Here is a 144,179-nt window from a genome sequence, read left to right as displayed (position 1 = left end):
CGCATCTTTTTAAATGAACAGCCTCTATGTAACCAATAGTCTAAATTGTCATATAATAAGGCTTGGGAAAATCTTTTTGATAATCTTGCCATTAACTGAGAAAATGAGTGACTCAAATGACTTACACACAGAAAACTATGCAAAAATGCATTTATTAAAACAACAGTCATTATTACTGCTCACTATTTTTTTTTTTATTATATGGGTTAGGTGGGCAGTTCTGCTGATCAGGTCTATGCTTGACTAATCGGGGCTCAGTTTATGTAGGTCTGTGAGATCAGCTAGCAGGTCAGCTGACAGAAGAGGATTTCATTCTCAAATCTGGTGTGCTAAATGTCAGATAGTATAATGGAAGAAGTGGGCAACTGGTTATTTTTCTCTCATTAGCCAATATTCTAGTCTGTGTTTGTTCGTATGGCAGCTTCACAGGTTTCCAAGAGGGTCTAGAAAAGCCTCAAATCTCTCAAAGTTTTGGAACTTACTTCAGCGTAATTTTTGCCACCTCTACTAGAAAAAATAACTGTAGGCTTCAATCAAGGATTGGTCAAATTGAGAGTTCTGTTGAAGAAGACTCTAATTATGACCATGTTCTAAAAAATATAAATAAATTATATATAACATTTGTGATGGCTGGGTGGCCAAAATAATACCATAAAACACAGAGCAGCCACTGGTTCTCTGAGATCCATTTCTACGCCTCTGGTGAAGTCTTTCTAACTTATCATTCTGTCACACTGGAGCTCTTTCTAAAACATATTCATGTTACAGACAATATTTATTTATGTTTGCATTCATGCCAATATAACCTAAGTATAAGAAAACACATACATACACACACACAAACACACACGTACAACATATTGTATTTACTCAATAAAAATTGGTTGGCATTTGTTCATTCTAGTCTCTCCTGAATATAATGCCTTCCTCACTGATATGCCTTCTCCTAATATCCTGCCCATTCTCCAGGCCAACTTTAAATAATACCTCTTTATGAAAATATATTTCTAATGTCCCTGAATGGATTTGAACTATTCCTTGCCTCAAACCTTTTAAGGTATTTATTATAGTCTGCCTTTTACAATAGACCCTTTCTTTATTGCCCCAGCAGTACCACCAAATTATGTATTCCTTGAAGACAAAGCCTATGTTTTATCTTTACTGCCATTTGTAGATAAGTAGTCAAAAAAATGTGTGTTTAATGAGAACCTACTATACTCCAAGTGTCTTATAAGAAAGAGGGATGAAATTAACCTTAATTCAGATTCTGCAAGGTGCCCTTTATGATAGCTATATTATCTCTTGGCCTTATTTATCAGGTTATGACCCAGTTCCTTTTATCACATTTGCATAGATTTAAAAGCTAAAGATGAGAGAGATAGCTGATCTTTTCCTGTAATGAAGAGACAAAGCCAAGCTTAGTCTCTTTAAGCCAAAAATCCACAACCTCACCATTATACAATACTAGCTGTTAATTTTAAAATATCCTTAAAAATTGTTTTTTGGACACATTTAATTTACAAATTAGGGACAAATTCTACTAAAACAATATGTTCAATGAGAAAAGACTTTAGTGTCCATCATCTTGCTGACTGTATTCTTGACATCCTTATTCCTCAAACTGTAGATGAAGGGATTCAACATGGGGATCACCACTGTGTAAAACACAGAGGCTACTTTGAAGGTGTATCTGGAGTTTTTGGATTGGGCACACAGTAGAGGAAGAGGATGGTGCCATGGAAGAGGGTGATGGCAGTCAGATGAGAGGCACAGGTAGAAAACACCTTACGATGACCACTGGCTGAACTCGTTTTCAAGATGGTGACAATGATAAACACATAAGAGGTGAGAATGATGAGTAATGTACTCACATCATTCAAAGTGACGAAGATAAAAAGCAGTAACTGGGTGAGAGAAGTATCAGAGCAAGAAAAAGTGAGAACCGAGGAGAGCTCACGGAAGAAGTGATTGTGTTGAAACCACGAAAAGATAATTTGAAAGTACAGCACGTGATCACCAAGGAACACACTACTCCCCATGCATATGATCACACCACCAGCATAGCACAGAGTCATGGGACATGGCAACTGTGTAGAGCAGAGGGTTGCAAATGGCCACAAAGCAGTCATAGGCCATTACTGATAATAAAAAAGATTCAGTCACAATGAAGGTACCAAAGAAAAAGAGCTACACTACCCATCCTAAAAGTGAAATGGCTCTGTCTTCTACAACTAGGTTCTCCAGGATCTTAGGAGCAACGATGGAGGAATAGCAAAAATCCACAAATAAGAGGTGGCTGAGGAAAAAGTACATGGGGGTGTGCAGTTTGGGGTTAATTTTGATGATTACAATCATCCCAATATTCCCTACAACAGCGACACCGTAGATGGACAGAAATACAAAGAAGAGGGGTAACTGTACTTCTGGGTAATCTGAGAAGCCCAAAAGGGTGAATGCGACACCACTTTTATTAAACTCTGACAACAACATGGCTTCTGTTTGTCAAAATCTGAAAGCCAGTTCTAGAAGTTAAAAAAAAAAAAAAATTAAAGAGAGTGGGGATATAGGAAGCTTGGATCAACTTCCCCTTGCTGAGACTGGAAAGAATATCTCTTTCAGAATCTATGCTTTTATTAACCAAAATGTGGTAAATTTTTAAAATTTTAAAACATGATTATGACTTAAAGAATTTAGAGATTTTATGGTAATTTTAAGGCAAGTACTCACGTAGCACCTTCAGTTCTCCTTGAATGTTATCATTTCATAGAAGACAAGCCTAGCCTGATGTTGGATTATGTCAGCCTCATAGTCAGTAACAAAAATCAGAAAAACCTAAATTATATTATTTAATCATTTCATAACATGTACACACTATAGACATAAAGAGTGGACAAACTTGGTGGCAGGCCAAGATGGCTGACTAGGTAGAAGCTACCTCGGATCCCTCTTACAACAAAGACTCAGAAAAACAAGAGAATGAATCACATACATGACAATATACGAACCCCGACCAATAAACACAAATCTAAAAAGTTGACCTGAGTGACAGAGGCTGAGAATGAGCAACCACGGTGAAGCAATGACTGTTTTCAGAGCCTGGAGCCAGCGTCCCAGTCAGAAAACCTTGGTGCCAGGCTTTGGACTGGGCACAGGGTTGCTGAGCATGGGATCCTGAGATGGCGCAAACACAGGACACAGCCCAAGCCCCCAGAAGTGACCTCGGGGGAAGCCCAGGCAGTGCACACAGGCAGAGCGATGCCACTGACAGGAGGAGAAGGCACGGGGAGGCAGCGACTAGTTTTGGAGCCTGGAGTGTGGCGTCCCAGCAGGGGAAATTGGTGCTGGGCTTTGGACTGGGAGCGGAGGAACTGACCACAGCTTCTGAGACAGCACAAGCAAAGGAGGTGGGCCTGACCCTTAGGGGCAATCTCAACCCAGCCAACGCACACAGGCTACACACCCCTCGGGAATCTCAGATAAAAAAGTCATCACCAAGCAAGATAAGTAACTTTGTCTATATTCCAGGGTGCTACTCTCTCCAATCTATCTGATCCCTCCCCTCTCCTTCCCAGGCGGTTTCAATAACATTGGAACTTCCTGAGTGAGAGAGTGAAGTGCTCTGTGGGTTTTTTTTTTTTTTTTTTTTTTTTTTGGTGTTTTCCTAACCCATTCTCCTGGCCTGAGAGAAGCAGCTACAAAAAACCCAGGGATCAAAAATCCTTCCCTGACTTCTCGAAATTGGACTAAAAATACAGAACCAGCTCCAGCCAAGCATATGAGATCCACAGTCTTGGGCTTTCACCCCTACAGGGAACAAGGTGGCTATTATAATGCAAAGGCATTTCTGATAGGGATCTGACTGTAATTGTTTTAGTGGAGTACTGGAAAGATAAGTTTCCCGGGTCTGCTTTCTCTGTGTATTAAACAGAGCCCTCACTGACCCACGACAGAGAACTGAGGGCTGAAGCTCCCCCCAGACCATCTAGCCTCCTACCTTAGGGGTCTGAGGATGGTGACACCTACCAATCTGTAGAGGTACCTGCATTGGGTGCCTAAGGTACAGCTACAGAGTCCACCCACCAAAGTGCTTTAGGAATAGGGACACACCTAGCTCACTGGCACTTGGGGGAAGCCTGTCAGCACCCTGTCCCGCCCCAGATGTGACCCCCTGCTTCTACTAGAATCTGGTGCACACAACTAGCACCACTACTGCTCTAGGTGTATAGGTGACAGTCTGCACCACACACCTGGTGACCCAAAATCAGATTCTACTCAAGAATGATGAAGGGAATCTTAGGCTTATATATCTGGTAATAGCCCAAACCAGCTGGTAACAGGACATAAGTGATTCAAGGGCTACTACAATCAAGACAGTGCAATCTAGAAGCCCATCTATGTATATTGAAAGAAAACAAAACAAGATAAGACTCAGTGAGCAAATATAAAATAAATCATTACAATATCTTATAGATGGCTCAGAGACAGCAGTCGATATCAAACCACGTAAAAAAGCAGACCATGATTGCTTCTACAACTCCCCGAACTAAAGAATCAAAATCTTTCCCAAATGAAGATACAATCCTGGAATTCCCAGATGCAGAAGATAAAAAACTAATTTACAGAATGCTTTTTTTTTTTTTTTCAAGACATCAGGGATGACCTCAGAAATGAAATAAGGCAATCTACAGAAAAAGCCAAGGAACACACTGATAAAGCAGTTGAAGAAATCAAAAAGATTATTCAAGAACATAGTGGAAAAATTAATAAGCTGCAAGAATCCATAGAGAGACAGCATTCAGAAATCTAAAAGATTAACAGTAAAATGACAGAATTAGACAACTTAATAGGAAGTCAAAGGAGCAGAATCGAGCAACTGGAATGCAGAGTGGGGGACCTGGAGGGTAAGGGAATTGACACCAATATAGATGAAAAAAAAAATCAGATAAAAGAATTTTAAAAAATGAAGAAACCTTAAGAATCATGCGGGACTCTATCAAGAAGAATAACTTGCATGTGATTGGAGTTCCAGAACAGGGAGGGATAACAGAAAATACAGAGAGAATAGTTAAAGATCTGTTGGAAGAAAACTTCCCTGACATCATGAAAGATGAAAGGATATCTATCAAAGAAGCTCATCGAACTATATATAAGATTGATCCAAAAAGGAAATCACCAAGACATATTATCATCAAACTTGCCAAAACAAAGATAAAGAGAAAATTTGAAAAGAAGCCAGGGATAAAAGAAAGGTCTCCTACAAAGGAGAAGCAATAAGAATAAGTTCACACTACTCAGCAGAAACCATGCAGTCAAGAAGGCAATGGGATGACATATATAGAGCACTGAAAAAAAAACTACCAGGCAAGGATCATATATCCAGCAAAACTCTCTCTCAAATATGAAGGTGAAATTAAAACATTTACAGATAAACACAAGCTTAGAGAATTTGTAAAAAACCAAACCAAAGCTACAAGAAATACTAAAGGAAATTGTTTGGTCAGAAAATCAATAATATCAGATACCAGCACAACACAAGGTCACAGAACAGAACACCCTGATGTCAACTCAAATAGGGAAATCAGAAAAACAAATTAAGATTAATTTTTAAAAAGATAAAAATGCTCAAAACAGGGAATCATTGAAGTCGATATGTAAAAGATCATAATAATCAAAAAGAGGGACTAAATACAGGAGGCATAGAACTGCCATATGGAGAGGAAAACAAGGCAATATACGACAATACTAGTTAGGTTTTTACTTAGAAAAATAGGGGTAAATAATAAGGTAACCACAAAGAGGTCTAACAATTCCATAACTCAAAATAAAAACCAAGAAAAACATAACGACTCAGCAAACATAAATTCAACTACTATGAAAATGAGGAACACAATTTACAAAGAAAAACGTCTCAGCACAAAAAAGTAAGGGGAAAAATGAAATTGTCAACAACACACACAAAAAGGTATCAAAATGACAGCACTAAACACATACTTATCTATAATTACGCTGAATGTAAATGGACTAAATGCACCAATAAAGAGACAGAGAGTCTCAGACTGGATAAAGAAACACAGTCTGTCTATATGCTGCCTACAAGAGACACACCTTAGACTTAGAGACACAAACAAACTAAAACTCAAAGGATGGAAAAAAATATATCAAGCAAACAATAGGCAAAAAAAGAGCAGGAGTAGCAATATTAATTTCTGACAAAATAGACTTTAAAGTTAAATCCACCACAAAGGATAAATAAGGACACTACGTAATGATTAAAGGGAAAATTGACCAGGAAGATATAACCATATTAAATATTGATGCACCCAATGACAGGGCTGCAAGATACATAAAACAAACTTTAACAGAACTGAAAAGTGAGATAGACACCTCCACGGTCATAGTAGGAGACTTCAACACACCACTTTTGGTGAAGGACAAGAATTCCAGTAAGAAGCTCAATAGAGACAAAGAAGACCTAATTGCTACAATCAACCAACTTGACCTCATAGACTTATACAGAACACTCCACCCAACAGCTGCAAAGTATACTTTTTTTTTTTTTCTAGCTCATATGGAACGTTCTCTAGAATAGACCACTTATTAGGTCATAAAAGAAACCTTTGCAGAATCCAAAACATCGAAATATTACAAAGCACCTTCTCAGATCACAAGGCCATGAAAGTGGAAACCAGTAACAGAAAAATTAGGGAAAAGAAATCAAATACTTGGAAACTGAACAATACCCTGCTCAAAAAAGACTGGGTTATAGAAGACATTAAGGTGGGAATAAAGAAATTCATAGAATGCAATGAGACCAAAAACACTTCCTATCGAAACCTCTGGGACACAGCAAAAGCAGTGCTCAGAGGTCAATTTATATTGATAAATGCACACATACATAAAGAAGAAAGAGCCAAAATCAGAGAACTGTCCCTACAACTTGAACAAACAGAAAGTGAGCAACAAAAGAATCCATCAGACACCAGAAGAAAACAAATAATAAAAATTAGAGCTGAACTAAATGAATTAGAGAACAGAAAAACAATTGAAAGAATTAACAAAGCCAAAAGCTGGTTCTTTGAAATAATTAACAAAATTGATAAACCACTGGCCAGACTGACCAAAGAAATACAGGAAAGGAAACAAATAACCCGAATAAGAAACGAGATGGGCCACATCACAACACACCCATCTGAAATTAAAAGAATCATATCAGATTATTATGAAAAATAGTACTCTAACAAATTTGCAAACCTAGAAGAAATGGATGAATTCCTAGAAAAAGACTACCTACCTAAACTAACACAATCAGAATTAGAACAACTAAATACACCCATAACAAAAAAAGAGATTGAAAAGGTAATCAAAAAATTCCCAACAAAAAAAAGGCCCTGGCCCGGACAGCTTCATTGCAGAGTTCTACCAAACATTCAGAGAAGAGTTAACACCACTACTACTAAAGGTATTTCAAAGCACAGAAAGTGATGGAATACTACCCAACTCATTCTATGAAGCCACCATCTCCCTGATACCAAAACCAGGGAAAGACACCATAAGAAAAGAAAATTACAGACCTATATCCCTCATGAACATAGTTGCAAAAATCCTCAACAGAATTCTAGCCAATAGAATTCAACAATATATCAAAAAAAAAAAAAAAAATCCACCACGACCAAGTGGGATTTATACCAGACATGCAAGTTTGCTTCAATATTAGAAAAATAAATAATGTAGTCCACCATATAAATAAAACAAAAGACAAAAACCATATGATCTTATCAATTGATGCAGAAAAGGCATTTGACAAAGTACAACACCCATTCAAGATAAAAACTCTCAGCAAAATAGCAACTGAAGGAAAATTCCTCAACATAATAAAGGGCATCTATACAAAGCCAACAGCCAACATCACCCTAAATGGAGAGAGCCTGAAAGCATTTCCCTTGAGAACGGGAACCAGACAAGGATGCCTTTATCACTGCTCTTATTCAATATTGTGCTAGAAGTCCTAGCCAGAGCAATTAGGCTAGACAAAGAAATAAAGGGCATCCGGATTGGCAAAGAAGAAGTAAAATTATCTCTGTTTGCAGATGACATGATCTTATACACAGAAAACCCTAAGGAATCCTCCATAAAACTACTGAAACTAATAGAAGAGTTTGGCAGAGTCTCAGGTTTTAAGATAAACATACAAAAATCACTTGAGTTCCTCTACATTAACAAAAAGAACATCGAAGAGGAAATCACCATTCACAGTAGCCTCCAAGAAGATAAAATTTTTAGGAATAAATCTTACCAAAGATGTAAAAACTGTATACAAAGAAAACTACAAAGTACTAGTGCAAGAAAGTAAAAAGGACGTATATAAGTGGAAAAACATACCTTGGTCATGGATGGGAAGACTTAACGTAGTAAAAATGTCTATTCTACTAAAAGCCATCTATACATACAATGCACTTCCAATCCAAATTCCAATGACATTTTTTAATGTGATGGAGAAACAAATCACCAACTTCATATGGAAGGGAAAGAAGCCCCGGGTAAGTAATTAAAGCATTACTGAAAAAGAAGAAGAAAGTGGGAGGCCTCACTCTACCTGATTTTAGAACATATTATATAGCCACAGTAGTCAAAAGAGCCTGGTACTGGTACAACAACAGGCACATAGACCAATGGAACAGAATTGAGAACCCAGATAGAAATCCATCCACATATGAGCAGCTGATATTTGACAAAGGCCCAGTGTCAGTTAATTGGGGAAAAGATCATCTTTTTAACAAATGGTGCTGGCATAACTGGATAACCATTTGCAAAAAATTGAAACAGGACCCATACCTCACACCATGCACAAAAACTAACTTCAAGTGGATCAAAGACCTAAACATAAAGTCTAAAATAATAAAGATCATGGAAGAAAAAATAGGGACAACCCTAGGAGCCCTAATACAAGGCATAAACAGAATACAAAACATTATCAAAAATGACGAAGAGAGACCAGATAACTCGGAGCTCCTAAAAATCAAACACCTATGCTCATCTAAAGACTTCACCAAAAGAGTAACAAGCTCACCCACAGATTGGGAAAAAATTTTCAGCTATGACATCTCCGACCAGCGCCTGATCTCTAAAATCTATATGATTCTGTTGAAACTCAACTGCAGAAAGACAAAGAACCCAATCAAAAAGTGGGCGAGGGATATGAACATGCACTTCACTAAAGAAGATATTCAGGCAGCTAACAGATACATGAGAAAATGCTCTCGATCATTAACCATTAGAGAAATGCAAATTAAAACTACGAAGAGATTTCATCTTACTCCAACAAGATGCATTAATCCAAAAAACACAAAATAATAAATGTTGGAGAGGCCGTGGAGAGATTGGAACTCTTATACACTGCTGGTGGGACCGTAAAATGGTACAACCACTTTAAAAATCTATCTGGCTTTTTCTTAATAAGTTAGACATAGAACCAGCATACAACCCAAAAATCCCACTCCTCAGAATATACCGTAGAGAAATGAGAGCCTTCACACGAACAGATATGCACACCCATGTTTATTGTAGCTCTGTTTGCAATAGCAAAAAGCTGGAAGCAACCAAGGTGTCCATCAACAGATGAGTGGTTAAATAAATTATGGTATACTCACACAATGGATACTACCCATTGATTGAGAACAGTGATGAATCTGTGAAACATTTCATAATATGGAGGAACCTGGAAGGCATTATGCTGAGTGAAATTAGTCAGATGCAAAAGGACAAATATTGCATAAGACCACTATTATAAGATCTTGAGAAATAGTATAAACTGAGAAGAACACATACTTTTGTGGTTACGAGGGGGGGAGGGAGGGAGGGTGGGAGAGGGTTATTTACTGATTAGTTTGTAGATAAGAACTACTTTAGGTGAAGGGAAGGACAATACTCAATACACGCAAGGTCAGCTCAACTGGACTGGACCAAAATCAAAGAAGTTTTCTGGATAAACTGAATGCTTCAAAGGCCAGCGGAGCAAGGGCGGGGTTTAGGGACTATGGCTTTAGGGGACTTCTAAGTCAATTGGCAAAATAATTCTATTATGAAAACATTCTGCACCCCACTTTGAAGTGTGGTATCTGGGGTCTTAAATGTTAACAAGCGGCCATCTAAGATGCATCAATTGGTCTCAACCCACCTGGATCAAAGGAGAATGAAGATCGCCAAGGTCACAGGATAACTATGAGCCCAAGAGACAGAAAGGGCCACATGAACCAGAGACTTACATCATCCTGAGACCAGAAGAACTAGATGGTGCCCGGCCACAACCGATGAGTGTCCTGACAGGGAGCACAACAGAGAACCCCTGAAGGAGCAGGAGAACAGTGGGATGCAGACCCCAAATTCTCATAAAAAGACCAGACTTAATGGTCTGACTGAGACTAGAAGAATCTCAGCGGTCATGGTCCCCAAACCTTCTGTTGGCCCAGGACAGGAACCGTTCCCGATGCCAACTCATCAGACATGGATTGGACTGGACAATGGTTTGCAGAGAGATGCTGATGAGGAGTGAGCTACTTGTATCAGGTGGACACTTGAGACTGTTGGCATCTCCTGTCTGGAGGGGATATGGGAGGGTAGAGAGGGTTAGAAACTGACAAAACCATCACAAAAGGAGAGACTAGAAGGAGGGAGCGGGCTGACTCTTTAGGGGAAGAGTAAGTGGGAGTATGGATTAAGGTGTATATAAGCTTATATGTGACAGACTGTCTTGATTTGTAAACTTTCACTTAAAAAGAAAGTGAAATAAAAATTGTTTAAAAAAAAAGAGTGTTGTTAGGTGCAATTTTGCTCCTAGTCATTAATACAATGAACAAATGTTGTGGTTACCTGGGAAAGAAAATTCAAGTGCTTTTAAACCTCTTGTGATATTTGGTTTCATGCTTGAAACCTATACAGTGTTATGCCCAATAGCATCTGTAGAAGACTTCAAGTTGTAAGGTACACAACATAGAAGTTAATACACTTTGGAAAAAATTGAGACCACTGCAAAATGGGTTTCAGGTCCTGAATAAAAAGCTTTTCTTTTGCTGATAAAAAAAGAATGGACAGCCTTAACACTTCTCATTTGTGTTTTTATTTTAATTCTGTGTAGTATTTTAATGTATGTTTTTCTTTCTGACACAGTATCACTCATATCAAAATAAAACTCAATTACTTTTTAGCAGCCTGTGTGACACCTTTGGTTAATGCCTTTGGCTAGATACCCAAAATTTGAAGGTTCCTGTCCACCCACAAGCACCTTTGAAAACTGGGTTGGTGATGTAATTCTGAAAAATCAGACACCAAAAAATTTATGGAGCACAGTTCTGCTCATACTCAGGAGGTCCCCATGATTCCAAGTCGACTTGTCGGTAACATTTTTTCATTCTTCAAATCTGGTTGTTCTGAGTTCCAATTCTCCCTCATTGTTTGAGGAATAAAAAGACTAGAGCAGATGATAAATATAATCCAGTCTACATCCTTATTCTAAAGATGGCATAACAGCAGTCAGAAGATGCCTCAAATTTCACAACAACATGCAGATAAAATCCAGTCTATGATCCCCAGCCATGTATTAATTTCTCAACCCCATACAGTGGTCCACCTTATAAGTCTACCTAGTAATGTATTTCTCTTGTTAATGATCACCTCCTTAAATTTTGAGACTCTAAAATTATGGGAAATAGTCCAATGACACTGTTATGTGCCACAGAGATATAGTAGAGAGCAGCATCCAGATGAAACACAGGAATAACTAAAGACTCTTGGACTTAGAATTTCCCAATTCCACAGTCTCTCCCATTCACTTCTCTTCCTTCAACACATCAGGATACTCATTCTGTCCCTGTATTATGTATCTATAAGAGTTAATACATGGAACTGTAGTGCACGATTAAGTCATTTCATGAGAAAATAGTAATACAAAAGAATCATTGTATTTCCAGAATTGGTGCCCAGCACCTCTTAGATCCCAACATAATGGGAAACTCCTTCTCTGTCTATGATTTGTGCTAAGTTTGTCTCTGATTCTGAAACTTAACACATCATTTTCAGATGGTCCTGAAATAAAGATGTCAGGGCATGTGCTGTACTGTGTCGCTCAACTGCCCTATCCTGTTCCTATATAAAGCCGAGTGTTGAAGACGACCTCAAAAGGCAATCCCATCACACGATTAGTCATTTTAAATATCACATTTTTTTCCTTAACAGTACATTTCATTTATCTAAGGCATTTAAATCTTAAATTTAATCAAATACATGTCTTTAATGTAATGGATCTTTTCTGTCTTGAATGTTGATATTAAATTGATGATAAACGTATTTTCCAATTCAGTCAAGGAAATAGTATAGCTAAAATTTCTTCCTCTAATTTCCTCCCATTTTATTGTTCTTTTGCTCTCAGGGGATACATGTACTGTCTGCTATATGCTGTGTAATTAGTTAAAGCTGGAAAGATAGATGATAGATAGATGATAGATAGATGATAGATAGATAGATAGACAGACAGACAGACAGACAGACAGACAGACAGACAGATAGATAGACAGACAGATAGACAGATAGATAGATAGATAGATAGATAGATAGATAGATAGATAGATAGATAGATAGATAGATTTTTTTTTTACTAAAGATCCTATCCAATCTCTGATTATTCCACTCTGCTTAAATGCTTTTCTACTCTTCCTTGACAACCGCTCCAAAAATTTACAAAATATGAAAATGTACATTCTCAAATCTCTCAAGCCTCCTATATTGCCCCACCCAAGGTACCTGTCATTCAGGGCACTATTATTGAGGAGCCAAGTCCTCTCTATGCAAAGCTCTGCATAAGGGCTGCACATCCTGTTCCTTGCATGTTCAGACAAGTACCTTTTGTGATGGCTTGGTATTCCTCAAGAACTCTCTACCTCTAACGTTTATATTTTCCCCCTTTCAAGTTGTTTCCTAGATACCCTACTTTGAAGTTAATACCATTATGTTTTTAAATCTTAAAACAAACCTGCTAATGGCAAGAGAAGGCCTCTCCTGCCTCTGCGGAACTTGAGAGTAAAGTATATGCATCTTATATCTGTGTCACAACCTTGGGACATGAACTCTAGAGACTATCTGTTACTTCAATCTCTAGAGGACAAAAACTCAACAATTAAAATTTTCTACCTTTTTCTGCTGTATTATTATCATTAAGAACACCTTATAAGAAATACTTTATATTTAAATTCATTTTTCCAAGTCTCCTGAACACTCCCATCCTCTCCAGTAGTTATCAAGCCTATGTATCCATAGAGCTCATAATCGTCAAATAATAATTGACTGATGATTATGTGCCATTCAGATAGGTGACAATGATATCTAAAGGCAGTTTTCATTTGTCCTTCTATTAGTATGAGCCCAATAGTTCAAACATTTTAGAGTTATTTGTATTCCTTTAATTTGGACACTTTAATGGTACCTTCTATCCATTTTTTCCTATAGGACTAATTGTTGTTTTCTCCTCTGTGTGATATAAGTGGAGATTGTTTCCTCAATTATTCTTTCATCGATTTAATTTATTTCCTTTTGTTTTTCCAGTGAAGTCTCTGTATGTTCATGTCATCTAAATTTTCAACTTTGATTTCAGAACCTGTTTTGATGTATGGAGTAAGAACGAGATACAATTTCATCTTTCTCATATGGCTAAAGATGTTCATATGACTCTTGAATGTCTGTTTGTCCCAATATAATAATATTTGAATAATAAATCAAAACAAACAAACAAAAACCTGTTGTCGAGTTGTTTCTGACTCATAGTGACCCTATAGGACAGAGTGGAATTGCCCCATAGGATTTCCAAGGAGAGACTGGTGGTTTCAAAATGGTGACCTTTTGGTTAACAGCCATATTCTTATCCACTGAGCTACCAGGGTTCCAGTTTAATAATAGAAACTCTGTAATTTACTTTAAACTTTTTAGGATGAGCCTTCCTACTCTAATTTGGTTTATTTTATTTTTTCAGTCTTTTTTTCTTTTCCTGAATTTCTGTGATTGTTTACTCATTCATGGGTGCACCAGAAAAGAAATTTTAAAGTATGATTCTTCGGTGATCCCGAAGGAATTTTATATTACATTCATCTTTGTCCAAATCAGTGTCCATTAGAATAAAAACATCTTAGAATGATTTCCAGACCTGATAATACTGCTAATGTAGCCTTTGAATAAATAATATTCAGGTATAAACTAGAGATACTGAAATGACCACAACTGTTCCTTCTGAAGGGCAATTTAATTTGAATGATCTCTTAGACTGAGTGAAATAATAGGATGAAAGTGCACTGGAATTGGGGTCAAAGAGCTGAATTTCTGTCATCAACCGATCATTTCTGGTTATATAAACTTTTGTGATTCTCGAATTCATTGAACCTCTGTGTCACCATATATGCAGTGGAATAATCATCCTTTTCCTCTCTCCTTCTCAGCCTAAGCTGATTGTTTCCAGTGTAAGGCTGCTCATCCACGCTGTTGTTGTAGGTGCCGTCCAGTCTGTTCTGACTCATAGTGACCTTACATACAACAGAACAAAACACACCCTGCTCCTGTGCCAGCCTCGTGATTGTTGTTATGCCTGAAGCCCATTGTTACAGGCACTGTGTCAATCCATCTTGTTGAGGGTCTTCCTCTTTTTTGCTGACCTTTAAAAAGATGGAGAGTTTTTACCAAGCGTGATGTCCTTCTGCAGGACTGGTCCGTCTGGATAACATGTCCAAACTGTGAGAGATGAAGTCTCGCCATCATCACTTATAAATAGCATTCTAACTGTACTTCTTATAATACAGATCTGTTCATTCTTTTAGCAGTCCATGGACATACAATATTCTTCACCAACATCATAACTCAAAAGTGCCCATTCTTCTCCTTATTCCTTGCTCAGCTCTCGCATGCTTATCAGGGATCAAAAACACTATATGGCTTGGGTCAAGAACACCTTAGTCCTTAAAGTGATATATTTGTTTTGAACACATTAAAGAGGTCTTTTGCACCAGATCTGACAAATGCAATGTGTCCTTTGATTTCTTGTCTGCTGCTTCCATGGGCATTAATTGTGGATCCAAGTAAAATAAAATCCTTGACAGCTTCAATAATTTCTTTGTTTACCAGGATGTTGCTTATTGGTCAGTTGTGAGGATTATTTTGTTTGTTTTTTATGTTGAGGCATAATCCAGACTGAAAGCTGTGGCCTTGGATCATTATTAGTCAGTGCCTCAAGCCCTCTTTCCTTTCAGCAAGCAAGGTTGTGTCGTCTGCATAACGTAGATTGTTAATGAGTCTTCCTTAAATCTTGAGGCTGCATTCTTCTTCATTTATTCCATTTTCTCAGATTATTAACTCAGCATGCAGATTGAATTAGTATGGTGAAAGGATGCAACCTGAACACACACTTTTCTTGACATTAAACCAACAACTGCCTCTTGAGCTAAGTACAGGTTCCTTATGAGCATGATTAATTGTTCTGGAATTCACTTTCTTCACAATGCTCTTCATAATTGGTTTTGATCCACAAAGTCAAATGCATTTGCATAGTCAGTAAAACAGGTAGACATCTTTCTGGTATTTTTTTGTTTTCAGCCAGGATCCATCTGACATCGGTAATGATATTCCTGGTTCCCTGTTATCTTCTGAATCCAACTTGAATTTCTGCCAGTTCCTTGTTGATATACTGTTGTAGCCGCTTTTGAATGATCTTTGGCAAAATTGTACTTGTGTGTGATATTAATGATATTGTTCGATAATTTCTGCATTCTGGTGCATCACCTTTCTTAGGAATAGGCATAAATATAGATCTCTTCCTGTCCGTTTGCCAGGCAGTCATCTTCCAAATTTCTTGACTTAGATAAGTGACTACTTCCAGCGTTGCATCCATTTGTTGAAACATCTTAGCTGGTATTCCAACAATTCCTGAAGCCTTGTTTTTTGGCAATGCCTTCAGTGTAGCTTGGGCTTCCTCCTCCAGTACCATTAGTTCATTTTTATCTCCTGAAATGGTTGAATATTGACCAATTGCTTTCGGTATAGTGACTCTGTGTATTCCTTCCACCATCTTTTGGTGCTTCCTGAGTTGGTTAATATTTTCCCCATGGAATCCTTAAATATTGCAACTTGAGGCTTGAATTTTTTCTTCAGTCCTTTCAGCTTGAGAAACGCAGAGTGTGTTCTTCCTTTTTTGGTTTTCCATCCCTAGGTCTTTGCACATGTTATTATAATACTTTGTTTTCTCAAGCCAACCTCTTAAATCTTCTGTTCAGCTCTTTTACCTCATCATTTCTTCCTTTTGCTTTAGCTACTCAACATTCTAAAGCAACTTTCAGAGTCTCCTCTCACATCCACTTTGGTCTTTTTTTTTTTTTTCTTTTTAATAACCTCATGCTTTCTTCATGTATAATACCCTTGATATCATTCCACAACTTGTCTGGTCTTCGGTTATTAGTGTTCAATGTGCTAAATCTATTTTTGAGATGGTCTGTAAATTCAGGTGAGATGCACTTAAGGTCGCGCTTTAGCTCTTGTCAACTATTCTAATTTTCATCAGTTTCAATTTGAACTTGGATGTAAGCAATTGATAGTCTGTCCCACAGTTGTCCCGTCGTCTTGTTCTGACTGATGTTTTCGAGCTTTTCCATCCTCTCTTCCCATAGATGTAGTCAGTTTCATTCCTGTATATTCCACCTGTTGGTGGAAAAAGGTATTTGCAATAAAGAAGTCTCTGGTCTCAAGAAATTCTATCATGCGATCTCTGGCATTGTTTCTGTCACCAAAGCCATGTTTTCCAACTACCGATCCTTCTTTGCTTCCAACTTTCACATTCCAATCTTCATTTATTGTTATCAATGTATCCAGATTGCATATTTGATCAATTTCAGACTGCAGAAAGCTGGTAAAAATCTTCAATTTCTTCTTCTTTGGCCTTAATGGTTGGTTCACAAATTTGAATAATGCTCATATTAACTAGTCTTCCTTTTAGGTGTATGGATATTATCCTATCATTGACAGTGCTGTACTTCAGGATAGATCTAAGTGTTCTTTTTGACAATAGATGCAACACCATTCCTTTTCAAGTTATCATTCCCACCATAATAGACTATATGATTGTCTGATTCAAAATGGCCAATACCACTCCATTTCAGCTCACCAATGCCTAGGATATCAATGTTTATGCATTCCATTTCATTTTTGATGATGTCCAGTTTTCCTAGATTCATACTTCTTACATTCCATGTTCCGTTTATTAGTGAATGTTTGCAGCTCTCTCTTCTCCCTTTAAGTCATGCCACATCACGAAATGAAGGTCCTGAAAGTTGGAGCCCATCCATGTCTTCATGGGCGACTCTACTTTGAGGAGGCAGTTCTTCCCCAGCCGTCTTTTGAGAGCCTTCTAAACTGAGGGGCTCATCTTCTGCAGGTATATTAAACCCTGTTCTGCTGTTATTTATAAGGTTTCACCAGCTGATTCTGCAGAGTTCTACAAACTTTCAGAGAAGAGTTAACACCACTACTACTGATTCTTTTCAGAAGCGGACTGCCAGGTCCTCCTTCCTAGTCTCTCTTAGTTTGCAAGGTCAGCTGAAACCTGCCCACCATGAGTAACTGATGCTGGTATTTGAGTACCAATGACATAGCTTCCAGCATCACAGCAACACATAAAACCCCATGTACTGTGGTATATGTCCTAGAGACCTAAAAATAATGACTCAAACATACTGTGCACACTTTTGTTCATTGCTGCTTTATTCACATAAACAAATAAATGGAAACAACCTAAGTTTGCAGTAACAGATGAGTGGATAAGCAAATTGTGCTACATACATACAATGGAACACTTGCTGTTGTTAAGTGCCATTGAGTCAGTTCAGACTCATAGCAACCTCATGGACAGCAGACCAAAGCACTGCCCAGTCCTGTGTCTTCCTCACAATAGTTTTTAAGCTTGAGCCCATCATTACAACCACTGTTTCAATCCATCTCGTGAAGGTTATCCTATTTTCTGCTGATTCTCTACATCACTAAGCATGATTTTCTTCTCCAAGGAACAATGATGATTCCACAAAGCATATTATAACATGGATGGGCCTGAGGGGCATAATACTAAGTGAAATAAGTCAAGCATACAAGGACAAATATTGAATGATTCTCTTTTTTAAAAAAAGTAATTTTTATTGTGCTTTACGTGAAAGTTTATAAATCAAGTCAGTTTCTCACACAAAAGCTTATATACACCTTGCTACATACACCCAGTTTCTCTCCTCCAAATAAGACAGCCCACTCCCTCCCTCCACTCTCTCTTTTCGAGTCCATTTCACCACCTTCTGACCCCCTCTACTCTCTCATCTCTGCTCCAGGCAGGAGATGCCAACATAGTCTCAAGTGTCCACCTGATCCAAGAAGCTCACTTCTCGCCAGCATCCCTCTCCAACCCATTGTCCAGTCCAATCCCTGCCTGAATAGTTGGCTTTGGGAATGGTTCCTGTCCTGGGTCAACAGAACGTCTGGGAGTCATGACCACTGGGGTCTTTCTAGTCTCAGTCAGACCATTAAGTCTGGTCTTTTTATGAGAATTTGGGGTCTGCATCCCACTGCTCTCCTGTTCCCTCAGAGGTTCTCTGTTCTGTTCCCTTTCAGGGCAGTCATCAGTTGTAGCCAGGCACCATCTAGCTCTTCTGGTCTCAGGCTGACATAGTCTCTGGTTTATGAGGCTCTTTCTTTCTCTCGGGCTTGTAATTCGGTTGTGTCCTTCGTGTTCTTCACTCTCCTTTGATCCAGGAGGACTGAGAAAATTTAATGCATCTTAGATGGCCACTTGCTAATGTGCATGACCCTAGATGTTGCTCTCCAAAATGGGATACAGAATGTTTTCTTAAAATAGATTTTATTATGCCAATCGACTTAGATGCCCCCTGAAACCATGGTCCCCAAACCCCCACCCCTGCTAAGCTGGGCTTCGAAGCATTTAGTATATTCAGGAAACTTCTTTGCTTTTGGTTTAGTCCAATTGTGCTGACCTTGCCTGTATTGTATGTTGTCTTTCCCATCACCTAAAGTAGTTCTTATGTACTATCTAGTTAGTGAATTCCCCTCTCCCACCCTCCTTTCCTCCCCCCTCTCTTGTAACCATCAAAGAATATTTTCTTCTCTGTTTAAACTGTATCTCGAGTTCTTATAATAGTGGTCTTATACAATATTTGTCCTTTTGCAACTGAATAATTTCACTCAGCATAATGCCTTCCAGATTCCTCCATGTTATGAAATGTTTCACAGATTCATGTTCTTTATTGATGCATAGTATTCCATTGTGTGAATATACCATAATTTATTTATCCATTCATCTCTTGAGGGCACCTTGGTTGCTTCCATCTTTTTGCTTTTGTAAACAGTGCTGTAGTGAACATGGATGTGCATATATCTATTCACGTAAAGGGTCTTATTTCTCTAGGATATATTCCTGAAATTGGGATTGCTAGATCGTATGGTAGTTCTATTTCTAGCTTTTTAAGGAAGCGCCAAATTGATTTCCTAAGTGATTGTAACATTTTACATTCCCATCAGCAGTGTATAAGTGTTCCAATCACTCCACAGCCTCTCCAACATTTGTTGTTTTGGGTTTTTTGGATTAATGCCAGCCTTTCTGGAGTGAGAAGAAATCTCACTGTAGCTTTGATTTTCATTTCTCTAATGGCTAATGATGGTGAACATTTCCTCACATATCTGTTAGCTACCTGAATGTCTTCTTTAGTGAAGTGTCTGTTCATATATTTTGCCCATTTTTTAATTGAGTTATTTGTCTTTTTGCAGTTGAGTTTTTGCAGTATTGTGTAGATTTTAGAGATCAGGCGCTGATCAGAAATGTCATAGCTAAAGAGTTCTTCCCAGTCTGTGGGTAACCTTTTTGCTCTTTTCTGAAGTCTTTGGATGAGCATAGGTGTTTCGTTTTTAGGAGCTCCCAGTTACCCAGTTTTTCTTCTGCATTGTTAATAATGTTTTGTATACTGTTTATTAGGACTCCTAATATTGTCCCTATTTTTTCTTCTATGATCTTTATTGTTTCAAATTTTATATTTTGGTCTTTGATCCATTTTGAGCTTGTGTTGTCCCTATTTTTTCTTCTATGATCTTTATCGTTTCAAATTTTATATTTTGGTCTTTGATCCATTTTGAGCTTGTTTTTGTGCATGTAGTGAGGTATGGGGTTTGTTTCATTTTTGGAGATGGATATCCAGTTATGCCAGAACCATTTGTTAAAAAGACTGTCTTTTCCCCATTTAACTCTTTTGGGGCCTTTGTCAAATATCAGCTGCTCATATGCGGATGTATTTGTGTCTGGATTCTCAATTCTGTTCCATTGGTCTATGTGCCTGTTGTACCAGTACCAGGCTGTTTTGACTACTGTGGCGGTATAATAGGTTCTAAAATCAGTAAGGCCTCCCACTTTGTTCTTCTTCTTCAGTAATGCATTACTTATCTGGGGCCTCTTTCCCTTCCATATGAAGTTGGTGATTTCTTTCTCCATCCCTTTAAAAAATGTCATTGGGATTTGGATCAGAATTGCATTAAATATATAGATTGCTTTTGGTAGAATAGACATTTTTATAATGTTAAGTCTTCCTATCCATGAGCAAGTTATGTTTTTCCAGTTACGTAGGTCTCTTTTGGTTTCTTACAGAAGTTTTTTGTAGTTTTCTTAGTATAAGTCTTTTATATCTCTGGTAAGATTTATTCCTATGTATTTTATCTTCTTGGGGGCTACTGTGAATGCAATTGATTTGGTGATTTCCTCTTCGCTGTTCTTTTTGTTGGCGTAGAGGAATCCAACTGATTTTTTAATATTTATCTTGTATCCCGATACTCTGCTGAACTCTTCTATTAGTTTCAGTAGTTTTCTGGAGGATTCCTTAGGGTTTTCTGTGCATAAGATCATGTCATCCGAAAATATAGATAATTTTGCTTCTTCCTTGCCAATCCGGATGCCCTTTATTTCTTTATCTAGCCTAATCGCTCTGTCAAGGGCCTCCAGCGCAATGTTGAATAAGAGTGTTGATAAAGGGCATCCTTGCCTGGTTCCCAATCTCAAGGGGAATGCTTTCAGGCTCTCTCCATTTAGCATGGTGTTCGCTATTGGCTTTGTATAAATGCCCTCTATTATGTTGAGGAATTTTCCTTCTATTTCTATTTTGCGGACCATTTTTATCATGAATGGTGTTGAACTTTGTTAAATACCTTTTCTGCCTCAGTTGATAAAATAATGTGATTCTTCTCTTTTTTTAATTTATATGATGGATTGCATTATTTGTTTTTCTAATGTGGAATAATCCCTACCTACCTGGTCCTGGCGAATTATTTTTTTTTTATATGTTGTTGAATTTTATTCAGGTTTTTTGCATCTAAGTTCAGGAGGGATATAGCTCTCTTTACCTGGTTTTGGTATCAGGGGTATGGTGGCTTCATAGAATGAATTTGAGAGTATTCAATCCTTTTCTATGCTATGAAATACCTTTAGTAGTAGTGGTGTTAACTCTTCTCTGATATTTTGATAGAACTGTGCAGTGAAGTTGCCCGGGCCAGGGCTTTTTTGTTGTTGTTGTTGGGAGTTTTTTGATTACTTTTTCAATCTCTTCTTTTATTATGGGTCTATTCAGTTGTCCCATAGTGTCGCTATGAGTTGGAATCGACTTGACAGCACTGGGGTGGGGATTCAGTTGTTCAATCTCAGTTTGTGTTAGTTTAGGTAGTTAGTGTGTTTCTAGGCATTTATCCATTTCTTCTAAGTTTTCAAATTTGTTAGAGTACAATTTTTCATAGTAATCTGATATGATTCTTTTAATTTCAGTTGGGTCTGTTGTAATGTCACCCATCTCATTTCTTATTTGGGTTATTTGCTTCCTCTCCTTTTTTCTTTTGTCAACTTGACCAATGGTTTGTTATTTTTTAAAAAAAAAATAGCTTTTGGTCCTGTTCATTCTTTCAATTGTTTTTCTGTTTTCTATTTCATTTAATTCTGCTCTTATTTTATTATTTGTTTTCTTCTGGTGCCTATGGGTTTCTTTTGTTGCTCTCTTTCTATTTGTTCAAGTTGTAAGGATAATTCTTTGATTTCGGCCTTTTTTTCTTTTTGGATGTGCGTATTTTTTGTTATAAATTGACCTGTGAGCACTGCTTTTTCTGTGTCCCAAAGGTTTTGATAGGAAGTGTTTTCATTCTCATTGGATTCTATGAATTTCTTTATTTCATCCTCAGTGTCTTCTATAATCCAGTCTTTTTTCAGCAGTTTCCAAGTGTTTGATTTCTTTCCCCTGCTTTTTCTGTTATTGATTTCCACTTTTCTGGCCTTATGGTCAGAGAAGATGCTTTGTAATATTTCGATGTTTTGCATTCTGCTAAGGCTTGTTTTATGACCTAATGTGTGGTCTATTCTAGAGAATGTTCTATGGGCACAGGAAAAGAAAGTATACTTTGTTGCTATTGGGTGGAGTGTTCTGTATGTCTATGATGTCAAGTTGGTTGATTGTGGCATTTAGATCTTCCGTGTCTTTATTGAGCTTCTTTCTGGATGTCCTGTCCTTCACTAAAAGTGGTGTGTTGAAGCCTTCTACTATTATTGTGGAGCTGTCTCTCTCACTTTTCAATGCTGATAGAGTTTGTTTTATTTATCTTGCATCCCTCTTACTTCGTGTATAAATATTTAATATAGTTATATCTTCTTGGTATATTGTTCCTTTAATAATTATATAGCGTTCTTCCTTATCTTTTGTGGTGGATTTAATTTTAAAGTCTATTTTGTCAGAAATTAATATTGCCACTCCTGCTCTTTTTTGTTTGTTGTTTGCTTGATATGTTTTTTCCATCCTTTGAGTTTTAGCTTGTTTGTTTCTAAGGTGTGTCTCTTGTAGGCAGCATGTAGATGGGTTGTGTTTTTTAATCCATTCTGCCACTCTCTGTCTCTTTATTGGTGCATTTAGTCCATTCACGTTCATTGCAATTATGGATATTTATGAATTCAGTGCTATCATTTTGAGGTCATTTTTTTGTGTGTTGTTGGCAGTTTCTTTTTCCCACTGAATTTTATTTGTTAAATAGGTTATCTTTACATATTGGCCATTGCTTATATCAATATTTTTTTATTTTGTTTCTACTGAGTCTCTATTTTTTTCTTGTATTTTAATTTGGTGTGTAGCATAGTTTGTCTCCTTTGTGGTTATCTTATTATTTACCCCTATTTTTCTAAATTTAAACTTTTCTTTTATTTCTTTGTATCGCCTTATCTTCCTCTCCATATGGAAGATCTATGACTACATTTCTTAGTCTCTCTTTATTGTTTTAATGTCATCTTCTTTTACATGATAACATCACTGTTATCCTGTTTTTGAGCATTTTTTTTAATCTTGATTTATTTTTTTGATTTCCTTGTCTGGGTTGACATCTAATTTTTCTGCCCAGTATTGTAGTCTTGGGTTGATGCCTGATATTAATGATTTTCTAACCAAAGAACTCCTTTTAGTATTTCTTAAAGTTTTGGTTTGATTTTTACAAATTTCCTAAAATTCTGTTTATCTGGAAATGTCCTAATTTCACCTTTGCAGTTGAGAGACAGTTTTGCTGGATATATGACTCTTGGCTGGCAATTTTTTCCCTACAATTTTTGTGTAAGTTATCCCATTGACTTCTTGCCTGTGTGGTTTCTGCTGAGGAGTCTGAGCTTATTCTTATTGGCTCTCCTTTGTAGGTGACTTTTCGTTTATCCCTAGCTGCTCTTAAAATTCTCTCTTTATCTTTGGTTTTGGCAAGTGTAATTATAATATGTCTTGGTGATTTTCTTTTAAAATCTACCTTATGTGGAGTTCGATAAGTATCTTGGATAGATATCTTCTCATCTTTCATGATAATAGGGAATTTCTCTGCCAACAAATCTTCAACAATTCTCTCTGTGTTTTCTGTTATCACTCCCTGTTCTGGTACTCTAATCACTTGTAGGTTATTTCTCTTGATAGGGTCAACATGATTCTTAAGGTTTCTTAATTTTTTTTAAATTCTTTTATCTGATTTTTCTTCAAATATATTAGTGCCAAGTGCTTTATCTTCAAGCTCAGAAATTCTGCCTTCCACTTGCTCAAATCTGCTTCTCTGACTTTCTATTGAGTTTTCTACTTCTGGAATTTTATTGTTAATCTTCTGAATTTCTGATTGCTGTCTCTCTATGGATTTTTCTAGCTTATTAAATTTTTCATTATGTTCCTGAATAATCTTTCTAATTTCTTCAGTTGCTTTATCTGTGTGTTCCTTGGCTTCTTCTGCATATTGCCTTATTTCCTCCTTGATGTCTTGAAGGGTTCTGTATATTAATCTTTTATGTTCTGCCTCTGGTAATTCCGGGAAAGTACTTTCATCTAGAAGATCCCTTGATTCTTTGTTCTGAGAGTTTGTTGAGGTAATCATGGTTTGTTTCTTTACGTGACTTGATATTGACATTTGTCTCCAAGTCATCTATAAGTTATTGTACTAGTTCTTTTTATGTTTGCTTACTATGTTGTAGCTTCTTGCTTTGTTTTGTTTTGATATGCCCAAATAGTTTGCTTGAGTGACCTAGCTTGATGATTTTCACCTTTGGAGCTCTGATGTCCTGTCCCCAGATGGTTAGAGCTATTATCAGGTATATCAGTCTAGGAGTCCATTCACTTTTCTTATATGAATTCAGCTCAAGTGTCCAGGTATCTGATCGGGAAGTGTGTGCTACAGGCTCTGCCCTACAGTCTTAGAGGGGCAGGGGTGGTTGGTGTAGTTATCAGTATCTGGTTGCAACAGGGAGTCACACTCTGAACAAGGCAGGGGCTGAGAATCAACCCCTCTGTGTCTCTGAGGAAAGTGTGTCCCTGTTCTCTAGGGTGTACAGGTAGGTGGGTTCTACAGAAGGACCATGGGCACCCAATGTTTTTGGTCATAAGGACTGGGAGGTATCATTTATCCTTGGACACCTGTCGTGGGTGGCTGTGTGACCTGAGTGGAGCTATCAGTCCTTAGGCCTCTGGTGTGGGTAGGTGAGGACCCTGTTTAATAGGCAAGGCAATGTCAAACAGGAAACACCCACTGCTTCACCACACAACTGAAATGGTTGGAGTCTAGTCTCCTCAAAAAAGCCCACACAGGTCCATGGGGAAAGGTACTCAAAGTCCATGGACCATTTATGCCTGGATAGGAGCAGTTTCTGTCCTGAACTCCCCCGATTAGTGGATCCGGCAATTTATTTTTTCCCACAGTTGCAAATTTATTCCTTCTCCAAGGCCAGGAGGATGGCTCTAGGCACTCAACCAGGCCTTTCTCAGGCCCAGGGAAGTCAGCCACTGAAGCCATCTTGGGAACGGGGTGGGGGCGGGGAGCTCAGTAAAATATACTCAAGTACTTAGATTTGCTGAGAGCACTGTTCTGTTTCTGTTCCAGAGGTGTGAGTAGGCTGTGTGGCTGGCTGCTTCTCCTGAGGAAACTGCAGCCATATGCTAGTACCAGCCCACCGCCACCACTAACTGGAATGGTGCCTGAGGGCTCCCCATGATTGATCCTTCTTTTTTAAGATGACAAAAATAGATAAATATAAAGAGACCAATGTCCAGTGTTGGTTTCCAAGGAGGGAAATGGTGGAAAATTAACAGTTTATAGAGACTAGGTATTTTGGGTACAGAGAAAAATGGCAGTGAATGTGGAGGTAGTGAGCACAGCACAACCAAAGCAAAAAAGACTGAGCACATAGGGATGGAAATATGCAAATCATTATATGTGTAAGCATAGGTTTGTACGTAGGTGAGAACAGATAGAAGTATCTATAGGTGTGTGTAAACACAAATATTTGGGTGTAGGCACATATATTCACTGAAGACACAAACAGGGGAACTCCTCATATATTACCAGACAACTGCCAACACTGATGTTCTGGATTTGAACTTTTAGGACCATAATCTCATGGGACAATTCAGTCAATTGACATAACATAGTTCACAATAATGATCTGAATCCTAGAGAAGTGAAGATGTCTGTGGTCTTAAAACCTGTGATTAGCCATCTAAGACACAAACTACAGCTCTCTACTGACTAGGAGCAAAATAGTCAGAAAGTAACCAAAAGAGCAGAGAAGAACCAAACCTACATGAACTACAACTTCATCCACCCTGAGACCAGAAGAGCTAGATGCTGCCAGACTACCACCATTGACCATTCTGAATGAGGTCACAATAGATGGTAACAGACAGGATGAGAGAAAACCATGGAGCCAAACTCAAATTTTTACTAAGACACACACACACAAACAAAACTGCAAAACCAGACAACCTGGAACAACAGAAAACAAATGATTCTCTGAGACTGTCATCCTGAGACACTCTTTAAACCTAGAACTGAATCTATCCCCTGAGATCAACTTTTAGCTAAATAACAGAGTGTCACACAAAATAAAGGATATTACCTGTATGATCAGTGATCTGCTAAAAAATCATCAGTATGAGACCAAAAGGTCAACAATTATTCAAAAGCAAAAATGAGAAGGTAAGGGGGAAGGGAAACTAGAGCACTAGAAGTGGAACAATCAGAACACAATTAAGGAGAATGTTAATACATTGTGATGAATGTACCTAATGTCACTGAATAAATTTTCTACTGACCAGGATAAAACAGTCAGAAAATTTAAAACAGAAACCTAAGTTGCTGTGCAAATTTTCAGCAAAAAAATGAATAAAATAATAATAATAATAGATACAATTCTGGAATATTGCCCAGATGTCTACGTAGAGCTCCTCCTTCCTTGAATAGGCTGGCAAATCTACAAATATGCCTCTCACAGTGAATCACATAGCCCTTGGATTACAGGATGACTGAGGCAAGGAATTTGGGGTCCCTTTTTTTTTTTACCATGGTGCATTATGGGAAATGTTAAAGATATTTTCATTCATTTGAACGTTCTCCAAATTAAAAAAAAAAGTGCATGATTGTATCAGACAAACATATATCATTCCCTAGATGAAAAAAGACATAAGTTCATTAAAAATTATTAGAAGTATTAACGGTGTTGAAAAGTTAAGTGTCTTTATGAGCATTTTGTTAGAAAATCACAAAACAAAACAAAAAAAAGTAAGGGCTAATACAATCCCACAGACTCAACCAAAACACTTAGCATTTAGAGATAGGGGGGAAACAGCAGATACATTTGAATTACTTTCTGTATGATACTGGAAATTTTATGATAAGCCTTAAAGCTCAGTAGAAAACAAAGAAGTACGAATAGTACCCTGGATCCTCCTCCCTTGTCCATTTCATCCATTTCCTTCCAAATTCAAACCCCTCCTTAAAGGTCCCTTTTGAAACCCTAAGTCCAGTGAAGAAAATGTTTCCTCTGAAAATAAGTTGAATTCCACCATTTTCTTGACAGCTTTTTTCACATACTTGTTTCTCAGGCTATAGTCAGGGGGTTCAACGGGGTTATCACTGCAGTATGGTACATCGTGGCCTTCTTGTCAGTGTCCAGACTGCTGCCGGGGGTGGGCCTGAAATGAATGGAAAGTATTGTTCCATGGAAGACAACGATGGCTGTGAGGTGGTGGGCACAGGTGGAAAAGGCTTTATGTCTTCCCTTTGCAGAGCACATCCTCGAGATGGTGATGAGAATAAACAAGTAGGAGGTAAGGATGGCAATGATAGTGATGATCTCATTGACAGCAGCCACAATGTACAATGGAAACCCTGGTAGCATAGTGGTTAAGAGCTACAGCTGCTAACCGAATGGTTGGCCGTTCAAATCCACCAGATCCTCCATGGAAACTCTATGGGGCAGTTCTACTCTGTCCTATAGGGTGGCTATGAGTCGGAATTGAAAATGTCCAACAGCACTTCATTCATAGAGACAGCAGATCAAGCAAGTGATAAGGAAAGGGTTTGACTGCAGAAGTAGTGTTTACTCATGATTGAGAGCTAGGACAGGATCTCAAGAGCTAAACACATGCAAATCAGAGAACATACGGCTCCTCAGAGATATCAGCCAGGCAACAGCTCTTTACAGAGTTTCTGGGACATGATGACCTTGTACAGCAGTATGTTGCAGGTGGTCTCAAATCAGTTGTAGGCCATCTCGGCCAGCAGGATGACCTCAGTGTTTGCATAATTACAAAACAAATAGAACTGCACAATGCATTCTAGGAAGAAAATGGCTTTGTCTTTGTTTATGCATATTTCTTTCCATGGAAATGATTGCTATTAGACACAGGTTTTAACCCATATGATGATACGTTGGATTCTGATATATAGTAAATGACAGTATTTGTTTACTAGATTATTTTTTAAAAGTTCAACCACAAACTATTGTTACTGAATGCATGTCTCCTGAGAAAGAGAGTCTAATGATAGCAAAATTCTAAAAGAATGAAGAAAAAAAAAAACATAACTGGCTGTGATTCCTTAAATCTTGTAGGCAAAACACGACAAAGTTATCTTGTTTATGTATTTATCTTAAAGAGATGGGACGTGTGCTTAAAGGTTGATTTAAATTTAAAATATTGAATGAGATTCATGTCATGATCACAATCCATGAATTGAATAATCTCAATGTGAATCTCCAAACCGTTGATGTAAATGAATTTAAAGCATACAGGATAATTCCATTTTATAAAATATTATATTAGCAATTGTCAATGACATTATACTATTTTAATATTTTCTGAATGTTTTAATTGCATTGTCTTAAGCAAGGGGTCTCTAAGTGGAAGAATAACCAATACCCTAAATTGTCATATGATAAACCATGGGAATATGTTTTTGGTAACCTTGGCAGAACCTGAGAAAGTGAGTGACTCTATTGACTATACAAAAAAAAATGCAAAAATGTATTTATTAAAACAACAATCATTATTACTGCTCACTATTATACAGGTCAGGTGGGCAGTTCTGCTGATCTGGTCTGTGTTTGGCTGATCTGGGCTCAGCTTACTTAGGTCTATGAGATCAACTGGCAGGTCAGCTGACATAAGAGTTTCTCACCCTTGAATCTGGTGGTGGGCTAAGTGTCAGAGAGTATAATGGAAGGAGTGGGCAACTGGGTTATTTTTCCCTCTTTACTCAATAGTCTAATCTGTGTTTGTTCATATGGCAGCTTCCCAGGTTTCTTTCTTTTTTTTTTTTTCAATAGTCTGTGTAAAATCCTGAAATCTCTCAAAGGTTTGGAATTTGCTTCAATGTCTTTTTTGCCACCTTTGTTAGCCAAAATAATTCACAAACGTAGGCTGCGTTGGCAAATTGGTCAAATTGAGAGTTCTGTTGAGCAGGATTCAGTAATTACGCCCATGTTCAAAAAATAGATAAATAAATTATACATAACATTCGCAATGGCTGGGTGGGCAAACTAACTGACAAACAAATAGGGCAGGCACTTGATGTCGCTACTTTTTGCATATAATGGTTTTCTGAGATCCATTTCTAAGCCTGTGGTGCAGCCTATCAAACTTATCATTCTGTCACGCCGGAGCTCTTTTGAAAACACGGTCAGGGTATAGACAATATTTATTCAACTTTGCAGTCATGCCAAAATAACCTGAATATAACATACTACACACGAACACACGGGTGCAAGCACACACATACATTACACAGTATTCATTCGATAATAATTGACTGACTCAATGTTACATTCTTATTTCCTCGAGATTGTTTATTCCATTCTCTCCTGAATAAGATGCCTTCCTCACTGAAATGTGTCTCCTAAAATCCTGCCCATTCTCCAGGCCAACTTCAAATAATACCTCTTTTATGAAGATTATTTCTAATGTCTCTAAGTGGATTTGAACTATTCCTTGCTCAAAACTTTTAAGATATTTCTTCTAGCCTGCCTTTTACAACAGCCCCGTTCTTTATTGCGCCAGCATTACCACCAAATTATGCATTCCTTGAGGACAAAGCCTATGTCTTACCTTTACTGCCATTTGTAGATATGTCATCAAAAAATGTGTGTTCACTGAGAAACTACTATATTTCAAGTACTTAATGAGAAAGTGGGATTAAATTAATGTTTATTCAGATTATGCAACCTGCCCCACATATCTATATTATCTTTTGTTCCTCACTATCAGATTATGAACCAGTTAATGTTCTTACAATTTGCATAGGTTTAAAACTAAAGATGAGAGAGATGCTGAACTTTTCCTGCAATGAAGAGACAAAGCCAAATTTAGTCTCTTTGAAACAATATCCACGTACTTGCCATTGTGCAAAATTAAGTATTAATCTTAAATGTATCTTCTAAAATGGCCTTTTTGGACACACTTTATTTAAAGGTTAGGGACAAATTCTACTAAAATAATATGCTCAATGAGAAAAGACTCTAGTGTCCATTAACTTGCTGACTGTATTCTTGACATCCTTATTCCTCAGACTGTAGATCAAGGGATTTAACATGGGGATCACCACTGTGTAAAACACAGAGGCAACTTTGATGGTGTGCCTGGAGTTTTTGGAGTTGGGCACACAGTAGAGGAAGAGGATGGTGCCATGGAAGATGGTGATGGCAGTCAGATGAGAGGCACAGGTAGAGAATGCCTTACAACGCCCACTGGCTGAACTCATTTTCAAAATGGTGACAACAATAAACACATAAGAAGTGAGAATGATGAGTAATGTACTCACCATATTAAAAGTAGCAAAGATGAAAAGCAACAACAGGCTGAGAGAAGTATCAGAGCAGGAAAGGGAGAGAAGCGAGGAGAACTCGCAGAAGAAGTGACTGATTGTGTTGGAACCATGAAAAGATAATTTCAAAGCAGAGCATGTGAGCATCAAGGAACACCCTACTCCCCAAGTATATGATCCTGACACCAGCATAACACAGAGTCTCTGGGACATGGCAACTGTGTACAGCAGAGAGTTGCAAATGGCCACTAAACGGTCATAGGCCATTACAGCTAATAAAAAGATTTCAGTCACCACAAAGGTACAAAACAAGAAGAATTGTACTACACATCCTAAAAATGAAATGCTTCTGTCTTCTGCAACTAGGTTCCCCAGCATTTTGGCAGCAATGATCGAGGAAGAGCAGAAATCCACAAATGAGAGGTGGCTGAGGAAAAAGTACATGGGGATGTGAAGTTTGGGGTTAATTTTGATGATTACAATCATCCCAAGATTCCCTACAACAGTGACACTGTAGATGGCCAGAAAAACCAGGAAAAGGGGAACCTGCAGTTCTGGGCAATCTGAGAAGCCTAAAAGGGTGCACGTGGCTGTGCTTCTATTTCTCTCTGGCACTAACATGGCTTCAGTTCATTGAAATCTAAAAGTCAGTCCTGGAAATAAATAAATAAATAAACAAACAAACAAATAAATAAATAAACAAACATAGGAACAATACAGGAAGCTTAGTCAACTATCCTTTGCTAAGACAGGAAAAGATGTCTCTTTCAGAATCTATGTGTTTATTAACTAATAAATGCTAAACCAAAATTTTAAAACATGCTATTTTTTTTAATTTTCTTAAGAAAAACTACTGAACCGAATTTTATTTATTTAAGGTCTTGAGTCTAGTTTTTTGTATTTATGAATATATAAGATGAGATTTAGGGATTGCATAAAAATTCATTGCCATCAAGACAATTTTGGCACGTAGTGACTCTATAGGACAGATTGAACTGCCCCATAGGGTTTCCAAGGAGCAGCTGGATTCATACTGCCAGCCTTATGGTTAGCAGTTAATCTCTTAACCACTATGCCACCAAGCCTCCTGGGATTATATGGTAATTTTAAATCAAATCCTCACTTAACACTTTCAGTTCTCCTTGAATATTATAAGCTCATAAAAGACAAGCCCCACCTGATGCAGTGACAAATTATGTCCGCTCCACAGTCAATAACAAAAATCAGAATTGTCTAAATTATTTTATCAACTAACACAGTACATGTACACACTATGGACATAAAGAATGGACAGCCTTAACACTTCCCATTTGTGTTTTTATTATTAATGCTGCACAGTATGTTAGCCTTAGTTTTTTCTTTCTGACACAGTAAACCTGATACCAAAATAAATCTTAATTAATTTGTTTCATCAGCCTAAGTGGTGCCAATGGTTAATGCCCTTGGCTGCCTATCCAAAAGTTTGGAGGTTCCAGTCCACCCAGTGGAGCCTTTGAATAAAGGGCTAGTGAACTACTTCAGAAAAGTAAGCCATTGAAAATGTTTTGGAGGATAGTTCTACTCTTACACATATGGGGCCATCATGATTCCAAGCTGGTTTTTTTTTTTTTTTTTAATGTTTTTTCCGATTAGGAAATCCTAAATTCCAGTCAGGACCCTGGGCAGCTCAGTGATTAAAAGTGCTCCACTGCTATCCAAAGTTTCAGGGGTTTGAACCAACCAGCTGCTCTGCAAGAAGAAAGCGGTGGCACTCTGTTCTGGAAAGATTTACAGCCTTGGAAACCCAAAGGGGCACTTCTATTCTGTCCAGTAGGGTATTTTTTTTTTAAGTTCCTATTCTTTCTCATTGCTTCAGGAATAGAAAGAAATTAGAACAGATGAAAAAATAAAAATATTCTGGTCCACATCCTTACTCTAGAGATGGCATAATACAAACCAGAAGAAGCCTTGACTTTCCCAGTGACCTGCAGATAAAGACCAGCCTATGACCCCCAACCATGTATGCATTTCCCCACCCAAACACTGGTCCATTTTAGAGATCTACCTACTAATATATTTCCTTTATCAATGATCACTCCCTTTAATTTGTGAGCAAACTAGGGACTCTAAATATGGGAAGTATTCCACTGACATTGTTAAGTGCAACAACGATATACTTGAGGGCAGCATCCAGATGATACACAGGAGAATGGGATTTAGAGATGTTTATACACCAGGAATAAAGACACTTTGACTGAGAAATTCCCATTCCCAAAGTATCTCCAGCTTAATTCTCTTCCTTCAACACACCTAGAATACTCATTCTGTCCCTATATTATGTCTGTAGAAGATAAAAACATGGAGTAGTAGTGCATGTTTAAGTCATTTCATGTAAAAACAGTGATGTAAAGGAATCATTGTATTTCTAGAATTGGTAGCCAGCACCTCTCACATCCCAACATACTTGGAAATTTTTTCTGTCTATGATTTCTTATAAGTTTATCTCTTATTCTGAAACCTAACAAATCATTATCGAATGGCCAAGAAATAAAGGTATCAGGTTTTGTGCTGGACTGAGATCCTCAATGATCCTATCATGTTCCTGTATAAATCTGAGCGCTCAAAAGCCAAAGCATCACACATACAGTAATTTTAATCATAACATTTTTAACACCATATTTTATTTATCTAAGACATTTGAACCTTAATTTTGATCAAACTCATGTCTTTAACGTCATTGCCCTTTTTTCTCCTAAATATGGATGCTAAATTAATAATAAATATATCTTCTCATTTAGTCCAGGAAATAAAGATAGGAGAGCTAAAATCTTCTTCCATATAATTTCCTCCCATTTCATTGTTCTTTTGGTCTCAGTAGACACCTGTTCTTCATGACATGCTTTATAATCTTAATTAAAGCTTGAAAGATAGATTGATAGGTAGATAGATAGATGACTGATAGATAAGTTGATTGATAAATTGCTAGATAAATATCATTTTTTATGAAAGATTCTGTCTAATCACTGATTATTCCGTTCTGCTTAAATGCCTGTCTATTGTACCTTGACGACTGCTCCAAAAATTTACAAAAGTAAGAAAACACACATTCCCAAAACTGTCAGGGCACATCTATTCCCCCACCTCAGGTATCTGTCATCCAGGGCACTATTATTGAGGGGTCAAGTCCTCTACGCACAGCTGTGCATAAAGGGTGCACATTCTGTTCCTTGTATGATCAGATATGCACCTTTTGCTATGGCTCTATATTCCTCATGAACTCTCTACATCTAAAGGTTACATATTACCCATTAGTTGTTTCCTGGATACATGACACTGAAGTTAATAACACTATGACTTTAGAATTTTAAAACAAACCTGCTAATGGCAAAGGGAAGGCTTCTCCTGCATCTGGGAAACTTGGATGGGAGTGAAGTGTATGCCGTATTACATCTGTACTCACAACCTTGAGTCATGAACCCTAGAGACTATCTCTTGCCTCATTCTCTAGAGGACAAAAAATAAACAATTAAAATTAACTACCTTTCTCAGCTGTACTAGAAAACCAGGAGGAATATTATAGTATCATTAGGGACATTTTATAAGCAACAATATATATTTCAAAGTCATCTTCCCCAGTCTCCTGAACATTCCCATACTCTCCCACAGTTATCAGTTATGTGTATCAATGTTGTTATTTTGTTGTTATGTGCCGCTGAGTCAGTTCTGACTCAGCGAATCTATGCACAGCAGAATGAAACACTGCCTGGTCCTGTGCCATCCTTACAATTGTTGTTATGCTTGAGCTCATTGTTGCAGCCACTGTGTCAATCCACCTTGTTGAGGCTCTTCCTCTTTTCCACTGACCCTGTACTCTGCCAAGCATGATGTCCTTCTCCAGGGACTGATTCCTCCTGACAAAATGTCCAAAGTATGTAAGACGCAGTCTCGTCATCCTTGCTTCTAAGGAGCATTCTGGTTGTACTTCTTCTAAGACAGATTTGTTCATTCTTTTTGGCAGTTCATGGTATACTCAATATTCTTCGTCAACACCACAATTCAAAGGTGTAAACTTTTCTGCGGTCTTCCTTATTCATTGTCCAGCTTTCACATGCATATGATGTGATTGAAAATACCATGGCTTGGGTCAGACACACCTTAGTTTTCAGGGTGACATCTTCGCTCTTCAATATTTCAAAGAGGTCCTTTGCAGCAGATTTGCCCAATGCAATGCATCTTTTGATTTCTAACTGCTGCTTCCATGGTTGTTGATTGTGGATCCAAGTAAAATGAAATCCTTGACAACTTCATTCTTTTCTCCATTTATCCTGATGTTGCTCATTGGTCCACTTGTGAGGATTTTTGTTTTCTTTATGTTGAGGTGTAATCCATACTGAAGTCTGTGGTCTTTGATCTTCATGAGTAAGTGCTTCAAGTCCTCTTCACTTTCAGCAAACAAGTTTGTGTCATCTGCCTAACGCAGGTTGTTAATGAGTCTTCCTCCAATCCTGATGCCCCGTTCATCTTCATATTGTCCAGCTTCTCATATTATTTGTTCAGCATACAGATTAAATAGGTATGGTGAAAGAATACAACCCTGATGCACACCTTTCCTGACTTTAAACCAATCAATATCCCCTTGTTCTATCCAGACAACTGCCTCTTGAACTATGTAAAGGTTCCTCATGAGCACAATTAAGTGTCCTGGAATTCCCATTCTTCCCAGTGTTATCCATAGTTTGTTAAGATCCACACAGTCAAATGCCTTTGCATAATCAATAAAACACAGGTAAACATTCTTCTGGTATTCTCTGCTTTCAGCCAGGATCCATCTGACATCAGCAATGATATCCCTGGTTCCATGTCCTCTTCTGAAACTGGCCTGAATTTCTGGCAGTTCCCTGTTGATGTACTGCTGCAGCCATTTTGGAATGATCTTCAGCAGAATTTTGCTTGCATGTGATATTAATGATATTGTTCTATAATTTCCACCTTCAGTTGGATCACCTTTCTTGGGAATAGTCATAAATATGGATCTCTTCCAATCAGTTGGCCAGGAAGCTGTCTTCCATATTTCTTGGCATAGACGAGTGAGCATCTCCAGTGCTGCATCTGTTTGTTGAAACATCTCAATTGATATTCCATCAATTCCTGGAGCCTTGTTTTTTGCCAGTGCCATCAGAGCAGCTTGGACTTCTTCCTTCAGTAGCATCGGTTCCTGATCGATCATATGCCACCTCTTGAAATGGTTGAATATTGACTAATTCTTTTTGGTATAATGACTCTGTGTATTCCTTCCATCTTCTTTTGATACTTCCTGCATCATTTAATATTTTCCCCATGGAAAATATTCACTATTGCAACTCGAGGATTGAATTTTTTCTTCAGTTCTTTCAGCTTGGGAAATGCTGATCATGTTCTTCCCTTTTGGTTTTCCATCTCCAGCTCTTTGCACATGTTATTATAATACTTTATTTTGTCGTCTCAAGAGGCCCTTTGAAATCTACTGTTCAGTTCATTTACTTCATCAATTCTTCCTTTTGCTTTAGCTGCTCGACAATCAAGATATGTGTATCAATAGGAGACATAATTATTAAATATAAATTGACTGAATGCTATGTGCTATTCTAATAGGTGAGAAATGATGTCTAAGTGTAGTTTTCATTTGTGCTTCTATTATTATGAGTCCAGTTGAACAACTCTTGATACCTTTTAGAACTATTTGTTTTTCTTTAATGTGGACTCTTTAATCATATCTTATGTCCATTTTTCTATAGGACTAATTTTCATTTTCTATTCAACTCTGTAATAGAGTTGGTGATTGCTCATTTTTCTTAATTTTAATTTATTCTCTCTTGTTTTTGTTATGAAGTTTCTGTATATTCACGTAATCTAAATTTTAAACCTTATTTTCGTAACCTGTTTTGATGTGTGGAGTAAGAAAGTGATCCAATTCATCTTTTCGTCATATGGCTAAGGAAAGATCACCATGTGGCTCTTGAACATCTCTTTGTCAAAAGACAACACTATTTTAATAATAGACACTTTATAAGATGTCCGAAATCCTGGTGGTGGAGTGGTTAAGTGCTATGGCTGCTAACCAAAGGGTCAGCAGTTCAAATCCACCAGGCGCTACTTGGAAACTCTATGGGCCAGTTCTACTCTGTCCTGCCGGGTCGCGATGAGTCAGAATTGACTCGACAGCAATGGATTTGGGTTTTTGATTTGGTTTATAAGATGTTTTTGCAGAAGATCGTCCAATGCAATTTGTCATTTGATTTCTTGACTGCTGTTTCCATGGGTGTTTATTGTTGATTCAAGTAAAATGAAATCCTTGACAACTTCAATCTTTTCTCCATTTATCATGATGTTGCTTCTTGTTTATACAGTGGTATAATGATCCTTTTCCTCACTCTTTCTCAACATTTTCATTTGTTTCAAGTGCAAAGGTGCTCAATCATAAGATCTGCAGAATCCATGACAAAACCTTCAGATAAGAATTATTTCCCTTTATCACACAACACATCCACCTGTGTCTCCCAACAGAGACTGAATGCTTCCTCCACATGTTTGGAAATCACTAGTGACATACAACAGAATAACTTTAAAGTCAAGTTAACAAATCAGAAAGACCTTTTCTAAGATGAGTTGACAGCATTGCTCACATTGAACTGAGAGAGAAAAAAACACACAGTCATAAAATTTATTGATTCTGATAGTGACAGTTTAAACAGATTCATTACAAGCATCCTCAGATGAAACAGAATTAAGTGGTTTTCTTAAGGCTGAAAAAAAAAAAGAGACAAGGCATTGTGTCTCATAAAATAAACTAGCCTTCATGATACAGGTTTATTACAAGCCCAATACCAACGTTTTGGGATTTAATTCATTCCAAAACGATTATTTTCAAAATAATTTCAAAATAACTTTGACTAGCAACAAAGTGCTGCCAACTTATTGCTTTGTCAAGTATACTATCCAGACACAGTAAAAATAAATTCATTAATTAAACACACCCACAGTCATAAGCAAACAAAACTACAATCTAACGATATAATTATTCCAAGCCAAAGCAATGTTTCTGGAGCTGGATCAAGAACTCGAGACAGCATCTGAGGTATAGAAGATTTGGGATAAGTCTATACATGGGGAAGAGGAGGTGCAGGGAGAGCACAGAAGCTGGGAGAAGCTACACGCTAACATCTGAAATGCTCACTCTTTGGAGTCATTTTGGGATAGAGCTGGGAAACAGCCCTAACAGGAATCACAGAAAAGGGACTCATATGAGGAAGCAATAGCCTAATTTTTTAAAAGGTGCATAAAATGCCTTTGGGAGTTCTCAGGAGAAGCAATTGGAAAGAGGCAAAGAGAGACCATGGTGAAGTGAGAAAGTGCTGTTGAATCTCAATGAGCCCCAACATGGGCAGGAACTACCTATGACCAGAGGAACAGCAAGGGCAGTAGGGCTAGAGGAATTCTTCAGACTGACAGGGCAAAAGAGAAAGAAAATTGTTCCACTGTGGGCAGGTCCACCCATGGGGGAAATATACAGAGAGCCCATCTTTGCCAAAGAAACTCAAACTCCACCACTTACATCAGCATCTGAGGGCAGCTAAACAACTCCCTCCCTTCCACACATGATTATTGAATTCCAGAGTTCAAGCATTCAGAATTACTGGGTCAGCAATGAAAAAAAGCCTAAGGATAAGAGTGCTGTCTAGCAGATTTCAGAAGACAATACCAAGCTCACTTCTGACTCATAGCAATATTTTGAGGCTGAGTGGAGCTCCACTATGTCGTTTCCAGTGCTGTAAGTCTTTGTAGAGGCAGGCTACTACACCTTTGTCCCAAGGAGCAGCTGGTGGTGAGGGTTCTCGTCTTCTGTTTGGGAGACATGCACTTGGCCCTGGGACACCAGCGAGTGCAACCAAAAAGTTTTCCCATGAAACAAAAATAAAAGATTTAACATAAAATAACAAAGATAACCAAATGGTGCAAGTTCGACAAAAAAATAGTAAAACATACAAAATCATAAAAGAAGAAAGACCAGTCAAAAGCAAAACAAGAAGAAAAGGGAAATTCTACTGTGGAGGCCAGACTAACACAAAGAATTAATAATTATCAGACTATGGTGAAAAATATGTTTAAAGAAAGCAAAAAGCACACACAAAAAAAACAAATTAGCAGAGACAGGGAAACAAATGGAACAACAAAGTGAAAGACTCAATGTGGAAACCGAAAACATCAAAAAAGAAAACTACTGGAACTGAAGAATAAAACGAATGAATCACGAAAAGCAAGAGAAACACTCAACAATAGAGTTGAACATATGGAAGATAGAATAAATGAATTAGAAGACAAATTAACTGAACTTATCAAGTCTCAAGAGAAAAGAGCAAAGAAAAGTGAACACTAAAGGAAATATGGGATTCAGTTAAGAAACCTAAAATTAGAATTATTCGAATCCCAGAGCACCATGACAACAATACATGGAAATGATTTTCTGAGATATAATTTGAGAGAATTTTCCAGATCTGAAGAGAGAACCAAGCCTCTACATACAGAAAGCTACACAAACCCCAACTAAATGAGACAAAAAAAAGAGCAACTCCACACCATATCTTAATAAAATTCTTGCAAACCAAGTACAAGGAGATAATTCTGAAAGCAGAAAGAGAAAAGCATAAAATAACATACCAAGGTGCTTTCATGACAATTATTGCAGATTTCTCCCCAGCAACTCTAGAAGCCTGAAGACAATGGAGAGACAGACATACAGAAAATACTGAAAGGAAACAATTGCCAACCAGGAATTTTTTTTTTTTAATTGTGTTTTAAAGAAAGTTTACAGATCACATCAGTTTCTCATACCAAAACTTATAAGCACATAGTTATGTGACCCTAGTTGCTCTCCCTGTAATGTGAGTGCACGTTCCTCCTCTTCACCCTGTATTTCCTGTGTCCATTCAACTAGCTCTCTTATCCCTCTGTCTCCTCATCTTGCCTTGTGACAGGAGCTGCCCACTTAGCCTCATGTATCTACCTGAGCTAAGAAGTACTCTCTTCACCAGTAGCATTTTATGTCTTATAGTCCAATCTAATCTATGCGTGAAGAGTTGACTTCAGGAATGGTTTTAGTTTTAGGCTAACAGAGAGTACAGGAGCCAAGTCCTCTGGGATCCCTCCAGGCTCAGTCAGACCATTAAGTCTGGTCTTTTTACTAGAATCTGAATTTGAGTTCTGCACTTCAATTTCTCCTGCTCCATCAGGGACTCTCTGATACGTTCCCTGTCAGGGAGGTAATTGGTGGTAGCCAGGCACCATCTTGTTCTTCCAGTCTCAGGCTGATGGAGTTTCTGGTTTATGTGGCCCTTTCTGTCTCTTGGACTCATATTTTCCTTGTGACTTTAGTGTTCTTCATTCTTCTTTGTTCCAGGTGGGTTGGGACTAATTAATGCATCTTAGATGGCCACTTGCTAGCTTTTAAGACCCCAGATGCCACTCCCAAAGTGGGATGTAGAACACTTTCTTAATAAACTTTGTTATGCCAATTGACCTAGATGTCCCCTCAAACTCTGGAATACTCCACTGAAACCTGTCAACCATGGGTAATCCTGCTGGTATTTGAAATACTGATGACATATTTAGCAGCATCACAGCAACATACAAGCTAATGCAGTAGGACAAATTGACAGATGTATGAAGGAGAAACAAAAGGGAACAACATGCTTGACATTTCTCAAGATGAAGGAACTGAAGAAAAAAATAAAGGCTCTAGTTGCAATAACGAAAAAGTCTGTGGGCAAAATACTGAACTACACAAGAAGCATCAAAAGAAAACTGAAGAAATACACAGAATCACCGTGCCAAAATAATTGGCCAACATTCAACCATTTTGGGAGGTAGCATATGCTCAAGAACCAATGAAGGAAAATGTCTAAGCTACACTAAATACATTGGCAAAAAACAAAGCTGAAGGAATTGACAGGATACCAATTTAGAGGTTTCAACAAAAAGTTGCAACTATAGAAGCACTAATTCATCTGTGCCAAGAAATTTGGAAGATAGATAATTGGTCAACCAAGTGGAAGATATTCATATTTGCACACATTCCAAAGAAAGGTGACCCAATTAAATGTGGAAATTATAGAACAATATCATTAATATCACACGTAAGTAAAGTTTTGCTGAACATAATTCAAAAATAGTTGCATGGGTTCATGGACAGGGAACTGCCAGAAATTGAGCCGGATTTGGATGAGGACTTGGAACAAAGGGTATCACTGCTATTGTCAGATAGAGTTTGACTGAAAGCAGAATACCAGAAAGATATTTACCTTTGTTTTACTGACTATGCAAAGGCATTTTATTGTGTGGATAATAACAAATTACGGGTAAAATTGAGGAGAATGGGAATTCCAGAACACTTTGTACTCATGGAGAACCTGTACATAGACCAAGAGGCAATTATTTGAACAGGACAAAGTGATACTCGGAGGTTTAAAATCAGGAAAGGAAGGTGTCAGGGTTGTATTCTTCCACCATATTTACTCAATCTGTGTGGCAAGGAAATAATCTGAGAAACTGGGCTATATGTAGAAGAACAGAGCATCTGATTGGAGGAAGCTCATGATATGCTGATGACACAACCTTGCTTGCTAAAAGTGAAGAGAGCCTGAAACACTCAGTGACTGAGATCAAAGACTACAGCCTTCAATATGGATTATACCATAACATAAAGAAAAAGATTCATGATACATCTTTCAACAGGGATAAGTCTAGAAGGCATTATGCTGAGAGAAATAAGTCAACACAAAAGGAAAAATACTGTATGAGACCACTATTGTAAAAAACCAAGAAAAGTTCGCACATAGAAAGAAACAAACTTTGATGGTTACAAAGGAGGGCTGGGTGGGGAGGGAAAAATACTAAATAGACAATAGATAAGTGATAACCTTGGTAAAGGGTAAGACTGTACACAATATTGGGGAAGTCAGCACCACTTGACTAAGGCAAGGTCACAGAAGTTTCACAGACACATCTGAACTCCCTGAGGGACTGAATTACTGGGTTGAGGGCTGGGAACCACAGTCTTGGGGGACATCTAACTCACATGGCATAAGACAGTTTATAAAGAAAATATTCTACATCCTACTTTGCTAAGTAACATCTGAAGCCCTAAAAGCTTGTGAGGGGCCATCTAAGATACTCCACTGGTCCCACTCTGTCTGGAGCAAGGGAGAATGAAGAAAACCAAAGACACAGGGGAAAGATTACTCCAAAGGACTAATGGACCACAATTACCAGATCCTTCACCAGACTGAGTGCAGCACAACTAGATGATGCCTGGCTACCACCACTGACTGCTCTGACAGGGATCAGAATAGACTGCTCTGACAGGGATCAGAATAGAAGGTCCTAAATAGAGCTGGAGAAAAACGTAGAACAAAATTCTAACTTACAAAAAAAGACCAGACTTATTGGTCTGAAAGAGACTGGAAAAGCCCCAAGAATATGGCCCCCAGACAGCCTTTTAACTCAGTACTGAAGACACTCCTGAGGTTCAGCCTTCAGCCAAAGATTAGACAGGCCCATAAAACAAAATGAGACTAAACGGGCACACCAGCCCAGGGAGAAGAACAAGAACATAGGAGACAGGATAGCTGGCAGTGGGGAACCTGTGTTCAGGAAGCAGAGAGTGTTGACATGTTGTCAGCGATCAGTGTTGCAAAACAATATGTGTATTAATTGTTTAATGAGAAACTGCTCTGTAAATCATCTAAGACACAATAATAATAATGATAAAAAGATCCTCACAACTGGACCAATAAGCAATATCATGATAAACGAAGAAAAGATTGAAATCGTCAAGAATTTCATTTCAATTTCAGTTTCATTTTTCAATTCCACAATCAATATCCATGGAAGAAGCAATCAAGAAATCAAAAGACACATTGCTTTGGGTAAATCTGCTGCAAAAGACCTACTTAAACTGTTAAAAAGCAAACATGTCACTTGGAAGACTAAGGAGTGCCCTAATCAAGCATGGTATTTTCAATCGCCTCATAGGTATGCAAATTCTGCACAATGAACAGAGAAGACTGAAGAAGAGTTGATGCATTTGAATTATGGTGTTGGTGAAGGATATTGAATATACCATGGACTGACAAAAGAATGAACAAATCTGTCTTGGAAAACCTACAGCCAGGATGCTCATTAGAAGCAAAGATGGGGAGGCTTCATCCCATTTACTTTGGACATGTTGTCAGGAAGGACCAGTCCCTGGAGAAGAACATCATGCTTGATAAAGCAGAGGGTGAGTAAAAAGAGGAAGATCCTCGACAAGATGTATTGACACAGTGGCTTCAATAATGAGGTCAAACATAGCAACAATGGTAAGAATGGTTCAGGGCTGAGCAGTATTTCATTCTGTTATACATGGAGTTGCTATGAGTCAAAACCAACTGGACAGCACCTAACAAAAACAACAAGAGCAGCTCTGTATGTATTATTCAAGAGAATACTCCAAATAGAAAGTCAAGAGCATTAAATAAATACTTGTTTCTATATCTAGGGGGAAAATTAAAAAAATAAGAAAGAGAGTTCTCCAAAAAAATGCAACAAAAAATGCAATCATTAGGACCAAGTATATGATATTTTTAGGGAATAAATTCAATGATTAAATCCTTCAAACAGCACATCAAGTTTGTAAGAAGTAAGTACAAAGTAAACTAATAAAAAAAAATTTGTGTATTGATGTTAATGGAGACACACCAACGTAAATGCGGGAGGGAAGTGCATACCAGGAATAGATTTACTAGTTTAAGGTTATATTTTAAATGTTATTCATATGTTAAATATTATTGTAATTGTAAGTTGTAGAATGTAATACGTGTGGCAACCAAAAGGAAACATTGAGAATAAATAAGGAAGAAAACAAAAAGTCTCATCACAGTAAAATAGGCAAACCGCTGGCTAGATTGACCAAAAAAAAAAAAAACAGAAGAGGCAAATAACCTAATGAAGAAATGAAATTAGTGACATAACAGATCCAACAGATATAAAGAAGGTCATTACTATGAAGGTGATTACTGTGAAAAATTTTACCACAACAAATTTGAAAACATAGATGAAATGGACAAATTCCTATGAAAATGCTACCTACCCAAACTAACAAAAAGAGAGGTAGAAAATTTAAACACACTCATGACAAAAAAAGAGACAGACGATATCATCAAAAATCTGCCAACAGAAAAAGGCCCATGACTAGATGGCTACACTGGAGAATTCTACCAGAAATTCAGATAAGAGTTGACGCCAATCCTACTTAATCTCATTAAAAACATACAGAGGGGCGGGGCCAAGATGGCTGAGTAGGTAGAACTACCTCATATCCCTCTTGCAACAAAGACTTGGAAAAACAAGCGAATCCAGCACATACATGACAATCTATGAACCCTGACCATCAAACACAGAACTAAGGAGCTGACCTGTGTGACAGGGGAGCAAAAAGCCGCACCTTGAAGAAGCCACCGCTTCTGGAACCGGCATCTCGCGCCACAGCCTTGAGCCCTCGCAGCTCCCTTGTGCCAGAGTGTGGAGCTGATTGCGGCTTCCTGAGACGGGCCAAGCATGGGACACAGCCCTAACCCCTAACCCCCTGGAGTAACCTCGGTAGAGACTCAGCCAGAGCAAGCAGGCTGCATGCTGATGTGGCTGACAAGAGAATGAGCAACCACGGGGAAGCAGTGACTGTTTTTGGAGCCTGTAGCCAGCATCCCAGTCAGAAAATCTTGGCACCAGGCTTTGGACTAAACACAGAGGAGCTGATCATGGCTTCCTGAGATGGTGCAAGCTTGGGACGCAGCCTTAGCCCCATGAAGTAACCTCGGCGGAAACCCAGCCAGTGCATGCAGGCTGCACAAAGACGCAGCTGACAGGGGAAGGAGAAATCATGGGGAAACAGCAACTGGTTTTGGAGCCTGGAGTGCAGCGTCCCAGCCAGAAAACCTTGGTGCTGGGCTTTGGACTAGGAGCAGAGGAGCTGATCATGGCTTCCTGAGAAGGCAGAAGCACAGGATGCAGGCTTGACCCTCAGGGGCAATCTCGACCCAGCCAACGCACACAGGCTACATGCCCCTCTGAAATCTCAGATAAAACAGTCATCGCCAAGCAAGACAAGTAACTTTGTCTATATTGTGCTACTCTCTCCTATCTATCTGATCCCTCCCCTCCCTGCCCCAGGTGGCTTCATTAAAATTGGAATTTCCTGGGCCAGCAAGTGAAGTGCTCTGCAGGTTTTTTTTTTTTTTTTCCCCAACCCATTCTCCTGGCCTGAGAGAAGAAGCAATTAACAACCCAGAGGGAAAAATCCTTCCCCGACTTCCCTAAACTGGAATAAAAATACAGAATGAGATCCAGCCAAGCATAAAAGATCCACAGTCTTTGGCTTTCATCCCTACAGAGAACAAGGTGGCTATTATACTGCAAAGGCAATTCTGATAGAGATCTGACTGTAATTGTTTTAGCTGAGCAGTGGAAAGACAAGTTCTGGAGGTCTGATACCTCTCTACCTATTAAACAGAGCCCTCACTGATCCACAGCAGGGAACTGAGGGCTGAAGCTCCACCCAAACCACCTAGTGAATATAAATGGACTAAATGCACCAATAAAGAGACAGAGAGTTGCAGACTGGATAAAAAAAACACGATCCGTCTATATGCTGCCAAAAAGAGATACACCTTAGACTTAGAGACACAAACTAAAACTCAAAGAATGGAAAAAAATATATCGAGCAAACAACAATCAAAAAAAATTAGGAGTGGCAGTACTAATTTCAGACGAAATAGACTTTAAAGTTAAATCCACCACAAAGGATAAAGAAGGACACTACATAATGATTAAAGGGACAATTGACCAGGAAGATATAACCTTATTAAATATTTATGCACTCAATGACAGGGCCACAAGATACATAATAGAAACTTTAACAGAATTGAAAAGTGAGATAGACACCTCCACAATTATAGTAGGAGACTTCAACACACCACTTTCGGAGAAGGATAGGACTTCCAGTAAGAAGCTCAATAGAGACACAGAAGATCTAATTGCTACAATCAACCAACCTGACCTCATAGACTTATACAGAACACTCCACCCAACAGCTGCAGAGTATACTTTTTTTCTAGTGCACATGGAACATTCTCTAGAATAGATCACATATTAGCTCATAAAACAAACCTTTGCAGAATCCATAACATCAAAATATTACAAAGCATCTTCTCAAGCCATAAGGCCATAAAAGTAGAAATCAATCACAGAAAAATCAGGGAAAAGAAATCAAATACTTGGAAACTGAACAATACTCTGCTCAAAAAAGACTGGGTTATAGAAGACATTAAGGAGGGAATAAAGAAATTCATAGAATGCAACGAGAATGAAAACACTTCCTATCAAAACCTCTGGGACACAGTGAAAGGAGAGATCAGAGGTCAATTTATATCAATAAATGCACACATATGTAAAGAAGAAAGAGCTAGAATGAGAGAAATGTCCCTATAACTGGAACAAATAGAAAGGGAGCAACAAAAGAATCCATCAGGCACCAGAAGAAAAAAAAATAATAAAAACTAGAGCAGAATTAAATGAAATAAAGAACAGAAAAACAATTGAAAGAATTAACAAAGCCAAAAGCTGGTTCTTTGAAAAAAATTTTAAAAACTGATAAACTATTGGCCAGACCGACAAAAGAAATACAGGAAAGGAAACCAATAACCCGAATAAGAAATGAGATGGGCCATATGACAACAGACCCAAATGAAATTAAAACAATCATATCAGATTACTATGAAAAATTGTACTCTAACAAATTTGAGAACCTAGAAGAAATGGGTGAATTCCTAGAAACACACCACCTACCTAAACTAACACGATCAGAAGTAGAACAATTAAGTAGACCCATAACAAAAAAAAAAAGAGATGGAAAAGGTAAGCAAAAGAACACCCAACAACAAAAAAAAAAAAAACCCTGGCCCGGATGGCTTCGCTGCAGAGTTCTACCAAACTTTCAGAGAAGAGTTAACACCACTACTACTAAAGGTATTTCAAAGCATAGGAAAGGATGGAATACTCCCTAACTTATTCTATGAAGCCAGCATATCCCTGATACCAAAACCAGGTAAAGACACCACACACAAAAAAAGAAAATTACAGACCTATATCCTTTATGACCATAGATGCAAAAATCCTCAACAAAATTCTAGCCAATAGAATTCAACAACATATCACAAAAATAACCCGTTGTGACCAAGTGGGATTTATACCAAGTATTGAAGGTTGGTTCAACATTAGAAAAATAATTAATGTAATCCACCATATAAATAAAACAAAAGACAAAAATCACATGATCTTATCAATACATGCAAAAAAGGCATTTGACAAAGTCCAACACCCATTCATGAGAAAAACTCTCAGCAAAATAGGAATTGAAGGAAAATTCCTCAACATAATAAAGGGCATTTACACAAAACCAACAGCCAACATCACCCTAAATGGACAGAGCCTGAAAGCATTTCCCCTGAGAATGGGAACCAGACAAGGATGCCCTTTATCACCACTCTTATTCAACATTGTGTTGGAGGTCCTAGCGAGAGCAATTAGGCTAGACATAGAAATAAAGGGCATCCAGACTGGCAAGGAAGAAGTAAAATTATCTCTATTAGAAGATGACGTGATTTTATACACAGAAAACCCTAAGGAATCCTCAAGAAAAATACTGAAGCTAAGAGAAGAGTTTAGCAGAGTTTCAGGTTACAAGATAAACATACAAAAATCAGCTGAGTTCCTCTACACCAACAAAAAGAACATCGAAGAGGAAATCACCAAATCAATACCATTCACAGTAGCCCACAAGAAAACAAAATACTTAGGAATAAAGCTTACCGAAGACGTAAAAGACCTACACAAAGAAAACTACAAGGTACTACTTCAAGAAACTAAAAAGGACCTGCATAAGTGGGAAAACATACCTTGCTCAGGGATAGGAAGATTAACAGTAAAAATGTCTATTCTACCAAAAGCTATCTATATATACAATGCACTTCTGTTCCAAATTCCAACGACACTTTTTTTAATATGATGGAGAAACAAATCACCAACTTCATATGGAAGGGAAAGAAGCCCCAGATAAGAAAAGCATTGATGAAAAAGAATGAAGCGGGAGGCCTCATTCTACCTAATTTGAGAACATATTATACAGCCACAGTAGTTAAAACAGCCTGGTACTGGTACAACAACAGACACATAGACCAATGGAACAGAATTGAGAACCCAAATATAAATCCGTCCACATATGAGCAGCTGATATCTGACAAAGGCCCAGTGTCAGTTAACTGGGGAAAAGATAGTCTTTTTAATAAATGGTGCTGGCATAACTGGATATCCATCTGCAAAAAAATTGAAACAGGACCCATACCTCACACCATGCTCAAAAACTAACTCCAGGAAGGGGGCCAAGATGGCTGACTAGGTAGACGCTACATCAGATCCCTCTTGCAACAAAGACTCAGAAAAACAAGTGAATCGATCACATACATGACAATCTACAAACCTGAACAACAAACACAGATTTAAAGAGTTGACCTGAGTGACAGAAACCGAGAACGAACAACTACAGGGAAGCAGCGACTGTTTTCGGAGCCTGGAGCCAGTGTCCCAGTCAGGTAACCTTGGCGCCGGGCTTAGGATTGGGCACAGGAGAGCTGAACACAACATCCTGTGATGGTGCAAACATGGGCTGCAGCACTACCCCCCAGAACTGACCTCGGGAGGGGGCCCAGCCGGTCAACGTAGGTGGCACAGCGATGCGGCTGGCAGAGGGAGAAGTCGCCGGGAGGCAGCGGCTGGTATTGGAGCTGGGAGTGCAGCGTCCCAGCTGGGGAACCTTGACACTGGGCTTTGGACTGGGCGCAGGGGAGCTGACCAGGATATCCTGTGAAGGTGCAAACATTGGGTGCAGCCGTACACCCCTGAACTGACACCGGGAGGGGGCCCAGCCAGTCCGCGCAGGCGGCGCTACAACGCGGCTGGTGGGAGGAGAAGTTCCTGGGAGGCAGCGACTGGTTTTGAAGCCGGGAGTGCAGCATCCCAGCTGGGGAACCTTGACACTGGGCTTTGGATTGGCAGTGGAGGAACTGACCACGGCTTCTGTGGGCCAGACCCTCAGGGGCAATCTCTACCCAGCCAGCATACATAGGTGACACACCCCTCAGGAATCACAGATAAAATAGTCATCCCAAGCAAGATAAGCAACTTTGTCTATATTCCGGGGTGATACCCTCTCCTGTTTTTCTGAAACCTCCCTTCCCCTTCCCAGGCGGCTTCATTAACATTGGAATTTCCTGAGCCAGAGGGAGAACTGCTCCACGGCTTTTCTTTTCCCTTTTTTTTTTTTTTTTTTTTTGGTCTTTTCCTAACCCATTCTTCCGGCCTGAGAGAAGCAACCACAAAAAACCCAGGGACCAAAAATCCTTCCCTAATTGGACTAAAAACACAGAACCAGCTCCAGCCAAGCACATGTGATCCATATCTCCGGCTTTCATCCTACAGGGAACAAGGTGGCTATTACAATGCAAAGGCATTTCTGATAGGGATCTGACTGCATTTTTTTTAGTGGATTTACTGGAAAAACAAGTTTCCCAGGCCTGATATCTCTGCATATTCAACAGAGCCCTCACTGACCCAAAACAGGGAACTGAGGGCTGAAGCTGCCACCTGACCGCCTAGCCTCCTGCCTTAGGGGTCTAAGGAGGGTGACACCTACCAATCTGTAGAGGTACTTGCATTGGGGGCCTAAGGTAAAGCTGCAGAGCCCTCCAACCAAGATGCTTTAGGAATAGAGACACACCTACCACACTGACACTTGGGGGAAGCCTGTCAGCATCCTGCCCCCCTGGAGTGTGAACCCCAGCTGCTAATAGAACCTGGTGCACACAATTATCACCACTACTTCTCAAGGTGGATAGGTGTTAGGGTGCAGCACACACTTGATGACCCAAAATCAGATTCTACTCAAGAATAGTGAATAGACTCAGGCATATATATCTGGCAACAGCCCAAACTAGCTGGTAATAGGTCATAAGTAAGTCAAGGGCTGCAACAATCAAGACAGCGCAATCTAGTAGCCCATCCAAGTATATGGAAAGAAAACAAAACAAGATAAGACTCAGTGAGCAAATATAGAATAAATCACTACAATATCTTAATGATGGCATGGAGACAGCAGTTGATATCAAACCACATAAAGAAGCAGACCATGACTGCTTCTACAACCCCCCAAACAAAAGAATCAAAATCTTTCCCAAATGAAGATACAATCCTGGAATTATCAGATATAGAATATAAAAAACTAATTTACAGAATGCTTCAAGACATCAGGGAGGACCTCAGAAATGAAATAAGACAAACGGAAGAAAAAGCCAAGGAACAGACTGATAAAACAGTTGAAGAACTCAAAAAGATTATTCAAGAACATAGTGGAAAAATTAATAAGTTGCAAGAATCCATAGAGAGACAGCATGCAGAAACCCAAAAGATTAACAACAAAATTACAGAATTAGACAACACAAAAGGAAGTCAGAGGAGCAGACTTGAGCAATTAGAATGCAGAATGGGAAATCTGGAGGACCAGGGAATTAACACCAACATAGCAGAAAAAAAATCAGATAAAAGAATTAAGAAAAAATGAAGAAACCCTAAGAATCATGTGGGACTCTATCAAGAAGGATAACTTGCATGTGATTGGAGTCCCAGAACAGGCAGAGAGGACAGAAAACACAGAGAAAAAAGTTGAAGATCTGCTGACAGAAAACTTCCCTGACATCATAAAAGACGAAAGGATAACTATCCAAGATGCTCATTGAACCCCATTTAAGATTGATCCAAAAAGAAAAACACCAAGACTTATTATCATCAAACTTGCCAAAACCAAAGATAAAGAGAAAATTTTAAAAGCAGTCAGGGATAAAAGAAAGGTCTCCTACAAGGGAGAATCAATAAGTTCAGACTACTCAGCAAAAACCATGCAGGCAAGAAGGCAATGGGATGACATATACAGAGCACTGAAGGAGAAAAACTGCCAGCCAAGGATCATATATCCAACAAAACTCTCTCTGAAATATGAAGGCGAAATTAAGATATTTACAGATAAACAGAAGCTTAGAGAATTTGCAAAAACCAAACCAAAGCTACAAGAAATACTAAAGGAAATTGGTCAGAAAACCAATAATATCAGATACCAGCACAACACAAGGTCACAGAAGAGAACATCCTGATATCAACTCAGATAGGGAAATCACAAAAACAAATTCAGATTAAATAAAAAAAAATGCTCAAAACACGGAATCATTGAGGTCAATATGTAAAAGATCACAATAATCAAAAAAAGGGACTAAATACAGGTGGCATAGAACCGCCATATGGAGAGGGATACAAGGCGATAGAGGACAATACAAGTTAGGTTTTTACTTAGAAAAATAGGGGTAAATATTAAGGTAACCACAAAGAGGTATAACAACTCCATAACTCAAAATAAAAACCAAGAAAAACGTAACGACTCAGCAAACATAAATTCAACTACTATGAAAATGAGAAACACACAATTTACAAACCAAAACGTCTAAGCACAAAAAAATAAGTGGAAAAATGAAATTGTCAACAACACACATAAAAAGGCATCAAAATGTCAACACTAAACACTTACTTATCTATAATTACGCTGAATGTAAATGGACTAAATGCACCAATAAAGAGACAGAGAGTCTCAGACTGGATAAAGAAACAGGATCCGTCTATATGCTGCCTACAAGAGACACACCTTAGACTTAAAGACACAAACAAACTAAAACTCAAGGGATGGAAAAAATATATCAAGCAAACAATAAGCAAAAAAGGAGTAACAGTATTAATTTCTGAAAAAACAGACTTTAAACTTAAATCCACCACAAAGGATAAAGAAGGACACTACATAATGATAAAATGGACAATTGACCGGGAAGATATAACCGTATTAAATATTTATGCACCCAATGACAGGGCTGCAAGATACATAAATCAAATTTTAACAGAACTGAAAAGTGAGATAGACACCTCCACAATTACAGTAGGAGACTTCAACACACCACTTTTGGAGAAGGATAGGACATCCAGTAAGAAGCTCAATAGAGACACGGAAGACCTAATTACAACAATCAACCAAATTGACCTCATTGACTTATACAGAACTCTCCACCCAACTGCTGCAAAGTATACTTTTTTTCCTACCACACATGGAACATTCTCTAGAATAGACCACATATTAGGTCATAAAACAAACCTTTGCAGAATCCAAAACATCGAAATATTACAAAGCATCTTCTCAGACCACAAGGCCATAAAAGAGGAAATCAATAACAGAAAAATTAGGGAAAAGAAATCAAATACTTGGAAACTGAACAATACCCTCCTGAAAAAAGACTGGGTCATAGAAGACATTAAGGAGGGAATAGGGAAATTCATAGAATGCAACGAGAATGAAAATACTTCCTATCAAAACCTCTGGGATACAGCAAAAGCAGTGCTCAGAGGCCAATTTATATCGATAAATGCACACATACAAAAAGAAGAAAGAGCCAAAATCAGAGAACTGTCCCTACAACTTGAACAAATAGAAAGTGAGCAACAAAAGAATCCATCAGGCACCAGAAGAAAACAAATAATAAAAATTAGAGCTGAACTAAATGAATTAGAGAAAAGAAACACAATTTAAAGAATTACCAAAGCCAAAAGCTGGTTCTTCGAAAAAATTAACAAAATTGATAAACCATTGGCTAGACTGACTAAAGAAATACAGGAAAGGAAACAAATAACCCGAATAAGAAACGAGAAGGGCCACATCACAAAAGATCCAACTGAAATTAAAAGAATCATATCAGATTATTACAAAAAATTGTACTCTAACAAATTTGCAAACCTAGAAGAAATGGGTGAATTCCTGGAAAAACACTACTTACGTAAACTATCACAATCAGAAGTAGAACAACTAAATAGACCCATAACAAAAAAAAGAGATTGAAACAGTAATGAAAAAACTCCCAACAAAAAAAAGCCCTGGCCCGGATGGCTATACTGCAGAGTTCTACCAATCTTTCAGAGAAGAGTTAACACCGCTACTATTAAAGGTATTTCAAAGCATAAAAATGACGGAATACTACCTAACTCATTCTGTGAAGCCACCATCTCCCTGATACCAAAAGCAGGTAAAGACAGCACAAAAAAAGAAAATTACAGACCTATATCCCTCATGAACATAGATGCAAAGATCCTCAACAAAATTCTAGCGAGTAGAATTCAACAAGATATCAAAAAAATAATTCACCACGACCAAGTGGGATTTATCCCAGGTATGCAAGTCTTTTTTTTTATGCAAGTCTGGTTTAATATTAGAAAAACCATTAATGTAATCCACCACATAAATAAAACAAAAGACAAAAACCACATGATCTTATCAATTGATGCAGAAAAGGCATTTGACAAAGTCCAACACCCATTTATGATAAAAACTCTCACCAAAATAGGAATTGAAGGAAAATTCCTCAACATAATAAAGGGCATCTATACAAAGCCAACAGCCAACATCACCCTAAATGGAGATAGCCTGAAAGCATTTCCCTTGAGAATGGGAACCAGACAAGGATGCCCTTTATCACCACTCTTATTCAACATTGTGCTAGAGGTCCTAGCCAGGGTAATTAGGCTAGACAAAGAAATAAAGGGCATCCGGATTGGCAAGGAGGAAGTAAAATTATCTCTATTTGCAGATGACAGGATCTTATACACAGAAAACCCTAAGGAATCCTCCAGAAAACTACTGAAACTAATAGAAGAGTTTGGCAGAGTCTCAGGTTATAAGATAAACATACAAAAATCACTTGGATTCCTCTACATCAACAAAAAGAACATCGAAGAGGAAATCACCAAATCAATACCATTCACGGTAGCCCCCAAGAAGATAAAAACACTTAGGAATAAATCTTACCAAGGATGTAAAAGACCTATACAAGAAAACTACAAAGCTCTACTACAAGAAATTCAAAAGGACATACTTAAGTGGAAAAACATACCTTGCTCATGGATAGGAAGACTTAACATAGTAAAAATGTCTGTTCTACCAAAAGCCATCTATACATACAATGCACTTCCGATCCAAATTCCAATGTCATTTTTTAATGTAATAGAGAAACAAATCACCAACTTCATATGGAAGGGAAAGAAGCCTCGGATAAGCAAAGCATTACTGAAAAAGAAGAAGAAAGTGGGAGGCCTCACTCTACCTGATTTCAGAACCTATTATACAGCTACAGCAGTCAAAAGAGCCTGATGCTGGTACAACAACAGACACACAGACCAGTGGAACAGAATTGAGAACCCAGATACAAATCCATCCACATATGAGCAGCTGATATATGACAAAGGCCCAGTGTCAGTTAATTGGGGAAAAGATAGTCTTTTTAACAAATGGTGCTGGCATAACTGGATATCCATTTGCAAAAAAATGAAACAGGACCCATACCTCACACCATGCACAAAAACTAACTCCATGTGGATCAGAGACCTAAACATAAAGACTAGAACGATAAAGATCATGGAAGAAAAAATAGGGAGAACGTTAGGAGCCCTAACACAAGGCATAAACAGAATACAAAACATTACTAAAAATGATGAAGAGAAACCAGATAACTGGGAGCTCCTAAAAATCAAACACCTATGCTCATCTGAAAACTTCACCAAAAGAGTAAAAAGACCACCTACAGACTGGGAAAGAATTTTCATCTATGACATCTCCGACCACCGCCTGATTTCTAAAATCTATATGATTCTGTCAAAACTCAACCACAAAAAGACAAACAACCCAATCAAGAAGTGGGGCAAAGGATATGAACATGTACTTCACTAAAGAGGATATTCAGGCAGCTAACAGATACATGAGAAAATGCTCTCGATCATTAACCATTAGAGAAATGCAAATTAAAACTACGATGAGATTCCATCTCACTCCAACAAGGCTGGCATTAATCCAAAAAACACAAACTAATAAATGTTGGAGAGGCTGTGGAGAGATTGGAACCCTTTTACACTGCTGGTGGGAATGTCAAATGGTACAACCACTTTGGAAATCTATCTGGTGTTTTCTTAATAAGTTAGAAATAGAAGTACCATACAACCCAGAAATCCCACTCCTCGGAATATACCCTAGAGAAATAAGAGCCTTCACACAAACAGATATATGCACACCCATGTTTATTGCAACTCTGTTTACAATAGCAAAAAGCTGGAAGCAACCAAGGTGTCCATCAACGGATGAATGGGTAAATAAATTGTGGTATATCCACACAATGGAATACTACGCATCAATAAAGAACAGTGACGAATCTGTGAAACATTTCATAACATGGAGGAACCTGGAGGGCATTATGCTGAGCGAAATTAGTCAGAGGCAAAAGGACAAATATTGTATAAGACCACTATTATAGGATCTTGAGAAATAATATAAACTGAGAAGAACACATACTTTTGTGGTTACGGGGCGGGGGAAGGTTGGGAGAGGGCTTTTTACTGATTAATTAGTAGATAAGAACTGCTTTAGGTGAAGGGAAGGACAATACTCAATACATGGAAGGTCAGCTCAACTGGACTGGACCAAAAGCAAAGAAGTTTCCGGGATGAACTGAATGCTTCAAAGGTCAGGGGAGCAAGGGCGAGGGTTTGGGGACTATGGCTTCTAAGTCAATTGGCAAAATAATTCTGTTATGAAAACATTCTGCATCCCACTTTGAAATGTGGCATCTGGGGTCTTAAATGCTAACAAGCGGCCATCTAAGATGCATCAATTGGTCTCAACCCACCTGTTTCAAACGAGGGTGAAGAACACCAAGGTCACACGACAACTAAGAGCCCAAGAGACAGAAAGGGCCACATGAATCAGAGACCTACGTCATCCTGATACCAGAAGAACTAGTTGGTGCCCGGCCACAACCGATGACTGCCCTGACAGGGAGCACAACAGAGAACCCCTGAGGGAGCAGGAATTCAGTGGGATGCAGACCCCAAATTCTCACAAGGAGACCATACTTAATGGTCTGACTGAGACTAGAGGAATCCCAGCGGTCATGGTCCCCAAACCTTCTGTTGGCCCAGGACAGGAACCATTCCTGAAGACAACTAATCAGACATGAAAGGAACTGGACAGTGGGTAGGAGAGAGATGCTGATGAAGAGTGAGCTAATTATACCAGGTTGACATTTGAGACTGTGTTGACATCTCCTCTCTGGAGGGGGGATGGGAGGATGGAGAGAGTTGGAAGCTGGCAAAATTGTCACGAAAGGAGAGACTGGAAGGGCTGACTCATTGGGGGAGAGCAAGTGGGAGTACGGAGTAAGGTGTATATAAACTTATATGTGACAGTCTGACTTGATTTGTAAATGTTCACTTGAAGCTCAATAAAAGTTAATTAAAAAAAAAAAAAGAAACTAACTCCAAATGGACCAAAGACCTAGACATAAAGTCTAAAACGATAAAGATCATGGAAGAAAAAATAGGGACAATGTTAGGATCCCTAACACAAGGCATAAACAGAATACAAAACATTACTAAAAATGTAGACATGGAGGAACCTGGAAGGCATTATTCTAAGTGAAATTAGTCCAATGCAAATGGACAAATATCGTATAAGACTAATATTATAAGATTTTGAGAAATAGTTTAAACTCAGAACACATTTTTTTGTGGCTATGAGAGGGCTGAGGAAGGGAGTGTGGGAGAGGGTTATTTACTACTTAGATAGTAGATAACTACTTTAGGTGAAGGGAAGGACAACACTCAATACAGGGGAGGTCAGCACAACTGGACTGGACCCAAAGCAGTTTCCTGAATAAACTGAATGCTTCAAAGGTTTGTGGAGCAAGGGCAGGTGTTTGGGGACTATGGCTTCAGGGGACATCTAAGTCAATTAGCAAAATAAATTCTATTAAGAAAACATTCTGCATCCTACTTTGAAGTGTGATGTCTCAGGTCTTAAACGGTTGCAAGCAGCCATCTAAGATACACCGATGAGTCTCAGCTCACCAGGATCAAAGGAGAATGTCACAAGGTAATTAAGAGCCCAAGAGACAGAAAGGGGTACATGAACTAGAGACTACATCATCCTGAGACCAGAGGAGCTAGATGGTGCCTGGCCACAACTGATGACTGCCCTGACAGGGAGCACAACAGAGAACCCCTGAGGGAGCAGGAGAACAGTGGGATGCAGACCCCAAATTCTCATAAAAAGACCAGACTTAATGGTCTGACTAAGACTAGAACTGGGCTGGGTGGGTAAGACTAGAAGAATCCCTGCAGTCATGGTCCCCAAACCTTCTGTTGGCCCAGGACAGGAACCATTCCCTAAGCCAACTAATCAGACATGGATTGGACTGGATAGTGAGTTGGAGAGAGATGCTGATGAGGAGTGAGCTACTTGCATCAGGTGGACACTTGAGACTACGTTGACATCTTCTGTCCAGAGGGGAGATGGGAGGGTAGAGGGGGTTAGAAACTGTTAAAACGGTCACAAAAGGAGGGACTGGAAGGAGGGAGCGGGCTGACTCATTAGGGGGAGAGTAAGTGGGAGTACGTAGTAAGGTGTATGTAAGTTTATATGTGAGAGACTGACTTGATTTGTAAATGTTCACTTAAAGCACAATAAAAATTATTAAAAAAAAAATAAAGAGGAACACTACCAAACTACCAAACTCTATGAAGCCAGCATTACCCGATACACAAACTACGTAAAGAAATCATGAAAATTGAAAATTACGGATGAATATCCTTATGAAAATAGATACAAAACTTTTCAACAAAATTCTAGTCAGCAAACTTAAGCAACATATAAAAAAAATCAGAGACCATGATAAATTGAGATTTGTACTAGTATTACAAGGGTGGTTCACCATTAGAAAATCAGTTTAACCCACAACATAAAAAAAAGGAAAATAAATACATGATCATATCAATTTATGGAAAAAGGCATTTGATAAAATTCAGCATCCTTTTTCTGATTAAAAAAAGCTTCAGAAAAATAGGAAAAGAGAAATTTCTCAACATAATTAAGGGCATATATGCAGCAACAACAGCCAACATTATACTGAAAGGAAAAAGGCTGAGTCTTCCCGTTCAGAAAGAGAATGAGACAACGATGCCCATTATCATCACTCTTATTCAACATTCTACTGGAAGTCCTAGCCAGTGCAATAAAACAAGATTTGAACTGCTGACCTTTTGATTAGCAGCCAAGCTCTTAACCACCGTATGTATCCTGTTGTTGTTAGGTGCAGTCGAGTCGATTCCAACTCGTAGCCACTCTATATACCACAGAATGAAATACTGCCTGTGCCTGTGCCATGCTCACAATCATTGTTATGCTTTAGCCCATTGTTGCAGCCACCATGTCAATTCATCTCCTTGAGGGTCTTCCTCTTTTCCACTGACTGTCTAATTTACCAAGCATGATGTCCTTCTCCAGGGACTGATCCCTTCTGACAACATGTCCAAAGCATGTAAGTTGCAGTCTCACCATCCTTGCTTCTAAGGAGCATTCTGGTTCTACCACTTCCAAGGCAGATTTGTTCATTCTTTTGCGACTTCACAGTATATTCAATATTCTTCGCCAATGCCACAATTCAAAAGCATCAATTCTTCTTTGGTCTTCCTAATTCATTGTTCGGCTTTCACATGCATATGATGCGATTGAAAATACCATGGCTTGGGTCAGGTGCACCTTGATCTTTAAGGTGACGTCTTTGCTTTTCAACACTTTAAAGAGGTCCTTTGCAGCAGATTTACCCAAAACAATGTGTCTTTTGATTTCTTAACTGCTGTTTCTACGGATATTGATTATGGATCCAAGTAAAATAAAATTCTTTACAACTTCAGTCTTTTCTCAGTTTATCACGATGTTGCTTATTGGTCCAGTTGTGAGGATTTTTGTTTTCTTTATGTTGAGGTGTAATCCATACTGAAGGCTGTGGTCTTTGATCCCTAAGTGCTTCAAGTCCTCTTCGCTTTCAGTAAGCCAGGTTGTGTCATCTGCATAACGTAGGTTGTTAATGAGTCTTCCTCCAATCCTGATGCCCCGTTCTTCTTCATATAGTCCAGCTTCTCAGAATATTTGCTAAGTGCACAGATTATATAGGTATGGTGAAAGGATGCAACCCTGATGCACATCTTTCCTGACTTTAAACCACTCAGTATCCCCTTGTTATGTCCAAAAAACTGCCTCTCGATCTATGTACAGGCTCCTCAAGAGCACAATTAAGTGTTCTGGAATTCCCATTCTTCACAATGTTATCCATAATTTGCTATGATCTACACAGTCCAATGCCTTTGCAGAGTCAAGAAAACACAGGTAAACATCCTTCTGGTATTCTCTGCTTTCAGCCAGGATCCATCTGACATCAGCAATGATATCCCTGGTTCCATGTGCTCTACTGAATCCAGCCGGAATTTCTAGCATTTCCCTGTCGATATACTGGTTTTGAATAATCTTCAGCAAAATTTTGCTTTTGTGTGATATTAATGATATTGTTTGATAATTTCCACATTCTGTTGGATCACCTTTCTTGGGAATAGGCATAAATATTTATCTCTTCCAGTCAGTTGGTCAGGTAGCTGTCTTCCAAATTTCTTGGAAGTTAGAGGAGTGAGTGCTTCCAGTGCTGCATCCGTTTGCTCAAACATCTCAATTGATATTCCCTCAATCATTGGATCCTTGTTTTTCGCCAAAGCCTTCAGTGCAACTTGGACTTCTTCCTTCAGTATCATCAGTTCCTGATCATATGCTACCTCTTGAATCAGTTGAACATCAACCAATTCTTTTTGGTATAATGGCTTCGTGTATCCCTTCGATCTTCTTTGGAGTCTTTCTGCATCGTTTTACATTTTCCCCATAGAATCCTTCAGTATTGCAACTTGACGCATGAATTTTTTCATCAGTTCTTTCAGCTTGAGAAATGCCAAACAATTTCTTCCCTTTTGGTTTTCTATCTCCAGCTCTTTGCACATATCAGTATAATACTTTTTATTCTTGAGTTGCCCTTTGAAATATTCTGTTCAGTTCTTTTACTTCATCATTTCTTCCTTTTGCTTTAGCTGCTAGACGTTCAAGAGCAAGTTTCAGAGTCTCTTCTGATATCCATTTTGGTCTTTTCTTTCTTACCTGTCTTCTTAATGACCTCTTGCTTTCTTCAGGTACGTGTCCTTGGTGTCATTCCACAACTGGTCTGGTATTCGTTCGTTAGTATTCAACGTGTCACATCTATTCATGAGATAGTCTGTAAATTCAGGTGGGATATACCCAAGGTTGTACTTTGGCTCTCATGGATTTGCTCTAATTTTCTTCAGTTTCAACTAGGACTTGCAAGTGAGCAGTTGATGGTCTGTTCCATAGTTGACCTCTGGCCTTGTTTTGACTGATGATATTGAGCTTTTCCATCATCTCTTTCCACAGATGTAGTCAATTTGATTCTGGTGTATTCCATCTGTGAGGTTCACATGTATAGTAGCCATTTATGTTGGTGAAAAAAGGCATTTACAATGGAAAGGTCGTTGATCTTCCAAAATTCTATCCCAGGATCTCCATCATAATTTCTATCACCAAGGCCATATTTTCCAACTATTTGTCCTTTTTTTTTCCAACTTTTGCAATCCAATCACCAGTAATTATCAGTGCATCCTGATTGAATATTCAATCAATTTCAGACTGTAGAAGCTGGTAAAAATCCTCAATTTCTTCATCTTTGGCCTCTGGTTCTTGCATAAATTTGAATAATAGTAATATTAACTGGTCTTCCTTGTAGATGTATGGATATGATCCTATCACTGACAGCACTGTACTTCAGGATAGATCAGGAAATGTTCTTTTTGACCATGAATGCAATGTCATTCCTCTTCAAGTTGTCATTCCCAGCATAGTAGACCATATGATTGTCTGATTCGACATGACCAATACCAATCCATTTCAGTTACTGATGCCTAGGATATTGCTGTTTATGCATCCCATTTCATTTTTGACAATTTCCAATTTTCCTAGATTCACACTTCACTTACTCCATATTCCAGACAGTAATGGCTGTTTGCAGTTGTTTCCTCTCATTTTGAGTCATGCCACATCAGTAAATGAGGTCCCAAAAGCTTGACTCCAGGGCATTAAGGTCGACTCACTTTGAGGAGGCAGCTCTTCTCCAGTTGTCTTTTGAGTGTCTTTCAACCTTGCGGTCTCATCTTCCGGCACTATACCAGATGTGTTTTGCTGGGATGCATAAGGTTTTTACTGGCTAATTCTGTTCTGAAGTAGACTGCCGGGTCCTGCTTCCTAGTTTGTCTTAATCTGGAAGCTCTGCTGAAACCCGTCTGACATGGATGACCCTGCTGGTATCTGAATACTGGTGGCATAGCTTCCAGCATCACAGCAATATGCAAGCTCTGACAGTCCAACAAACTGACAGACATGTAGGGGGTGTGTACCATAAAACCTTAAAAATAATGGCACAAGTGGATATATGCCCAGCTCCGTTCATTGCTGCTTTATTCAAAATAGCAAATAAATGGAAACAACTGAATTGCCCAACAAAGGATCCATTGACAAACAAATTGTGGCACATACATACAATGGAATACTGGGCAACCATAAAAAAAAAAATGCGTCCATGAATCGTATTATAGCATGGATGGATCAGGAAGTTATAATGCTAAGCGAAATAAATCAAGCATACAAGGACAAATATTGTATGGTCCTTCCTTTATAAGATGACAAGCACAGATATAGTGAGACCAATATTCATTGATGGTTACCAGGGAAGGGGTTAGGGAAAATAAGGTTTATGTAGCAGAGACTAGTTATTTTCAGTGATGAGAAAAGTGGCCTTGAATGTGAATATAGTCAGCACATTACAACCAAAGTAAAAAAGAATGTTTGAGCACATATGCTAGATATAGGAAAATTGATGTATGAGTAGGTATATGTGTGTATATACATGAAAACAGATAGAAGTATCTATAACCCACTGCTGTTGAGTTGAGAGGTATCTATCGATATGTGTAAATACAAAAATGTGGGTGCAGGCACATATATTCATTGAAGACAAAAATATGAATACTCCACACACATAACCAAACACCTTTCAACGTTGATTTGCTGGGTTTTCAGGCTTAAGACTATAGTTTCCTGGGACAACTCAATGTACTGGCATTAACAGTTCACGAAAATAGTGATCTGAATTCTAGTAAAATGAGTAGTGTCTGGGCTTTTAAAAGCTTGAGGTATAATAGTGAGTGGTGCCATTCTCATATGCACCCCTTGATTCCCAAGAATCCTGGCTATGGGAGAAACACCATCATATATTGAACACTGGCTTAGAGCATATACAGCCTCCTGGAGAATATTGCCTTAGCCTCTGGCATCTAAAAGGGTGAAGTTACAGTCTCTTAGGTTTTAAAGGGTAAGATCTTCACCAACTTGGTTCCAGAGTGTGGGGCACTGTTCACTTGTCCCAGCAGGATGGAGGTGGGTGTGCTGCCCAAATCTGAGGGGGCAGGGATGCCATGCCCAAGGGGCAGAAGAATGAGCACAGCCAGGGCTGAGGGGGTAGTGTCACAATTCAGAAGGACTAGACAAATGAGGCCACCCAAAGTCGAGGAAGCAGAGTTCCAATGGGCCTGAAAAGCGGAGCTGAAGCCCAAGGCCAAGGAACCTCCTCCCAGAATCCAGAGAGTGTTGCTAACACCCAGAGTCTGGGGTGCAGAACAAGTGTCTAAATGGGCTCAGAGAACAGAGGATTATTTTTAAGCCTTGAGAACTAATGTAAAGTATTCTGCTGGCTTGCTTGGTGCCTGTTACCCTTTTTTCCCTCCAATTTGAAACGGAAATGTCTACCATGTTCCTGTTCCACCATTGCATTTTGGAAAGAGAAATGGTCAGGCATTTGACTGTGTTCTGATTCATGGGCTGAGGCCACTGGTTTGCCTGGATGGTCAGGGAATTGGAAGGAACATGATTGGAAAATTGGAGACAAGGAGTTATGGGGAAGAGACATGCAGATAGGCCTATCTGAATGGGCCAAAGTAGTGAAGATATTTGTGTCTCATGTGAAGGTTCATCAAAGGGTGACCTCAGCAGAGAAGGATTTTAATGTGAAGTGGATAGGATGACATGTTCTGTGAAAAACAGTCATCATTTTTCCCCAGCCACTCCCATCATTGCCCAATGGGCTCAAGACAAAAGTGGCCTTGATGGCAGGGATGGAAGTTATATATGGACTCAGCAACATAGAATTCTACTCACCAAGTCTGACTTGGCTACAGCCACTGCTGAGTGCCCAATCTGCCAGCAGGACAAAACAACACTGAGTCCCTGATATGGCATCATCCCTCGAGGTGATAAGCCAGCCACGTGGTGGTAGGTTGTTGGTTACTTTGGACCACTTCCATCATGGCAAAGGCAGTGTTTTGTTCTTACTGGAATAGACGCTCTGGATATGGATTTCTTTCCCTGCACGCAGTGTTTCTGCCAAAAATACCACCCATGGACTTACAGAATATCTTATCTACTGTCTTGGTATTTCACATGGTATCACCTCAGATCAAGGGACTCATTCCACAGCACATGAAGTGCAACAATGGGCCTGTTCTCATGGAATTCACTGGTCTTACCATGTTCCCCATCAAACTGAGGCAACTGGCTTGATAGAATAATGGAATGACCTTCTAAAGACACAATTATGACACCAGCTAGGTGGCAATACCTTGCAGGGTTGAGGCCATATTCCCCAGGAGGTTGTATATGCTCTAACCAGCATCCAATACGTGGTGTTGTTTCTTCTGTAGTCAGGATTCATGGTTCCAGGAATCAGGGGTGGAAGTAGGAGTGGCACCACTCACTATTACCTCTAGTGACCCACTCAAAAAATTTTTGCTTCCTGTCCCCAGGACAGGAATGCTCCCACCTGAAGACACATCACTGATCCCATTGAACTGGAAGTTAAGAATGCCAGCTGGCCATATTAGTTATCCTTATGCCTGTGGATCAATAGGCAAAAAAGGGAGCCACTGTATTGTCTGGTGTGACTGATCCTGACTAAGGAGAGGAAATCGCATTGTTATTACATAAAGGAGGTAAAGAAGAGTATGTCTAGAACGCAGATCTGTAAGGGCATCTCTTAGTACTACCATGCCCCGTGATTAAAGCCAATGGAAAACTATGGCAACCCAATTCTGACATGACTATGAATGGTCCAGACCCTTTTGGAATGAAGATTTGTATCACCCCACTAGGCAAAGAACCACTACCAGCTGAGGTGCTTGCTGAGGGTAAAGGGAATATTGAAAGTGGAGTGGAAGAAGGTAGTTCTAAATACCAGTTACATTCACTTGACCAGTTGCAGGTGAAAGGATACAACGCTGACATGCACCTTTCTTGACTTTAAACCATGAGGTATTCCCTTGTTCTGTTTGAATGACTACCTCTTGATCTATGCACAGGTTACTCATGAGCATAATTAAGTGTTCTGGAATTCCCATTCTTCACAGTTTTATCCATAATTCGTTATGATCTACACAGTTGCATGCCTTTGCATAGTCAATAAAACATAAGAAAACATCTTTCTAGCATTCTCTGCTTTCAATCAGGACCCTTCTGACATCAGCAATGATGTAATTCATTCTGTATACTCTTCTGAATGTGGCTTGATTTCCGGCAGTTCCCTGTCGATGCACTGCTACAACCACTTTTGAATGAACATCAGCAAAATTTTACTTGTATGTGATATTAATGATATTGTTCCATAATTTCTGCATTCACTTGGATCCCCTTTTTTTGGAATAGGCATAAATATGAATCTTTCCCAGTTGGTTGGTCAGGTAAGTGTCTCCCAAATTTCTTGACTTAGACGAGTGAGTCCTTCTGGTACTGTATCTGTTTGTTGAAATATTTCAATGGGTATTTTGTCAATTTCCTGGAGCCTTGTTGTTCACCAATGCCTTCACTGCAGCTTGAACCTCTTCCTTCAGTACGTTGAATTCTTCATCATATTCTGTCTCCTGAAGTAGTTGAATGTTGGCCAATTCTTTTTGGTACAGTGACTGTGTATATTCCTTCCATCTCTTTTGATGCTTCCTATGTCATTTAATATTTTCCCTGCAGAATCCTTCAATATTACAACACGAGGCTTGAATTTTTTCCTCAATTCTTTCAGCTCGAGAAATGCTGAGCTTGTTCTTCCCTTTTGGTTTTCCGTCTCTAGGTATTTGCACGTTTTATTGTACTACTTTAATTTGCCTTCTTGAACCATCCTTTGAAATCTTCTGTTTAGCCCTTTTATTTCATCACTTCCTCAGCTTACTTAACTACTTGATGTTCAAGAGTAAGTTTCAGAGTCTCTTTGAACATCCATTTTGGTCTTTTCTTTCTTTCCTGTCTTTTTAATGACCTTTTGTTTTCTTCCTATATAATGTTTTTGACATCAGTCCACAACTTGTCTGGTCTTCGGTCATTAATGAAAACTAAGAATAGCTTATTATTGGGATAAGTACATTCTCACGAGAACACAGTAACCAGGAAATATAGTAAGGAGGCTTATTTCACAGAAATAAAGGAAAGATGGTAACAAGTTTAGAAAATTCATACATTCAGGATGCATCACCTAATACAATGCTCAGTCTACATAGTAATGAGGCTCTAACTCTGGTTTCCTGAGTTTCACATATTTCAAAAGGCACTCATCTTGAGGCTAAATGCACTAAAGCTGGTAGACCACTTTACCAAAGAACTCCATAGGCTTAAAAAGTAGGTGCTCAACCATGTATTCCACAGATCATGAAAGGGATTTATGAAATCATAAAATACAACACATAGAAGTAAAAATGTTTGTATGTACTCTCCAGAACATCTTTAGGTTATGTTGCATTAAGTAAATGGTCTTTCAGAATAAATTCTTCTTTGAGATTTCACTGTCTCTTACTGTTGATGTTGTTGTGTCAAGTCAATTTTGATTATTAGGGACCCTATAGGATAGATTATAACTGCTCCATAAGTCTTCCTAGCATTGTAGAAAAGAACTTGAATGCTGCTTCAAGTTAAAACAGAGAGGTTTAAGGGTTTAAAACAATTGCAGTTAGGGAATTCCATAGCTTATTGAAAATGGAACCAGGTAGTCCTGGAGCAGGTTCTTTATACATGTATTCTTACGGGGTAAAAGAGGAACTAAACCATAAAAAAAAAAAAACTAAACTAGTGCCATCAAACCATAGGGAGGGCAATTACAGGAAAGTCAATAAATATTGTAATAACCACACTCTGGTTGGTTATTGATTATTAATAATATAGTTAGTGACTACAAATGGTTTCACAGGATGCTTAGATCATGGTCACAGGATGCTTACATGTATTTTCTTTGTCTGTCTTGCAAAAGTATCTTGGTAACAGCACCCAGACAGCACTCTTCCTGAATACATATGTTCTGAGGGATGCAGAGAGTCACTTGGTTAAAACCCCTAGGGGCATATGGTTTTACATCCTTGTTTTGACCATCAAGGAAAAACATGTTTTTCCTCAAAAACACAGCTGTTAGTCTAGAAATCCAGATTAAAACTAGATAGCATAGCCAGCATATTATGCCTCTGTCTCACTGACTGCCCTGAAAGTTGTCTTTTCCTGAAACACTAGGCTCTAATCTTCACAGGAGTAGATTACCATATCTCTTCTCCCACAGAGCCACTGGTGGGTTTGAACCACTGACCTTTGGGTTAGGGCTGAGTGCTTAACCGTTGGGGTATATAGTATCGAGCAATTTAACCTCTGAGAGTTTTTGTTTCCTCATATATGAAACAGGATATTGATAGTATGCTATGTTATGTAATTATTTGGGTCTTAAATGTGATAAAGTTTGTCAAAACTTAACTCAGTGTCTGTCACATAAAAAGCATCAAAGAAATATGTTATTATTAGTAATAGTATCATATTATTATTATAGTTATTTGTCTTTATTGTGATTTGTAGTATTTGGTTAGTTTTCAGAAAATTTGAAGAAGCAGATAGATACTCCATGGATCAAAATCCTGTGGAATTCACTCCAGAATTAAACTTCTTTGGCATATTCAAGGGATTTGAACTTCTCAATTCACAATATATTAACATGATAAACATTCATAAACATCTTGTACAAATACATCCTACAGATTTTAGAAGCATTGTAGGGTCTGGTCCAGTTGCTCATTGGGACTCCAACCGTGTTTTGAGATTGGGTCAGTGAACTAGGACTTTCGCACCTATTAACTTCCAGAAGGCATCTTTCACATCTTTGTTCCTCAGGCTATAGATGAGGGGGTTCAGCATGGGGTTAACCACTGTGTAGAATACAGAGGCCACTTTGACTGTCTGCCAAGAGCTTTTGGAGTTAGGCACACAGTAGAGGGAAAGGATGGTCCCGTGGAAGATGGTGATGGCAGTCAGGTGGGAGGCACAAGTGGAGAAAGAAGGCTTTGCGACGTCCACTGGCAGATTGGATTTTTAGTACACTCACAAAAATAAAAACGTATGAAGTGAGAGTGATTAGTAGTGTATTCACCTCATTGAAGGTGGCAAACCCAAAAAGCAGAAGGTGAGGAATGTGTATATCAGAGCTAGAGACAGCTATGAGAGCAGTATACTCACAGAAAAAGTGGTTGATTACATTGTGTCCAGAGAAGTCTAGAAGGAGAGCATAGCAAAGGAGTACCAAGGAGCCAAACATCCCCCACAGATATGAGCCAGCTACCAGCAGGGCACAGAGTCTTTGTGACATGGCCACTGTATAGAGCAGAGGATTGTAGATGGCCACTAAGTGGTCATAGGCCATCACTGCCAGCAGGAAGGACTCAGTCACCACTGCAGTGCAGGACAGGGAGAACTGGAGCATGCAGCTAAAGTAGAAGATGTTTTATCTGCCATGACCAAGTTTTCAAGTAGCTTTGGAGTAACGATAGAGGAGTAACAAAAATCAACAAAAGAAAGGTGACTAAGGAAAAAGTACATGGGGGTGTGAGATTTGGGGTTAATCTTGATGATCACTATCATCCCAAGATTCCCTACCACGGTGACAATGTACGTGATCAGAAACACAAGGAAGAGAGGGATCTGAAGCTCTGGGTAATCTGTGAATCCCAAGAGGGCAAAGGTTGTCTCCACACTCAGGTTTCTTTCAGCCATCACTGTTCTTCCTTTGAAGGGAAAGGGGTGGGAGGAGAGTGTTGTTCCTGTCAAAGGGGAAGGTTTATGGGGGTGAATGACAAATATGTTTTGTTATGGTAGAGAAAAGAAAGTGAGAATAAAAAGTTATTGGAACTAGTTCTCTCCATAAGGAACATACCTTATGCAAATAGCTGCTATGTGTATGCCAAACCAAGCTGGTGTCTAAAACATTTATGAATTTCCATTGCCCTTTGAAATATTAGAATACGGGTTTCCATAGAAACACTTGTGATACTGAGTGTGTAGGAGTTATATTCACATGTACATTAGCTTTTTCCTTGCAGGCACAAGTACCATCAAAGGCACATAACTGACACTAAGCCAATACATACATACATATAGGACATACATACAGTACATAAGCTAGCTCGATTCTGTGAAAAAAATGTAAAATGTTTGTCTCAAAGAATAAAATATACTGCTGCTATATTTTGCCTGTATTCTCAAATCAATTAAAATATTTAAAGGAATATGTTTGTATTTTAAGGAGAAAATGAAATACTAAAGAACCTAGGAAAAAAGCAGTGCAATTTCATTAGCACTTTTTATTCCATGAAGGCTACTACTCCTTTTGAATATCTTGATTGCCCAGTGATTGAGGCTAAGGGGGATAATGACTTCCTTTTGACATGAGGGCCCACTTTATTAAGGTTTATGGCTTAGGTTGATGTAAGGCTTATCTTCTGTTACAACCTAGGCATTATATGTATATATATATACACACACACACACACACACACACACACACACACACAGATATATGAGGAGCCCTGGTAGAGTAGAGGTGGCACGGTGGTTTAGAGTTTGGCTGCTAACCAAAAAGATGGGCTGTTTGAATCCACCAGTTGCTTCTTGGAAATTCTATGGGACAGTTCTACTTTGTCCTATAGGGTCGCTATGAGTCCAAATCAACTGGATGGGAATGGGTTCAGTTTTGGTTTGAGTAGAGTCGTGGTTAAAGTGCTCGGTTGCTAACTTAATGGTCAGCGATTCAAAACTCCAGCTTCTCCATGGGATGAAGATATACTTGTCAGCTTCCATAAAGATTTACAGCCTCAGAAATCATATAGGGCAGTTCTACTCTGTCCTATAGGGTTGCTATGAGTTGTAATTGACTCAACAGCAGCTGATAAATATATATGTATATGTGTATGTATATGTATATGCACACATACATGCGTACATGCACACATGCACACATGTATCATGTATACATGCATGTATGTATATATTTTAGCGGTTCCAAGATTTATCAAATTAGAGTTATAACAGGACTAAGTAGAAAGTTATGTTTGCATATAAATTATAACTTGTTGACTCAATTCTTAGAAAAGTTTATATACCAATTTAAGGTGCATGTAAAGAGGATAAGGATAAATATCCATTTTTAAGCAGAAAGTTTATTCTATTCCTTGTGAAATTGCTGTCAATGGATAATAAAGATAAATATTTCCATATTAACTTCTCTCTTTAATATGATGGGGCTCAGACTTAGCAGTTACAGTGACTTAATATTGAAAGAAAAATCAGAGAAGACCACAGTTAACACATCAGGAAAATAATATTTTCACCGGTTCATTAAAAACCCTGAGGCAACTCACCTGCTGCAGAGAAACAGGCCACCACTGTCCTGTTTCTCTGTAACCCGAGTGTTTCGGGAGCACTGCAGCTATTACGTCTACCTCTACAGCCCTTGGGACTCCAACTCTGGGGAATCACTAGCATCTGTGTCTCAAGCCAATTAATTAAGGCAAGTGCCAGGTTCTTTGTACCATTGTTAATGACTGAAATTTCCTTGTAATCACATCGAAAATTTGCAGCATGAAGTTGCCTACCAGGCTTTATTTGCACATTACTAAATGTCCTATGGAATTAACAAAACTAAGCTAATTTTTTTAAGGCAGGATTTCTCACATCAGAGATCCTTGCCACATCTATAATACAACTGCCTAGAATTCTAGGTTATGAACTTTCCTAGGCCCAAATCAGAATTCCTAGGAATGGGACACAATCATATCCACATTTAAGAAGGAGCTTGGGTGACACGTATAAACATTGAGGCGTAAAAACCACTGCTAAGTGCTAAAATCACATTGGTAAGATGGTAAGATCTGGTGCTTTTCTTTTTTTGTAACAATCTTGGTGGCATAATGGTTAATAGTTTGGCTGCTAACCAAAAGGTCAGCAGTTCGATTCCACCAGGTGCTCCTTGGAAACCCTATGGAGCAGTTATACCCTGTCCTATAGGGTCGCTATGAGTCGGAATTGACTTGACTGGCAATGGGGTCTTTTTTGGTATATTTAATAGGTTTAACTCATTCATCCATTAAGTCAACATATGTTTTAATATCTTATCATGCTGATTATTTTACATTTGCCTCTACATGTCCATTTTCTGCTTTTCTGTCTCTTTCAGTGTGTTCTTTTGCTCTGATATGTATGATATCAGAAGGTTGATATCAACGTTTAAGGTTCTATGTCTTTAGCAGCCGGTATTCTTTCTAAAATGATGTTACTAAGAAGCTATTGGTGTTAGGAAGGAGAGAGTTTGACACATTAGACTGTGAGGTTCATAATTATGATTTTTAATTTTTGTTACCTTGGTTACCCATCAGGACCGTCACATAAAAATCAACATTTTGTCTTCACACTCAGTGATATCATATTTACCATCACTTCCTGTACAATAACAAACATATATATACGGCCTTGGGGAAAAAGGAATAAAGAACTTGGTTGAAGTTTAGGGATAGTGCCTCCAGGCTCTTATTGCTAATTCTCCTATATGCATAACCCTAGTCAGTTATAATTTTTCAGAATTTCTCTGTAACTATGACACCCATATTGCTTAAGTCGGATTGAAGAATGTTTTTTTGTTTGTTTGTGTTTTAATCATTCACAATGTCAATATGTGAATCAAGGAATTTGAGTTTTACAGTTTGATGTTTACTTATTGTATTAGTTTCTTAGGACTGCCAAAAGAAATCACCACAAGCTTCGTAGCTTAAAACAACAGAAATTTATTTGTTTGCAGTTCTGGAAGCCAAATGTTTGAATTCATGGTACTGGCAGGGACATGTTCTCTTTGAAGGCATCAGGAGAAAATTCTTCCTTGACTCTTCCAGCTTCCGATGGTTCCTTGTGTTCCAAGGCTTGTAGCAGCATAACTCCAAGTTCTGCCCCCATCTCCACATGGCCTTCTTCCGTATGTGACTCTGTGTCCTTGGCTACTTCTCATAATGAGATTCTCACTGGATTTATGGCCCAGCCTAAGAGAGTATGAAGGATTCCTGGTGGCGCTGCAGTTAAGAACACGGCCCAAAGTTTGGCAGTTTGAATGCACCAGCTGCTCTACAGGACAAAGATGTAGCAGTCTGCTTCCATAAGGATTGCAGCCTTGGAATTCCTATGGTGCAGTTCTACTCTGTCCTATAGTGTTGGTATGAATGGGAATTGATTCCATGGCAATCAGTTTTCATTTTAAGGAGGTATGATTGTATTTTTAATCTTTAGCTTAACTATGTCTTCAAAGACCCTATTTCCAAAAAGGTCATATTCTGAAGTTCTAAGTGGGTATGAGTATTTTGGGGGGAGACACTATTCAATCCACTACACTTGATTTACTTCACATACGATTCAAAACTGTTTTGCTAAAGATTCAAGTAACTGGAGATCAAATTATCAGATAACTGGTGTATTGTAATAGATGTAAAATTCAGATGGGTATATTGACTAGATAATTTGAATTAGCATCTCTTCTAGAGACACTGAACAATATTCAACATCATAAAGCAAATTCTTTCCAGAAATAAATCAATCTTCAAGATTGTATTGTGTGGCTCGTTAACTTTCTGGCAGTCTCCTTCACATCTTTGTTCCTGAGATTGTAGATCAGGAGGTTCAGCATGGGGATGACCACTATGTAAAGCACAGATCCTACTTTGACGATGAGCCAGAAGGTTTTGGAATGGGGTACACAATAGAGGAACAGGACAGTCCCATGGAAAATGGTGATGGTGGTCAAGTGGGAGGCACAGGTGGAGAAGGCTTTTTGGCACCCCCCGTCAGAAGGCATTTTTATGACAGTAATGAAAATGAATATATAAGTAGTGAGGATGATCACCAGGCTGCTCACCTCATTGAACATGGCAATGACAAAACAAAGCACCTGGCTGATATAGGGATCAGAGCACGAGACAGAAACAATGACAGAGTGCTCACAGACAAAGTTATTTATGATAGTAGAACCACAGAAGGATAATGCCAGAAGAAAATAAGTAAGTGTCAGGGAAGTAACTATACCCCATGCACAGGGCCCGGCCACTAACGATGCACAGGTCTTTGAGGACATGACAACGGTGTAAAGCAGGGGGTTACAAACTGCCACAAAACGGTCATAGGCCATCACTGCCAATATGAATGTTTCTGCAGTTGCAAATATAGAAGCCAAGAAGAACTGCATGATGCACCCTGTGAAGGAGATGGTTCTGTCTCCCACAACCAAGTTTTCTAATAGTTTGGGTGTAACTATAGTGGAGTAGCAGAAATCAACAAAAGACAAGTGACTGAGGAAAAAGTACATGGGGGTGTGGAGTTTGGGGTTGATCCTGATGATCACAATCATGCCCAGGTTCCCCACCACAGTGACCATGTAGATGGCCAGGAACATCGTGAAGAGGGGCACCTGGAGGTCTGGGTATTCTGAGAAGCCCAAGAGGGTGAATGTGGCTCCAGTACTCTGATTTCCTACAGTTAACGCCATGATTATTGCTAGAGAAATTCTGAAGTAAAGATAATAGAAATTAGTAACAATATTAATGATAATAACATACTTATATAACATTTACCATTTCAAATATTGAGCTAAAACATTAAAATGTATTAATTAATTTACATCTCCAAGTAACACTATAAACTATAAAACAGGTAGCCCCATAATTTCCTTAAGAAAACTGATGTATATGTAACTGAAGGACCTTGTTTGAGATTACACAGTATAGTCAGTGATGAGCTGGATTTTGAACCCAGGAAATTGTTCTTGAGTGACAGAACTTCAGTAGTTTTCTTCAGGATAGCAGTTTCAGAAAACATGTGCATTTCACCATTCTGTCATTCTAAAAGTTCATGTTTATTAATAGCGCTAAGAAAACAAAGAATGTAAATTTAGTGCTAAAGGAAAAATTATAAAGGTAAGATCAGGAGAAGTAGGAGATATAAGACCACCATCATTAGAATACTGAGACTGAGAATCATAAGAGATAGCCTGGCTCAGGAAAACGGCATTTGTAAATGCCCACAATATTGTTTGAATTTTGCAAAAAATACGTGGATGTTTAAGGGGATATGCAGATTGCATATTGCTGTCGAGTCCTATTCATAGTGACCCTAAAGGACATAGTAGAATGGCTGGCACAGGTTTTCCAAGGCTGTAATCTTTAAGGAAACAAACTGTCCTATCTCTTCCTGCTGTTAGGATTGTGAGTTCGAAACACTCACTTCTCAGTTAGCACCCAAGCATTTAGCCACTGCTTTTCACCAGAGCTTCTTAAAGGAGACATAACCTTGTATATCTACAAGTTATTCTTTGATTCTTTCCTGAATGTACAATTACTTTAGGGTTCTAAAATTAATGTAACACCCTGGTAAAAACAATGAGCTTACATTTTTTTTTTTTGACATATTGCTCTTTTAGTCCTGTGTTTTCATTCTCATTTTAGTCCTTTCTTATTTAGTCATCTGATGCCCTTCAAATACTCATGTAGTCCACTTCATCATTATTTTTAACTCTCCATTATTATTATTATTTTTATTTTTAACTGACAACAATACCGGGAATATGATCTCATTCAATGCTCATACCCAAACCCAAACCAAACCCAGTGCTGTTGAGTCGATTCTGACTCATAGAGACCTATAGGACAAAGTAGAACTGCCACATAGAATTTCCAAGGAGTGCCTGTTGGATTCCAACTGCCTACCCTTTGGTTAGCAGCCATAGCACTTAACCACTACGCCACCAGGTTTACCTCAACGCTTATAGATTCCCTGAATCAGAGGGGAAGTTACAATGTATTTCCCCATATTTTCCAGAGCACGTTTACCAATAGTTATATGCTCATTGCCAACCAGTCCATTCCGACTCACAGGAATACTACTTTTTTACTTATTTTTCAGGGGTTTTGACTAAAGCTATATTTGTGATAATCTTTTTTTAGGCAATCTTTGTATGTGTTATTTTGAAAGAAAATGAAGTATCTTGTAACCACAGTTTATAATCAAAATATAGAATAGGCCAAAAAAAAAAAAAAAAAAAAAACTAACCAAGAAGAAACACACCTCTGAAATTTCCAGATTAATAAAAGATTCTTAATGTGAATTCCATAAATGAAGACAGCATGACAGCGTTTTTGCATTGCTCAAGGTTGAAAGGGATTATTATATCCTTTAGAGTTAAAAGATTATTTCTGACTCAAAAAAGAAAAAAAAATGTATTCCTATATGAGGAAGAGGAATAGGCTGGAGATTGACAAAGAGCCCCTGAGTCAGCATAATGAAAAAAGGATGGGCTTTGGAAAAAATTTAATTTCAGGTTCAGTATTGCCATCAGCTATGTGATCTTTTATGAATTACTCACATTTTCTGAGCCTCGGTTTCTTTACCAGTAATATTAAAAAAAAAAAAAAAGATAAAATAATCCATAGCTCATAAGAGTGAGAGGATTAAATCGGAAAATGGTGGTAAATACTTAACTCAGTGTAATAGTTGTGGAATTCAATAAATCTAGGCTCCCCACTTTCTCATTTTTTAATTTTTAGTGTTGTTATGAATTGATATGACTTTTAAACTTTTGTATTATTATAAAACTGATTAGAAATAGAGGAAAGGCCAAAGTTTCTAGCAATAGACGTGAGGGTACAATGTGGACTTTTGGCCTCTTTAGTCTTAAGTCACCAATTCCTACCCTTCAATACATTTTTCCTACTCTCCCCTTTCATGTCATATCACTATCTGGCTCTCTCTGGTCCTCCTTTTCTCATCTCAGGTTGGTTCCTACAGCAGGGATATCAAACGCCAACCACCCATCTGATGCATTGTGGTAGCTGATGCACAGTCCAACTCTCTGTAGTGATCTTACCCAACAATGTGAAATCATCAGTTTCTCTGGCCCTGGATTACTATGGTTATTATGACAGTCTGTGGTTCGGAAGACCTCACTTGTTCCTTATTACCTATCACAACAAATCTGACTTTCTCTGCTCTATTTACCTAAAGCCTTACTCTAGCTATTCCCCTCTATTCGTCCATCTGCAGTCATGCCGATAGTCTCAGGCCCTCATCAACAACACATACTCATTCATTCATTTGCTTATTTTATTATTCTTTTTACTTTGAATAGTCTCTTTTCTGGTCTACTACTGCAGCATTTGTAACAGATAAAACATTATATCAAAATGAATAGCACAAGGAAACGTTCTCTCTTTAACCCAGAAATATTTTCCACGTTCTCTACATACCTCCAGACATTACCTTTAGGAATACAAAATTTTATGATATATTATGTTCATGATTCTTTTATGCACAGTATTCTTTTCTTTACAATATAGTGAGGTTTTGAGAACATATCCACATTTTGATTTTTTTGGTTTTAACTATATTTTCAGTGTGCTTGTATTATGTCAGGCATATGGTGGATAGTTTCAAAGCAGAATTCAGAATGACACCCCAGGGAAAGAGGAAGGAAGTAGAGCTTAGCAACCTGAACCTGCAGGTACATGGACCTGGTAGATAATATGGCATTTAGAATAACACAGAGAGTTCCTTGTTTCAAAGGTTGCAGAACCTCAAAGCCCCCCATGCACTTCTGAAAGATAACACAGGATACATCACACAACCTGAAGACAGCTCATCTGAAGATCCAGGTCCTATTACTAATACTCTGCATGACAGCTCCCACTCAGAATTCAAGCATTCTTAAAAATATTAAGTAGGTAAATACAGCAGGAGTCCACAATAGATTTCAATGAATTTTCCAGGAATATGATTTTCCTTTCTTAATACCCAGAAAAACTCAAGAGAGCACAGAAAAAGAGAGAGACAGAGAGGATTAGAATTTAACCTCTATTAACAAAATGTAAGGCTTAAGTATGCTTCCAGAGCTTTGGGAATTTAGACACTAGAGAATATTTACTGAAATGTTTATTCTCAGAACATAAACCCATCAATTAGTTGAAATACTCTCCCATGAGCCATTCTGGAAGAATATAATTTCCTCCAAATCACTGGAAACAATGCCGCATCAAAAGTGCTTCATGAATTTCTTTAAAAAAATCAATTAAATAAAATATGCCAGTTGACTTAGAATACATGGTAACTACAGTAAAACACAAAAGAAAATAAAAATCAGCTGAAATGCAACAATTCAGATAACTGCTGTTGATGTTTGTTGAGTGACTTTTCTGTGTGTGTGTGTGTGTGTGTTTGTATGTATGTTGGGATGTATAGACAAAGCAAACTACATTCTAGCTTTTCAATTTAACATCAAATAATCATCATTATCCTTGTAAACCCTTGATCCACTCAATTGAAATTAATTTGTGTCTCTTCAAAACACGGGCTTACATTTTCCAAGATTATAGTGGTATAATGGAATCATAAAATCTCTTGATGTCCATACCTTCTTACATTTCCAAAAAAAAAAACGTAGCTTAATTAATTCTGTTGTTGTTAGTTGCCCTCAATTTGGTTCTGGCTCATAGTGAACAGAAAAAAATGTTGCTTTGTCCTCTGCCGTGCTCACAATAATAGGTATGTTTGAGCCCATTGTTGCAGACACTGTGTCAATCCATCTCATTGAGGGTCTCTCTCTTTTTTGCTGACCCTCTATTTTACCAAGCATGATGTCATTCTCCGGGGATCTGTCCCTCTTGTAAGTGAGACAAAGTCTCACCATCCTCAATCTTAAGGAGCATTCTGTCTGTACTTAGTTCCACTGCTCCCAAATGTCACCCCAGTTAGAACAAATTATGCTTTCTGTGGGCTCCTGACACTCAAACTAACACTTGCCAGAGTCTCTACCACAACCCATTAAGATGACAGGAATTATTTTTCAAAGGGCATGAAATTCTTTATTGTAGATAGCATGGGCTTGCTCCAGAATCCTAGGAACCTGCACTGTTATTCTCCCACTAGGATTAACATCAGCTCCACACGGTGACTCATCTCACCACTGACACTCCTACAACCTAGACCAGCCATGGAGCACTTTCCTATACTGGGTCCCACTCAAAGATGGCAGCCTTCTGTGTCAATGGATGTATTAGTTTTCTATGCTGCATAACAAATTTACACAAACTTAATGGTGTCAATCAACACATATTTATGACTATAGTTTCTGTAGGGCAGATGTTCGTGCACAACTTAGCTGGGTTTTCTTCCTTAACAACCTACAATGCAGGTGTTAAGAACTCTCCTCCCCTCAAAAAACTGTCCATTTGACTTTAACTCATGGCAACTCCATGTCTTACAAAGTAAAACTACTCTATAGGGTTTTGTTGACTGTGATGTTTACGGAAGCAGTTTGCCTGGTCTTTCTTCCATGAGCTGCTACGTAGGTTTAAAGTGCCATCCCTTAGTTTAGCAGTCAATGGCAAATCCAGACATTTCCTTATATGCATCTTCATTTTGATTCTTTTCACTGTAATGAAACTGCAATTGCGTCCTGTGTGTCATTTTAGCAAATTCTCAAACCTCAGGGAGTGGTGGGAGTTAACATGTTAGATGTGAGGGGCCTGCAGACCCCCTAACTTGCAGCTGATATCTGAGGTCTTGAGGAGACATGGAGTCTGGAGGACTGTGCTCTTTATTTTTGAGACCTGACCTAACTCTGAGTGGTTAGGGTCAGAAGAAAAAGTGGGTCACAAGAAACTGGTATCACAACAAAAATGAACTGGTATGATTTTTTTTCACTTTTCTTTTCAGGCATTTTTTTTTACTCCAGTGGACCTTGTAATACTTTTATGAAAAGCAATTGCTGTTCTAAATTCTCTCTGTTTAAAAGCAAGAATTGTTTTTCTTGTCCTGATCCAAACATTGAGTTATAGAGGTGTTCTGTCCTATATCAGAAGTAATTGCAGTTGAAAAGCCATCCCTTTTTAGACAAACAACAGCTCCACCTTTGATCTCGACAAGACACTTATATCAGAGGGGAATTATACCTCATCAGTACAGTTCCCAAAACTTCTTAACTTAGATGAATTTGAATTATGAGAAGATCAAGGTCAGCAAAGGCACGAAAGAGGTGCAGATTTACCTATTATAGACATATATTTTATATATGTGTGTGGAAACCCTGATGGGATAATGGTTAAGTACTACGGCTGCTAACCAAGAGGTCAGTAGTTTGAAACCACCAGGTTTCAACTGAGCTTCCAGACTAAGACAGACTAGCAAGAAGGACCCGGCAGTCTACTTCTGAAAAGCATTAGCCAGTGAAAATGTTATGAATAGCAATGGAACATTGTCTGATATACTGCTGGAAGATGAGCCCCCCAGGTTGGAAGGCATTCAAAAGATGACTAGGGAAGAGCTGCCTCCTCAAAGTAGAGTCAATCTTAATGACATGGATGGAGTAAAGCTTTCAAGACCTTCATTTGCTGATATGGCACGACTCAAAATGAGAAGAAACAGCTGCAAACATCCATTAATAATCAGAACCTGGAATGTACAAAGTGTGAATCTAGGAAAATTGGAAATCATCAAAAATGAAATGGAACGCATAAACATCGATATCCTAGGCATTAAAAAAATATTAGTGAGCTGAAATGGACTGGTATTGTCCATTTTGAATCAGACAATCATATAGTCTACTATGCTGGGAATGACAACTTGAAGAGGAATGGTGTTTCATTCATCGTCAAAAAGAACGTTTCAAGATCTATCCTGAAGTACAATGCTGTAAGTGATAGGATAATATCCATACGCCTACAAGGAAGACCAACTAATGTGACTATTATTCAAATTTACACACCAACCACTATGGCCAAAGTTGAAGAAATAGAAGATTTTTATCAGCTGCTGCAGTCTGAAATTGATCGAACATGCAATCAAGATGCATTGATAATTACTGGCGATTGGAATCAGAAAGCTGGAAACAAAGAAGAAGGATCACTCATTGGAAAATATGGCCTTGGTGATAGAAACAGTGCCAGAGATCGAATGATAGAATTTTGCAAGACCAACGACTTCTTCATTGCAAATACCTTCTTTCACCAACATAAATGGCGACTATACACATGGACCTCACCTGATGGAACACACAGAAATCAAATTGACTACTTTTGTGGAAAGAGACGATGGAAAAGCTCTATATCATCAGTCAGAACAAGGCCAGGGGCCAATGGTGGAACAGACCATCAATTGCTCATATGCAAGTTCAAGCTGAAACTGAAGAAAATCAGAGCAAGTCCACGAGAGCCAAAATATGACCTTGAGTATATCCCACCTGAATTTAGAGACCATCTGAAGAATAGATTTGACACATTGAACACTAGTGACCAAAGACCAGAGGAGTTGTGGAATGATATCAAGGACATCATCCATGAAGAAAGCAAGTGGTCACAGAAAAGACAGGAAAGAAAGAAAAGACCAAAGCGGATGTCAGAGGAGAACCTGAAACTTGCTCTTGAGCGTCGAGCAGCTAAAGCAAAAGGAAGAATTCATGGAGTAAAAGAACTGAACAGAAGATTTCAAAGGGCCTCTTGAGAAGACAAAATAAAGTATTATAATGACACGTGCAAAGAGCTGGAGATGGAAAACCAAAAGGGAAGAACACGCTCGGCATTTCTCAAGCTGAAAGAACTGAAGAAAAAGTTCAAGTCTCGAGTTGTAATAGTGAAGGATTCCATGGGGAAAATATTAAATGATGCAGGAAACATGAAAAGAAGATGGAAGGAATACACAGTCATTATACCAAAAAGAATTAGTCGATATTCAAACACTTCAAGAGGTGGCATATGATCAGGAATTGATGGTACTGAAGGAAGAAGTCCAAGCTGCTCTGAAGGCATTGGCAAAAAACAAGGCTCCAGGAATTGATGGAATATCAATTGAGATGTTTCAACAAACAGATGAATTGCTGGAGGTGCTCAGTCATCTGTGCCAAGAAATATGGAAGACAGCTTCCTGGCCAACTGATTGGAAGAGATCCATATTTATGCCTATTACCAAGAAAGGTGATCCAACCAAATGTGGAAATTATAGAACAAAATCATTAATATCACATGCAAGCAAAATTCTGCTGAAGATCATTAAAAAATGGCTGCAGCAGTACGTCGACAGGGAACTGCCAGAAATTCAGGCTGGTTTCAGAAGAGGACGTGGAAGCAGGGATATTATTCTGATGTCAGATGGATCCTGGCTGAAAGCAGAGAATACCAGGGGGATGTTTACCTGTGTTTTATTGATTATGCAAAGGTGTTTGACTGTGTGGATCATAACAAACTATGGATAACACTGAGAAGAATGGGAATTCCAGAACACTTAATTGTGGTCATGAGGAATCTTCACATAGATCAAGAGGAAGTTGTTCGGACAGAACAAGGGGATACCAATTGTTTTAAAGTCAGGAAAGGTGTGCGTCAGGGTTGTATTCTTTCACCATACCTATTTAATCTGTATACTGAACAAATAATCCAAGAAGGTGGGCTATATGAAGAAGAATGGGACATCAAGATTGGAGAAAGACTCATTAACAACCTCTATTATGCAGATAACACAACCTTGCCTGCTGAAAGTGAAGAGAACTTGAAGCACTTACTCATGAAGATCAAAGACCACAGCCTTCAGCATGGATTACACCTCAGCATAAAGAAAACAAAAATCCTCACAACTGGACCACTGAACAACATCATGATAAACGGAGAAAAGATTGAAGGTGTCAAGGATTTCATTTTACTTGGTTCCACAATCAACACTCATGGAAGCAGCAGCCAAGAAATCAAAAGACGTATTGCATTGGGCAAATCTGCTGCAAAGGACCTCTTCTAAGTGTTGAAAGGCAAAGATGTCACCCTGCAGACTAAGGTGTGCCTGACCCAAGCCATGGTATTTTCAATTGCATCATATGGATGTGCAAGCTGGACAATGAATAAGGAATACCGAAGGAGAGTTGACGCCTTTGAATTGTGGTTTTGTTGAAGAATATTGAATATGCCATGGACTGTCAAAAGAACGAACAAATCTGTCTTAGAAGAAGCATAACCAGAATGCTCCTTAGAAGCAAGGGTGGCAAGACTGCGTCTTACATACTTTGGACATGTTGTCAAGAGGGATCAGTCCCTGGAGAAGGACAATATGGTTGGCAGAGTACAGGGTCAGCAGAAAAGAGGAAGACCCTCAAAGGGGTGGATTGACACAGTGGCTGCAACAATGAGCTCAAGCATAACAACGATTGTAAGGATGGCACAGGACCGGGCAGTGTTTCATTCTGTTGTGCATGGGCTCGCTATGAGTCGGAACTGACTCAACGGCACCTAACAACAACAACAAGAACTGCCCCTTAGGGTTTCCAAGGACTGGCTGGTGGTTTCAAACTACCGACCTTCTGGTTAGCAGCCAATCTCTTAACCATTACACCACCAGGGCTCAAAAAAAAAAAAAAAAAGAAAAATCTATATAGGTATAGATATTTTACTATTTAAATGGCTGTACTTGTTAATATTATTCATATAAAACTAAAGCATACATATAGGGCATGAAAGAAAATTATAGAAACCAGAATCAAACACGGCATATCAAAAGCACAAAGAACCTTTCTAAATTTTACAATTACTTGTTTTTAAATTTTTCACCTTTTCTAGGCATAGTATGCAATTAAATACTTCCAGAATTCTTGAGTTGAAATATACCTTAAAATCTAGCCAAAATTTCTACTTAATATTTGAGACTTCTACACTTAATCTTAATCTTATCCATGAGATGGTCATGTAGCTTCCATCACCAAAATGTCCGACATTGGTACACTGTCTCCTGGAATATTTTATGGGGTTTCTATTGATTGTTGTGCTTAACTTTTATTATTATTTAAACTCAATTAATTAAACCTTGATGAGTAGTAAAAATTAATTGAAGTCATATGTGTATATACACATATGTGTATATATACATATATAGTTTCAAGAAAGCATATATATTTTATGTTGACCAACAATAATTCCTTAAAAAATACTCTACACTGCAAATTATGTATTTTCTTAACCAAAAGAAGTAAGCTCTCTTTTATGATGAGGCAAACTTGAAAATGAGAACAGTAACATCACAAAATGACTGTTCCCAAGACACAGACATGAGGCTGTAGTAGAAATGCATCCATGATCTGTTCCATCTTTATAGCTTTCTTTACCTGGCATGAGTGCAAGGTCCTAGACTCAGCCCCAGGAATGCCTACTTCTCATGTACTACAGGTAGCCCCAACTTAAAGCCTTTGTCCTGAGCATATCCTTCCCAATAACAAATGGGACTGGAAGGATCCATTTTGAACATCCATTATTGTTCATGCTATTTTTATAATTAAATTCTCCTTCAATATTTGAATACATACCTTATCTTAACTAGGCAAAACCTTGGCAGGTAAGAGAAATTGCTACTATTGCTGTCATTAATTAAAACACTTATTATGTCAACAACAAAACGATACACAGAGAAAGCTTTGATATTGCCCCCTAGCAATTTCAAATAAATGTGTTGAAAATCCATGGGTTAGAAGTAGGGTTTTATTCAAATTGAAACTAGGACAAGGGGAGTTCAAAATCAACAAACATCTCCAAAGTCTTCTGCCATTTTCTCTATCCGTCCTCAGTAGTATCACCACTGCCAGTTCCTGCAACATACAATTTAATTCTCAGGAACATTTCATGCCTATTAGGGAAAATTCAAACATGTCCAATCATAAAAAGGGCTCTGTTAGATTCTTTAACTAATCCGTATGAGCTGGAGCTCCATGTTTTCCACCTTAATTGAAAAATACCAGAAAAGAACTGAACTGACCTGAAACCAAGAGCTTTAGATTAATTAATTAAATGAGGATTTTCTTTTATTATTAATGAACTTCAGAGCTTTTCTTCTCAGAAATTGAACGTCCTTTAAAAAACTAACAGACCTGAGGTTTCTAGCACAAGTAACAGTGCATTTAACCGAGTGTGCCAGGAAAATGGCATTTTATTTCCTAGATATAAGAAATATCAGAGATTAAAAAAAAAAAAAAACTGAACCCAAACCCACAGTCCATATCCTCCCAATCTCTGGAGTTTATATCTGCTACAATGATCGTGGAGATATAGACCCTAGAGGATCATAGCTAAAATATTGCTCAGTGATCCACAAACCAAGAAATTAGTTGAAACACTGTTTCTTGTGTCATGGTATGGATGTATTTTCTTTAAAATTGTTAGGGATAATTACTAGGTGTATTCCATCAGCCTTCTTTTAGAAATTGAATTATTAAAAAAAAAATTCACACTTATGGAAGAAAGCATGAACTACAGATTTTTTTGGAAAAAGAACATATAAAAATAGAAAAGAAATAGGTACTATTAACTCAATTGCATTACAAATTCCACATTCATGTTTATAGTGGAGAAATTTGGCAAAGGCTACCTTAACCAAAAGATGAAGGTTACCGTCATTAGTGATACCATGTGAATATCATGCACTCCCTGATATGATGCAATGATAAAGGCACCTCACTTCTGCGATAGACCTCTCCAAAACTCATAATCCCAGTTTAATTGCAGAAAATCATCAGACATACCTAGATTTGGGGGACATTCTATAGGGTACCTAGCCAGTGCTCTTTAAGATTGTCAAAGTCATGAAAAACAAGAAAAAAGTTAGAAACTGTCACAGAGCAAATGGCACTAGAGAAACTCTATCACTAAATGCAATATGATACCCTGGATTGGATCCTGAAACAGAAGACATTTCTAGAAAAACTTGCAAGATTCAAACACGGTCTGGAGTTTAGGAATACTAACGTACCAACAATCAATACCCATGGAAGCAGCACTCAAGAAATGAAATAATGTATTGCATTGGGAAAATCTGTGACAAAAGATCTATTTAAAATTTAAAAAGCAAATATTTCACTTTGATTACTAAGGTCCACTTGACCCAAGCAAGGTGTTGTATTCTCAATGGCCTCATACACATGTGAAAGTTGGACAATGAAAAACGAATACCAAAGAAGAATTGATGCATTTGAATTGTGATGTTGGTGAAGAATATTGAATACAGCACGGACTGGCAGAAGAAAGGACAAATCAGTCTTGGAGGCAGTACAGCCAGAAAGTTCCTTAGAAGTGAGGATGGTTAGACTTTGTGTTACTTACTTTGGACACATCATCAGGAAGGACTGATGGCTGGAGAAGGACATCTTGCTTGGTAAAGCAGAGGGTGATTGAAGAAGAACTAGCTGCTTCATGAGATGGACTGACACAGTGCGTGTACCAATGACTCAAACATAACAAGAATTGTGAGGAATGGGCAGTATGGGGCAATATTTTGTACTGCTGTACATGCTGTTGTTGCTGTTAGGTGCTGACGAGTCAGTTCCAACTCATAGTGACCCTATGCAAAGCAGAACGAAATACTGTCTGGCCCTGTGCCATCCTTACAATCATTGTAATGCTTGAGCTCATTGTTGCAGCCACTGTGTCAATCCACCTGGTTGAGAGTCTTCCATTTTTCCTCTTGCCCTGTACTTTGTCAAGCATGATGTCCTTCTCCAGGGACTAATCCCTCCTGACAACACGTCCAAAGTATATAAAACACAGCCTCACCACCCTTGCTTTTAAGGAGCTTTGTGGTTGTACTTCTTCTAAGACAGATTTGTTCATTCTCTTGGCAGTCCATGGTATATTCAATATTCTTCTCCAACACCAATATTCAAAGGCATCAAGTCTTCTTTGGTCTTCCTTATTCACTGTCCAGCTTTCACATCCATATGAAAATACCATGGCTTGGGTCAGGTTCATCTTAGTCTTCAAGGTGACATTTTTGCTTTTCAACACTTTAAAGAGGTCCATTGCAGCAGATTTACCCAACTCAATGAGTCTTTAGATTTCTTGACTGCTGCTTCCATGTCCGTTGATTGTGGATCCAAGTAAAATGAAATCCTTGACAACTGCATTCTTTTCTCCATCTATCATGATGTAGCTCATTGGTCCAGTTGTGAGAATTTTTGTTTTCTTTATGTTGAGGTGCAATCCATACAGAAGGCTGTGGTCCTTTATCTTCATAAGTAAGTGCTTTAAGTCCTTTTCACTTTCAGCAAGCAAGGTTGTGTCATCTGCATAATGCAGGTTGTTAATGAGTCTTCCTCCAATCCTGATGTCCCGTTCTTCTTCATATGGTCCAGCTTCTCAGATTATTTTCTCAGCATACGGACTGAAGAGGTATGGTGAAAGAATACAACCCTGACGCACACCTTTCCTGACTTTAAGCCAATCAGTATTCCCTTGTTCTCTCCAAATAACTGCCTCTTGATCTACAAAAAGGTTCCCCGTGAGCACAATTAAGTGTCCTGGAATTCCCATTCTTCACGATGTTATCCACAGGCTCCCTATGAGTCAGAGCCAACTTAACATCACCTAAAAACAACAACAAATATATATATATATATATATATATATATATATATTTGTCATATATATATATGACAATGGTACCAAGTACCTGTAGGAAAGTTTTATAATGAGACAGGGAAGGAAAGACAGACAATAGAAAATGCAGTAATGAACAGATTATTTTTTGTGAAAAATTGGTGCTCAGTTCCACTAGGGATCTCTGGAAGACTCTATAGGACCAGTTTTAGAATCATCCCACACAAGGCGTGAGAAAGCTGGTGTTTTCATCCACCAACTACCATCTCCTGTTGTTTGAGAGACATTCCTGGAGGTATTCACACTCTGGCACTTTCAAGCTCCCTGTGCATGAACAGATGACACTCCTTCACTCAGGAAAAAAAAAAAAAAAAAAGGAACAATAAAAGCCTTCAAGCAGAGATTCATGGGTATTTATAATTAAAAAAAAAAACTACACAAAGGGAAAATTAAAAGAAGAAAAGAAATTAGCAGATAGCAAACATAAAATAGGCTGATTCAACAAATAAAAAAATTGTTTCTTTGAGAAAACTAATAAAATGTATTAGGCACTCAAAAGACTAATCAGGAGGAAAAAAAAAAAAGAAGTCAAAACTCACTAATACCACCCATGGGAAATGATCATCCCTGTGGATTCTGCCACATTTACAAAGAGATTTTTATTTAAAAAAAAAAAAAAAAAACTTGTACCATTAAATTTGAAAACTTAGTTATCATGGATGAATTACAGGAAAGACAAAATTTAATAAAAATGAAGAAGAAATTGAGTTAATAATATTCTGACCGTTATCAAAGAAAGCAAATCCATAATTAAAAAAAATTATGCAATTGAATACTTTCCTATTCCCCAGTGAATTCTAATCTTTACTTTTTTTTCCACTGAAGATGGAATTTGCAATTTGTTTTGAGAAGCTAATATAATTTCGATGCCCCAAACTAACAATGACACTACAATATAATAAATTACAGAACAATTTCACTCATAAACATTGATTTTAAAATTCTAAACAAAATATTGATGCATTAAAATAATCAATAAATAAAAAGGGTAATATGTCACATATAAATCACCTTAGAAGCAAAGCTGAGCTTTTCGTCATCTCTTTCTACAGATGTAGTTGATTTGATTCCTCTGTTTTCCATCTGGTGAGGTCCAAGTGTATAGCTCCATTCATGTTGGTGAAAAAAGGTATTTGCTATGCAGAAGTCATTGGTCTTGCCAAATTCTCTCATGTGATCTCTGGCATTGTTTCTATCACCAAAGTCATATTTTCCAACTACTGACCCGTCTTTGTTTCCAACTTTTCCCTTCCAATCACCAGTAATTATCAATATATCATAACTGCATATTCGATCAATTTCAGACTGCAAAAGTTGGTAAAAATCTTCAATTTCTTCACCTTTGGCCTTAGTGGTTGCTGCATAAATGTGAATATTAGTCATATTAACTGATCTTCCTAGTAAGTATATGGATATTACCCTATCACTGACAGCATTGCACTTCAGGATAGATCTTGAAATGTTCTTTTTGATGGTGAATGCAATACCATTCCTCTTCAAGCTATCATTCTGGGCATAGTAGACCTTATGATTGTCTGATTCCAAATGGCCAATACCAGTCCACTGAAGCTCACTAATGCCTAGGATATTGATGTTTATGTATTTCATTTCATTTTTAATGACTTTCAGTTTTCCAGTTTGAAACCACAAGGTGCTTCTTGGAGACTCTATGGGGCAGTCTACTCTGTCCTATAGGGTCGCTATGAGTTGGAATTGACTCCATGGCAATGGATTTGGTATGGTTAAGTCCAACTTTCCTAGATTCATACTTCACACATTCCACATTCCAATTTTTAATGGATGTTTGCAACTGTTTCTTCTCATTGTGGTTCGTGCCACATCAGCAAATGAAGCTCTTGAAAGCTTGACTCCATCCACATCAATAAGGTCAACTCCACTTCGAGGAGGCAGCTTTTCAATATCATCATTCTGAACAAGGCCATGGGCTGACTGCAGAACAGACCATCAATTGCTCCTATGCAAATTTAAGTTGAAACTGAAGAAAATCGGAACAAGTTACAAGTGCCAAAGCACTTTCTTGAGTATATCCCATCTGAATTTAGAATAGATGTGATGTGTTGAACACTAATGACCAAAAATCAGATGAGTTGTGGAATGACATCAAGGACATCATACATGAAGAAAGCAAAAGGTCATTAGAAAGACAAGCAGGAAAGGAAAGACCAAAACAGGTGTCAGAAGAGACCCTGAAACTTGCTCTTGACCATAGAGTAGCTAAAGTGAAAGGAACAGTGATTAATTAAAAGAGCTGGACAGAAGGATTCAAAGGGTGGCTCAAGAAGACAAAGTAAAATATTATAATGACTTGTGCAACAACCTGGAGATGGAAACCCAAAAGGGAAGAAGACAATCGGCATTTTTCCAGCTGAAAGAACTGAAGTAAAAAGTCAAGTCTTGAGTTGCACTATTGAAGTATTCTATGGGGAAAAAATATTAAAAATTTCAGGAATATTATAAGAAGATAGAAGGAATACTCAGAGTCACTATGCCAAAAATAATGGGTTAACATTCAACCATTTCTGGAGATAGCATATGAGCAGGATACAATGGTACTGAAAGAAGAAGTCCAAGCTGAACTAAAGGTATTAGCAAAAAGCAGGACCCCAGGAATTGACTGAATACCAAATGAGATGTTTCGACAAAGGATGCAGCACTGGAAGTGCTCACTCGTCTATGCCAAGAAATTTGGAAGGTAATTACCTGGTCAACCAACTGGAAGAGATCCATATTTATGCCCATTCTCAAGAAAGGTGATCCAGTTGAATGGGGAAATTATTGAAAAAATATCATTAGTCACATGCAAGTAAAATTTTGCTGAAGATCATTCAAAAGTAGCTACAGCAGTATATCCATAGCGCGTTACCAGAATTCAAGCCAGATTCAGAAGAAGCCATGGAACAAGGGATATCATTTCTGATGTCAGATGGACCCTGGCTGAAAGCAGAGAATACCAGAAAGATGTTTACCTGTGTTTTATTGACTATGCAAAAGCATTCAACTGTGTAGATCATAACAAATTATGGATAAAACTGAAGAATGGAAATGCCAAAACTCTTAATGGTACTTGTGAAGGACCTGTACATAGATCAAGAGGCAGTTGTTCCGACAGAACAAGGGGATCCTGTGTGGTTTAAAGTCAGGAAAGGTGTGCCTTAAGGTTACATCCTTTCAACGTATAGATTCAGTCTGTGTGTTGAGCAAATAATCCAAGAAGCTGGACTATGTGAAGATGAATGGGAATCAGGATTGGAGGACACTCACTAATAACCTGTATTACACAGATGACACAACCTTGCTTACTGAAAGTGAAGTGGACTTGAAGCACTTACTGATGAAGATCAAAGACCACAGCCTGAAGTATGGATTACACCTCAACATAAAGAAAACAAAAATCCTAACAAATGGGCCAATAAGCAATATCATGACAGATGGGGAAAAAGTTGAAGTTGTCAAGGATTTCATTTTACTTGGATCCACAATCAACACCCCTGGGAGCAGCAGTCAAGAAATCAAAAGATGCATTGCATTGGGCAAATCTACTGCAAAAGATCGTCTTAAAGTATTAAAAGTAAAGATATCACTTCGGAGATTAAGGTGGGCCTGACCCAAGCCATGGTGTTTTCAATTACCTCATATGCATGTGAAAACTGGAGAATGAATAAGGAAAACAAAAGAACTGATGCCTTTGAATTGTGGTGTTGGAGAAGAATATTTAGTATACCACAGACTGCCAAAAGAACAAACAAATCTGTCTTGGAAGAAGTACAACCAGAATGCTCCTTAGAAGCAAGGATGGCGAAACTACATCTCATATACCTTGGGGAGGTTGTTAGGAGGCATTAGTCCCTGGAGAAGGACATCATGCTTGGTAAATTAAACGGGCAGTGAAAAAGAAGAAGACCCTCAAGGAGATGGATAGACACAGTGGCTGCAACAATGGCCTTAAGCATAATAACAATTGTGAGAATGGGTCAGGATTGGGCAGTGTTTCCTTTTGTTGTACATAGGGTCACTATGAGTTGGAACCAATGGACGGCACTTAACAATAACAACAGCAAGAAGGAAAATTTGGTTCAATACTAAAAAATCAAGGAATTTAAGTTGCCTTTTTAAAATATTAAAAGAGCTAAATCGCATAAGTTGTCTTATGAAGAAAAGTAGTTGACAAAATTAAATAATCTACTCACAAACAAAAAAAAGCAAAAAACACATACACGTACAACAGCACAGGGCTTAATAATCTGGAAAAGAATCTCAAATAACCTACACCAAAACACATTCTTAAATATGAAATATTAAATAATTTCTCTGTGAGATCAGGAAGTCAGGGAAGCACACTTTTATCATTTTTATTCAACATTGTTTTTGTTGTTGTTAGGTACCATTGAGTCAGCTCTGACTCATAGCAACCCTATGTACAACAGAATGAAACACTGCCTAGTCCTGCAACACCCTCACAATTGTTGTTATGCTTGAACTCATTGCTGCAGCCACTGTGTCAATCCATTTCTTAGGTGCTTCCTTTTTCTCTGACCTTCCACTTTACTGAGTATGAGGTCCTTCTCCAGGGATTGGTTCCTCCTGATAACGAGACTTGCCTTTCTCACTTCTAAAGAGCATTCTGGTTGTACTTCTTCCAAGACAGGTCTGCTCATTCTTTTGCCAGTCCAGAAGAATATTCTTTGCCAGCACCAACAGCATCACTTCTTTATTCATTATCCAGCCTTCATATGCATATTAGGCAATTGAAAACACTATGGCTTGGTTCAGGCACACCTTCGTCCTCAAAATGACATCTTTCTTTTTTAACACTTTAAAGAGGCCTTTTGCAGCTGATTTGCCTAATGCAATGCATTGATTTCTTGAGTGCTGCTTCCATAAGCATTGATTCAAGATCCAAGTAAAATGAAATCCTTGACAATTTCAGTCTTTTCTTCATTATTCGTGATGTTGCTGAATTATACCGAAGTCAAATAATGCAAGAAAAACAATTAAAAGATAAGATTGGAAGCAAGAAAATCACAATATATTTAACCCAAAATATTTAATTATATATAAAAAAAGTGGAAAATCTAAAATAATCTACAAGTAAAGTGTAAAGCTTTAAGGAAATCTTAGAGTGACAAGAAGGAAAATTAATGTAAAATTAAATTGTATTCTAGTCTAAAAGCAAGACACATTTTGCAAATGACATGAAAAAATATAACCCAAAAAATATCGAGTATCGAAGGATGTGCAAGATGTCCAAGACTTGTGCAGAATATATATATATATATATATATAACTTTTACTACAAAAATTAAAGTAAATTAAATAAACAGAAATATGTAGCATGATCATAATTTGGAAGATTAGGTGACAGAAACTTGTTAAAATGCAGTTTATCAGTTTTTATTCAAGGTCTGAATCACAGTCATGGTTTTAAGGGTTTAAGTGGTAACACTTCTATGTTTAATGGTAATCCATATTCGCTGCTATTTTCATAAATATCAGCCTTGTGATTATTTTGTGATACAGTGTATTTCCATTTGATTACAAGATTCTTTACATTATTACATAGTGGAGAGTTCTTAAATACTCTGATGCTCAGCAAAAGGAAAAATATCGTATGAGACTACATTCTCAAACCCAAAAAAAGGTTTACACACAGAAAAAAAAAATCTGCCTTTGGTGGTTACTAGGGAGGGTTGGAGTGGGGAGGGTAAATCACTAACTAAATAGTAAAAAAAAGATAGACAAGGTAATTTTGGTGAAGGGAAAGAGAATATGCAATATAGGGAAATTCAACACAACTTGACCAAGGCAAAGTCATAGAAGTTTCCTTGACACATCCAAACACCTGGAGGGACCAAGTTACTTGGACTGGAGACTGAAGACCATGGTCTCATGGGACATCTAAGTCAACTGACATAACATAGTTCATGAATAAAATGTTCTACATCCTACTTTGGTGAGTAGCATCTGGGATCTTAAAAGCTTGCAAGTAGCCATCTAAGGTACGTCCATTAGTCTTATCACTTTTGGAGCAAAAAAGAAGGAGGAAAACCAAAAACACAAATAAAATATTAGTCCAAAGGACTAATGGACCACATGAACCACAGCCTCCATCAGCATGAGCCTTGAAGAACTAGATGGTACCCTATTACCAACATTGACTGCTCTGACAGGAATCACAACACAGGGTCCCTTACAGCAGGAAAAAAAAAGTAGAACACAATTCAAATTCACAAAAAAAGACCATACTTACTGGCCTGACAGAGAGTGGAGGAACCCCTGAGACTGTGGCCCACAGACACCCTGCTAACTCAGAACTGAAGCCACTCCCGAAGTCTACCCTTCAGCCAAAGATTATCGTTGTTGTTGATGTTGTTGATAGCTGCTGTTAAGTTAGTTCCAACTCATAGCGACTCTGTATACAACAGAACAAGACATTGCAGAGTCCTGTGCCATCCTCACAATCGTTGTTATGCTTGAGCCCATTGTTGCAGCCAAAGATTAAAACCACTGCCATCAGTTTGATTCTGACTCATAGTGGCCCTATAGGACAGAGTAGAGCTGCCCCCATAGGGTTTCTGAGGAGAGGCTGGTGGATTAGAACCACCAATCTTTTAGCAGCCAGGCTCTTAACCTCTGCATACACAATATCTCTCGTGAGGAATGTGCTTCTTAGTTCAATCAAGTATACAAGATAAAATGGGCAACACCTGCCCAAAGCAAAGATGGGAAGGCAGGATGGGCATGAAAACTGGATGAATGGACACCAAGAGCCTAAGGTGGACAGGGAAAGGGGGAGAGTGCTGACACATTGAGCAATTGCAACCAATGTCACAAAACAAATTGTGTATAAATTTTTGAATGAAAAACTAATTTGCCCTAAAAACTTTCACCTAAAACACAATTAAATCTTTAAAAAAAGTCAGCCCAGTGAACGTAATTGATAGAATTAAAGAGGCATTTGACAAAGATATGTGATTTTAATATCAAAAAAATCATGTAGATATAGACAAATATATATCTTAGAAATCACAAAAAACATAGTATTGCAGGCAGTCCTTATTTTTGTCAGTCACTGAACTGTAACTTTTACCTAGCATAGTGGAGTAGCAAGTAACTATGCAACATGAACAAATATATAAATAAACAAGCAAATAATTATAGTAAATAGAAACAGAAATGTGCCATGTTTCATACTATATGCCTTGAAAAGAAAAAATATATATATTACAAAAGAATATGTATACTAAATTGATAAAAAATTGATAGTTTTGCAAAATTACTTGATACATAAATATACAAAAATCACTCATATGTCTTCATACAAGTAGCAAAAAAATGACAGTTTTAATAAGTAAGCCATTTTGATAAATAGAATTTGCCCTCCTGAATCAAATTTCCAGCTTTTCTGAGAACAAATGTTTAAGATACATCTCAAACAGGACACCATAACATTCCTTGATGCCAACACAACAGGCATGAGAAATTGATTTTCATATCCAGGGCAATTTCAGGTAGTCCCTGTTTTTCACAGTGTTTATTCAATACTTTTCTCTTTAAGTGAGGTTCAAATGTCTACTCATATAAAGTTGGGCCATACCTAAATAGACGTGGAGTATGAGAAACTCCTGCAGGTTGCAATAGAACAGAATTCAAGTGAGTGCCTGACTACTCAGAGGAGGCTTCTACTCCTAAAGCCCAGGATAGGAAGAGACAGGGTGTCTCCAGAATATTTCTGAATCTAATAACAACCCTCAAACCCATCTTCTTCTCAATATTCACAGACTCTTCTCAATAATGTTAGGCTCATAAAGATTAATCTCATTATACCCTTTATATCTATGAAGTTAGTTGTTCACTGAAGCCCAGAAATGCTTGAGACCTCCCTCATCACCCATTTGCCAATCCCCATATGGTTTCTGACACATCTCCTACTTCTTTCCAACCACTTATATCATTCCACCATGATCTCTGGGATTCAAAATATCAGTTACTGAGTAAGGACCATTTTACTGTAATATAAATGCTTTCCTTTCCTATTTATATGTTTAATAGTTTAAAAAATGGGTATATAAAAAATTTATCACCTACATAATGTATATAGAAAATAATTGGAAAAAAAAAAACATGATGTCTGTCTTTGTTATCTAGTGCTGCTTATAACAGAAATACCACAAGTGGATGGCTTTAACACAAAAATTTATTCTCTCACAGTGTAGTAGGCTGCAAGTCCAAATTCAGGACATCAGCTCCAGGGGAAGGCTTTCTCTCTCTGTTGGCTCTGGAAGGAGGCCCTGGTCCGCAATCTTTCCCTGCATTAGGAGCTTCAATCTGGACTCTGCTTTCTTGGTGGTATAAAATCCCACTCCCTGCTTCTTCCCTTTCCTTTTATCTTATGTAAAACAAAAGGTGGTGCAGGTCATGCCCCAGGGAAACTCCTTTGACCTTGGATCAGGAAGGTGATCTTAGTAATGGTGTTACAATCCTACCCTTATCCTCTTCAACATAATCTAATCTTGCCTCATTAACCACAGGCAGAGATTAGGATTTACGACACACAGGAAAATTACTAACACAAAATGGAGGACAACCACACAATACTGCGAATCATGGCCTAACTAAGTTGACACATATTTTGGGGGACAAAACTCAACCCACGACAATGTTGATAATGATAGTTATTTTGTTGCTTATCATAATAATTTTTGTAATGACATTGAAAGTAGTGAATTAGACATGGGAAATTTACTGGTAATTCAATTGTTTCACTTAATCACTAGCTTCTAAATTACTCCGACAAAACAGGAAATAACTGTCTTAAAAATCTATAATTTAGAGAAAGAATTATTTTTAAAAAATCATATTTACTGTTTTTGAGAAAGAGTATAGCCAATAACCTAAAGAAGCAAGCATGGCAGGATAAAATACTGATGGTACAATTATTTTTAAAAAGTCACATCATTGTTATTTATTAGGTCTCTGGGTGGCACAAGCAGTTTGCACTCGACTACTAAACATAAGGTTGGTGGTTCGAACCCACACGGAGGGGCTGATGAAGAAAAGTTTAGCGGTCTGCTTCTATAAAGATTACAGCCAATAAATCCCTCTGGAGATGTTCTACTCTGTAACACAGCTTTCCCATGAGCCTGAAATGACTGGAAAGTAAGAGGTTTTGGGTTTTGTTGTTATTTATTAACCCAGATAATCTTGGAAAACCTTAAATATTTCTGAGCCTTGACTTCCTCATCAGTAAAATGAGATGGTTAATAATATAAAATTTAAATTAGTAGAATGGAAGTAATTTTTTTTTATAGTGAGTGCAAAAAATATAGGACACAGTCTGACATATAATAGATATTCATCTTCATGATATTTTAGAATTATGGGCAAAGTATGTGATATCCTAAACCATAATTCTAAAAAATCATGAAGATGAATATCTATTATATATCAGACTGTGTCCTATAGCTTTTACACTCATTATAAAAAAAACATGTGTTAAGTATGTAATATCCTAAACCACTCCCACGCACATGTCAGTTTGCCATACTGTGGGGGCTTGTGCATTGCTGTGATGCTGGAAGCTGTGCTACCAGTATTCAGATACCAGCAGGGTTACCCATGACCGACAGGTTTCAGCTGAGCTTCCGGACTAAGACAGACTAGGAAAAAGGAACTGGCAGTCTACTTCTGAAAAGAATTAGCCAGTGAAAGCCTTATGAATAGCAGTGGAACATTGTCTGATATAGTGCTGGAAGATGAGCCCTCCAGGTTTGCAAGTCACTGGAAAGGTGACTGGAGAAGAGCTACCTCCTCAAAGTAAAATCGACCTTAATGACATGGATGGAATAAAGCTTTCAGGACCTTCATTTTCTGAAGTGACATGACTCCAAATGAGAAAAAACAGCTGCAAACATCCATTAATAATCAGAACCTGAAATGTAGGAAGTATGAATCTAGGAAAATTGGAAATGGTCAAAAAAGAAAAGGAATGCATAAACATCAATATCCTAGGCATTAATGAGCTAAAATGGACTGGTATTGGCCATTTTGAATTGGACAATCATATAGGCTACCATGCCAGGAATGACAACATGAAGAATGGTGTTGCATTCATTGTCAAAAAGAAATTTTCAAGATCTATCTTGAAGTATAACGCTGTCAGTGATAGGATAATATCCATATGCCTACAAGGAAAACCAGTTAATATGATTATTATTCAAATTTTACACACCAACCACTAAGGCCAAAGATGAAGAAACTGAAGGTTTTTATCAGTTTCTGCAGTCTGAAATTGAACATGCAATCAGGATGCATTGATATTTACTGGTGATTGGAATATGAAACAAAGATGAAGGATCGGTAGTTGGGAAAATGGCCTTGGTGATAGAAACAATGCCGGAGGTCAAATGATAGAATTTTACAACACCAACGACTTCTTCATTGCAAATACCTTTTATCACCAACATAAACAGTGACTATACACGCGGACCTCTCAAGATGGAACACACAGGAATCAAATCGACTATATCTGTGGAAAGAGACTATGGAAAGGGCTCAATATCATCAGTCAGAACAAGGCCAGGGGCCGATCATGGAACAGAACATCAATGACTTATGTGCAAGTTCAAGCTGAAATAGTAGAGAATCAGAGCAAGTCCACAAGAGCCAAAATATGACCTTGAGTATATTCCACCTGAGTTCAGAGATCATCTAAAAAATAGAGTAGACGTGTTGAACACTAATGACCAAAAATCAGACGAGTTGTGGAAGGACATCATACATGAAAGAAGCAAGAGGTCATTGAAAAGACACAAAAGAAAGAAAAGACCAAGATGGATGTCAGAGGAGACTCTGAAACTTGCTCTCGAATGTCAAGCAGCTAAAGCAAAAGGAAAACGATGAATTAAAAGAATCGCATGGAAGATTTCAAAGGAAGGCTCAAGAAGACAAAGTATTATAACAACACGTGAAAAGAACTGGAGGTAGAAAACCAAAATGAGAGAACATGCTTGGCATTTCTCAAGCTGAAAGAACTGAAGAAAAAATGAAGCCTGGAGTTGCAATAGTGAAGGATTCTATGGGGAGAATATTAGACAACACAGGAAGCATCAAAAGAAGATGGAAGGAATATAGAGTCACTATAACAAAGAGAATTAGTCAATGATGTTCAACCATTACAAGAGGTAGCATAAAATCAGGAACTGATGGTGCTGAAGGAAGAAGTCCAAGCTGCTCTGAAGGCATTGGTGACAAACAAGGCTCCAAAAATTGATGGAATATCAATTGAGATGCTTCAACAAACAGATTCAGCACTGGAAGTGCTCACTCGTCTATGCCAAGAAATATGGAAGACAATTTCCTGGCCAACTGACTGGAGGAGATCCATATTTATGCCTATTCCCAAGAAAGGTGACCCAACTGAATGCAGAAATTATAGAACAATACCATGAATATCACATGCAAGCAAAATTTTCCTGACAATCATTCAAAACTGGCTGCAGCAGTATATTGACAGGGAACCTCCAGAAATTCAGACCGGATTCAGAAGAGGACATGGAACGAGGGATATCATTGCTGATGTCAGAAGAATTCTGGCTGAAAGCAGAGAATACCAGAAGGATGTTTACCTGTGTTTTATTGATTATGCAAAGGCATTCAACTGTGTGGATCATAACAAATTATGGACAACATTGCAAACCATGGGAATTCCAGAACACTTAATTGGGTCCATGAGGAACCTGAACATAGATCAAGAGGCAGTTGTTCCGAAAGAACAAGGGGATACTGTGTGGTTTAAAGTCAGAAAAGGTGTGTGTCAGGGTTGTATCCTATCACCATACCTACTTAATCTGTATGCTGAGCAAATAATCTGAAAAATTGGACTATAGGAAGAAGAACAAGGCATCAGGATTGCAGGAAGACTCATTAACAACCTGCCTTACGCAAATGACACAACCTTGTTTGCTGAAAGTGAACAGGACTGGAAGCACTTACTGAGGAAGATCAAAGACCACAGCCTTCAGTATGGATTGCACCTCAACATAAAGAAAACCAAAATCCTCACAACTAAACCAAAAAACAACATCATGATAGAGAAAATATTGAAGTTGTCAAGGATTTCATTTTACTTGGATCCACAATCAACACCCATGGAAGCAGCAGTCAAGAAATCAAAAGTTATATTGCACTGGGCAAATCTGCGGCAAAGGACTTCTTAAAAATGTTGAAAAGCAAAGACCTCCCCTCAAAGATTAAGGTGTGTCTGACCCAAGCCATGGTATTTTCATCATATGCATGTGAAAGCTGGATAATGAATAAGGAAGATGGGAGAAAAATTAAAGCCTTGGAATTGTGTTGTTGGGGAAGAATATTGAATATACCACGGACTGCCAAAAGAATGAACAAATCTATCTTGGAAGTAGTAAAACCAGAATGCTCCTTAGAAGCAAGGATGGAGAGACTGGGTCTTACACACTTTGGACATGTTGCCAGGAGGGATCAATCTCTGGAGAAGGACATCATGCTTGGTAAAGTACAGGGTCAGTGGAAAAGAGGAACACCGTCAACGAGGTGGATTGACACAGTGGGTGCAACAGTGGGCTCAAGCATAACAAAGACTGTAAGGATGGTGCAGGACTGGGCAGTGTTTTGTTCTGTTGTGCACAGCTTTGCTATGAGTTCAACCCACTCGAGGGCACCTAACAACAACAACATCTTAAGCCACCTATGGATTTTGAAAATCAGACTCAATATTGACAGCCATGGACATTGGGCACATCTTGAGAATTCAATGTAAGAAACACTGATATTGAAAGCGGCAGAACACTTTTAATTTATGTCAGACATGCATGGCAAGATGATTTGATGGACGACTTTTTGTGTTGTTTAAATTTAACTTCGCACTCAAGTTGCTTAGATATTTTTACAGAATTAGAAACCTGCATTGTTGGTCAATATAAATTAATCTGGAAAACCTGCAAAGGAATCACAAGTGAAGGAAGAGCATACGGAATTGGAAAACATAGCACAGTCATTAAATAACTGTTACAATCTACTAATAATGATGCTATGTGGAATCATTGTTCTAAGCATGAAGGAGCTTTGGGATCCAGAGAAATTCTACAGAAACTCATGGGTGTGTTAAAACATGCAGTAAAATTGTTAATTTTACAAAAAGTAGCTCACCGAGTAGGCTACCTCTTGAAACACTTTGTTCAGAGATTGGAACTAGTCATACCCACTTGCTGTATCATACCAAAGTTCATGTTTTGTGATTGGGTCAGCGAAAGAGGACTTTTGTGTCCATTAATTTCCAGAAGGCAACCTTCACATCTTTGTTCCTCCGGCTATAGATGAGGGGGTTCAGCATGGGGTTAACCACTGTGTAGAATACAGAGGCCACTTTGTCTGCTGAGAGTTTTTGGAGTTAGGCACACAGTAGAGGGAAAGGATGGTCCCGTGGAAGATGGTGATGGCAGTCAGGTGGGAGGCACAGGTGGAGAAAGAAGGCTTTGCGACGTCCACTGGCAGATTGGATTTTTAGTACAGTCACAAAAATAAAAACATACGAAGTAAGAATGATTAGTAGTGTACTCACCTCATTGAAGGTGGCAAACCCAAGAAGCAGACTTTGGGGAATGTGTATATCAGAACTAGAGACAGCTATGAGAGCAGTATACTCACAGAAAAAGTGGTTGATTACATTGTGACCAGAAAAGTCTAGAAGGAGAGCATAGCAAAGGAGTACCAAGGGGCCAAACATCCCCCACAGATATGAGCCAGCCACCAGCAGGGCACAGAGTCTTTGTGACATGGCCACTGTATAGAGCAGAGGATTGCAGATGGCCACTAAGTGGTCATAGGCCATCACTGCCAGCAGGAAGGACTCAGTCACCACTGCAGTGCAGGACAAGAAGAACTGGAGCATGCAGCTAAAGTAGAAGATGCTTTTGTCTGCCATGACCAAGTTTTCAAGTAGCTTTGGAGTAACGATAGAGGAGTAACAAAAATCAACAAAAGAAAGGTGACTAAGGAAAAAGTACATGGGGGTGTGAGATTTGGGGTTAATCTTGATGATCACTATCATCCCAAGATTCCCTACCACGGTGACAATGTATGTGATCAGAAACACAAGGAAGAGAGGGATCTGAAGCTCTGGGTAATCTGTGAATCCCAAGAGGGCAAAGGTTGTCTCCACACTCAGGTTTCTTTCAGCCATTGTCACACTTCCTTTCAATGGAAAGAGATGAGAAGAGAGAGTTGTTCCTGCCAAAAGAGAAGATGTGGGGAGTGAATGACAAATGTGTTATGATTTGTTCTGGTAGAGAAAAGATAACATGAAGAAACAGTTATTGGAACTAGTTCTCTCCATGTAGAAAATGCCTCACCCAAATAACTGCAATGTGTATACCAAACCAAGCTGATGTCTAAAATGTCAAAGCATTTCCATTGTCTTTTGGGATATTGGAATATGGGTTTCCTATAAGTACTTATGATATTGAGTGTATAGGAGTTATATTTACACACGAGTTAACTTTATCCTTGGATGCGCACATTAGATAGTAGCATCAAACACACATAACTGGTACTGAGCAAACTTTTTCACATACCTACAGCACATAAGCTAGTGAGATTCTGTGAAAAAAATGTAAAATTTTTGCCTCGAGAAACAAAATATGCTGCTGCGTTTTTTTGCCTATATACTCAAATTAAATAAAATATTTAAAGGAATATACTTCTAAGTTTAAAATAAGATACCAGACAACCTAAGAAGAAAGCAGAGTGATCTCATTCCTAAACCAAAACCCACTGCCGTCGAGATCTCATTAGCACTTTTTAATCCATGCGGGCTACTACTTCTGTTGAATTGCTTAGTTGCCCAGTGGTTGACGCTAAAGAGGGCAATGACTTCCTTTTGACCTGAGAGGTATACCCACTCTATTAGAGTTTATGGCTTAATTTATCAGTTAAAGCTTAGCTTCTATCATAGCCCAGGCATTATACATACATGAGGAGCCTTGGTGGAGTAGTGGTTAGGAGTTTGGCTGCTAACCAAAAAGATCAGCAGTACAAACCCAGTAGCTACTCCTTAGAAACCTATGGGACAGTTCTACTCTGTCCTATTGGGTCAATATTAGTCCAAACCAACTTGATGTGAACGGGTTTGGTTTTGGTTTGGGTGGAGTAGTGGTTAAAGCTGAAAGGCTGGCAGTTCAAACCCCCAGCTTCTGGAGGGAGAAAGGTGTTGTAGTCAGCTTCCATAAGGATTTACAACCTTGGAAACCATATGGGGAGTTCTGCTCTCTACCATATGGTCGCTAAGAGTTGCAATCTACTTGATGACAACAGACACATAGATGTGTAAGTATGCATATGCATTCATAATACACACATGCATACACGCACATATGCACACATGTGTACATGTGTATATGTATATATTTTAGAGGTTCCGAGATTTATCAAATTAGAGTTACAACAGGACTAACCAGAAAGTTATGTTTGCATATGAATTGCAGCTTGCTTAGTCAATTCTTTCTTATAAAAAGTTTATATACCAATTTAAGGTGCATATAAAGAGGATATGGGAAAATATCCATTTTCAAGTAAAAAATTTATTCTATTCTTTGTGAAATTCCTGTCAATGGATAATAAAGCCAAATATGTCCATGATTATTAAGTTCTTTCCTTAATATGATTGGGCATAGACTTAACAGTTTTAGTGACTTAACATTGGAAAAAAAATCAAAGGACGTCCTATTATCATATCAGGGAAATAATATTTTCACTATTTCATTAAAAAAAAAAAAAAAAAACCTGAGGCAACTCACCTGCTGCAGAGAAACAGGCCACCACTGTAAGCTGAGTATTTCGGGAGCACCACAGCGATTACATCTACCTCTACAGCCCTTGGGACTCCAACTCTGGGGAATCACTAGCAACTATGCCTCAAGCCAATTAACTAAGACAAGAGCCAGGTTCTTTGTACCATCGTCAAAGACTGGAATTTCCTTGTAATCACACAGAAAAGTTGTAGCACGAAGTTGACTACCAGCCTTTATTTGCACATTACTAAATGTCCTATGGAATTAAGACTCGACGGCACTGGGTTTTGGTTGTTTTTTAAGCTAAAGCAGGATTTCTCACATCAAAGGTTCTTACCACATCTGTAATAAAATTGCCTAGGATTCTAGTCTTCTAGGCCCCCAAAACTTCTGAGATCAGAATTCCTAGGAATGGGACTCAACAGTATCCACATTTAAGAAGGAACTTGGGTGACACATAGGAACTTTAAAGTGTAAAAACCACTGCTAAGTGCTAAAATCATGTTGGTAAGATGGTAAGATCCAGTATTTTTTTTTTCCCCTGTCTTCTGTATACTTAACAGGATGCTAGAAATGAGAATAGAATAGTAGATTGAACTCATTCATCCATTAATTCAACACATTTTTTAGCGTCTATCATGCTGATCATTTTATGTTTGCTTCTACCTGTCCGTTTTCTGCTCTTCTGTCTCTTTCTATGTGCTCCTTGGTATGATACACGGAAGATTGATATCAACGTAAGATCCCTTGTTGTTTAGCCGCAGATTATTTTCTCTAAAATGTTGTTACTAAGAGGCTATTGGCATGAGGAAGGAGAGTGTTTGACGTAACAGGCTGAGATTTGTGAGATTCTTAACTATGACTTTTTTTTCACTTTTGTTACCTTGGTTACCCATCAGGACCTTCACATAGAAATCAACATTTTTTCTTCACCCTTGGTGGTATCATGTTTACCATCACTTCCTGTACCATAACAAACATATATGAGGCCTTAAGGAAAGAAATAAAGAACTTGGTTGGAGTTTAGAGATAGTGCCTCCAGGCTCTTAGTGGTAATTCTCCTACATGCATACTCCTCCATAAACCAAACCAAACCCTTGGTGTCAAGTTGATTCTGACTCAGCAGCCCTATAGGACAGAGTAAAACTGCCCTGTAGGGTCTCCAAGGAGCAGTTGGTGGATGCAAACTGCTGACCTTTAGGTTAGCAGCTGTAGCTCTTAACCACTGTGTCACCAGGGCTCCAAAATCCTAGTCAGCTATAATTTTTCAGAATTTTCTGTAACTTTGACATGCACATTGTTTAAAGAGGATTGAAGAATTTTGCTGCTGTTGTTGTTGCTGTTTGTTTTTTAATCATGTACCATGCTAATATGTGTGTCAAACAATTTGAGTTTTATGATTGAATGTTTACTTGCTAAATATTAGATTCTTAGGGCTACCACAAGAAATTACCACAAACTTGGTGGCTTAAAAGACCAGAAATTTATTTGCTTACAGTTCTGGAGGCCAAATGTTTGAAATGAAGGTAATGGCAGGGACATGGTCCCTCTAAAGACCCTAGAAGGAAATCCTTCCTTGACTCTTCCAGCTTCCCATCGGTCCTTGTATTCCTGGGCTTGTAGTAGCGTAACTCCAAGTCCTGCCTTCATCTCTACATGGCTTTCTTCTCTGTGTGACTCTGTGTCCTTGTCTGGTTGTCATAATGAGACTTACTGGATTCATAGCCTGCCCTAAGAGAGTATGTAGGAGTCCTGGTGGCACAGTGGTTAAGAATTTGGCTGCTAACCTAAAGGTGGCAGTTCAAACCCACCAGCTGCTCCACAGGAAAAAGATGTGGCAGTCAGCTTCCATAAAGATTACAGCCTTGGAATTCCTATGGGGTAGCTCTACTCTGTCCTATAAGGTCTCTTTGAGTGGAAATTAATTCTGAGGCAATGGGTTTTAGTGTTAAGAAAATATGAATTTATGTTAATCCTTAACTACATCTGCAAAGAATCTGTCTCCAAAAAGGTTATATTCTGAAGTTCTAGGTGGGTATGAGTATTTTGGGGGGAGATGCTATTCAATCCACTATGCTTGATTCACTTCACGTATGATTCAAACCTATTTTAGTAAAGATTGAAATGACTAAAAATCAAATTATTAGATAACTGGTATGCTGCAATAGATTTAAAAAATTAGATGGGTAAATTGACTAAATAATTTGAATTACCATCTCTTCTAGAAACATTGAATGATTTTTAACATCATAAAGCAAACTCTTTCCAGAAAAATACATAAATCTTCAAGATTGTGTTAGGTGGCTCATGAACTTTCTGACAGTCTCCTTCACATCTTTGTTTGTAGATCAGGGGGTTCGGCATGGGGATGACCACTGTATAAAACACAGATTCTACTTTGACTATGAGCCATGAGGTTTTGGAGTGGGGTACACAATAGAGGAACAGGACAGTCTCATGGAAAATGGCGATGGCGGTCAAGTGGGAGGCATAGGTGGAGAAGATTTTTTGGCGCCCCCCATTGAAAGGCATTTTTATGACAGTTACAGAAATGAAAAGTGTAGCGAAGATAATCACCAGGTTGCTGACCTCATTGAATATGGCAAAGAGAAAACAAAGCACCTGGATGATACAGGGATCAGAGCAGGAGACAGAAACAATAACCGAGTGCTCACAGACAAAGTTATTTATGATGGTAGAGCCACAAAAGGATAATGTCAGGAGAAAATAAGTGAGTGTCAGGGAAGCAACTATACCCCATGCACAGGGCCCACCGACTAATGATGCCCAGAGCTTTTGGGACATGACGACGGTGTAAAGCAGGGGGTTACAAACTGCCACAAAACGGTCATAGGCCATCACTGCCAACATGAATGTTTCTGCAACTGCAAATATACAAGCCAAGAAGAACTGCGTGATGCACTCTGTGAAGGAGATGGTTCTGTCTCCCACAACCAAGTTTTCTAATAGTTTGGGTGTAACTATAGTGGAGTAGCAGAAATCAACAAAAGACAAGTGACTGAGGAAAAAGAACATGGGGGTGTGGCGTTTGGGGTTGATCCTGATGATCACAATCATGCCCAGGTTCCCCACCACAGTGACCATGTAGACAAGCTGAGTTTTGAACCTCCCCTCAAAAAACCATCCATTTGACTCTAACTCATGGCAACTCCATGTCTTACGGAGTAAAACTACTCCACATGGTTTTGTTGACTGTGATGTTTATGGAAGCAGTTTGCCAGGCCTTCCTTCCAGGAGCTGCTAGGTGGGTTTAAACTGCCATCCCTTAGGTTAGCAGTCAATGACATGTCCAGATCTTTCCTTATATGTCTCTTCATTTTGATCCTTTTTTGCCATAATGAAATTGGAATTGATTTCTGTGTGTCATTTTAGCAAATTCTCAAACCTCAGGGAGCTGTGGGAGTTAACAGGTCAGATGTGAGGGGCCTGCAGACCCCCTAGCTTGCAGCTGATATCTGAGGTCTTGAGGAGACATGGACTCTGGACGATTGTGCTCTTTATCTTTGAGATCTGACCTAACTCTGAGTGGTTAGGGTCAGAAGAAAAAGTGGGTCATAAGAAACTGGTATCACCACAAAAATGAACTATCTGATTTTTTTTTTTTTCTCTTCTTTTCAGGCATCTTTTTTACTCCAGTGGACCTTGTAATACTTTTATGAGCAATTGCTGTTCTAAATTCTGCCTGTTTAAAAGCAAGAATTGTTTTTCTTGTCCTGATCCAAACATTGAGTTATAGAGATGTTCTGTCCTATATCAGAAGTAATTGCAGTTGAAAAGCCATCCCTTTTTAGACAAACAACTCCACCTTTGATCTCAACAAGACACTTATATCAGAGGGGAATTATACCTCATCAGTCCAGTTCCCAAAACTTCTTAGCTTAGATGAATTTGAATTATGAGAAGATCAAGGTCAGCAAAGGCACGAAAGAGGTGCAGATTTACCTATTATAGACATATATTTTATTTATGTGTGTGGAAACCCTGGTGCAATAGTGGTTAAGTACTACGGCTGCTAACCAAGAGGTCAGCAGTTTGAATCCACCAGGTGCTCCTTGGAAACGCTACGGGGCAGTTCTACTCTGTCCTGCAGGGTCGCTATGAGTTCGAATTGACTCTAGGGCAGCGGGGTTTGTTTTTTTGGTTTTGAAGGCATTGTTGTTGTGTGCCGTCCAGTCACTATATTTCATTTTCCCTGGATTAAAATGACAACAGGTTGTCCTATCCTTCCTGCCTTCTCCTGTTTATGCTTGATAACTCATCATGAAAAAAAATGTACCTCTTGTTGAAATATCACTTAAGAAAAGAGCAAGAAGTATTCATAAAAGGAACACACACACACCCACCCACAAACACACACCACTGTATTTTTTTTCCTCCACTATGTAGTTTTTTTTATATATATATATATAGTTGCATACATTAACAAGAACCATTTTCTCCTAAGTTAAAATATTTGATTTCATTTCTCTTGGGTAAATAAGCACTTAGGGAAGAAACTGCTCAATTTTATATAAAGTTCCTGTGTAAGTTCATAAGATACCACTAAACTGTTTTTCAAGTATATTTTACCTGCTACATTTCCATTTGAAGTACATGAATATTCCACCTCATCCGTGTTCACAGGAATATTTGACATTTCTATCTTTTTAACTTTAGCCATTCCATTGGGTAAGTAGTGGTGTCTCATTTTAGATTTAATACACGTTGCACTGATGACTAATGATGCCGAGTAGCTTTTCAAGTGCTCATCGGCTGGTTGGATAACTTCTGTATATGTTCTACATATACATCAATTGTCAGGCGTATATATTGCAAGTATTTTCTCACAGTTTGTGGCTGACCTTTCCTTTTTCTTAATGGTGTCTTTGAAGAGCAGTCATTTTTCATGTTGATAAAATTCATTTTATCAATTTTTAATTCATTCTTTTTGTTCTATGTAAAAAAGCCCTTATGCCAAGTGTTCAAAAATTTTCCTATATTTCTGCCATTTTTAAATTTCTGTTAAGTTTTAACTTTCAATTCAAATTAATATTTGTGTATGGTATGAGGTAAGACCTAAGGTTAATTTTTCAATAGGAGTATCTCATTGTTCCCAAATTATTTTGTTGAAAAAGTATCCTTTCTCCGTTGAAATTTAAATGAGAAAAAATGTATGAGTATATTTGGACACTATTCTATTCCATTGATCTATAGGTATCTCCTTACTCCATTAGCCTATTCTTTTAATTATTCAAATACTTTCTTTAGAAAAAAATGATAAAATGACTATTAGGCTGGTAAAACAATACTTCAATTAAATTGGGTTTCCTAGTGAGCAGGCCATATTTTTTATTTAATAAAGATGAATTCTGCTATTCAGTGTAATAACTATCAAAAGGTTGCCTTGTGTACAAGACACCATAAGCTGAAGCACTTGTTAAAGCCACCTCTAGAGGACAGAATTTCTGTTTAGAATTCTAGGGGAATATCCTGGATTTGTGCATATTTGATAAACTAGGAATTTGATTTACTTTGGGAACACACATAAAAAATTACACCATATATGGTAAAGTATTTTAAAATAATTCACATATATTGCAACAAGTTGAGAATTTTATTTAATTTTTTTAATTTTTGGTTTACATGTGCTTTAGAGCTATTTCACTAAACATTGATGTATGGAAACATCAGGCATCATAAAATCATACATATGCTACTACTGTAGATGTATTAACTCACAGGCTACTGGGTAAAATAATCTGAATAATAAATTATACTATGCGAGTTGAACAATCTTTAGCATAATGAATCAAATTATTTTTGGAATATAAAATACTGAACCTAACAATATCATGGTGATTGAAAAAGGAGTTTTGTTTTAACTAATTTTCTGAATGTGTCCGTCACATCCTTGTTCCTAAGGCTGTAGATTAACGGATTCAATGTGGGAATCACTACAGTATAAAACACAGAATCCACTTTAATTATGAGCCAGGAAGTTTAGGGGTTAGGGATACAGTAGAGGAAAAGGATGGTCCCATGGAAGATGGTGATGGCGGTCAGGTGGGAGGCACAGGTAGAGAAGGTTTTATGGCGTCCACTTGTAGAAGGCATCTTCATGACAGTGATAAAAACGAATACATAAGAAGTAAAGAGGATCATCAGGCTGCTTACCTCATTGATTATGGTGACAATAAAACACAGCATCTCACTGATGTAGGAGTCCAAGCAGGAGACGGAAACAATTACAGAGTGGTCACAGATAAAATTATTTATAATGCTAGACTCACGATAAGTTATTGTGAGAAGAAAGTACGTGAGTGTCAGAGAGCACACTACACCCCATGTGTAGGATCCAGCCACCAGCAGACCACAAAGCTTCTATGACATAGTAGTAGTATACAGCAAGGGGTTACAAACTCCCACAAAACGGTCATAAGCCATCGCCGTTAACATGAATGTTTCTGTCACTCCAAATATGCAAGCAAGACAAAACTGCATGATGCAACCAGAGAAAGAGATAGTTCTGCCTTCCACAATCAAGTTCTCCAGCAGTTTGGGTGTAACTACAGTGGAATAACAGAAATCCACAAAAGACAAGTAAGTGACTGAGGAAAAAGTACATAATCGTGTGGAGTTTTGGATTGATCCTGATAATTATTATCATGCCTAGATTCCCCACCACGGTGACTGTGTAGGTGGACAAGAAAGTCAGGAAGAGTGGAACCTGGAGTCCTGGGTATTCTGAAAAACCCAACAGTATAAACGTGGGTCTGATACTTTGATTTCCTTCGGATAACATGATTCCTGTTGGAGAAAAAACACAAGTTAACTAGGAAGAAGCAGAGAGAGGAAAGAGGTTTCACGTGGTTCTGTGGGGAGTGATATGAAACAGTGAGTCTCAAAGTATGGCCCCCAAATCAGCAACATCAGAATCATTTGGGAACTTATTAGGAGTGCAAATTCTTCAGCCCTACTGCCAACCTCCTAAATAAAAACTCTGAGATGGGACTCATAATCTGGGGTGAAATCAGGGCTCCAGGTGATTTTGTTGCATGCTAAAGTGTGAAAAACACTGGTGTAAAAAATATATAAATGAAGAAAACCTGTTGCCATTAAGTTGACTCAGATTCATAGTGACAATATAGGACAGAGTAGAACTGCCCCTTAGGGTTTTGCAGCTGATCTCTCAACCACTACACCAACGAAATCCAAAACCAAACCCTTTGCCATCAAATAGAGTCCAACTCATACTGAACCTACAGGACAGAGTAGAACTGCCCATAGAGTTTCCAAGGAGAGTTTCTAAGGTCAACCATTAGACCACCAAAGTTTCCACTACAACGACAGGGCTCTCTCTCTCTCTCTCTCTATATATAAAACTTTGGAAGTACTGGTGGTGTAGTGGTTAAGTGCTACAGCTGCTAACCAAGAGGTAGGCAGTTCGAATCCACCATGCGCTCCTTGGAAGCTCTATGGGGCAGTTCTACTCTGTCCTATAAGGTCACTATGAGTTGGAATTGACTCGACGGCAGTGGGTTTTTAATATATTACTCTTTATTATATGTTACTATATATATTACATATACATATAACTATTTAAATGCTAGTCTTTGTTAGTATTATTAATATGAAACTAACCTATACATATAGGGCATAAAAGAAAATTAAAGAAACCAGAATCCAGGGAGGTACAATAAAAGCACAAAGAACCTTTAAAAATTTTAGAATTATTTACTTTTAAATTTTCCACCTTGTCTAGGCATAGCATGGAATTAAATACTTACAGAATTTTTGAGTTGAAATATACCTTAAAATGTATCTAGCCCAACTTTTCACTTAATAGTTCAGATTTCTACACATAACCTCATCCCTGAGATGCTCGTGTAGTCTCTGTCATCAAAACCTCCATCAATGGTACACTGACTCCTGAATATTTTATGGGGTTTCTATTGATTGTTGTGCTTAACTTTTATTATTAATTAAATTTAATTAATTAAAATTTTATAAGTGGTAAAAATTAAAGTAATTTCTTTCTTATGCATATGCATATGTGTGTATACACACACATATATACATATATAGTTTCAAGAAAGCACATCTGTCTTATATTCACCAACAATAATTCCATTAAAAAAAAATTCTACACTGCAAATTATATATTTTCTTAACCAATACGAAGCAAGCCCTCTTTTATGATGAGATAAACTTGGCAATGAGAATAGTAACACACAAAATGACTGTTCCCAGGATATAGACATGAGGCTGAAGCTAAAACACATCAGTGATCTGTCTCAACTTTATAGCTTTGCCTGGACTCAGCCCCAGGAGTGCCTACTTTACATGTACTACAAGTAGCCCCGACACAGAGTATTTGTCGTGAGCGTATTCTTCCCAATAACAAAAGGGACTGGGTAGATACATTTTAAACATCCATTATTGTTCACGCTATTTTAATAATTAAGCTCTCCCTCAACATTTGAACATATACCCTATTTTAACTAGGCAAAACCCTGGCAAGTTAGGGAGATGGCTACTATCTCTGCTACTACTTAAAACACTTATTAGGTCCATAACAAAAAGATACACAGAGAAAACTTTGACGTTGTGCCCTAGCAATTTCAAATAAACTTGTTGAAAACCTATGGATTAGAATTAGGATTTTATTCAAATGGAAACTAGGACGAGGGGAGTTCAAAATCAGCAAACATCTCCAAAGTCTTCTGCCACTTTTCTCTATTAATTCTCAATAGTGTCACCACTGCCACTTTCTGCAACACACAGTATAATTCTCAGGATCATTTCATGCCCTATTGTGAAAATTCAAACAGGTCCAACCATAAAAAGGGATCTATTACATTTTTAATCCATATGAGTTGGTGTTCCATGTTTTCTACCTTAAGAGAAAAATACCGGAAGAGAACTGAACTGACCTGAAACCAGGAGCTTTTGATTAATTAATTTAATGAGGATTTCCTTTTAAGATTAATGAATTTCAGGCATTTTTCTTCTCAGTAATTGAACATTCTTTAAAAAAACTAACAGACCTGAGGTTTGTAATACAAGTGACAGTACATTTAAATGAGTGTGCCAGGAAAATGGCATTTTATTTCCCAGATATAAGAAATACCAGAGATTAAAAAGAAAAAAAAAAAACTGAACCCAAATCCACAGTCCAAAACTTCCCAGTCTCTGGGATTTATATCTGTTGCCATGACCGTGAGTCGCTATGAGTCAGAATCGACTCGATGGCACGGGGGGTTTGGGTTGCCATGACCGTGGAGATATAGACCCCAGAGAATCATAACTAAAACATTACTCAGTGAACCACAAACCAAGCAATTAGTTGAAATTCTCTCTTGTGTCATTGTGGTGGATGTATTTTCTTTAAAATCGTTAAGGATAATTACTGAATCTATTCCATTAGTCTTCTTTTAGAAATTAAATTATTAAAAGAATTCATATTTCCTGAAGAAAACATGAACTACAGAGTTTGAAAAAGGAACATATAAAAAATAAATAGCTGCTATTAAGTGTATTGCATTTGAAATTCTACATTTAAGTTTATAGTGGAGAAATGTGCAAAACTACCTTAACCAAATGATGAAGGTTACCATTATGAGTGATGCCATGGGCATATCATGCACTCCCTGATATGATGTGATGATAAAGGCACTTCTCCTGTGTGAAAGTCTTCCTCAAAACTCAAAATCCCAACTTAATCACAGAAAGCCATCAGGCAAACTTAGATTTGGGGACATTCTATAAGATATCTAGCCAGTGCTCTTTAAGATTTTCAAAGTCAAGAAAAATGAGAAAAAAGTTAGAAACTGTCACAGACCAGATGACACTGGAGAGACTATAGCTAAATGCCATGTGATACACTGAATTAGATCATGAAACAGAGAGAGGACACTGATAGGAAAACTTGTGAGATTTAAACACAGTCTGGAGTTTAGTAATACTAACACACCAACAATCAACACCCATGGAAGCAGCACTCAAGACATGAAATGATGTATTGCATCGGGAAAATCTGTGGCAAAATACCTCTTTAAAGTTTAAAAAGCAAAAGGTCACTTTGATGACTAAGGTGCATTTGAATCAAGCCATTCTATTTTCAATCTATTCATATGCATGTACTCCATGTGTCTGTCATTTGTCATACTGTGGGGGCTTGCCTGTTGCTCTGTTGCTGGAAGCTATTCCACCAGTATTTGAATACCAGCAGGGTCACTCATGGCTGACAGGTTTCAGCTGAGCTTCCAGACTAAGACAGACTAGGAACAAGGACAAAGCAGTCTACTTCTGAAAAGATTTAGCCAGTGAAAACCTTATGAATAGAACTGAAACATTTTCTGATATAGTGCCTGTAGATGAGCCCACCAGGTTGGAAGGCACTCAAAATACGACTGGGGAACAACTGCTCCCTCAAAGTAGAGTCGACCATAATGATGTGGATGGAGTCAAGCCTTTGGGACCTTCATTTGCTAATGCGGCCTGACTCAAAATCAGAAAAAAACAGCTGCAAATATCCATTAATAATTGGAGTGTGGAATGTATGAAGTATGAATCTAGAAAAACTGGGAATTGTCAAAAATGAAATGAAAAACATAAACATCAACATCCTAAGAATGAGTGAGCTGAAATGGACAGGTATTGGACATTTTGAAGCAAACAATCATATGGTCTACTATGCCGGGAAGGACAACTTGAAGAGGAATGGCTTTGCATTCATCACCAAAAAGAACATTTCAAGATCTATCCTGAAGTACAATGTTGTCAGTGATAGGATAATACCTATAAACCTACAAGGAAGACCAGTTTATACAACTATTATTCAAATTTATGCACCAACCACTAAGGCATAAACAGTATACAAAACATTATAAAGAATGTAGAAGAAAAACTAGATAACTGGGAGCTCCTAAAAATCAAACACTTATGCTCATCCAAAGACTTCACCAAAAGAGTAAAAAGACTATGTACTGACTGCAAAAAAGTTTTTAGCTATGACATTCCTGATCAGCATCTGATCTCTAAAATCTACATGATACTGGAAAACTCAGCTACAAAAAGACAAGTAACCCAATTAAAAAATGGATAAAAGATATGAATAGACACTTCACTAAAGAAGACATTCAAAGAAGACATTCAGGTAGCTAACAAATATATGAGGAAATATTCACTATCATTAGCCATTAGAGAAATGCAGATCAAAACTAAAATGAGATTTCATCTCACTCCAACAAGGCTGGCATTAATCCAAAAAACACAAAATAATAAATGTTGGAGAGGCTGTGGAAAGATTGGAACACTTCTATACTGCTGGTGGGAATGTAAAATGGTACAACCACTTTGGAAATGGATTTGGCACTTCCTTAAAAAGCTATTAATAGAACTACCATACAATCCAGCAATCCCACTCCTTGGAATATATCCTAGAGAAATAAGAGCCTTTACACAAACAGATATATGCACACCCATGTTTATTGCAGCACTGTTTACAATAACAAAAAGATGGAAGCAACCAAGGTGCCCATCAACAGATGAATGGATAAATAAATTATGGTATATTCACACAGTGGAATACTACGCATCGATAAAGAACAATGAGGAATCTGTGAAACATTTCATAACATGGAGGGACCTGGAAGGCATTAAGCTGAGTGAAATCAGTCAGTTGCAAAAGGACAAATATTGTATAAGACCACTATTATAAGAACGTGTCAGATAGTTGAAACTGAGAAGAACACATTCTTTTGTGGTTACCAGAGGGGGGGAGGGAGGGAGGGTGGGAGACGGGTATTCACTAATTAGATAAGAACTACTTTAGGTGAAGGGAATGACAGCACTCAATACAGGGGAGGTCAGTACAATTGGATTAAACCAAAAGCAAAGAAGTTTCCTGAATAAACTGAATGCTTTGAAGGCCAGCGTAACAGGGGCAGGGTTCTGGGGACCATGGTTTCAGGGAACATCTAAGTCAATTGGCATAATAAAATCTATTAAGAAAACATTCTTCATCCCATTTTGAAGAGTGGCGTCTGGGGTCTTAAACGCTAGCAAGCAGCCATCTAAGATGCATTAATTGGTCTCAACCCACCTGGATCAAAGGAGAATGAAGAACACCAAGGACACAAGGTGATTACGAGCCCAAGAGACAGAAACGGCCACATGAACCGGTGAATACATCATCCTGAGACCAGAAGAACTAGATGGTGCCCAGCTACAACTGATGACTGCCCTGACAGGGAACACAACAGAAAAACTCTGAGAGAGCAGGAGAGCAGTGGGATGCAGACCTCAAACTGTCATAAGACCAAACTTAATGGTCTGACTGAGACTAGAAGGACCCTGGTGGTCATGGCCCCCAGACCTGTTGGCCCAGAACAGGAACCATTCCTGAAGCCAACTCTTCAGACATGGATTGGACTGGACAATGGGTTGGAGAGGGATGCTGATGAGGAGTGAGCTTCTTGGATCAGGTGGACCCTTGAGACTATGTTGGCATCTCCTGCATGGAGGGGAGATGAGAGGGTGGAGGGGATTAGAAGCTGGGGAAATGGACACGAAAAGAGAGAGTGGAGGGAGAGCATGGGCTGTCTCACTAGAGGGAGAGTAATTGGGAGTGTGTAGCAAGGTGTATATGGGTTTTTGTGTGAGAGACTGACTTGATTTTTAAACTTTCACTTAAAGTACGATAAAAATTACTAAAAAAAAACTGCAAAAAAAAATTCAACTCTCCTTAGTTTACATAAAAGGATACTGAGCTGCCAACTCTGAGATGATGAGTAATCTGAGGATGCAAAGAGCATTTCCAGACCTCCACATCAGTGTTTTTGTGTTGTATTACATTTCCTTCTGTCTTACAAGGTCCATTCCCTACAAAGTTCTTGTCTGAGCCCGTTTTGATTTCTTTCTTCTGGAAGGTTTAATTTGTTATGTTTAGTGTTTTATTTTTAATTAAAAACCACCAGCAATTTGGTCCACAACTTCCTTATGGCGTTTTTCACTTCCTTATTCCTGAAAGTGTAAATCACAGGATTGAGCAGGGGAGTTACAATGGTGTAAAATATGGCCACCATCTTATCGAAGGAAAAAGCAGATGGAGGTCGGGCATACAGAGATATGCATGGGACAAAGAATAAAACCACAACAGAAATGTGAGATCCACAGGTGGCAAGAGCTTTCCTCTGGCCTTCAGAGCTATGTGTTCTTAGCGAGAACAAGATGACACAATAAGAGATAAGCAACAATAAGAAATTTATGATGCAAATAAACCCACTACTGGCAACCACCAAAAGGCCAAGTATGTGAGTATCAGTGCAGGCAAGCTCCAGTAATGGGTACAAATCACGTAGGAAGTGATTGATGACATTGGGGCCACAGAAGGGCAGCTGGAAAGTAAAGAGAATTTGTATCACAGAATGCAAGAAGCCTCCTGTCCAGGCTACCCCCATCAGGATACCACAGAGCCTCCCGTTCATGAGAGAGAGGTAGCACAATGGCTTGCAAATGGTAACATAGCGGTCATAGGCCATGGCAGAGAGAATAATTATTTCAGCACCAGCAAATAAATATTCAGCAAAGAGCTGGGTCATGCAGCCCTCGAAGGAGATGGTTTTCCTCTCGTGGAGTGAGTCTACAATCATCTTTGGGGCGAATGCAGAGGAATAGCACACATCCAGGAAGGCCAGAAAGACGTACATGGGGGAGCCCAGGAGTGCTGGGCTGCTGATAATGGTCACCACAATCAGCAAATTGCCCCCAACAGTTGCAAAGTAGGAGAACAAAAATATAACAAATCCTATTTTTTGAACATTTGGATTCCGTGAAAGCCCCAAGAGGACAAACTCAGTTACAAAGCTTTGATTTTGCATGATGTCAGAGGAAAAGGCGGAAGCTACCACAGTGACCTTGAAGAATCTGAAATTATGAGAAAGAGATATTTGTCTCAGAATAGTATATGGTATTAACTAGTCATCAACAGGTTGGTGCATCCATAAGCAAAGTTATTTTAAGTGCTTCTATTTTTGTTGAGAATACGAAATTAGAAATTTCTTGAAGGTGGTAGTGAGACATCAGGCAGCATTGAGCTTAAATACTTTAAAATAGAGCTTCTGTATGAGGGAAGGAAAACACTCATATGTGGTAGGGATGAAAAAAAATTTTTTTTAATCTAGGTGCTGACTCTGATTAGTCCATATTGGCTACCAAAAGTGACTTGTTGAGAAGGAGTCTGAAACACATCGAAGCTCTGAAGAAAGGAGGACCGTAATGTCTTACTCTTGCCTGTTACTGGCATGGCAAGGGAACAAGCATGACTTGCAAGGGAAATGCATCTCTCACCTGAAGATTGCCTTACCTACAAATAGAAGAAGAGATAACTTGCAGTTTAAGAGGCACTTGGAAATCATACCTATTCTCTCAAATATTTCTTTATAAGTCTGAGCTGAACTGGACATTTATGGTGAATTAATTAATTCCTTATAAAAAATAAAGGCCTGTGGAAAAGTGCCTAGCTGTATGCTTAGCAAGTAATAAGTTAAGTGCTGGGTTGATCTTTTAATTCATCATTTTAAAATGAAAACAGAAACTGATAAAAAAAATAATACCTACTTCAAAATGTTGTGCTGATGACTAAGTAAGGCAATGGAAGGAAAGCAATTTCTGAGTGCCTAGTGTCTAGGATACAGTCCATGTTAAGTCTTATTATCCATGTGTTACTGGTAACAAACTCATCGTTTGAGAGGTTATATTCAAAAGAATAACAGAGGTAGATTTGGATTTTCTGGCTCCAAAGCCCAAGTTGGTTCCGCTGAATTAATATGGAAAACCAAAAAACCAAAACCAAACCCAGTGCCGTCGAGTCGATTCCGACTCACAGCGACCCTATAGGACAGAGTAGAACTGCCCCATAGAGTTTCCAAGGAGCGCCTGATGGATTTGAACTGCCGACCCTTTCATTAGGAACTGTAGCACTTAACCACTACGCCACCATGGTTTCCTTAATATGGAGAGGGATGAGAACTTTTTTTTTTTTTAGGGAGAACTTCAGAGCAAGGATGGCCTTTTTACAGTCTCCATTCACCTCTGAAGGTTAAAATCTTCTGATTCCTTTGTTCATGCATAAATGAGTTACCTAAAGGCAAAGAAACTGCAAATGATTTATAATCAGAGGGTAATGGCCTTATCATATACATTGTTGTTGTTGTTGTTAGGTGCCGTCGAGTGGTTCGGACTCATAGCAACCCTATGCACAACAGAACAAAACACTGCCCGGTCCTGTGCCATCCTTACAATCGTTGTTATGCTTGAGCTCATTGTTGCAGCCACTGTGTCAGTCCAACTTGTTGAGAATATTCCTCTTTTCTGCTGACCCTGTACTCTGCCAAGCATGATGTCCTTCTCCAGGGACTCATCCGTCCTGACAACATGTCCAAAGTAGGTAAAACGCAGCCTCGCCATCCTTGCTTCTGAGGAGTATTCTGGTTGTATATCTTCCAAGACAGATTTGTTTGTTTTTTTGGCAGTCCGTAGTATATTCAATATTCTTAGCCAACACCACAATTCAAAGGCGTCAACTCTTCTTCAGTCTTCCTTATTCATTGTCCAACTTTCACGTGCATATGATGCAATCGAAAATACCATGGCTTGGGTCAGATGCACCTTAGTCTTCAGGGTGACATCCTTGCTCTTCAACACTTTGAAGAGGTCTTTTGCAGCAGATTTGCTCAGTGCAATGCGTCTTTTGATTTCTTGACTGCTCCTTCCATGGCTGTTGATTGTGGATCCAAGTAAAATGAAATCCTTGACAACTTCAATCTTTTCTCTGTTTATTATGATGTTGCTCATTGGCCCAGTTGTGATGATTTTTGTTTTCTTTATGTTGAGGTGTAATCCATACTGAAGTCTGTGGTCTTAGATCTTCATTAGTAAGTGCTTCAAGTCCTCTTCACTTCCAGCAAGCAAGGTTGTGTCATCTGCCTAATGCAGGTTGTTAATGAGTCTTCCTCTAATCATGATGCCCTGTTCTTCTTCATATAGTCCAGCTTCTTGCACTATTTGTTCAGCATACAGATTAAATAGGTATGGTGAAAGAATACAATCCTGACACACACCTTTCCTGACTTTAAACCAATCACTATCCCTTTGTTCTGTCTGAACAACTGCCTCTTGATCCTTGTAAAGGTTCCTCATAAGCACAATTAAGTGTTCTGGAATTCCCATTCTTCGCGGTGTTATCCATAGTTTGTTAAGACCCACACAGTCGAATGTCTTTGCATAGTCAATAAAACACAGGTAAACATCCTTCTGGTATTCTCTGCTTTCAGCCAGGATCCACCTGACATCAGCAATGATACCCTGGGTTCCACGTCCTCTTCTGAAACTGGCCTGAATTTCTGGCAGTTCCCTGCTGATACACTGCTGCAGCCATTTTTGAATGATCTTCAGCAGAATTTTTCTTGAATGTGATATTAACGATATTGTTCTGTAATTTCCGCATTTGGTTGGATCACCTTTCTTGGGAATAGGCATAAATATGGATCTCTTCCAATCAGTTGGCCAGGAAGCTGTCTTCCATATATCTTGGCATAGATGACTGAGCACCTCCAGTGTTGCATCTCTTTGTTGAAACCTCTCAGTTGATATTCCATCAATTCCTAGAGCCTCGTTTTTTGCGAATGCCTTCAGAGCAGCTTGGACTTCTTCCTTCAGTACCATCAGTTCTTGATCATACGACACCTCTTGAAATGGTTGAATATCGACTAATTCTTTTTGGTATAATGACTCTGGGTATTCCTTCCATCTTCTTTTGATGCTTCCTGCGTCATTTAATATTTTCCCCATGGAATCCTTCACTATTGCAACTCGAGGCTTGAATATTTTCTTCAGTTCTTTCAGCTTGAGAAACACTGAGCATGTTCTTCCCTTTTGGTTTTCCATCTCCAGCTCTTTGCACATATTAATTGCACATGATAATTGCTGGTGATTGGAATGCAAAAGTTGGAAACAAAGAAGAAGGATCAGTAGTAGGAAAATATGGCCTTGGGGATAGAAACAATGCCAGAGATCCAAAGATAGAATTTTGCAAGACCAACGACTTCTTCATTGCAATTGCCTTCTTTCACCAACATAAACAGAGACTATACACATGCACCTCGCCAGATGGAACACACAGAAATCAAATTGACTACATCTGTGGAAAGAGACGATGGAAAAGCTCAATATCATCAGTCAGAACAAGGCCAGGGGCCAACTGTGGAACAGACCCTCAACTGCTCATATGCAAGTTCAAGCTGAAACCGCAGAAAATCAGAACAAGTCCACGAGAGCCAAAATATGACCTTGAGTATATCCCACCTGAATTTAGAGACCATCTGAAGAATAGATTTGATGCATTGAACACTAGTGACCGAAGACCAGACGAGTTGTGGAATGACATCAAGGACATCATCCATGAAGAAAGCCAGAGGTTACTGAAAAGACAGGAAAGAAAGAAAACACAAAGGCAGATGTCAGAGGAGAACCTGAAACTTGCTCTTGAGCGTCGAGCAGCTAAAGCAAAAGGAAGAATTGATGAAGTAAGAGAACTGAACAGAAAATTTCAAAGGGCCTCTCGAGAAGATAAAGTAAAGTATTATAATGACATGTGCAAAGAGCTGGAGATCTATACATACTCATCATAAAACCAAAAAAAAAAGCTGCTGAGGAATCAATTCTGACTTAAAGCAACACTCTAGGGCAGAGTAGAGCTGCCCCCATTGGATTTCCAAAGAGTGGCTGGTGAATTCAAAACGCTGACCTTTGGGTTATCAACTGAGTTCTTAACCATACACGTAATATACATATATAAATTGACAGCAACTGTGAGTCAACCAGACAATTACATCAACTCCTGACTTCATTTTCCATAGGTAGACACAGCTTTGAAGGATGACTGTGTCCTCCTCACCTGTACACAGAGTAGAAGTTTATCAGTCAAACAGTTTACATAATTATGTTTGATGCACATAGATGAATGTACACTTTTATTCTAAAAGTGAAATCAGGTGGGGGAAGTTTTACAACAAAAAGTGATGCAGTGACATTTCTAAAAATAAAATTTTGGAAGTGTCCAAAATGTTCACTATGAGTAGGAACTGACTTGGTGACACCTAACAACAACAAAGATGAATAAAAGAATAGTGGGGCTTATTGTGAGAATTATCAATGAACTGATTTTGATGAATGTCACTTAGATTAAAGAATAAAATTAACAAATATTCAATAGTATAGGTTAATGCCTTCTGTACGCTTGCTTTAAAACAGCCATTTCCTTATGTTCCCGGGAGCCTAGGCAACTCAAAATTCTGGCAGCACTATTAACTCCATATGCAGCTACAAGCTGTCACCCAGAAAACAAGAATATTAAACAAACCCAAAAAGGTCCTTAGATCTGTCAACAACCATTTATTAAAAATGAAAAAATATCAATATATGAGCCAACAGTGGTCAGTTTAGCCAAGGACCAAAGCCAAGAGAGGCAATGAAGTGATACAAGTAAGAACATCAACTCTAGACTCATACAGGCTTGGGTTCAAATCCAAGCTCTTCTATTTAGTTATGTCTCATGGAACAAGTTACTTAAAACCCTTGGTTTACACGCTTCTGGTGAGTATAAGAATGTCTATTGATAGAATCAGATAACACAATACACATAAAAATGTTCAATAGGAGATCAAGCCCCCAGACCACTGACACAGAGAAGAATTACCAAGATTTTTATTTATAATTCCCACATTATCATGAACAGCGCTAGTAAGTGCTTTTAATGATAAGCTCTTTGACTCAACCTTTTATTTAACAATGTAAATGATTTCATTTGGTCACATTGTAGATATGCTAATTTTTAATGCATAGAATTTTTAAATAAACTTTGTAGTCCTTTAGTATCTCTCAAACTCACATGAATCCACTTCTATTCAGGTAGTTTCTTTAGACAAAGAACTTTAAATTGAATCTATATTAATAATTAAATAAATCTTAATCTTTTCATTTCCCCTATATGGGGAGTTCTAAGAGTAATGCAGTTTTAGAACTAAAAAGCGCTTTAGATATAAACAAATCAGCCCCCTCTGCTTTTAGATCAAAAGAATTTCCAAAATTAGTATTAAAATGTTTATAATGGAGAATACAATGTCCTCATGGCTTATGATCACAAAGTCCATGATTTTAAGTCATTTAAAAGTTAATTGTCCTGTATTGGGTCCTAGAACAGGAAAAAAGGACAGTAGTGAAAGAAGTAGTGAATTATGAATAAAGTCTGCAATTAAATTAACACTAATATCCCAATGTCTGTTTCATAGATTTTCCAAATGAACTCAGGGTTACATGAGATGTTAACATTAGGTGGAGCTACGTGAGGAGTACACAATAACTCCCTACAGAATCTGAGCAACTTCTCTCTAAATTTAAAATTACTCAGGATTAAAACCTTTTTTTAAAAAAGAAAAAGGTAATGACTTTGTTTCTGCTGTCAAAAACGTAGCCATCCCAGCTTCATCATGGAATAGCCATGCGCCCTTGAACGAAACACTCAGCCTCAGTGTTCTCACCTATAAAGTAGGGAGAGTAACACTTGTTCAAGCTGCCTCACTTAAGAGAGTCCAATAAGAAGGTTAATAGGACAGGGACGGGCAAAGTATGAAGCTTTAAACAGGTGAAAGAGTGATGTCGGAATTATTTTCAAGCAGTGACTACACACACAGAGTGAGCTAGAAAATTGACTCTGCCTCAAGAATAAATTAAGCATTGTTAAAATCACTTTTTTTAAAAAATTATACTCCTTGCTAAATTGCAATGAAACTGTTTCCATTCGTGTAATCCTTTTGGAAAACAATTTAGTAAATATTTCTGACTTATAAACACCTTTGTATCATGTATACTAGTTACCCGAACTCTAAACAATTATTCTAAAAGTGAGATGAGGTGGAGGAAGTTTTATAACAAAAGGTGATGCAGTGTCACTTATAAAAATAAAATTTTAAAGAAATGCCCAAAATGTTCAATAACAGTAAGATGTTTATGTAAATCAGACTACTTCAAATTAATACGGCATGACACTGTGAATAAAATGCTAATGAATAATATTGACAGACATGGAAGGTGAAGTATTTTTACAGTATGTTAAATGAGAAAAGCAGAAGAAAATTTTAACATTCACCCCTATTTGTATAGACATATTAATAACATTTTAAAATCTAGACGGGAACACATGAAAATGGTAGAGATTTTTTCCTTTTCATTATGTAGGTTTATATACTTATAAGGATATTTCAAATAGTTATAATCAAGGTTAAACCCACAACACCATATTTTCCATCAACTAAACAGTTCATAAAAAGGAGGTGGGATCTGGGGATTACTTCATAATCTAATATAATTTGTTTGTGTAAGTAGAATTACCATGCTAACACAATAGAGGTTAGACTATTACGTTAAAATGTTACAATTGTTATAAATTTTCCATAAATAGCCATACCATGAGGTAAACCTTACCCAGCTCCTACACTCACTCTGATATCAATTTTAAATTCATGTCTCCTTCTAAGGAAGCAGTTTATTCTGTCCACACTTCTCTGAGAGGATTCCATGGTCTCTTCTTTCTTGATAGCCATACACAGCATGAGAGATTGCTTAGGGCCCCCCAAGGCCAGCTGTGAACTGTGTGCTCTGGGGCATCTCTTGGGACTGTGATATTGGACGTTTTCCTCGCAGCCCCAAATTGCCCCCATGACCACTATTTCCATCCTATTAGTTTGAATATGAAACAGCAAAATTAATTCTAAATACTAATCATTGAAAAACAATAGAAACTTCTGTTTCAACTTTGAAGTATATATCACGTTCAAAACTATGTGCAGATTTAGTACTAAGGTTGTCAGTATAAGCAGTGTTTTTGTTATTGTCTTTCATGCAATAGAGATATAAATGTATATTTTAGAATCCTTTAAATGTACATATATGTGTATATAAGTCATACCTGCATATGTGTATATGCATAGGTAAATAAACATGGTTACTATAAATTAAAAGAATACATTTAAATTCCATTCTTAATCATCCTCCCTGTTGTTTCTTAGTCCACTGTGTTTTTGATCCAGATTATTATTATCACTTATTTCAGCAATAATTATACTTTGTCTGTCTACCTAAGCATATTCCCTTCCCTAATAACCTGGGAAATCTCTTCACTTTGCATACGCTTTTCTCTCTTTCAGTGTTGCTCCACTGGTTTCTCTAAACATTTCATCTTATACTCTATTCCTGGACTTAAAAAAAAATACTAACCCCTCTCTCCACCTGTATACTTCCTGATGGATGCCTGAGCCTTATTTGTTCTCTCTTAGTAGTTTAGTCTATTTTAGGAGAGAGATGCAAGGTGCCCCATCTAGCACCACAGCAGTTCAGAGCTTCAGTCATTTAGACATTTTTGAACAATTCTGAGACAGAAACCTAGTGCTACCTATGACATCAAACACACTTAGGAAAAATTTCAAAGTCAAGGCTCTGCTCTGTGATTTGAATAAATCATATTTCCTTACTGTCAATGCCCTGCCCCGAAATATTTCTGGAAACATTAAAGCTGCGTAAATGAAAAAGCAGCACTCAAGATACCAGGATCCTATAACAGTATGCTTTAAAATCTCAGACAAATCCCACTTTTCAGCCTAAAACTCCAGGATGGGAAGAGTATTAGGGGAGAAATGAAAAATGAGAATATATTCAGAAAGCATAAATAAAATGCCATATCGAGAGCTAGGAAAAAATATGAACTTCTTGCACTTTTAAGTTATTTGGATTTAACTTGAAGATGACAAGCTGAAGACAGATCTAGTTTCATTAGATTTTAAGTAATTGGTACTGTCAACCCAGAAAAAGGTTTCTATTACTTTAGCTGTTATTTGTGCAGCATTAGTTATGCATTACTTCTTATATTTCCACAAACTTTGCTAATACCATTATCTCCTTTATAAATGAGGTGCCTGAGAACCAGAGAGATGATGTAACTAGCCCAAGTGTGCACGTCATTGATAAACCCATGTATTATACCTGGTAGCCTGAATGCTACACTCATACTTTAAGTGCTACATTACACTTTGAAACTCCCTCAGAAAATGCAAAATTGTGAATTATAAATCTCACCATGTATCAGTTCCTTGAAAACTCTGGTGATGGCAATCTCATATTCTTCATCGAGAAAAGTCCATTCAGTGGCTGGATAAAAGGTGCAGGTTGTTCCCAAGCCTTTTTTCTACACCTGAAAGAGAGAGAAAGAGCTTCACAGGCACACAAGGTGGAGAATATTCCCCACAGCTTCTCAAGTGCTGCCTTCAACGTGGTCTCAGGGAACAAAAAATAAAGATTCAAAAGTTTTCTACTTTAGTTCCAGCTAGAATTTAAAGAAGTTTCCCAGAGAGGACATGAACCTATAGTACTGTCTCTCAGTTGCCCCCTGGGGTTTGAAAATTTCCCAACAGTATGAGTCTGCAAGACATGGTTTTATATGGTCTGACTCGCTTAAGAGTTTGCAAAACTTTTATGTCCCTGAGTAATCAGGGTTTTTTTTTTTTTTTTTCTCCTGCTTTTTTTTATAGCTGTTCTTGAGTTTCTATTTGAAGGTGCTTACATTTCCCTTTATGTTCAGGAAGAGAACACTGTGTATGCTGGGATGGAAATGCCTATGTTCTTATTAAAAGCAAGAGCTGAGTTCTGGGATAAGGCACAGCATCAATCCATGAGGATAGCATATCTAGTTCTCAGGTTTGGGGACCAATGAATGCTTATTAAAGAGTAATACATTTCGTGTATAAATATGCAAAAATGTATAAAAACCAACTAAACCAAACCCAGTGCCATCGAGTCGATTCTAACTCATAGCGACCCTAGAGGACAGGGTAGAACTGCCCCATCGAGTTTCCAACGAGCACCTGGCAGATTCGAACTGCCAACTCTTTGGTTAGCAGCCATAGCACTTAACCACCTTGCTACCAGGGTTATAGATTAATACAAATATTATCTTTTTTCTCAATAACTGATCCCTATTTTCCATGACTTTGAAACCAAGAGCCTGGTTTCTGACTCTGAGTGGAACAAATGGTTAACACACTTAGCTACTAACCCAAAACTTTGAAGTTCAATCCACATCTAGGCACCTCAGAAGAAAGGCCTGGCCATCTACTTCCACAAAATCAGTTCTTGAAAACCCTATGATGTACAGTTCTTCTCTGACACATACGGGTTCCCCGTGAGGCAGATTAGACTTGATAGCAACTGTTTTTGTTTTCTAAGAATTTTTTCTCTTTTCCTTTAATTGGAAAAGAATGAATGACAGATCCATTGAAGTTTGAGGGGAAGCCTGGATTTGACCCATAAGGCCACTTCAGAAAGGGGTCAAAACAGTTTGTTGCTCCATGTAATCTTTAAACATTTTACTTTACCTATTTATATGGCTATTCGTACCCCACAAAAGATGCAAAATTGAAGTGATTCATCAGAAAAGTCAAGGCCTAGAAGCACCTTCACATCAGTTGCCTATGGGATTAAAGAATGTGTGTTGTTTTCTTTTTATTAAAATTTTAGATGTCTGCCTCAACCAGAAGAACTGGCCAATATGGACCACACATGCAGTGATACAGACAGAAATCCCCAGGGAACTGCCTGAGTCACGGCATGGAGCCTATGGAAGGTCTGGGTGATCTGGCTAGGCAGCAGCAAGAGGGGCACTCAAGGTAAAGAATGTCTTCTCCACTCTCAACACCCTCAGTCAGAGCATGGACAGGTGAGAGCTGATAAGGGCCCACACACACAGCACAAGGCCAAGGAGTAAAAAAAAGTAGCAGGGGACAATTTTTATCCCAGAGCCCTGAACATGTGCTATGTCGCCCAAACTTAGCATGTCAGCACCACTCTGGTAACTCAATGTGGTGCAATCCTGTGAAAAAAATAAATACCCAACCTGCAATAATCATTTGCTTGCCAGATGACCCGATTGGAGCAGGGGTCCCAGCCACAGGACTTGGCATAACATCATTGGGGCTGAATAAGAGCTTATGGAGGCTGCTGGTTGACCCCATGGATGGGCTAGAGTATGGAAGAGCAACTTGAAAAGGAGAAATAGGAAGGGGCCCATGCAGTCAAGTCCAGGTTGGGGAGCCTCGTCTGGAAAGCACCTCCAGCTTCCCAATACTGGGCATTGGAGAGCTTAGAAAATTTTCAGAAGACACTCCAAAGTGTGGAAGCAAGGATAGTGTTCTGCTGGCCCAGGTCTAAGGGTAACACATTGCTGTCATTTTGATACTATACTGCTCTCTAAAATACCAGTTCTCTAAATCTATGAACATAAAGTGACAATTGATGCAATTTATAGAGTCAGGGGAAAGATAATTGTTCCAGACAGAGGGAATAGCTTATGAATGCACAGTCCCTATGGAAAGAACATGACTCGTCACTAAGAGGAACAGAAAGGGGCCACATGGACTGGAAGATCAGTCAGGGGTTGTCTATGAGAGAGGAGTTCAGAGAGGTACGAGAGCAGCAAGATTACTGCAGCCTGATCTTCAGCAACCGTAATGTTTTAACTTACCCTGAATGACATGGAGTGCAATTGCAGTCATGATATGATCTTATTCATGGTTTTAAAACATTTCTCTGTGCTGAGGGTAGAGTATTGGGGCAGAGGGTTCAAAGATAAAAGCAGGGAGACTATGTAGGAGGTAATTGCAATAATCCAGGTGATTACAATGATGGCTTGGAATTAGGTGACAGCTCCCAAAATGATAAGAAGCTCTTGAATTTGGGATACATGTTAAAGTTAAAGCCAACAGGATTTCTGGATAGAGTGGATGTGGGGAATGAGAAAATACAAATAGATCAAATGTGCCAACAGTCAAGATGAAGGATGACATAGGTGGAATCAATCTGGGGATGGGAGCAGAACCAGGAATACAGCTTTGGGTTTGTTCAGTTTGAGATATCTATTTGTCATTTAGTTGGAGATACCATGAAAGCAGGTGGATGTCCAGATTTCAAGCTCAAGGAAGATTCTGGGACTTAGATATTAATTTGGGAACCTTGGTCATGTAAAGAGTATGTGAAGGCAGAGGACTATATCAACTAGGTTAAATGGTGCTAATAGATTTAATAAGATGAGAAACTGGCAATTGCTGTTAAATTTTATGTTACAGAGATCTGAGTTGTCCTTGAGAATAGGATTTACAGATAGTATTAGGTATTAAAGTGTGACTGACAGGAATTTAAAGAGAATGGAAGAAGAGAAATGGGAGACAGGCATCATCGTGATCCCTTGAGTTCTGCTGCAAAAGAGGGAGAATGAAATGAAGTATTACATAAAAAGGAAGTGGAGTAAAAAAAAAGGTTTCTTTAAGGATGAGAGAGGTAATGAATTGCTTCTTTGCTAATGTAACTATTCCAAGAGAGAGTGAAACATAGATGAAATAAAAGACAGAAGAGATTCTTAGACAAGTAAGTGTCCTTGTGTAAACAGTGAGAAGATGACATCCCATGCAAAAATAAAGAGAATGGTTGCCTTTGGTAAGGGTCACAGACACTTTGTTTAAAATAGCAGTTAAGAAGGCAGCATATAAGTGAATGGAGGCTGGTAGAATGATAGATATAGTTGTAGGAGTCTGGAAGTTCTCTTTTGATGGTTTAAATTATCTCAATTAAATATGAAGGAAGTACATCAATGTTTCCCATTAAGTTTGACACTTGTGGTAGTTTTTTGGGCAGATACCTTTCTTCAAATTAAAGTATCCTTCTATTCTTTTCTTTGCTAAACCTTAGTATCATGAAGAGTTGTGAATTTTTGCAATTCTAATACAGAGGTGATCATATAATTTATCAGCTGGTATTAGTAACAAGAAGTCCCCTGAAAACAAAAGAGTAAGACTAAGATTTGTTTCAGATGTCAGGATGCCAAAAAAAAAAAAAAAAAAAAGTCAGACACTGAGCTGTTAAATAACATGCTTAATGAGTAAAGTCTATTTAACGTGAACTAATTTGGGGATCCCACAAAATGATACGAAATTTGTGAGAACTAATTAACAAGGAATATCAGCATTAATGAACAGAACAGTTCATAAATGTAATAGATGATATAGATTCTGATATTACTTTATTTTTTAGCAGTGACTTAAACAAGTTGGAAATTTAGTTCTCTCTTACATAAATGAAATTTGTATGGGGCTGGTATTACAACTCTATGATAGGGATATGGAATCCTTCAGTCTTCCTTTTCCACTAATCTTGACACACATCCTCATGGTCCAAAAGTGCTGCCTGAATTCCCACAACGATTCCACAATCACAGAATTATCATTTAATACACCACCTTCATTTATATTTTATTGGCCATAATTCGTCACGTGGCCACACCTAACTACATTGGATGCTGGGACATGTCTTTTAGCTAGGAAGAAATATGCCTTAAAAAACCAAACATACAAACATTGCCATCCCTTGAATTCTGACTGGGAAAGTTTCCAGATTTGTGATCTTTATAAGGAAAGCAGACTGTCACATCTTTCTGCTGCAGAGCAGGAGATGCTTTCGAACAAACACTCCTTACATCAGCAGCCGAGGGCTTACTTACAGTGCCACCAGGGCTGCTCAACTAGGATCAGTACTCTAAAAGTAATTTTTTTTTTCAGTTAAAATAGCTTCAGGAAGTTCCTATTCCTGATATCTAAGATATTTTTTTTCCTTCTTTCCATGAAGGTTTTTCAAAGTATGGTTTGAATGGCAAGAAGCTTAATAATCTGATTCCTGTCTTTTAGTGAATTCTTTTCATTATTTTATTCTAAACAAACATAAAATTCAACTCTCCTCAGATTCCCTAAGACGATACTGAGCTGCCAACTCCAAGATATGAGTGACCTGAGGGTGGAAATAGCATTTCCTGACCTACCCATTAGTATTTTTCTGTTGCATTACATTACATTCAGCAATACAGGTTCCAGCCCCTATAAAGTATTTGGTCAAGCCCATTTTGATTTCCTTCCTCTTGAAATTTAATTTTTTTAAGCTTAATGTTTTATTTTTCATCAGAAAGCACCACCAGTCTGGTCCACAATTTCCTCATGGCATTTTTCACTTCCTTATTCTTGAAAAGGTTTTTTTTTTTTTTTTTTAAATTCCTGAAAGTATAAATCAAAGGATTGAGCAAGGGAGTTATGAATGTGTGCAAACTATGGCCACCATCTTGTCGAAGGAGAAAGCAGATGGAGGTCGGGCATACACAATTATGCATGGGACAAAGAATAAAACCACGACAGCAATGTGAGATCCACAGGTGGAGAGAGCTTTCCGCCGTCCTTCAGAGCTATGAGTTCTTAGAGAGAGCAAGATGACACCATAGTAGATGAGCAACAAGGAGAAGATTATGGTGCAGATAAACCCACCATTGGCAACCACAGAAAGGCCAAAGATGTGAGTGTCAGTGCAGGCAAGCTTCAATAATGGGTACAAATCACATAGAAAGTGATCGATAGCATTGGGGCCACAGAAGGGCAGCTGGAAAGTAAAGAGAATTTGTATCACAGAATGCAGAAAGCCCCCTGTCCAGGCTACCCCCATCAGGATACCACAGAGCCTCCAGTTCATGATAGAGGAGTAGTGCAATGGCTTGCAAATGGCCACATAGCAGTCATAGGCCATGGCGGTGAGGATAATCACCTCCACTCCAGCAAAGAAGTGCTCAGCAAAGAGCTGGGTCATACAGCCCTTGAAGGAGATGGTTTTCTTCTCATAGAGGGAGTCCGCAATCATCTTTGGTGCAAATGCAGAGGAATAGCAGGCATCCAGGAAGGACAGGAAGGCCAGAAAGAAGTACATGGGGGATCCCAGGAGTTTCGGGCTGCTGACAATGGTCACCACAACTAGCAAATTGCCCCCAACAGTTGCCATGCAGCAAAACAAAAAATACAACAAATTCTATTTTTTGAACACTTGGGTTCCATGAAAGACCCAAGAGGACAAATTCAGTTTCAAAGCTTTCATTTTGCATATTTTGGAGGAAAAGGTGGAAGCTACCACAGTGACCATGTAGAATCTGAAATTATGAGAAAGATGTTTGTCTCAAACGAGTTTATGATATTGGCATAGTCATCAAAGTATCGATGAATCCATAAGCAAAATTATTTTAAGTCCTTTGTTCTTGTTAAAAATACAAAAAAAGAAATTTCTTGAGCTATGAGCCAGAGCTGAGGTTAAACCCTTTAAAACAGTCAGAGTTTCAATATGTGGGAATGGAAACATTCATATGTGGTAGGGATGACAAATAGTTTTTAAAGTGGGTGCCAGCTTTGACTTGTTAGGAGTGGCTACCTAGAGGGAAATGTTGAGGAGGATTCTGAAGCACATCCAAGATCTGAGGAAAGGAGGACTATAATGTATTAGTTATGCCTTCCATTGACATGGCATGGGAACCATGATGACTTGCATGGGAAATGCATCCTTCCCCAGGAGACTGCCTTAAAAAAAAAAAAAAAAAGCCTTATCTACAAATAAAAGAACAGATAACATGTATTTTAAGAGACATTTGGAAGCCATGCCCACTCTCCCAAATGTTTCTTTAAAAGTTTGAGCTGAACTGAGCCTTTAAGATGGAGTACTTCATTCCGTATAAAAAATAAAGACCAAGGGAAAAAGTGCCTAACTGTATGCTTAAAGAGAGTATATATTAAGTGTCGTTTTTTTAAAATTCATTTTAAAATGAAAACTGAAACTGACTAAAATAATAATAATAATACCTACTTTAAAATGTTGTGTTGTTGACTAAGTGAAATAACTCAAGGAAAGCAATTGCTCAGTGCCTAGTTTCTAGGATACAGTCCATATTAGATTTTATTACCCCTAATAACCCTAATTTGGGAGGTTAAGTTAAAAAATTAACAAAAGGTATATCTGGGATTTTCTGGCTCCAAAGACAAAGTCCATTCCACTGGATCAATAACGAGCAGTGAGAACATTTCTTTTCTGGGAGAACTTCAGAGCAAGGATGGCCTTTGTACAGTCTCCGCACAGCTCTCAAGGTTAAAACCTTCTGATTCATTTATTCATGTTTAAATTAGACACCTCAGGGAAAAGAAACTCCACATGATTTATAATCAGAAGGTAATGGCCCTACCATATAAATAAATATCAAATACATATACAAAGGGCAACAACCATGGAAGTGAAGAATAGAAACAACATATTCAACATAAGCCAGTCTGAAGACTTTATTAATTCTTAACCAATTCTTTAAACAACGTGACCTAACATGATCAAGTGCAACTCCTCAAGGCATATTCATTTCAAAATTATATAATGTCATTGTAAAACAGTAAATACATTGCTTACAAAAGCATCTGACAAGACTATGATGAGGGCCAATTTTGAAAATGTGAAAGCGTTGGTTATCCCAAAGAACTGTTGCAAACAGTGATTATTATTATCTCACTCAATAAACCAGCTGCTTTCCCCATAGAAAGCATTTCCACGATTCAACCAGATAATTATTTCAACTTCTTACTTCATTTTCCATGGGTAGACACAGCATTGAAGAATTAGCCTGTCCTTGTTTGTACCTATAATAGAAATTTATCACTCAAATCATTTACATAATTATATGTTTGCAAAAGAGATGAATAAAATACTTGTGGGGCTGATTTTGTTGAATGCCACTTAGAATTGACAAATAAAACTAGTGAATATACAATTTTACAGTTTAATGCAATCTGTTTGTTTGCTTTTAAACAACCATTTTCCTTATGTTCCCGGGGACCTAGGCAATCCTAAATTGTGCCAGCACTGTTAACTCCGTATCCAGCTGCAAGCTGTTACCCAGAAACAAACAAAAAAACATAAAACAAACCCAAACGGGTCATTGGGTCTGTCAACAAACATATATTAAAATATAAAGATTATCAGTAGAATAAAGGATTAACCTAACCACAGAAGGCCATAACCACAACAGGCCAATTTGTTTATCAGGATTCACATGGCTTCAGACACTAAGAAACTGTATCAAAGGGGGAGGACTGAGTGCTCTAACTTGTTCAGTGGACTGTGGAAGTGCCTACCAAAACTAAGTGACGATTTACCCCAGGAAGCAAGTTAGAGATCTACCCTATATCACACATAGCCCACATCACTGAAACAGTTATCATATGACAGACCCTGGGCCCCTGAGCCAATAGACCAAACTGTTAGAAAAGATGAACAAGAAAAGGTCACCCAATCACGATCTTAGTTCTTTGTATTTCCTTAAACCAAAGATAGTCTCTAAGTAATTTTCTTGTAGGCAATTATACCAATGGCTGTGAAGAACCCCTAGAATCACTATTACTCATGATGAATCCGCACCTGTCAAAATTGTATAAAAAGCACTTATTGATTATCCTTCTTTGGATTTTGGTTTGTTTGTAGCCTGAGTGCTTGCAGACAATATCCTTTTTTGTTTTCTGACATGTCACAATAAAAAACTCTGTTGCAGAAGGCTTTAGTGAAAGTTATCACTCTACAACAGACATAGGATTCAACAGTGGTCATTTTAGCCTAGGACAAAAGTAAAGGAGACAATGAAGTGAAATAAGTAAGAACATCAACTCCAGACTCATACAGGCTTGGGTTCGTATCCAAGCTCTTCTATTTAGTTATGCCTCATGGAACAAGTTGCTTCAAATCCTTGGTTTCCACCTCTGAAAAGTGAGCTAATAAGAATGCCTGTTGATAGAATCAGATAACACAATACACATAAATACATTCAACAGGAGATCAAACCCCCAGACCACTGACACAGAAAATTGTCAACATTTTTACTTACACTTAATTCCACTTTTACCATGAACAGGGCTGACAAGTGCTTTTACTGGTAAACTCTTTGACTCTTTCTTTTATTACTTTAAAAATGGAAATTATTTTATTTGGTCACAGTGTAGATATGCCAATTTTTTTTAATGCATAGCACTTTTAAATAACCTTTGTAATCCCTTAGTACCTGTGAAACCCACATGAGTCCACTGCTACTTCAGGCAGCTTCTTTATACAAAGAAAATCAAGCTGTCTGTAAATTAATTGATGCTAATTTATATTAATGATTAAATAATTCTGAAAATGCAAAAATGTGAATTATAAATCTCACCATGTATCATGTTTTTTTTTTTTTGAAAATTCTAGTGTTGCCAATCTCCTATTCTTTATGGAGAAAAGTCCATTCAGTGGCTGGATAAAATGTGAATGTCATTTCCAAGTCTTATTTCTACATCTAAGAGAGAGAGAAAGTCTCACAGACACACAAGGCAGAGAATGTTCCCCATTGCTTCTCAACTGCTGTTTCTAATTTGCTGTCATGGAACAAAACACAGAGAAGCAAAGGTCTCCTCCTTTATTTCCAACTGGAATTTAAAAAGGTTTCCCTGAGAGGACATGAACCTGTAGAACTGCCTCTCAGTTGCCCCTGGGGATTTGAAAAATTTCAGTCAGCATGATTATCCCAGGCACTTTTACGTGGTTTGAAGTATTTAAGCATTGGCAGCATCCCGAGGTCCCAAATCAATTGGGAATTTTTTTTTTTTAATCTCCTTCTTTCATACCTACTCCTGAGATTCTATGTGAAGATGTTTTCACTTCCCTTTATGTTGAGGAACATAACAATGTGTATACTGGAATAGAAACGCCTATGTTCTTACTAAATTCAAGACCTCAGTTCTGGAATAAGGCACAGCATCTATACATGAGGACAACATGTGCTGTTCTTGGGCTGGGGTAGCAATGAGTGCTTCTTAAGAAATAACATATTTCATATAGAAATATGCAAAACTATATAGACTAACCCAAATGTTATTTTTTTCTCTACATACCTGATCTTGATATTCCATGACTTTAAAACTATAAGCCTGATATCCGTCCCTGGGTGGTATAAATCTTTAATGCACACACCTGTTAACTGAAAAGATGGATGTAAAAGTCTACCTCGAGGTACCTCAGAACAAGGTCCTGGCCATCTGCTTCCAAAAAATTAGTACTTAAAAGCCCTATGAGGCATAGTTCTACTCTGACACACATGGGGTCCTCATGAGTCAGAATCAACTCGACAGTAATGGGTTTTGTTTGTTTGTTTGTTTAATATTTTCTTCTCTTCCCATGTTATATGAAAAGAATGAGTGACAGATCAGTTTGCTCTGATGAAATGTAGTATTGTGATTGAAGTTTGAAGGAAAACCTGGAGATGCCCCAACAGGCCGCTTCAGAAAGGGGCTAAACCAAACACTTTGTTACTCCATTCACTATTTAAACATTTTACTTTACCTACTTCTATGGCAATTCATACCTCACAAAGATGTAAAATTTAAGTGATTCATCAGAAAAGTTAAGGCCCAGAGGCACCTTCACATCAAGCACCTATGGGAACAAAGAACAAGGGTTGCTTTCTTTTTATTAAAATTTTAGAGGTTTACTCTGACCAGAAGAACTGGCTGACATGGGCCACATTCCTTGTGATTCAAGGACAGAAAGCCACAGACAGCTGCCTGATACAGGGCCTGGAATCTGTGGAAAGACTGGATGATCTTGTTAGGTACTGTCAAGATGGACACTCAGGGTAAAGGATGTCTTCCTTCACTCTCAACACCCTCAGTCAGAGCATAGACAGATGAGAGCTTGATAAGGCCCCCACAAAGGGCCCAAGGCCAAGGATCAGCAGGGGAATATTTTTATCCCAAAGCACTGAACTTGTGTCTCGAACTGAGCATTGTCAGCACCACTCTGGTAACCCAAACTAGTGCAATCCTGTAGAAATAAATAAATACAGATCCAGCCTGCTGAAGCCATTTGGATGCCAGACCATATACCTTGAACCGGGGTCCCAGTTGCAGGACCAGTCATAACTTGATAGGGGCTGAATAAGAGCTCCTGGAGGATTCTGGTTGACTCCATGGATGGGATAGAGTATGGAAGAGCAAGATGAAAAGTAGAAATGGTCAGGGGTCCATAGAGTCATGTCCAAGTTGGGATGTTGTACCCAGAAGGCACTACAGACTTCCCAGTCACAGGCACTGGAGAATGGTGGACATTTTGCAGCAGGCAATTCAAAGCATGCAAGCAGGGGCACGGTTCTGCTTGTCCAGGTCCAAGGGTAGTTTTATGTAAAATATCACTTCTTCAAATTTGTGAATACAAAATGAGATTGTAAGTCATTTAGAAAGTTCAGGGGAAGGAAAAGTATTCCAGACAGAAGGAATAGCCTATGGATGTGAAGGCCCTATGACAAGAGTATACCTGGCCAGCAAGCAGAACAGAAAAGGGTCACGTGGACTGAAGAATCAGTGAGGGGTCAGCCATGAGTGAGGAGTTCAGAGAGGTGGGAGGGTAGCAAGATTACTGCTGCCTGATCTTTAGCAATTGTAAGGTTTTAGCTTTTATCCTGAGCACCAGTGCAGTTGAGTAGAGTCATAATATGATCTGACTTATGTGTTTAAAGAATAACTCTAACTTTCTTGCTAAGGATAGAATTGGAGTATCGTGTACAAGTTAAAGCAGGGAGACTAAGTAAGAGGGACTTGCAATAATCGAGGTGAAAGAGGATGGTGGCTTGGAATTAAGTGACAGCTCTCAAAATGAAAAGAAGTTCTTGAATTTGAGATATAGGTTAAAGCTGAGAGGATTTCCTGATAGAGTGGATGTGGGCAAGGAGAAAAACAAATGAACCAAATGAGCCATAGGTAGAGATGGAGGATGACGTGAGTGGAGACTGCTGGGGAATTGGGTCAGAACAACCAGAAACACAGCTTTGGATTTATTCAGTTTAAGAAACCAACTTGTCATTTAGATGGAAATACCATAGAAGTAGTTGGACCTATAGATCTCAACCTCAAGGAAGAGGTCTGGGCTGGCAATATTAATTTGGGAACCTTGGTCATGTAAAGAGATTATGGAAAGAAAGAGGGAACAGATCAACTGGCTTAAATGATGTTAATGGATTTAATAAGATGAGAAATGAAAAACTGCTGTTAAATTTACCAATGCAGAGGTCTGTGGTGACCTTGAAGAGAGGATTTTCAAATAATTTTAATTATTGACATGTGACTGAAAGGATTTTAAAGAGAGGTGGGAGATGGGCATTATAGAGATCTCTTAGTTTTGCTGCAAAGGAGGGAGAATGAAATGGGGTATTAGATAAAAAGGAAGTAGAGTCAAAAATATTTTTAACGATGAGAGAGGTAACAGATTGCTTCTTTGACTATGTAACTCATTCAGTAGAGAGGGAAACATGGATGAAATAAGAGTCAGAAGAGATTCTTAGACAAGCATCCTTGTGTAAGCAGGGTGGAGATGAGGTACCATGTAAAAGTAAAGAGAGACTGCTTGTCTTTGGTAAGGGTCGCAGACACTTCATTTACAGTAGCAGTTAGAAGGCAGAATATAACTGATTGGATGCTGGCAGATTGATAGATATAGTTGTGGGAGTCTGGAAATTCTCTTTTGATGGTTTAAATTATTTCACTGAAATAGGGAGAAAGTACATCAATGCTTCCCATTAAGTTTGAAGCTTGTAGTAATTTTTTGCTCAGATACCTTTCTTCAAATGGAAGTATCCTTCAATTCCTACTTTGCTAAACCTCAGAGTCATGAACAGGTGAGAATTTTTCAAATTCTAATACAGAGGTAATCATATAATTTACCAGTTAGTATTAGTAACAACAAGTCTCCATAACAGAACAGTATGAACAAAATTTGTTTCAGATGCCAAGGTGTTCAAAAAAAAAAAAAAAAAGTCAGACATTGAGCTGTTAAAAAACATGTTTAATGGGTAAAGGCTATTTAATGTGAACTACTTTGGGGATCCTACAGAACTGTAAGAAATTTGTGAGAACAAATTAACAGGGAATATTACAACATTAATGAACAGAACAGCTCATAAATGTAATAGATGACGTAGATTCTGATATTACTTTATTTTTTTAGCAGTGACTTAAACAAGTTGGAAATTTATTTACCTCTTACATATAGGAAGTCTGAGCCAGGTATTATGGGGCTGCTATTTCAACTCCACAACATTAGGGTTTTAGGATCCTTCAGTCTTGCTTTTCCACTAACCTTAACACACATCCTCAATGTCCAAGACGGCTGCCTGAATTCCCACCACAATTCCACATTCACAGAATTACCATTTAATATACCACTTTCATTTACATTTTTTGGGCCATAATTTGTTCTCATGGTCACACCTAACTACATTGGATGCTGGGAAATGTCTTTTAGCTAGGAAGCAATATTTCTTAAAAAAAACAGCAGCAGCAACAAAAAACAAACAAACAAAAAGACAATTGCCATCTCCTGAATTTGGACTCAAAAGGCCTCCAGATTTTTGATCTTTATAAGGAAAGGAGACTGCCACATCTTTCTGCTGTAGAGCAGGTGGTGCTTTCAAACCACCACTCTTTATGTCAGCAGCTGAGGGCTTACCTGCTATGCCACCAGGGCTGCTTGACTGGGATCAGGACCTTAAAAGTAAACTTTTTTTTTAAGTTAAAATAGTTTCAGGAAGTTCCTATTAATGATATTTAAGATTTTTTTTCTTCTTTCCATAAAGGTGTTTCAAAGTATGGTGTCAATGGCAAAAAGTTTAATAGATAATCTGAATCCTCTTTTGTAGTGATTTCTTTTCATTGCTATATTCTAGACAAACATAAAATTCAATTCTCCTTAGATTACCTATAAGGATACTGAGCTGCCAACTCCAAGATATGAGTGATCTGAGGGTGGTAATAGCATTTCCTGATCTACTCGTTAGTATTTTTCTATGGCAGTACATTACGTTCTGCCTTACAAGTTCCAGCCCCTATAAAGTACTTGGTTACGTGCATTTTATTTCTTCCCACTTCAAATTTAAATTTTTAAGTTTTATTTTTCACCAGAAACCCAGCAATCTGGTCCATAATTTCCTCATGACATTTTTCACTTCCTTATTCCTGAAAGTATAAATCAAAGAATTGAGCAAGGGAGTTACGAAGGTGTAAACTATGGCCACCATCTTGTCGAAGGAGAAAGCAGATGGAGGTCGGGCATACACAATTATGCATGGGACAAAGAATAAAACCCCAACAGCAATGTGAGATCCACAGGTGGAGAGAGCTTTCCACCGCCCTTCAGAGTTATGGGTTCTTAGCAAGAGCAAGATGACACAATAGGAGATGAGCAACAAGAAGAAGATTATGGTGCAGATAAGTCCACTACTGGCAACCACAAAAAGGCCAAGGATGTGAGTGTCAGTGCAGGTAAGCTTCAATAATGGGTACAAATCACATAGAAAGTGATCGATAACATTGGAGCCACAGAAGGGCAGCTGGAAAGTAAAGAGACTTTGTATCACAGAATGCAGGAAGCCCCCTGTCCAGGCTACCCCCATCAGGATACCACAGAACCTCCAGTTCATGATAGAGGGGTAGTGCAATGGCTTGCAAATGGCCACATAGCAGTCATAGGCCATGGCGGTGAGGATAATCACCTCCACTCCAGCAAAGAAGTGCTCAGCAAAGAGCTAGGTCATACAGCCCTTGAAGGAGATGGTTTTCTTCTCATAGAGGGAGTCCACAATCATCTTTGGTGCAAATGCAGAGGAATAGCAGGCATCCAGGAAGGACAGGAAGGCCAGAAAGAAGTACATGGGTGATCTCAGGAGTGTGGGGCTGCTGACAGTGGTCACCACAACTAGCAAATTGGCCCCAACAGTTGCAATGTAGCAGAACAAAAATACAACAAATTCTATTTGTTGAACACTTGGATTCCATGAAGGACCCAAGAGGACGAACTCAGTTACAAAGCTTTGGTTTTGCATATTTCAGAGGAAAAGGTGGAAGCTAACACAGTGATCATATAGAATTTGAAATTATGAGAAAGATTTTTGTCTCAAACCAGTTGATGATATTAGTTATTAGTATAGTCATCGAATTTTTGGTGCGTCCATAATCAAAATTAGTTTAAGTGCTTCTGTTGTTTTTAAAAATACAAAATTAGAAATTTCTTGAGGCATCAGTCAGAACTGAGGTTAAACTCTTTAAAACAGTCAGGCTTTCAGTATGGGGGAAGGGAACCATTCACATGTGGTAGGGATGACAAATAGTTTTTAAAGTGGGTGCCAGCTTTGACTTGTTAGGTGTGGCTACCTAGAGTGAAATGTTGAGGAGGATTCTGAAGCACATCCAAGCTCTGAGGAAAGGAGGACTATAATGTATTAGTTATGCCTCCCATTGACATGGCATGGGAACCAGGATGACTTGCATGGGAAATGCATCTCTCTCCAGGAGACTGCCTTACCTACAAATAAAAGAACAGCTAACATGCATTTTAACAGGCAATTGGAAATCATGCCTACTCCCCCAAATATTTCTTTAAAAATCTGATCTGAACTGGGCCTTTAAGATGAATTAATTCATTTCTTATCAAAAATAAAGACCAACAGAAAATTCCCTAACTGTATGTTTAACAAAAATAAGGATGCATTCAGTTTTGGGTTGTCTTTGTTTTTGTTTTAGTCATCATTTTAAAATATAAACAGAAGCCGACAAAAATAATAAAACTCACTTCAAAGTGTTCTGTTGATGACTGAGTGAAATAATGCAAGGAAAAAAGCAATTGCTCAGTGTCTAGTGTCTAGGATACTGTCAATGTGAAGTCTTATTATCCCTATTTTACATTAGCTAAGTTATGGTTTGAGAGTTTAAGAAATTAACAAAAGTAGATCTGGGATTTTCTGGTACCACAGCCAAAGTCCATTCCACTGGATCCATAAAGAAAGCAGTGAGAATGTTTCATTTCTGGGAGAACTTCAGAGTAAGGATGGCTTTTCTATGCTCACCACACACCTCTCATTGTTAAAACCTTCTGAGAAACTCCACATGATTTATAACCAGAAGGTATTGTCCCGACTCTATATATACACACATACGCATGAAATACATATACAAAGGGCAACAACCATAGAAGTAAAGAATAGAAACATGTTCAACATAAGCCAGTCTTTATTCATTCTTTAATTAATTAAGACTGTATTAATTCTTAACCAATTACTTAAAAAATGTGGCTCAATACGATCAAGTGCAAGTCCTCACGGTTTATTTGTTTCACAATTATATAACATTATTGTAAAATAGTTCATGCATTGCTTAACTAAGCATCTCCTAAGACTACGATGAGGGCTAATTCTGAAAATGTGAAGGTGTTGCTTATGGTAAAGAAGTGTTGCAGATTGTGGTTATTATTATCTCACTCAGTAAACCAGCTGCTTTCCCCATAGAAAGCATTTCCATGACTCAACCACATAATTACTTCAACTTCTGACTTCATTTTCCATAGGTAGACCCAGCTTTGAAGGATGAGTGTGTCCTCCTTTATACCTATAACAGAAATTTATCACTCAAATCATTTAAGTAATTACATGTTTGCTAAAGAGATGAATAAAATACTTGCGGGGTTTATATCAGTAAATTGATTTTGTTGAATGCCACTTAGAATTGACAAATAAAATTAATGTCATCTGTTTGCTTTTAAACAGCCATTTTCCTTATGTTCCCAGGAACCTAGGCAATCCTAAATTGTGCCCGCACAGATAGCTCCATATCTAGCTGCAAGTGGTTACCCAGAAAACAAAACATAAAACAAACCCAAAAGGGTCATTGGGTCTGTCAACAAACATATATTAAAATATAAAGATTATCAGTAGAATAAAGGGTTAACCTAACCACAGAAGGCCATAACCACAACAGGCCAATTTGTTTCTCAGGATCCATAAGGCTTCAAACACTAAGAAATTGTACCAATGGGGTAAGACTGAGTGCTCTAACTTGTTCAATGGACTGAGGAAGTGCTTACCAAAAGTAAGTAACAATTTACCCCAGGAAGCGAGTTGGAGATCTACCCTATATCACAGGTAGCCCCCACCACAGAAAGCAATTATTATATGATAGAGCCAGGACCCCTGAGCCAACAGACCAAATTGTTAGAAAAGAGAAACAAGAAAATGCCTCCCAATCATGATCTTAGTTCTTTGTCTTTCCCTTAACCAACGATAGTCTGTAAGTCACTTATAGGTAATTATTCCAAGGATTGTAAAGAGCCAGTTGAATCTCCCTGACTCTTAATGAATCTGCACCTGTCAAAATTGTATAAAAAGCACTTATTGATTATCCTTCTTTGGATTTTGGTTTGTTTGTAGCCTGAGTGCTTACAGTCATTTTCCCTTTTTTGTTTTCTGATATGTCACAATAAAAAACTCTGTTGCAGAAGGCATTAGTGAAAGTTATCACTCTACAACAGATATAGGATACGACAGTGGTCAGTTTAGCCTAGGACAAAAGTAAGGGAGACAATGAAGTGAAATAAGTAAGAACATCAACTCCAGAGTCATACAGGCTTGGGTTCATATCCAAGCTCTTCTATTAAGTTATGCCTAATGAAACAAGTTACTTCAAATCCTTGTTTTCCACTTCTGAAAAGTGAGCTAATAAGAATGCCTATTGATAGAATCAGATAACACAATACACATAAATACATTCAACAGGAGATCAAGACCCCACAGCACTGACACGGAGAAGAATTGTCAACATTTTTACTTACACTTAATTCTCCCGTAATCATGAACAGGGCCGACAAGTGCTTTTACTGATAAGCTCTTTCCCTTCTTCTTTTATTAATTTAAAAATGGAAATCATTTTACTTGGTCACAGTGTAGGTATGCCAATTTTTTTAATGCATAGAACTTTTGAATGACCTTTGTAATCCTTTAGTAGCTCTCTAACCCACATGAGTCTACGTCTACTTCAGGCAGCTTCTTTATACAAAGAAAATCAAGTCGTCTGTAAATTAATTGATGCCAATTTATATTAATGATTAAATAATTCTGAAAATGCAAAAAAGTGAATTATAAATCTCACCATATATCATGTTTTTTTGAAAATTCTGATGTTGCCAATCTCCTATTCTTTGTGGAGAAAAGTCCATTCAGTGGCTGGATAAAATGTGAATGCCACTTCCAAGTCTTATTTCTACATCTAAGAAAGAGAGAAAGTCTTACAGGCACACTAGGCAGAGAATGTTCACCACTGCTTCTCAAGTGCTGTTTCCAATTTGGTGTCATGGAACAAAACACAGAGAAGCAAAGGTTTCCTCCTTTATTTCCAACTGGAATTTAAAGAGGTTTCCCTGAGAGGACATGAACCTGTAGAACTGCCTCTCAGTTGCCTCTCGGGGGTTTGAAAAGTTTCAGTCAGCATGATTATCCGAGATACTTTTAGATGGTTTGAAATACTTAAGCATTGGCAGAATTGCGACGTCCCAAATCAATTGGGAATTTTTTTTTTAATCTCCTTCTTTTATAACTACCCCTGAGATTCTATGTGAAGATGTTTTCACTTCCCTTTTTGTTCCGGAATATAGCAATGTGTATGCTGGAATGGAAACCCCTATGTTCTTACGAAATGCAAGAGCTGAGTTCTGGAATAAGGCACAACATCTATCCATGAGGAGTCAAAAAAATATTTTTAACAATGAGAGCAGTAACACATTGTTTCTTTGATGATGTAACTGATTCAGTAGAGAGGGAAATAAGGATGAAATAATAGACAAAGGAGATTCTCAGACAAAAGTCCTGTGTAAGTGGTGAGGAGATGAAGTCACATGTAGAAGTATAGAAAGACTGGTTGTCTTTGGCAAGGGTCACAGATACTTCATTTACAGTAGCAGTTAAAAGGCAGCATATAAGTGAATGGATGCTCATAGACTGATAGATACAGTTGTGCGAGTCTCAGAAGCTTTCTTTTGATGACTTAAATTATCTCAGTGAAATAGAATGTTCATCTAGTGTTTCCAATTAAGTTTGATTTTTCTGGTAGTTTTTTAGGTGGATATCTTTTTTCAAATTAAACTATCTGTTTTCACTTTATTAAACATTTTTATCATGGGTAGCGGTGAATTTTTCAAATTTTAATATAGAGATAATCACGTATTTTACAAGCTAAGGTTAGGAAACCCAAATCCCTATAGGAATCCTGGTGGCACAGTAGTTAAGCATTTAGCTGCTGTCTTAGTTATCTAGTGCTGTTATTACAGAAATACCACAAGTTGATGGTTTTAGTAAACAGAAATTCTTTAACTCACAGTCTAGGAGACAAGAAATCTGAAATCAGGGCACCAGCTCCAGGGTAAGGCTTTCTCTTTCTGCCTGTTCTGGGGGAAGACCCTTGGCATCAATCTCCTCCTGGTCTAACAGCTTCTTAGCACAGGAACCCCAGGTCCAAAGGACGTGCTCCAATCCTCATTCTTCATTCTTGGTGGTGTGAGATCCTCTTCCTCTCTGCTCTATTCCCTCTCTTATATCTCAAAAGAGGTTGAATCAAGATACAGTCTAAACTTGTGGATTGAGTCCTATCTTACTAACATAACTGCCCCTAATCCCGCCTCCCCGCCCCGTGCACCTGTCAGTCTGTAGTATTGTGGGGGCCTCCATGTTGCTGTGATGCTGGAGGTTATGCCACCAGTATTCAAATACCAGCAGGGTCACGCATGGGGAACAGGTTCCAGCTGAGCTTCCAGGCTAAGACAAACTAGGAAGAAGAACTTGGTGGTCTACTTCCAAAAAGAATTAGCCAGTGAAAACCTTATGAATAGCAGCAGAACATTGTCTAATATAGTACCAGAAGATGAGTCCCTCAGGTTGGAAATCACTCAAAATACAACTAGGAAAGAGCTACCTCCTCAAAGCAGAGTCAACCTTAATGACAAAGATGGAGTCAAGGCTTCTAGACCTTCATTTGATGATGTGGCATGACTCAGAATGGGAAGAAACAGCTGCAAACATCCATTAATAATCCAAACATGGAATATGCACAGCATGGATCTAGGAAAATTAGAAATTGTCAAAAATTAAATGGAACACAAAAACATTGATATCCTAGGCACTAGTGAGCTGAAATGGACTAGTATTGGCTATATTTTGAATTGGACAATCATATGGTCTACTATGCTGGGAATGACAACTGGAAGAAGAATGGTGTTGCATTTATTGTCAAAAAGAACATTTCAAGATCTATCCTGAACTATAACGCTCTCGGTGATAGGATAATATCCATACACCTACCAGACCAGTTAATATGACTGTTCTTCAAATTTACCCACAAACCACTAAGGTCAAAGATGACGAAGTTAAAGATTTTTACCATCTTCTGCAGGCTGAAACTGATCAAACATGCATAGATAAATACTGATGATTGGAATGTGAAAGCTGGGAACAAAGAAGAAGGATCGGTAGCTGGAAAATATGGCCTTGGTGATAAATATGGTGTCAGGGATAGTGTGATAGAATTTTCAAGACAAATGACTTATTCATTGTAAATACCTTTTTTTTCAACAACATAAACAGTAACTATACACGTGGATCTCACCAGTGAAATACATGGGAACAAAATTGACTACATATGTGGAAAGAGATAATGGAAGAGCTCAATATCATCAGTCAGAACAAGGCCAGGAGCCAACTGTGGAACAGACAATCAATTGCTGATATGC

General features: G+C 38.2%; 4 protein-coding genes and 4 pseudogenes across 4 annotated transcripts; all 8 read right to left on the bottom strand.

Moving 5' to 3' along the window:
* Positions 1–66,943: 66,943 nt before the first annotated feature.
* On the bottom strand, positions 66,944–68,015 carry LOC100665772 (olfactory receptor 5D14-like; annotated as a pseudogene).
* Positions 68,016–71,806: 3,791 nt separating this feature from the next.
* Positions 71,807–74,312, bottom strand: LOC100665485 (olfactory receptor 5D13-like). The gene has a single exon (XM_023542581.2). It carries the CDS (start codon positions 72,855–72,857, stop codon positions 71,835–71,837), a length of 1,023 nt encoding a protein of 340 aa, XP_023398349.1. The 5' UTR covers positions 72,858–74,312; the 3' UTR covers positions 71,807–71,834.
* A 20,701-nt stretch (positions 74,313–95,013) lies between these two features.
* Positions 95,014–99,985, bottom strand: LOC135229398 (olfactory receptor 5D14-like; annotated as a pseudogene).
* A 3,799-nt stretch (positions 99,986–103,784) lies between these two features.
* Positions 103,785–104,695, bottom strand: LOC135229399 (olfactory receptor 5D13-like). The gene has a single exon (XM_064278996.1). It carries the CDS (start codon positions 104,673–104,675, stop codon positions 103,818–103,820), a length of 858 nt encoding a protein of 285 aa, XP_064135066.1. The 5' UTR covers positions 104,676–104,695; the 3' UTR covers positions 103,785–103,817.
* A 1,945-nt stretch (positions 104,696–106,640) lies between these two features.
* Positions 106,641–110,696, bottom strand: LOC135229397 (olfactory receptor 5D13-like; annotated as a pseudogene).
* A 2,668-nt stretch (positions 110,697–113,364) lies between these two features.
* Positions 113,365–115,463, bottom strand: LOC100675067 (olfactory receptor 4C15-like). Its single transcript, XM_064279009.1, has one exon. It carries the CDS (start codon positions 115,451–115,453, stop codon positions 114,533–114,535), a length of 921 nt encoding a protein of 306 aa, XP_064135079.1. The 5' UTR covers positions 115,454–115,463; the 3' UTR covers positions 113,365–114,532.
* Positions 115,464–128,776: 13,313 nt separating this feature from the next.
* On the bottom strand, positions 128,777–129,669 carry LOC135229433 (olfactory receptor 4C15-like). Its single transcript, XM_064279012.1, has one exon. It carries the CDS (start codon positions 129,540–129,542, stop codon positions 128,808–128,810), a length of 735 nt encoding a protein of 244 aa, XP_064135082.1. The 5' UTR covers positions 129,543–129,669; the 3' UTR covers positions 128,777–128,807.
* A 7,318-nt stretch (positions 129,670–136,987) lies between these two features.
* LOC135229445 (olfactory receptor 4C15-like) lies at positions 136,988–139,219 on the bottom strand (annotated as a pseudogene).
* Positions 139,220–144,179: the final 4,960 nt, after the last annotated feature.

The sequence above is a fragment of the Loxodonta africana genome, unplaced genomic scaffold (genome assembly GCF_030014295.1).
Source record: "Loxodonta africana isolate mLoxAfr1 unplaced genomic scaffold, mLoxAfr1.hap2 scaffold_29, whole genome shotgun sequence".
Classification (NCBI taxonomy): domain Eukaryota; kingdom Metazoa; phylum Chordata; class Mammalia; order Proboscidea; family Elephantidae; genus Loxodonta; species Loxodonta africana.
The sequence above is the reverse complement of the archived record's forward strand: the minus strand, read 5'-3'. Positions and strand labels throughout refer to the sequence as shown.

Bases quoted from the DNA above. Each gene is read 5' to 3' on its own strand.
- LOC135229433 (XM_064279012.1), bottom strand. From the start codon at position 129,542: ATGGCAACTGTTGGGGGCAATTTGCTAGTTGTGGTGACCATTGTCAGC.
- LOC135229399 (XM_064278996.1), bottom strand. From the start codon at position 104,675: ATGGTCACTGTGGTGGGGAACCTGGGCATGATTGTGATCATCAGGATC.
- LOC100665485 (XM_023542581.2), bottom strand. From the start codon at position 72,857: ATGTTATATAAGTATGTTATTATCATTAATATTGTTACTAATTTCTAT.
- LOC100675067 (XM_064279009.1), bottom strand. From the start codon at position 115,453: ATGCAAAATCAAAGCTTTGTAACTGAGTTTGTCCTCTTGGGGCTTTCA.